Genomic DNA, 143,727 nt, shown 5'->3' on the forward strand with positions numbered 1-143,727 from the left:
ATGAAAGCAGGTGTAAAACATCATAAAATGAATGCAATAAATCAAATATTTTCTGAACAAAAGGATTAAACTCATGTTAAGTGCTACTATCACTTCAGTTTAGCGAGGGGTTTTCTGTTCACATTTGTGGACAAGAGTTTCACAACTTTATACAAAAAAAAAGAAAAGAAAACTGTCCACCACATAGGATATTCCATAAAAAATTTAAAAAACTGCATCTGAAAAAACTGTTGCATCATGATGTTTCCAATATAGGCACTTATTTCCTGGGTCTCAGGAGGTGATAGAAGATGTTTTATCCATGAACCTTGTTTTTACTGCTGTACAAACTTCACATATATCCAGATTATATCTTAATACAGAGACTGAGAAGTGTGGTATTAGAACTTTACTAAACCAGCAAACTTAATGTTGGATAGGGCTTTTGCACAGTACTGTATGTAGAAAAACAGGATTTTTTTTTTTTTTTTTTTTAAATCTTGAAGTCATTAGGCCAACCAGTACTTTTGTCATTATTTTTCCCATTCATCTTATTGAAATGTGTAGAGTTTGGCACATTTTACCTGTGAAGTAGATAAGTAGTGAAATAAAATTATATTAAAAAGTTCTAAAAGTATACATTAATGAAAAAAAAAAAAAAATTGGACATCCTTAAAATTTTTACACAATCTCAGATATTATCCTGAAATATTTATGTAAAAAATATTTTTTTGTGTTTCAAATGGTGTGGCTGCATCAGACAGACACAAACAAATGCAAATTATTATTTTTTGTTTATTGTTAACCAGAAAAAACTTTGGTTTTGACAGTTTTCGGGCATGTAAATGGAATTATTGGGCTTTTCTTCTGACTAAGATTATTATGATTCTTGATATTTGTATTATCATGTATGTTTCGCAAGTGCATATATGTTAAATTTCATTGCATGTTCGGAATAAATCACTAAAATCACAGTTTCAACATACCATGAACATACCCTGAATGTTCCATTATCTTGCTGAAACATCCAATTTTGATCTCGATGGAACTGAGCATGTGCAGAAGGGAGCACGTGTGTTTGGAGAATGGAACAATACCAGGCAGAGTTCAATGATGAATTTTAATGCAATGTATGGAGTGTTCAGAAACTTTTTTTCCACCACTGTAGATGTTTAGCTGTAAATGTAAAATAAAAGGTGTAAATTTGTAACTGTAAATATTAATTCACATCAGATGACATGCTATAGCCTAAAGAAAAATGTCTATTTTTGTGGTTTCAATGTAAAACAGTAGTGTAAATAGTAAATAGACATTGTTCCATCCAGCTGTAAATAGGGAAAACCAGGCCAAGTGTGTATCATCACAGTGTGTGAGATAAAGAGACAGTGTGTACCAGTGTGAACTATGTGTGTACAGGAGAGAGAGGCGGTGTGTGTGTGTGTGGCTCTATCATCTCGTCTCTCCACCACAGACAGGTGATTAATAAACATTAAACAATCCCTCCTCTCTCAAACACACCGGAATCTGACGGGAAGAGCAGCATATGTTTGCCTGGAGGCACAGGGAGAGATGGAGAGCGGCCCCGCTGAGTGTCAGATAGAGGGAGAGGACCGGGGAGAGGGGTGAGGAGGAGGAGGGGGGAGGGAGGGAGGGGGTTAGGTTACAGAGAGGGAGATGAAGGGGTGGAAATTGACACAGGAGGGTAATAAGATGGGAGGAGAGAAAGGGAGGATGACTGAGATACTGCAGGTGGGAATGAGGGGGTTTTTTAAGCAGGTGACACGTACTGGTTCTGTCCCTGGAAAGAGGTAATTGCTTTGAGTGGCTCATCCTCACGTAAAGTGAAGAACCGTGCAGGTAGAGGAGAGGTGAGGGGTGGTCGATGGGAGAAACGCAGCCCAGGAGCCGAACAGATGGGTAGAAGGGGTGGAGGTAGAGGTGGAGGTGGAGGTGGGGATGTGTGTGGGGGCTGGGGGTGGTCGTGGAACTCCAGGTACAGTGATCACAGCTGCAGTGGAGTTTCCACCGGAGAAAACACTGGACAGGAATGTCTGAGAAGCACGTAGAAATACTCAGTGTAAACCAGGGGTGTCAAACATATGGCCCATGGACCAAAACCGGCCCGCTAAAGGGTCCAATCTGGCCCACTGAATGAATTTGCCAAGTGTGAATATTACACAGAAGACACTAACAGTCAAGGGTGTCACTGAGTCCTGTCATTGTTTTGACTATGAAGTTAAATGCTATGTTTTTCAGTTCCAGATGCCTGTTAAATGTTTTGTAATGTGCATGTGTAAATGATAAACTGAGGCATCATGTTGTTAAAATGACACTTATTTGTCCAATATTGTCCAAAAATTAGGCCTTACTGGATTGAAATGATGAAAATAATTAACACAATAATGGGGTTTGAGATTAAACATGATGTCTGCACAGTTTATCTTGGAAATCTACCACCCACAGTCAATTCTAGAGACAAATACCTGATTAATATAATGATGGCAGCCTGTAAAAAAGCCATAACAAGAAAATGGCTGAGCGTAGAACCCCCAACAAAGAAGGAATGGATTGGAATTATTAAAGAAATATACAATATGGAAAAACTAACTTTCTCCTTGAACCATAATTTGGAAAAATTTACTAATTATTGGCTAAAATGGACATCTATCCCAGACGATGTGACGCCTCAATAGGACAGCACCTTGTTTTTCTCTTGAGAAATACACATACATGTCAACATCTGTGTGTTTTACTGTTAACGTGTAAATATGCATTCCAGAAAATGTGCACAAATGTTTATGAAAATGATGAATGTAATTATGTCAGCAGGTTTACGGGACATGATCTGACGCAACATGAGAATATATCTGAATGAACTGACATGGACTGAAACCGGACAATACCCAAACTAACTCAACCCTCTTATTATGATGGGATAACTTTGTGACTCATTGACCCACTTCTATATCATTGTATTTTAAGTTTTGATACTGCCCTGTCTGTGCTTGTTGACGTCCCTTGTTTCGTATGTCTTTACTTTTTTTTTTTTTTTTTTTTTTTTACTGTCTGTTTGTTAAAAAATGTAAAATCTGTTAAAAATAAAGTATTAAAAAAATTACACTTATTTTTCTGTAGAAATTTCAGGTTGTTCATGTTATTCATTGTGAAAGGATAGTTTGTAAATGGAATGCAATATTACTTTTTTGCACCAAAACAGAGACAAATTTGACTTTGTCCTTATTTACAGGTTATTATGTTGTTGTTTTATAGTCCTGTCAGTTTGAGATCAGACTGGTGTATACCAAGGTCAACAGATACCTCTTTTGGGAGTTTAATGTCTCGTATCACTTAAAAAAAAAAATCTTACTTAAATTAAATTCTTTTGCAGTGAAATTAGGGTGTTGAAGTGATGGCACAATCAGCAATGTTTTTAATTCAAAAGAAGTCTATTTACCCAGAATTCAAAGCAAAAACACATACAACTAAACAGCTTTATGCAACAGATACATATAGATCAATCTGAAGTGTATTAGGTCTAAGCCTAAAGGTTTATCTGTATGAAACTAACCCGTAGTCAGTGCAACTAATATGACAGCGTTTTATTCCTTCAATAGTTTAACAATGAAATAATGAGGTGATTATTGTTTCAAACTTCTTTATGGATATAATCAGAAATTTTGCATAAATATTTGGATAAAACTAAAACAGTTGGTGTAAATCATTCTTCCTAATCTAACCATCAATAGATCCTTTTCTAAAGCAGAGTCATTTATGTGTGATGAGATCCACTTTTCTGTGAAATCATGCATTCAGACATGATCTACAGATGATCTCTGGCTTCAACACCATGAATTTGGCATAATTATTAATTAATTAATTCCATAATGGGTTGTGATAGAGACACTGTAGTAATCAATAAAGACCGTAATATGATTTTTCTCATTTAGATAACTGAAATTTACATAAGATAAACTTTGTCTATTTTGTCAGAGGGAGAGGACTGTTTTTTCCTCTACATGTGATTAAAATAGAAGGAACAGTGATGTAAATAATTAAATGAAACAAAACTAGTTTCACCGTTTATTTGGTCTGTCGTGTGGAACTGTGAAAATATCTTTAAACAAAATAGACAATTTAAAAGCAAATTTTTGTGCTACGGGAAACTGAAATAGATTCTTCTGTATTTCCCACATGTTAGATATGAAGTAATTAACTGGTTTATCAAAAACAAAAAGCAATCAACAGATGAATCAATACTGAAAACAAGTGTTGGCTGAATCCCTGGCCATGACCTTCCTGTTGAAGCGACAACAGTAGACTCTGCCTATAGGGGTCAATAAAAATGTAATTAATGTGACAGAGAGAAAGAGGGTTCACAATAGCAGCACAATAAAAGCAAATAAAAAGCTGGAATGTATCCTCTTTGCATTTTGAAAGTAATTTTGAAGTGGACAAAAGGGCCTGAAGGTGCCATTACTTTTTATTATTTTAATATAAGATCAAATCATAAAACACACTCATGAAAGTGAACCGATCAGTTCTTAACTCTTTAATAATATATTACATTTATGAAGTAATACAATAATAATAATAATAACAACAGTAATAACATTAATAATAAACATACACTGAAAGTACAAAATGATTTGTGTAATTTCCTTAAGTTACCAACACGTACTTCAAAATAAGAGAAAACAAATCTCCTTTAGCTGCCTTTTACTCCTCTTTTCCCCAATCCAGACCCCACCCCCCACTGGCAACCGATAGAACTCATTTTCCCATGACCACCCACTAAGAAGAACTACAAATGGAAGCTGTGCTCGTCCAATCAGGTGGACTTATAAGTCTCCCAGAGTTCCAGAGGAGCAAAGAGCAGGTCGGTGTTTCAGATATGGCTTCTGAGGCTTCCCAGATGAGTTCAGATGTCCGTGTGTGTGTGTGTGCGTTTGTGAGTGTTAAAATGTGTGTGATGAAGTCAGGGGCTCTAAGATCACAGATAAAAGAGGCATGTTAAAAAAATAGAGGACAAGAAAATAAATAAAAACATATGTAGGAAACTCATCCTGAAGGTTTTGTAGACGCCATCATGACACAAACCAGCTACTTAGAAGAGAGGTCCATGCGTCGTTTTGAGCGAGGTGGTTGTGAACACACATTACAGTACAGATATCATCCTAAACCCCGCCTCCTCAAGGAGACGGGCCGCAGAGGTTTCTGGGAAGTAAAAGTCTTTGTCCTGAGGGAGAAGGTAAAAACACAGAGGGGCTTGAATCAGTCTTTCCCCTCCTCTCTCTGCCTTTCTGCCGCTCGTCCGTCCGTCCATGCACTCATCCGTCCACTCATCTCCCTCTATTTGCGGTGCTTCATCTCTTTGTCGTGGTGGCTCTTGCCTCCTCCTTCTCCTTTGTCCAGCATTTTGATGGCCTCCATCAGGTAGCTCTGGAAGGCCGACAGTGCTGCGCAGATGGCCGGTGTGCCAAAGCCATGGGTGAGCAAACTGAAGTGGGTGAGGCTTCCCTGGACCCCGGGCTCCAGGCAGGGGGTGGGTCGACTCCCACCCAGCGGAGAGCGGTCCTGGGACATCAGGTCCACAAACTCCTTACAGATCTCCCTGAGAGGAAATCAGATGGTCATCATTCAGGATCCAAAAGTAGTTGGGCAGCATAGCTAACCTATTGTGCATTTTGTGATAAAAGTACCAAAATTGGCATAGATGTTGACTGATAGATTGTGAGCAGATATAGATATTGAGCCACCTCAGATTTTGTCTTGAACTACCATTTTTCAAGATAGCCGCCAATCGCGTTGCGTGAAAATTGATTTAAGCATAGAATTAGACACAGTTGGTAAATATTCATGTTCTTGGTGTCTATTTCTATAGTTTGGGATGTGCTGAAGCCATTTTTTGTGGTTCCAGTCGGCTCAGAGGTCAAAATTTTGATTTGATTCAAGGTGGCACTCAAAATCTGCTTAAAATTGACATTTTGCAATAATGTAGTACTTTTCTGTTCAGACTGTGGAACAGGATATCAACATTAGCATGCTTACTGTCACATTTATGTATTTATTGAAAACTTTTGGCCATTACAAAATTTTACATGGCAGTTGTTTTCCAATATGGCAGCAGTAACTGTTCTCTGACATAATCAAGATATTGTCCCCGGCTCATGGTTCTTTTCAGTGATCAGAAGTCATTCCTGTGAGCAGTCTCCCTCACACACACAGACCTGTGCATTTAAGGTCAGGTTAGACTAATTATGCAAATTAGTCTAATTAGAATGTTATGTCTTGCACAATTTCAAGTACTGGTTCTTCCCTGGTCTTTCCTGACCATTTACAGATGAACCAAGTCAACCTACAGTACTCTGTAGATGAGCAGGTCAGTCAAATACCAGCAATTGCAGTCAGCCATTGAAGAAAATGGCCGTCATGGCTATCAGGGGTCAAATCTGAGATGACTCAATATCCAGATCTCTTCAGAATATTAATGTCTACATGTGTGCCAAATTTCATGCTTTTATCACAAAATGCACAATTGTTATGGATATTTTGGTTAAGCTGCCCCACTAAAGCAGAAAAAAACATTTATACTGACAGTCAATAGAAACTTTGAGGTAGAAATGTATGCATATTTCTACTTGTAGGGGGATTGTAATTATTGTGTATTTACTGATGACTTAGTGCTCAGGTAGTTGAGATAATGATGAGTTGTCATGTTGTCACGGTTCATTGCACATGGGTTGGTCTCTTTGCAAAAGTGGACCAAATACACATTGAACAATACTCAGTGGGTATCTGCACAATTTGAGGATTGGTTTTGAAGGCCTATATAAAGGCCCAAAAAAGGCCACCATTGTTAGTCCAGTGAACGGCATCATGTCACGTCTATCACATGAACAACATCTCCGGGCACTGGGTATGGTGGAGGCCGGTTTGAGCTACACTGATATAGCCAGAAGTATGGGCTGTTCCCAACCCACAATCAGAAACCTGGTTGAACGCCACAACACCACAGGCTCTGTTGATGATAGACCGAAGCATGCGCCAACGGATCGCCGCTTGCATCGAAGCAAACGGAAGCCATACCCGGTATTGACTGTTGTGACTTTGTGTTTGGCAGGTGCCATTTTCTTTTGTTAAGTTTTTTGTTTTGAAATTATTCTTGAAACTTCAGATTTTTGTTTCTGTATGCCAATATCCTAAACAAATGATTCATGAAAAAATTCCAGTTTAGGGTTTCAAAATAAAAATGTCAAAAAATATGGTCTCAAAGTTTTCATTGACTGTGAGTGTAGTATCACAAAGAGATAGAAGTATGCTTGAAAAAATGATGAATTGATTATCAACAAAGGTTTAAAATGCTAAAACTTCTCTACTAAAGTAAGTATAGCCGAATATCAGCATCTGAAACCATACCAACAATATCCACCGATCTTAATACTCAAACCTTTGTTAATACGTTTAGGATGCAAACTACCCAGAACCCAAGATGAGCTTAACTTGGAAAACATGTTTTCCAAGTTGAAAGGTGTTTTTTTTCCACCTGTAAAATACTGACAATACATTTTTCCATGCACTTCTATTTTTGTGCATCTTCATTATCATACCAAGGCCCGCCCACCTTAGTTATTGTTGCTACGTCTGTCAATCTCTAGCACTCTATGATGTTTTCAGTGTTATCAGAGTGATGATTCCAAAGAAATACATCACAAATGTCTGTATCAGCAGAGAGAGGTTCAGAGAAAGGACTAGAGTAGCTCTTTTTACAACAGTGTTAATTTGATTGACACAAACTCTACAGGTAAGACGCTAACTGACATTATTTAATACTAGTAAACAAAGGCCACTGAGCATTTGTATTAACTTGAAGCTAAATAAATACGGTGCACCATGAAAAAGAAAACACTTGTAAAACTGGTGTCCGACATGTTTTTCATTGTTTGCCAGTACCAGCTAACATTAGCTACCATCTAACCTTAGTTTGTATTGATATTCATTACAGACAGATTATGACATTATTATGAGCCAAAGATTATGCAATATGTAATACATCTCTCATTATTTCAGAACCGTTCCAACAGAAATTTGATATTATTTCCTTGAAAATATTTGATCACTTCAAAAAAATCCCTTAAAAACTTCAATTTACTCTGAACATCCATGGTCAGTCATGAACCTGTCAGTCCGATGTAATGAATGACATTTAACTGTGTTTATTTTTACCTTCAAAAAAGAAAAACTATGTGAAAATGACATGTGTGATGTTAATAAATGGCAGATGCTATCTATTAGCACACATTAAGTGACTAAATATATGACCATTTATACCTATGAGCTCCATTCACACATCACTGAAGTTTCCCATGCCTAGTTACGGTTGCTAACATAGGATTGGACAGTAGTTATTTTTAGGAGGGGCTTAGGGAATGGTCAGTTCATGCATAAGGGTAAATAATGACCGTATTACTCTAAAGATACAGGGGTGCTATGCTATTCCTGCTGCCACTATTGAAGTATAACAGCATAATATCCTAAACTTCACTCACTTTAACTCAGAGAAAACAGTAAAACAATGATTTTACATGGTGATACTAGCATTACTGAGATAAACAGCATGTCTGTCTCCATTCCACAGCACCTCCAGGGACTACTTTTCATCTGTTTTCTTATTTAGTTGGTCTTATTAATAGGGATAATTATAAGTAAATGCTGAATCATGTGGTTTTTAAGTATACTATCTCTTTTTTTCTGATCAAACAAACATGAAAAAGTAAGTTATTCCAAAAGCCACAGTATATTTTGCCCTCTTTCTTGTCCAGGGGCTGAGTGCATAGAAGTTTTTCTCAACCCTCAGCCTTTGACAATAAATTATTATGCTTAGAAAGTACAGTGTCATGAGGTTCAGAAGCATCCAAGAGATTCACCTTCAATAAATACAAGTTGATCTATGCTATCAACTGACTATATATGACCAGAATTTAGCTTTAAGAGACTGGTGAAAGGGGTGATTCACTCACTTGGTGGCGAGCAACATGCTACGTCGTGTGGGGAGCTGGTCGGGCTCACTCTGCCTGCACAGATACTCAGCTGTAGCTCTGGCTGGAAACTCTGTCTCACACACATAACCAAAATCTCGCGCCAGATGGACGGCCTCACCTGCAGGACAAGGACGAATACAGAAAAACTGCTGTTAGAGTACAAAAAAAACAAAAAAACAACTGGATTTTCCTGCAGCAGTTTAACAAAAAGCACCATCTATTGTGTGTTTATGAGGGTTAAAAGTCAAATAATTACCCATATAAATGCTCTTAAATGATTTGTTGTGATTCCTCGGGTCGGGTCAGGTCAAGAGAGTAACTCTAAAGCTTTAATCTCACTTTCACTTCTCGGCAGTTGGTTGCTCTTTAAGAAGCGGCTTTAGCTTTTCACATCATGCTCTGCTCATGTGTGTGTATGTGCATGCATGCAGTGATCCGTGCTGTGACTGTTTATTTATGTGTGCTCATGCGTGCAAATTTCTATGTGAATATGTGTCCCTATCTGTCAGGATGTATGCAGGTCACTGGATGTATATATGTGTGAGTGTGTGTGTGTGAGTGTGTGGTTTCCTACCCTCCACTAGAGATGTTAGCAGAGTGACGTTGGCTGCCTTGCGTCGCCCGGCGGGCAGGTTGAGGCCAATCTTCTCCAGACGCTCTCTCAGACAGCGGCCACCATTCTTTGACTTCGCCCTGAGGGGGGACAGGGAGACAGAGAGAGCAGTTTTTAGGAGATGGGTCTTTGTGTGTGCGTTTGTATGTGTGCTGCCCTGTGTCCGTTTGTCTTTATGAGTTTGGGTTTGGTGTGTATGTAGTTTTGTATGCGTTTTTTGTGTGAGTCTTGGTGTGTGTGTGTGTGTTTATATAAGCGGTTGTGAAGCTCAAATTTTCCCTATGCTTCCTGTCAGCACAGATAGTGTCTTGTAGTTGGTGCTGGTTGGCTTTCTTTCCCTTTTTCTTTCATTTGCCTGGTGTTATTTCTCATGTTTTCTCAAATGTTTTTCCTCGTATATTCTCATCATATCAGTTTATTTTAAATATTTTACAGATGCAGTCTTTCTGAGGAGGTATATATATATATATATATATATATATATATATATATATATATATATATATATATATATATATATATATATCTGTGCTAAAGAGGGACTTGGGTTTATGACATGTCCTGCCCTTTAGATCTTTTAATTAAAGTATTTTTGCCTCCATCCCAAGTCATAAAGTTGTTCTTCTGCCCTGAGGCTGTAGTTCATTAAACCACATAGCTTCTCTTGTGATTTAGTCCCATGACCCATTTTGGGTGTTCAGCCCTGAACCCATACTTAAATTAAAACACTCTTACATACTCTTATATATACTCTTATATATGCAATCTATCTTTTACTAATCTATGCATATCATTAACTTCAATATAATCATAATTTTCTTTTCTCAGTAGGTATGATAGTCCAATAGGATAATGGACTACCACAGGTTTTTTTTTTATTTTTTTATTTAGCCTACAAGTGCTTTGTTCTGGGTAAGGAGAAGACTGTGGTTTGGTTTACATATATATTCAATAAATTGTATCATTTTATAATCACATCTTTGCAAACTTTGTCATTATTTAACTAAATACCTAGTGTCTTTCCCTAAATCTAACCAAGGAAAGATCATTTCTGTTACAGATGGTGGAGAAAAAAAAGCATTAAAACCCTATATTTATAAAGATATATCTAGATTTGTAGATATGTTTGGTTTTGCAGTATATTCAGCATATATGGTGTGCAGAAAAGCACAATGGAATTATTTTATACTGGTTGAAACATCATTCTATTTTAACATTAAAATGGAAAAAGACAGACCAATTCCCTTTACCTTTCTCTGTTATCAGTGTCCTGTCAGACTTGGACTACATTTCCCATAAGCCCACATACTGTCTATTTACTTTATGTGCCGTGTCCAAAATCATACCCTCTATTACTTCTTATAGAAAAAGACACTTTCCTAACAGTGCATGGCCTTATGGGATTGTTAGGGTAAAGTAGTGCACATGCTGTGGACTCAATAGATTCAATATACTAATGAGGAAAAAATTATTAGACCACCCCCAATTTTTTTCAATTTCTTGTTCATCTTAATGCCTGGTACAACTAAAGGTAAATTTGTTTAGACAAATATAATGATAACAACAAAAATAGCTCATAAGAGTTTAATTTAAGAGCTGATATCTATCCATTTTCCATGTTTTCTTGATAATAACCAAAATCATTTAATTTCTTACATCAATATCCATGGCATTGTACTGACAAAAACAGTGCTTTTAGGCATTCCATGTTTTCTTTTCTGTCTGTTTTAGTCACATGATACACACAGGAGTTAATACTTGATTGCATAACCATTGTTTTTGATGACTTTTGATGGTCTGAATTTTTTTTCCGCAACTGTAAATTCAACAGCACTTACAAAAAAGTCATTGTGTAAATGTCAAGTTCTGCTTTAAAATCAGCTTTGCTTCCTCTTCACTTTAACTGCACATTTTTATGATCTTGCCTTAAAGCACATCTGCATGTGTTTATTTCATCTGACTGACTTACAAGTGTAGTTTATTACATGCAGGTAAAATTTGTTGTCAGAAAGCATTTTTATTATTATTATTGTGATGCCAGGGACATTCTACATATATATCATTCTCACTCTCCTTACTAGCAAATACTTATAACAATTTACAGCTTGCGTTGTAATACATCTCAATGTGAATATGTGAAAATAGTACATTTCGGTCAGTTTTTGTTCCTGCTTCATCTGATACTTGATGAATTTTGTCATCTTCTTTTTAAATCTTTGAAAGGGGATGCATTTTCATGAGCTGTCCTTTGACTTCTAACCTCTACTGCACAGTGTTTAGACTTGTTATATACACAACTTGGGAGGTAATTATTAGACTGCCTGTGACTCTCTGTGCAAGCAGCCTTTTAACATGACCATTTTATATATTTTCCTTTGAATATTAACCATTTTTTGCTTGTTTTCCAACTTTAGATGTTCTGAAAGCACTGTACACATTACTAGTTTTGGAGAAAATCGAGGTTTTGTTATCAATAATTTCAATACAGCTTAATTTCTTATTGAAATGATGAGGCAGGTCTTGCAGGTCTGCATGTATGAAAAACCTGATGGCTTTACAAGTTATGTTTATGGCAAATGTTGACTTTTCTGAGGTATATTTTGTAAAGCTGTGTTGTAACTCTGTTGTGCTCCACCGTTACTGAGATAAATGATCCAGACAAGAAACACGAGTTCTGTTTAAAAGACTAAACACAGAGGAAGCAGTAGGAATGTTTTCAGTCTGATGCACAGGGAGAAATTGTTCATAATCCTGTAGCAAGTCACCGATTTTCATTTCATTTCATTTATACACATTAAATCCATCTTATTTACAGATGCATGAACTATTTCCCCTCATCTTCCAATGTTAAACTATTTGTCCAAAAGAATAAGATAAAACAATATAAACTATAGATGCTGGATATTGATGTTCTATATTGATTTGGAACTTTTCGGACTTCAGCCAAAGACAGATTTTCAGGAAAAACTCTCCAATGCTTCACAAGTAAAAGCAAAAGTTTAAGAAAAGTCAAATCCACCAAGAATTTTAAGTCTTTTTTTGCTCCCTCTCACCTGCGGAGGACTCCACCCAGCAGCGAGGCGTTGAGGCACTCAGGTGGGGAGAGGCGTCGCTGCACCTCCCCGACCGTCACCTTGTATTTGGAGGTGGAGCTGAGCAGAGAGAGGCGACCCGGGACTGAGCAGAACACCTCCGCCGGGTTGGATACGCTTCCCACCCCCAGACCCTCCTTACTGATGGATAAAGCCGACAGAGACGAGCCGTTCAGCTTGGACGGGATGGGAACTGTGAAGGAAAACACTAAAGTTCAAGATGATTCGTATTCATCGTCTGAGGGTATTTGAATAATTTGAGAGACACAGCAGATAAAGATATGAAAATGAGAGCAACAAAATGTCTAAAAGCTACAAAAACAGGATGCTGAGGAGAAAAGAGGTGTCATCAGTCTTCTGTAATGGCAGCAGTGTGTGTTGTGTGAGCGGCTGTGGTCTCCTCCTCCTGATGCTTTTCTCTAATGATTAATCTATTCAGTGTAATGTTCTCCCCTTGCGTCGACAGCTCTAATTCTGGAGCGCTGCTTGTTGATTCTGTTGTTTAAACTGCAGGTGGTTACATCTTAACTATGCATTCACAAATAGCTTCAGTTCACACCTCGAAGCGCTCAATTCACACACACACACACACACACACACACACACTTCTCTCCACTGTGGTGAACTATCGAAACTTAAGACTTTCTCCTTTTTCTGTCATTTTTCCCCCCTTAAATCACCTCAGGTCTTGAGTCAAAGTGTCGCTGTGTATTTTTAATTTGCCAACGACGCATGTTTGTATTGACAGGCAAGCTCATCATTAAAAAAATAAAGATAAACGAGTTGCAAAGACTGGTGTGATGCTGGATTTCTTTTACAGCGTCATGATTTGTGACATTCTCCTTCAAGGTGTGACTGATTTAGCTTTTGATGTCAGATCTCAATCACACTAAACCTGCAGGTTTTTGGGTTGAACCCTGTGAAATCAAAATAGTTTATATAAGGAATGAAATACTGAAGGATGGCGGATTATTTGGGTAATACATGCAGGAAATTATATTGTTGGAATGGACTCCAATATCACAAAACTGAATCACATAATTGTATTTTAAAGAATTTGGATGTTTTTTCCTCAAAATTTATGCATAAAAAAGGTAATGTTCAACAGATTTTTATTTAATGTGACACTTCTGAATAATAATAATAATAATAATAATAATAATAATAATAATAATAATAATAATAATAATAATAATAATAATAATACATTTTATTTATAAGCGCCTTTCAAGACACCCAAGGACACTGTACAACAAGATAAAACAGACAATGCATAATAAGCTGAATGATAAGGTATTAACATGCTGCAAACACTCTAAACCACAGATGTCAAACATGCGGCCCGGGGGCCAAATCCGGCCCGCCAAAGGGTCCAATCTGGCCTGTAGGATGAATTTGTGAAATGCAAAAATTACACTGAAGATATTAACAATCAGTAGTGTAAAAATCTTTTTATTTCCGGTTCCATACAGACACATATAAATCCGTTAGATCTCAATTCAGTCAGACCAGAAAAACACTATCATAATAACCTATAAATAATGAAAATTGCAGATTTTATCTTTTTTTAGCGTAAAAAAGGGCAATTACATGAAAATGTTTACATTAACAAACTATCCTTTCACAAAAAATGTGAATAACCGGAACAAATATGAACAACTTGAAATGTCTAGAGAAAAGTAAATGCCATTTTATCAATATTATACCTGTTACTAAATGTTTTGTGTATTTGTAATTGTAATGTAAGTTGTAATGCACATGTGTAAATGATAAACTGAGGCAGAATATTGTTAAAACTGCACTTGGTTTTCTTAAGACATTTCAAGTTGTTCATATTATTCAGATTTTTAAGGAAACGTTGTAGATGTAAACATTATCATAATGTAATTTTACTTATTTCACTAGTATTATTTTACTGGTCTGGCCCATTTGAGATCATACTGGGGTGAATGTGGCCCCTGAACTAAAATGAGTTTGACACCCCTGCTCTAAACTCTACTAGTGTGGGCTATTACAACTTTTTTGTGTCAACTGTTTTTATTAGAGCACATTGTCATACAGTTACATATTTGCTGCATACACATCGTGTGCAGGATGTACATCCATACAGACATATGTGCAGTTAGGTTATAATGCACTCTTATTGTTTTTGTTTGTATTATAACTTTTTTTTCCCTGATCTTCTATAAACCAATTTATCATTTAACTGGAAAAATAATTCAGTTTGATTGATAATCTGTGATACAGCTATCTACACTTGTATACTTTATCCCCCTCTTATGGTCTCTCTTTCATGCCATCTCAGATCTTGATACTATTCTTTATCTTTTTTAAAATATTAAATATTATCTGTTTCACTGTGTGCTGCCTCTGGTGCTACTCTGTGGGTAGTGGGTGGCCTCAGTGCAGCGTCCTGCTGTGAAAGAATCCAAAATCCTCTCATTCTGAAGCAGCTGATCAGGCCACAGAGCAGCAGAGGTTCCTCTAAAGCTCCTTCTCCTTTTTCTTTGTCGTCTCTCCCTGCCCCTCCCTCTCATTCCCTTATCGTCTTTCACTCTTTCTTTTCGACTCCTGCTCTTTATCATCTTCCTCCCCGCTCCTACATTCTGCCTCCTTCTCTTCTCCCTGGTAGATTTTCTTATTCATGAGGGCTTTAACTTGGCTCTGCTATCAGCTGTGAGTGCTTGCAGGAGAGAGGCTTGTTGTAGTAATTGATCAATTCTACGCGTTTGGCAAACAAGCAGACTCGCTGTCAGTTCATTAAACGACTCCTGGTTTGTATCTGCAACGCTGGAGCTGCAACAGTAAAAGCCTCATCCTCAGGGAACGATTTGGAGAATTACATCCTTGTTTTATGAAAACTTTATGGCAGCGGGGGGAAGCAGGAGGCCAAGATAAGTTCAAAATGTATGTAAATTACATTTTGGATCAATCATTCAACAGATATCCATGATTCTGTGTCTACTGTTCACACTATTTCTGCACCAGCTCAAGATTTTATACTAATACGTGACGATGTGGAGCTCATTTTGCACTGTATGTTTGGATATCACCTCCAAATCGTGTTAAGTGCGACTCTAAAAATGTACACTTCATACCATAGAATTGCTCCTTGGGGATAAATAAAATGATCTTAATTGGCTTCTTCAGTTCTCTAATGCTAAATAACAACTTTTAATCATTTACAACTAATAATTATGTGCAGCACTTCTGGAATTAAAGCACAGTTATCCAAAATATAAAGAATACACCACATAGAAGTGCTATTTTTTTATAGTTAAATGCTTACAGACAAACTTTATTAACGCCCAACGGGAAATTCATTATCTATCAGCTCAAGAAAAGCTGAAGTAAAATACAAAATAAGTGTCTAGTCTGTCTACCATTGACTGAGGTGTTGTGCAGGTGTGTATAAAAGTGTGCATCATGGCTCGTCTCAATAAAAACCTGTACTTTTTCTGCACATGCAACAGCCACCTTTTCATTTTTTGCATTTTTCCTGAGCAAGGTTTTCAGAGCATCGCATCAACTTGGATTTCCTAAACGTGCCCTTGTGTTTTTATAAAGGAAAAAAGAAAAAGAAAACCCTGCCACTCAGAGTCGGTAATATTAGAGTGATCACTCTGCAAATTTCCCCACAACTCCTCTTTTATCATCTTCCCCTCCCTTTTTTCTCTTCTTTGCCCCACTTCTCGCTCCTCTCCTCTTCACTCTAATCCCCCACTCTCCCTCTCTCTCTCTCTCTCTCTCTCTCTCTCTCTCTCACACACACAAACACACACACTCTCATATGACCATGAACAGTTCATTAAGAATGTGTGCCTTTGGGGTGAAGTCTGCAGCTGAGTATTAGAGGACTTCTTGACTTCAAATGAAATAGCAAAACAGAATTATTTATAGTGTGTGTGTGTGTGTGAGAGAGGGAGAGAGACTGGTGTTGGAGCGCCCCTAAACACAAAACCCCCTTCAGCATGTATAGCACAATTATATAGGTGCACACTTAGACACAAATGCACAAATACACACTCAACCTTTCTCTTCCACACACACACACACTCACAGAGCTCTCCCACCTCTTACCTTTTTTAATGACAGAGTGGTCGAGGATGCCCAAGGCTGATCCTTCCTCCATTCCCTGTGTCAGACAGACAGACGGTCACTATCATTTATACACCGGCCTCAACAGCAACACACACCTCTACACACATGTAATACACATATATACTTTTTACACACAAATACATCTTATCTCTCTCAGGCCAAGGCAAAATGGAGGATCCAACATTTGGTTTCCAACAAGAAGACGACAAGTGAATAATAAAATCTGGATGTTTTGGTTGCTTGACAAAAAGAAACAGCTGTTTGATTATTTAAATAGGCTGGGATATATTCTAAATCTTATAAAATAAAGCTGAAAATATAGGTTTATTAATTATTTTTAGTAATAAAAATAATCTCTGCATTTTTTTAATTATAAATAACCATTTTTACAATATATATCGGCGATAAACATAAATCACTGTTGCCCATAAAGTTGGAATAATTTTGTTTTCAGACACATTCCTCTTTTTATTCTTATTTATACACATCAGTAATCACCTCTGACCAGGTTTAATGATTACACACTGAGTCCTATTACATTTTATCTATCAAGAATAAAACACATTTCATAAGAGGTAAAAAAAAAAACATTCTATTCCAACGTTATGGACAACAGTGTCATGCAGCTCTTTATTCATTTATACAACATATAGGTTATAATATTATCCAAGGATAATATTAAATAATAATAATAATATAAATTTATATCTGTGGAAATATGATTCAATAAAAATAAAAGAAAAAATTTAAAGCCAATGCATTTACTTGATCTTTTCATTCACTGTGGATAAAATTGTCTTGCATGGCGATTCTCGGATGTCTCTTTTGTTGTGGATTTATAAGAGGGTTCAAACGCGGAGGATATAATCCATTAATCAAATAAAAGTCCTTGTCAAGTGGGAGCGTTTAGCAGGAACATGCCCGGGTTGACTCCTTCGCCTGACGCTCCTCTGAACGTTTCTCTCTATTAATGAGCGTAAAGATCAATTGGTCTCGGTGTGTTTTTTCTGCGAGGAGGCAACAAACAGCGTCTGCAGCTGCACCTGCTGCAGAGAAGCTGACTACTCAATAAACCATAGAAACTATTCTTCTCCAAAAAAGACAGAAAAAAAAAAAAAAAAAATCTGCACAAGGCAAAAGGCTGCAGAAGCACAATCACTTTGTCTGGATGCACCGGACAATGTAGGATGAATGTAGTGATGGATAATACACTGAGTGATGTGACGAAAATGGCAATAATTACGCACAATTTGTTGTTCTTGTTACTTAGAAAATAAACCGTGATAAAGTTAAATCCACTGTACATCCGTAATATGATTTTTATTTTTATTCAGATGAACACTAAACACAATTTAAGCGCAAAAACTCAACAAGATAATATAAATTCTAAAATTATTCAACAGGAAGCCAGTCAGTTTCACCAAACAATTAAATTACACAAAGTATGTTCTTATTTTTTTATTCATATTATATGAAAACATTTTAGAAGGAATTTTAAAATGTCACAAAAATTATTATATATTTTTTTTTACTGCAAAATCATTGCGTACATCTGTCATGTAACTCATATAGCCTATTAATATTATGCTTCTTATTTAATCTTAATTAAACGTAGGCTATTTATCTAATGTGCTAAATATAAAATATTGTTGATGACTGTTCTGTTTTATTAATATTATTATTGATACTTACATTTTCAGGAAATTCTTAAATAGTGAAAAAGGCCTGCAGGATTTAATTTTTTCCCCAAAAATAAAAATAAGAAAAAATCTGACACTTAGAAGTAATGGATAATATTTGTTTTTTCAATGAAAAAAGAAAGACTCATTAATTTTTTTGTTTTCTCAAAGACTGAACTGACATTCAAGGAAAAACAGGGATGTAAGACAAGTTGCCTCAAGGCTTTGCTGCTCCAAAGACAAAGATAATTTCACAAATATTTTTAATAAACTATCCATATGACACTGGATTAATGAATAAAAAACACTAATGAATTTAAGGGATAAATCGATTAGGCCCAAGAGAGTTTTATTCTCACGCTGGATTTACATTTCAGTGCCTCGATCGTGTCATAAGTGACTTTTACGCACAGTCTTCCCAGAGCGCAGCGCCAGGATTTCGACAACTTAAATGATGGAAAAAAAGGAACAGAAATTCACCTGAAGATCCTCTAGGCCGTGATGTCCCAGGTGCATCCCAAGAGGACCGTCCCCGAGAGCGGCAGCCCCTTCCCCGAGTCCGTGGAGCAGCCTTGGGACAGCTGGATACTCCCGCCGGGGGTCGAGGCTCAGAGCCCGGTGAGATTGTGAAAGGAGCCCCCCCTCTTCCGAGCGCGACCTCTGTGAGTGCCATGCGGCTTGCTGATGCTGATGGATGGAGTTGATGGAGGGGTAGGGGTCTGACAGGTGGGAATAGGCTGAGTCCTGGCTCTGGGAGTATGGCAGGGATGACTGGGGGTACGGAGGAGGGAAATAAGGAGGCTGGAAGTCCGAGGCCGGAGTGTGGCACAGCGGGGGAGCCGAGGAGTACGCAGCCTGGTTCAGGGAGGACAGCTGGGAGAGGCGCCCACTCGGCGAAGAGCCGCTTAGTCCGTCTGCGCGGTCCTGCAGGAAATTCACATAAAGTTTGGTTCATACCGAGAGCTTCTGGAATGGAGTTAACATGAAAAGTCTAATAATACAGAAGTTAGAAGTAAATGCAATTCTCTCTTTTTTTTGTTTTGTTAACACAAGAGAGCTTCTAAAGAAAACAGATTATATAAAACTCCATATATAATTAGTTTTAATGTCCATTAAACAGCAGTAACCCATAAATAAACGCGTTTCCTTTTTTTATTATTAGGTGGAAATAGCAGCAGCGCTTGAAGTGATGCGCACTGGCAGAAGACGCCTTTGGCATCGCTGCTGAACAGTGTCAGAAAGGTCACGGCCACCAAGAAGCTGCACAAAGGACAGGTAACACACAACAACAACAACAACAACAACAACAACACGTCGCTCCGGGAGGGGGGTACATCTGTAAATAATCTGTCACTGTGTCAACAAGCCTATATCCTTTTCATACAAATTGGAATTTTAATAAGATGGTCTAATTTATTCAGTGGAGAGGCTGGAAACCAAGTGACATTTTATTTCTACTTGAAATTTTTGACCCTGTTTTCATAAAGAAATGTGATCTGACAGTCGTGCGTAAAAACATGTAGTCCACTAGCCTACATTTCTGCTCACTCCCATCCTGGTGAAATTGGATTTTCTGAAGCTGGGTCAACCAGATCAATGCTGTTCTGGTGGAACAATGTCCATTATCAGCCAGAAAGCGCCCCTGCCAGGTTAAAACACATACAGTAGCCTCTCTATTTCTGTGTATCCGTTGCACTTTGTAAGAACGCTCCAATTGTGTTACAACAAAGTTTTTATCCAAAATTCAATGACACTGAAAGACTAAAAAGCCTGTGTCTCGGCATGTCACGGTTTTCAGTGAGTGGACACTTTACTGTCAGCCAGTCTCACTTGCCGTGACACTGCACAGACAAAGACCATCTCCGTGGACAGATGCGTGGTGCCTCCACAGTACACTCACTGTCAGATAGACTCATTTTTACGCATGGACGCGTTGCACATCACTGTCACGGAGAGCAAAGAAATTTTTTTTTACCATATTAAAAAAAAAAAAAAAATCATAGTAATGTGAGCAGCGACACTGACAAACACCCACACAACAGATTTAGAAAATTATTAAAAAATTAATATCAATTTAGTTTGATTCAACTGTTTATTCCAAATTGGACAGTTGTTCTTGTTGGTTAACGCACTGACTCCAGATGCAGGAGCCAAACTCAGTCTTCAAATTAAATCACATTAAGCGTGACAGAACAGTACCGCTTCCAAAACCAGTTCCAAACTCACCATAGCCGAATAGGTGTGGATTAACATCTGGACCACTCTGGTAGCACCAAAATATCAAATTCAACAGGACGCGCCGGCTTCCAAAGACTGAAAGATGTCGCCAAATGCTTCAATATATAATCCAGGCTCTTTTAAGGGTCCATTAAAAAAATCTGTGTTGTGATTTATTTTGTTCCTTTCACTCTCTTTTGACGAAGCTGTGAACACAGATGAAAAGCTGCTGCCAGATACACACACACAGAGTCCTAAAGCCTCTCCATGAACGCACTACTTATAGGTTTTGCGCGCACCCGGCAGAATGAGGGGAGGGGTCGACAGGGTCCACTTTTCTTAAAGAGATATATTCATTCAATTACTGTTCCTTAATTCATACACACACCCTATATTTTAGCAGCATTTGTCCCTTTTAAAAACACTGGAACTTAATTTTACGCACCAAATGGAACCGCAAATTCAAGTTTTTCCATCTTTTTTTCCCCCAAAAAAAACCATCCTCCAAAAAATGCTGAGATAAACAGGATCATTTTCCTCCATAGATGTTCAGCTTTAAGGATTTCCATGCCCTGATAGTTTTAAAAAATGAAAAAAAAAAAGGATGTTAACTTCAAAAGGATGACAATTTCACAAACATTTCACCTACTGAAGCCAGAACTGCGCCGCGTAAAAGTTTAAATATTGACTTATTTATTATTTATTTCTATATTTTTAGTCAAATAATAAAAAAAACAGATTACCATGTGCAGTTTTGAATAGATTTTTTATAAACTAAACACTAAACACAAAGAATACTAAAGGAAACAGAGTATATTGGATAGTTGTTTTCTGTTTTTTTACCTGCAAAATGTCAGTCTTGGTTCGGGATTTCCACAGCATGGTAGTCAGAGTAATAGGCTGCAGCTGAGGGGTTAATGAGACGCCGTGGATGATGGAGAGGAGACGGGATGAAGGTGCGGAGAGGAGTGAGTTTGTTTGAGAGACGATGCAAGAGTTTGTATGGATGAGTCAGAGAGAACAGAGACGGGTGTTGGTGAGGGAGGGGGGAGCACAAAAAAAAGAAAAAAAGAGGGCGGGAGGTGACAAGAGTCGAGGAGGAGAAGGGGGGGGCTCAAAACTTTTTCACGGCTGGTGCGTGGACTGCAGGATCAAGGATGGAGAGAACACGCGTAAAAGGATTGTGCAAGCGATCATCATGTCACATAAAATTAAACCCGGAATCTTCATGTGCGTCTTGGAGTTGGATTTAATTTTTATAACATAGATTTCCATTTAAATTTGGTTAAATTTGAATTAATTGTTCTTGTTTAGGTTTTCTTTCTGTTAACAACAAAGATGTAAAATTGTGACCATATCTTCATCTACTATTAAAGTTTAAAGGCTTTAAAAAAAAAAAAAAAAAACGCTTCAAGTTATTTTTGTCTGGATGAAAAACACCAGAGTCCTCAGGCCGGTAAAACTCTGCAAACATACCCTACAGACAGAATATGGAAAGAAAAGGGCACTGCGCCACCGTGTGGTCATTTATGGTAATGACAAAGGAAATGGATGAGTTAGATCAGGGGTGTCAAACTCATTTTAGTTCAGGGGCCACATTCAGCTAAATTTGATCTGAAGTGGGCCGGACCAGTAAAATAATCAAATAATAATATATAAATAATGTCAACTCCAAACTTTTCTCTGTTTTAGAGTGAAAAAAGTAAATTTATATTATTAAAAGGTTTACATCTACAAACTCTCCTTTCAAAAGATGTGAATAACATGAACAAACTGAAAAAAAAAGTGTAATTTTAACAATATTCTTCCTCAGTTTATCATTTCCACATGTACATTAGAACTTACAGATCACAGTGGATCTACAAACACAAAACATTTAATAACAGGCAGAATATTGTTAAAATTGTACTTAAGACATTTCAGGTTATTCACATTTTTTGCAAAATCAAACTTCGTTTTAGTGTAAATACATGAAAATATTTATATTTACTAAGTGAAATATTTGGAGTTGTCATTATTTATATGTTATTATGATAGTATTTTACTGGTCCTGCCTACTTGAGATTGAATTGGTCTGAATGTGGATCCTGAACTAAAAGGATTGTTAATTTCTTAGTGTAATTTTTGCATTTCACAAATTCATCCCAAGGGCCGGACTGGACCCTTTGGTGGGCCAGATTTGTCCCCCGGGCTGCACGTTTGACACCTGTGCATTAGATTAACCTGGACACTTACGGATACAAGGACCTGGAATGCATTGTAAGTAGTGGGTCACTGGTTTTAATAGTTTTCCTTTGGTATCAAATAATTATACTCACAAAACACTGGAAAATAAAGACCTTTAAGATCTGAGCTGAAACCAGAGTGAAGTCACAAAATGATGTGGACTGGAATAATGTAATGACTGAAATAAAACAAACAAAAAAATTAAAATATGAAGATCTGACCCTGTAGCCACTTTCACACAGACTAACAGTTTTGGATCTAACTCTGGAAGTAATGGATTACTCATCATTATCTGGTGGAGGCAGTGGGTAATGAAACCCAAATTAACTACCACTGTGTACATTATTTTATATCACAGTACCTGTTTATATCATTAAGAAAACTGATCATTTACTGACTCATGCTAGACTTAAATCAGTTAAGGAAGAGTTGGGCCTTGCTACTTTTTTCTTCTAACTTCATGTGGATTCTTATTTTTTGCCACTGCATTGGATACTGGTCTGAAGCTAAGCTGATTTTTAGTCTTAAGCCGAAGCCAAGTCCAAGTCATTTATGTCTGTTAAAGGGAATATTTTCAGCAACAATAACAATAATTAAGGTTTTCTAACAAAATAGTTCTTTATTAAAGGCATTAATACATCATTGCACAATATCTAAAGAGATAATTACAATGAAAGCTGGATCTGTATCATAATTCTTCAGTACCACAGTATCTGGGTGTTTCTATTTCTTTCATATATGAAAACCTGGGACAAAAAGTAACACATAATTCATGTCACTGAGTAAAAAGTCATGTCCTGCCTGAGTTTTAGCCCTCTTACTTCATTTCAACCCTTTGTTTGAAATGTAAAGTGGACACTGTTGGTTTCATTTCGTCCCCACCAGTGTCTTCAGGTTCCTCATGCTGCTCAGAGCTCCTTTACCACCTCTCATTACGTCTCCGATCTCCTGTTTACACAGTGGGCACTGGGCGGCCATGGCACACAGAGCTTCCTCTAGCGCCTCTTGTGTTTGCTGATCAGGTAGAGCGCTACACTCGCCCAGCATGTTCAGTGTGTGTTTGAGCCACCCTTCCTCTCTGACCAGGCTGATGATCCAGGGCTGTGAGCGGACACAGCCTCCCAGAGCCTGCAGACCCAGTCTCCAGAGCTCTGCTGCTTCGTCCCAGCTCTCCTTCCAGTTCCCACTCAGGCTTACTGGTCCAGGACTGGAGCTGGGGTCCAGAGTACCACGGAGGAACCGGAGAGCCGTGGAGAAGAACCGCCTCTGGCCGGCTTCCACAGAGCCTGGATATTAAAAAAAAACAAGACAAAAATGTTGTCCATTTGTTTAATGTAAACCTGAAATGCTCCTCCCTTTTAAGTTAAGTTGTGTCAGGTAACTATGGAAACCACGTCTACTTGCCATGTAATGCTGAGGAAATATCCATATAATTGACACGCAGGAAGAAGTTTTACAGTTTGGCTGCAGTGAACATGTAACTGTAGAATGCATGTTTTTATTGGCAACGCCTGCAGCACATGTACAGCGTCAGGTTGTGTGAGTCAAGGCAAATCAAGATGATGAGCTTTTAGTTTTAGGATTGCATTGTGTCTTCAGTTTTGGATCCAGAGGAGCACTGGGACACTGAGTTGATGTAATATGGCTGATATTTAGCATACACAAAAAGATACTGAGGAGACTTTAAAATGATTAAAGTGTAACTCTCACATTTAAAAACAATATGTCAGATGTGTTTACAGTCACCAACTAGAAGATTTTGTAAAAACTGGGATTGTTACAGGATCACTATGTACAAGACTGTGACTAAATTCCTAATGAAATATGTTAGTTCTGAGTGAGTTTAAGCCTCATCTACACAGAATTTACAGAGAAAAATTCCTTCTTTGTGTCATATTCATTTAAAGTTTGGGATCTCAATTCCAAAGAAGAAAAAAGAAAAAAACAATAGAGACGCATCAAGGGATTAATGTGACCACAAGCCTGGCCTGTAGGGGGCGCTATAACTACAATTTAACAGCAGAGGAAGAACAAAACAAGGCAAGACACAGCAGAGAAAACTCATACATGCATGAGTGAAGGACCAAGTATTTCTCATGATCTGTAGCACCAACATCACTTCTCTAGAGACAGAACACACACCACACAATATTCTGTTGCCACGTCACTGTTCAAACACCCTGCAAACACGTTTAATTTTGTTTTGCCACTGGAGCGAACACACCTGTTTTTGACAATATTCAAATGATTGCAAGCCCAGGCCTAATACTTCAAATAATATCAAACTGGTTTTATTTTGTCAAAGCATCAAGACGAGAAAAAAAGACTGATTTAAGACGGATCAAGTTTTATGACCATGTCAAACCAAATGATCCAGATGATGTGTGTGAACCTCAACTCATGGTTCTATTCTGACAACAGAAATTTGTCTACAAGACTGAAATCGCTTAAGTTTACATCTACAATAGCCTGTGCAGAATGTTTAATGTAAAAAAGAAAAGACATACACGCAATTCAACCCATTTCTAAGCTGCATATACCCAACATAAAAAATATAAATAGAAGACTGGTCTATTTTTGCATTCCAACACAGATCTCTGTGACCCTATGTACCCCTCATCTCACACCTGGTGTAACTAGTTTCATGAATTATAGTGGAAATTCAGCACTGAAGCAGCTGCTATGTGGATGGCCACCTACATTACATATTCAGTCTGACCGAGGAGGTGGAGCAGGTGGAATCCTAGAATATAAGAAGAGTTGTAAACCCAAACAATTAGCTAAAAAATACTAAAAAAGGACTTGTAACAATGGAGAGTCAGTTCATTTTGGATGATTCAATGTTAATATGAATGAAATACTTTGATAGATCCGGTCAACACTGAATGATCTTTGAAGAGTTACACAAGTGTTTCAAACCTTATTCACATTTGCCTTGTTGAGGTCCACAGCTGTATTAAATGGTCATTTCTATTGAGCTATATCTGTTCTTCTGCTTTGGAATACTGGCTCCCTGAAAAAGTACCAGGTTTGTTATTAACAAAACTACCCTCACCTGAAGGAGCTGATTTCAGTCTTCCAATCATTAGACCCAAAGTGCAGAAATTTGCCGCTAGCACTAATAGCCGAGGTTTATGGACCAAAACAGGAAGTGCCTCACTCAGAAGAGTCTCCAGGGTTCTGAAGCATGGATCCTTCCTGGAAAAAAACCTTACACTATAATAGGCAACTGTGATAGAAATGTGTGATTAACTCAAAATAACACATTGTAGCACATTTCACTTGTAAAACAGCTACCTGACTCTTTCTGGCTCTGTGACGGCAAAGTTGAGAAGGGCGGAGCAGGCCGTCTCCATACTGGGATCCCTCGCTGCTACGCTGCTGCTTTTTCCCTTCAGTGACGTCCAGCACTGTGAGAGGAAATCCACCAGCAGAGAAGGGGTGTCCAGGGAGAGGAGCACCTTCCTGGGAGCCTCCTCTGCTGACAGGTGGCACAGAGCTGGAAGGAGATATCTGGAGAGAGGGAAGAGAGATACAGGGAAGGCATCTTAAGAATCTGGAGACAATACTGTAGAACATATCATTACTGTTTTGACAATGCTTTTGTATCTGAAACCATGGGATACTGATTTAGTACAGACTTTATTCTTTACTTTGATATTCAAAGTGTATGGTCAAAAAAAGAGTCTACTAAAATTATTCATGAAATAAAAGAGAAATTAAAAATCTATTCACAGTCAACAATATCTCAGAAAAAAGAGAAATAATAAATTAGATCTTGTATCTCTTAATCTCTTATAAGAACCTATTCTAGTATTTGTGTTTTTTGAGTATCTGAAAATGTAAAGGATACTTAGAGGTCTGAAGTGGCACCACTCTACAATTTTAATGTCAAGTATTTTATATAAATATATTCTGCTTTTCTGGCTTTTCAAGTTAAAAAAAAAAAAAAAAAAAAAAATCAGCCACGTTATTTGTTAACTAATCCAAAAGTCTGTAATGTTATATTTCTGGCCATATCTTTCATTCTGTTTTGTTTCAGGATATAAACAGAGCGTCACATCATGCCATCTGGATCTGACATGATAACCGTGTCCTGTGGCGCCAGAGCAAGTCAGGTTCAAGTCAGATAACAATCTACCTTGCACGTATTGTGCAGTGATCACCGCTAATTGAATCTTTGACCTGAACCAGAATCAGGCTCTTACCTCAGTGCCTCTTTGCCTGTCCACCTGGTTCTTTCCTCGTTGACAGACAACTCAGCCATCCAGTCAGAGAAGCTTTGCTCCAGACCGTCACTCTGCATGTGGCTCCGGGAGTAGCCGACCAAGAGAGGAAGCAGACCAGTCACTTCCTCCTTCAGACAAGAAGTCTCCTCTGCCAGCCATGAGCACAGAGCACGGAATGTGGCAAAAACAAAAGGGTCACCAAAGCGGCTTGGATCCACCTTGAAGGAAATGAAATGACAAAGAAGGTTGTTTACATTTGCTTCACTCAAACCTTCTCCCTTGGCAGAACATTTTGTACATTCCACTTATTTTTTTTGTCTACCAGTACAACAATGTTAAAAATCAAATGTTTTAAAAGAACTGGAAATACTAGAAATGTTGGGCATATGACAGATTCACTTTGAACAAAATACCTAAAAATGAACACAGATCTTTCTTTTTTTAAAAAGCATATAATTTTGGATTTCCGCCCTTTTTTATTCGTCTATGCAGTCCTATATGCAACTATTTGTCATTTACTAAAGCTGTGTTCACACTGCAGGTGAAAGTAGCCCAAATCTGATTTTTTACCCATATATGACCTATATTGATTATTTTCTGACAGTCAGAACAGCACAAATCTGCGTTTTCCAAGTCAGACCCAGGCCACTTTCATACATGGTCCTAAATTGGATACATATCTGATGTTTTGCCATGTGACTTCAGTTTGAACAGTCATGTTGCATTTCATCCAACTTTTACATCTATGAAATACGATAGATGTAACAGTTCTGTGCTGGAGGAGGCGGGACCCTGTAAGATCCTTATTTACTTCCATAAACACAGTGTGCTGAATGTGACGTCACACCCTCTGTGGATGTGGGTCACCTCTGGCCCATGGACTGTTCACACATGAGCCTAATGGAAGTCACATTTCAATTATAATGCGAATTGAGCATTCAGACCTGCAGTGAATGTAGCGTAAGACACAATCAATATCTTATGTACTAGATTTCCAAGAGTGTGTCTCCCTCTCACCTGCTGCAGATGGTATACTACAGCAGAGAAGGCCTCCTCCAGCACCCCGAGGACCTGTCTGCTCTGCTGCAGACTGAGTACAGAGACAGAGCTCTGAGGAGATGCATCCGTCTGTGTGACGCCCACACTGCAGGCCTGCTCAATGGCAGCCTCCATAATCCTGTAACAGCCTGGGGATTAAATGACAGAATGAGTTAATTGCGTTTTATCAAATATCACCCACATACAATAGCTACATATTTTATGACCCAGTACTAGTGTTCGGATTATATTATTGTAGGATGAGTCCATAAACACTTGTCTGTGTGGGTCCTCTATGAGAAACAAGACAACAACCCATTTCTATCTGTTTAATTTTTATTTATTTATTTTATTTTTTTTTTACTGTAACTGATTTGATGTTTGTACAAGTGCTAACACTCACATCTCAAGCAAACTATAATATCTGAACATCTCAAAGCTTTCAAGATATCTAGAAATAAACTTTTATTTTGGAATATGAAGTTGTTGGTTATGTATATTATTTTTTTCACCTTGGGTCTTTATTACCAATAGATTATAAATGAAAGGCTGCTTTTGACTTTTTTAAGGGTCATTTTTGTTCATGTGCTATTGGGAAAAACTTCCACATAACATTCCATTAACTAAAATAAATAATTAATTTCAGCACTGACAGTAGAGGAGGAAGAAACAGAAGCAAATATTAAAATCAATAATTGTAAAGTACCTGTGAGTGTGTGCTGTAGCTCCAGACTCAGCTCATTGCCAGGTGGTTCCTCCAAACCCATTCTCACCTCCACACATGCTCGATTCACCAGTAAACAACAGAACTTTGGTGGACCCACCAGGTCCCAACCATACAGATCCAGCAGACATGCACTGAGAATCAGGACCGGCCTGATCTGTTTTGGTGTTAACTTGGACTGCATCATGGGTCTAAGAACCCCCCACAAACGGCCCACAACTCCTTTCAGCGGCTCACTCTCTACTGCTGCTCCAGCTGGAGGGAGAAAGTGCACCAACTGGGTGCACATGTCAAGTCTGGTCTGCTCTGTGGCTTTGCAGAAGTCATTGGACAGTCCAACAAGCAAAGTGAGTAATTCTTCTGGATATCTGCTCCATGCTCTTTCCTTGGTTTTACCTGAGAGGATGCAGCCAATCAATGCAAGTCCCTTCTCATGGCTGAATGTCTCATTTTTTGCCACTGCTTGGCACAGAAAATGAACAGCACCCCTGTTCAGCAGTAGGTCAGAACCCCTCGGTAAAGCACACACCACTGACAGAATCTGGTAACAGTCAGCAGCCATGGCCTCATCAAGGGGAGAGGGGAATAAAGTTTCTTGAGGGGTTGAGAAACTGTCTCCTGTGCTAACACTATCACCTTGTTGTTGGCTGGCCTCAGTCTCTTCAGCAGATTTAGATGCTGGATGCGCAACGTCACCTGGCTGAGCTTTATTTTCTGGTCTTGTCATGGTCTCTCCAGCTTTGCTCTGTTTCTCAGCTGATGAATTTTGCTCATTAAACACAGGTTGGTTTGCAATGATACCCAACAGGAATGGGATGGTGTTGAGGAGTTGTGGATGGGAGGCCATGTCGGTGTCTGTGCTGAAGGCAGCCAGCAAAGCTGTGCCCAGTGACAGGAGGTCATTTGGGGCCAAGTCAGAACTCTCCCCCCCACGGACTGCTGTCATCAAAAGCCGTGCTGGAAAGTTAAGGCCCACTGCCTCAAAAATTCGCCTCAGGGTGGCTTTGTCTAATTGATTTGCAGGACATAGGCGACTGATCTGAAAACAGAGGGGAAAAAATGCAAGTTAAGGAGAGAACCCTTTACATCCTTAAAAATAAGGTTACAGAGTAAAGGATCGGATTAGTCTGGCTTACTGGAGGTACTCTGCTGGAGTAAGGGTGAAACTGTCATTGCACAGTGGCAGGATTGTTGTTCTCTTTCCTTACGCTATCTCTGCATTATTGCTTCAAGTCCAGCTCACTACATAAAGGTTTTGTGGGTTTATTATGCATTTCCTTTTGCATGGATTTAGTCATTTTAATGCCATAGCATGCTTCCTCATGTGCACATGTTCCACCAAAACAACTTCATTCCCAACATTATTTAGCAAATTCACCGCTGCAGCATCCTTAGTTCAAGGCCAACAAGGACAAACCAAACAGCCCAGATAACTTTTACTCATATTCCATAACGATAGTGGAGGGTGCCAGACCTATCTATAGCACTGGCACAGTGTTAACTAAGTGTAAAGATAGGCTGGGCTAAGTGAGACTAGGGTCAGAAAAAGTTTTTCCTTTTGCATTCTCAAAGCCTAGTTTGGGTTTAATATAGCTACAATGGCTCTCTGATGTTTCTGGCTGCCTCCCGAAGGAATTCAACTCATGCTGCTTGCAGTACCTAGTGATTACTTCAAATGAATTCAATTATATACACCAGAAATAGTATCCCTCTGAAGACAGAGTGTACCATTTTCATGGGCACTGTTTTTTGTTTAGAGCAAGTAGACAATAAATTTAACTTGAAAATTCATACATTATTCATAAACATAGAATTTTAATTTATAATTCTAGACAGTCACACTATGCATCTATAATGACAATACAGTGATATTATGAAATGGGCCATTCTGCATTTTTTGTTAGACTTAAGTATTGCTTTCGTTTCTTAGAGTAAAATATTGTCCACGAATGCAGACTGCAATGTTAGTGTCTAAGATGAGCTGGAACTCCATTGTGCACTCACATGACAGGAAAAAAATAAATCACAAATGACACACTTACCACCAGAAGAGCTGCCAATGTATGACTGTCATTCTTCGCATGCTTCAGTGTATAGAGGCATCTTTCCAAGACGTCTCTCTGAGCATCAGTTAAACTTCCTCCTCCACCTCCTCCCTGTTCCTCTTTCCCTCCAGGTGGCTGGCTGCTCTCTTCAGGTGGTACGCCGGCACTGTCAGCCATTGTTACCTATGCAACTATTTAATGCTAACCAAGAAAGAAAAAGCAAACTCTTCACATTTCCCTCAGTAGTCCACAACGAGAATGACGATGTTAGCAGCTTAAATCCTTTATTTTCAGTTGCTTTGCTGAGTCACTCTAGGTAACAGCTGAAATAATTAACGTCAACGTGTTTTAGCTAAAAATGGCTAAACAACGCTAATAAAATTACAACTTACTCTATTTCCACTCGTCTTCTGACATTCACGCGCGGCAACTATACATCACATGTTCCGGATGTAACTTGTCAAAATAAACCTCAACCGGCCAATCAAACAGGTCGAACATTATCAGCGAACCAATCAGAACAGAAATAGTTGGAAGGTGACGACGCCATTTTGGCGTGTGCGATTATAACGTCGAGAAACCGTAAATCCGTGTTATATAAAGACAAATACCAGATTTTGCTCCGTACTTGTTTCGTTTTGTTCTGCTGAAAATTGTGGAAATTAAAGGCAGAGGTGACGCTATTTCTACTAAGTGGAGTCTTTCACACAGCCAATAGGTGGCGCGTAACGGAAGTAGTCGGATTTAGCTAGCATTAATTGCCTTCATTTTTTTGATTGAACCGGTAAAACTCGAGTAAGAATTGAAGTACAGACAGGTAAATGTACACTATAGCTTTGAAAATGTTTTACCTTTCAGAAACGCCTTTTATTTCAGCTAAATACTTTTATGATATTTTTATATTATGAGTGTTCCAAAGGATCTATCAGTGAGTTTTATTGTGAAAATCAACTCCATACCGGAAGTTGTATTTATCACTCGTACTGGTTTGGCAGTGGTAACAGAAGCACATCAGCTGTACATGAGAGGGCAATACTGACCTAATTTATTGTACAGGGGACAGCAACAACTGCGACGACGACACAACACCAACGCATACGACGAAATCAAAGACCTCCACCGTAGTCTGTGGCTGTAAGTACACTTTTATTTCTTTAAATGTGTCGTGACAGTTGCTGTTATAACGCGTAGAATGGTCCGTGTTGCTGAAGGAGAGATGCCAGCAGCTGTTATCCTCAAGGTGCCTTAAACAGGGGGGTGATCCTGGATTATACACGTGAAATACCTCACGGAGTGCAACCATAACCTCCACGTCTCAGCACCTGAATCTGGCTTGTGAAATACTGGACGCGACGTGTCATTATTGATTTAACCGTCACTCCTTTTGTAATTTTGAGATATTGCCATGTTGATCACGCAAGCCTTTGCTATCGGCCTGGATTTATTACGTGACAATTAGAGACATGGTGTTTTGCTTAAGCCCCTACTGTTGCTTTCAGATTAGTAAAATGCATAATAGACGAAGCGAGCCGACCATTTTGGCTGAACTGTCTCAGAAAGATATTATCCATTGCAATAACCCATTCATTTGCGTTGCATTGCCTGCCCTTCAGTCATGCATTTATTTGCCCCTTTTTCAGTCTGCCAATTCATGCTCAATATTTCAGCCAACAGTTATTGTCATGACATATGTAGTATTTTAAGATTTTATTGCTATTTACATGTTTTTGTACTTTCCAAGTTCTCAGAGCATTGATAATCATAATGTTCCACTGACAAAATAACTCTTTTCCTTTGAGAGGCTGTCATAGTGACAGTCAGTGCATCCACTTAAAGTTTAGTTTGTGATCAGAACAATTTTCAGAATGTCACAACAGTCATTATATGAAAATAGTTGCACATTATTATGTAAAATATTTTTCAAGGACCTTGTCTTCGTTTTCTTCCTTGTCGCAGCCAGGAGAATCTGCATGTGGGACTCGGTTGCCATTACAGAGAAATCTGCTCCAACCTGTCTACTGAAAAGCCAATACAGTGGTGATGAGTGCACTATTGAATGCTGCAACTGTGAGAGAGGAAGAGGAGGAAGAAACACAGAAAGAGTGAAAACTTGTGCTCCCGGATGTAAGAGGTTTTTGGTCACTGAGATCATTGTTCTGCCGAAAGGTCCCAAGGGAAACATAGGCATTGTGAGGTGTATAAAGGCTGTCATCAGTCCAGGTGACCGGGTGCACCTGACTGGTACTGGTGCTGCTGCTGCTGCACACATTTAAAGTCACCACGAGCCTCTGGACATTTACTACGCAGCAAAAAAGGAACTCTTCTGTTGAGATTTCAGCAAGGAGGAGAAATAGACGTGACTAAATCCCTGACATTTTTGTCTGGATTATTTTTTACCTGGACTTCTTTTTCTATTTTGGTGGATGAGCTGGGAGGGGAAAAAAACAAACGCAAGAGGACAAATGACCATTTGTGGATTTGGGACTGACTGAGCCGTTCTTTGTAGAAAGGACAAGGCTGCTTGGGCTCAAGTGTCCAAATGCAAGAATGCAGAAGCACAGAGTGGCAGATGAACAGGTTTGTGTCAGCAGTTCATGTTTTCTATTAGAGATCTTGTTATTGTGACTGGTTGCTATAAATTATTCAGTATATGTCAAAGTAATATGGGCCTGACGGTTTACACTGATGGCTTTTTAATTCTTAAACTACTGAGGGTATTGCAATGGTTCTGTAATATGCAGTATTTTAAACTTGATCCTGCATGTGCTTTACTCAGAATGGCATTATTGTGTATCATAATAGCACCAATACGTTGTTAAGCAATCCTAACATAATTGGAACAAACCTGTTTTTATCTTAGTCTATGCATCTTGTTGAATAATCCCCTACCTTGAATCATTTGCCTGCAAGGTGTGCAAAATAGCATGAAAAAACATCTTCATGTTTAATTCTGACAAAGGATCATATTTTCCTGCAGATACAGAGTTAAGTTTACTTCTACAGGCTGGCTGCTGCACAGATGTTTGTGAAAGCTGCTTGATTTATTGCCATATTGCCCTGTGGCGGTCTCTTGATAAAATGTGCTTTAGCAAAGGGCATTTTGTCCTGTACTCTTCATTCTCTCCCCTTTTTTATTATCCCAGCACTTATAGTCTGTTTCATGCAATATATTTCCATGCATTCCAGATCAAATCAGAAATCAACCATTTGATTTAACTTTGTGCAACACTTGACATATTCAAATACTCAGATCAAGTGAAATATTTTTAACCATAGAACATATTGTTCCTCTTTCTTGATGTTAGATTTGAAGTTAATCTTTCTCTGACACTGAAGGTTGTATATTAATGTATGCACACTCTGAAAACTGAAACTGAATCATATTTCCTTAAAGAAACCACTAGAATCTTATCTCAGACCCCTGAATTTGTGTGACTGCTTAACATGAAAACACAGACTAGGTAGTAATTTGTTTTTCTCAAGAGGCTAGACATCAGAGGCAAGTAAGGATACCTTGCATAGTTAGCTATGCAACTTGCATAATGTGTTTGTTTTTGATTACAGAAAGGCATAAAAATATGTAAATGTAGTCATCTTTTCCATATTCTGTTTCAACACTGAGCATCTTCCTTGAAATTATAGTCTTGAGGATTATAACTGATCACATTGTTCCTTTGTAACAGCCTCTGCCGTCAGAATATGATACAGACTCAAATCTATTGTATTTGTTGCACAACTCTAAAAAAAAAAAAATCCTCTCTAGTTGTTGAACAATAGAAAACACTGTTGTTTTCACCTCCAAACTTTATAGTCATGACCTGTCAGTTGTTGCTTAACTCTTGTTTCAATACTGAATTATTACCCCAAATAGAAGATCTCTATGATAATAACAGCATTTACAGGCATTAAATCATTTCACTTCTGCTTTGTTCTCCCTAATGCAGTGTTTGAGCAAGTGAGCCTGTGAAGGCCTCAGAGGCGGCCATGTTGGATCTCCTCCTGACAGCGCTGGTGTTGACCCGTCTTCACCCGTCACCTCATAGCGCCTCACTGCCAACCTAACTCCTCGCTCCCTCTTGCTTGCTACGTCTATTTCTTCCACTGTCTGGCAGGGAGAAAGGTAAACATGGCACGTATGCAGGCTTTGTTTAATGGATTACTTTGAGTAAACCAGTTGTAGACTCAGTTGTTTGATAGACTAGCTGCTGTTTGGTTGGTTTTTCTCTAGCATTTCTGCAGGGCCTTAAAAAATCTGTTTAATACTTTAAAAAAAAAAAACTTAAGTGTTTTGTCTGGGTATATGGAGGTGCAGTGCTCCCTTTTTTGTTGTTTAAACTTATATTATTACAACATTTAGAAAATAACCACAGAAATACAAAACAATTTTTCTTTATAAGTTAACATACACTTACAGTTTTGTGTATAACATATGACCCCTAACATCTAAAATACTTATTTCCAGAAAAACCTCTGTTTCTGTCTACCCAGGCTAATATGGTATTTTGTGTCTGGAGTTGTCTTCTATTTTTAGAGAAAACCTTCCTTTAAAAGTCTTACTTTCTTGACATGTCTTCAGGTTTTACGATAGTTTTATAAAATTGCGTTTTCTTTATTTACTTATGTCTTAAAAGTGCTATTGATCTCACTGTGATTAAAAGCATAAGTGAGCTCTTCTAAACTATACATCTTGATTTTGACATCTCTTAAACTTTGAAGTGTGGAAGGGGGCATCTCAAATTATGTGATCTGGAGGTTTTACCTTAAAATATGAGTTCATTTAAAGCTGATGGAGAGTAAATTTAGTGAGGCTTTAGTTTCATTAATCCTCGGTGATTACGTTTTTATTTAATTGAGGTTTTTTTTTTTTTTACATTGCACACTATTAATGATGGAACTGGGGAGAGGCATTAAATTTGACTCTGTGTCATCCTCCTAGCTCCTCGATCCTTGTGCAAGATGTCCTATGCACACCACAAGCTGCTCACCTGGAGCTTACCTCACCTTGCCCTTATACCGCTGACCTACCTCTGGCTCCTGGCTCCTCCCACAGGTAAACTTATCCAAGTATCATCTTGAACTCGACTTGCCAAACTGCGTTTAACTGACAGAGAGCTATTAAGAAAACACATCACATCCGTTCCTGTTAGACAGCCAGTGCTCATCCTGCCCTGTAGATTCACACGCCTTTGATTACTCAAGGCGGATCCTCATCCTGCTTTGACTTTTATTTGGATACATTGATGGTTTGAGGCTGTTGGTTTTTACTGTCTCCCTAATCTGAGGCAGAGATAGAGGACTGCTGGCACCCCTACTGTGTGTGTTGCTGCCATTGTGTATTACAGTGTGAGATTGGACAATGAGGGCTCTGTGAGTAGACATTGTGTTGTGTGTGTACTGAGGGGTAGGCAACAGAAGAAGAGTGGACTAGGGGTGGGGTAGCGCAGGCCAAAAGGTCCTTTCTCAAACAAACTGTAGTGCTTTTGTGTGAGGTAAGACGTCGGTTTCAAAGACTTGCATCACAGTGACATCCCATAAAGTCACCCTTGGCTCTAGTGTCGCTATGGCATCAGCGTTTATAGATACAGCTCTGTCCGTGACTGTGTAGTGAACTGTGCTTTTAGTTGCTTTTCGTTTTTTCTTTGAAGCCAACATAGCCATTTAATGCCTCGCCATGAGCTGGATATTAGCATTAACAGAACAACAGGTTCAAAAGTGGGTCATATTTACTGCTTCACAAAAGATAAAATGTTTCATGGAGCTGTTGGAAAGGGTCACAGTCTAATGTTATGTGTGTAGGTGGTTTGTATTTGGGTAACTGTATATATAATGCCTGCATTGTAGAAACAACAATACAAACTTGCGGTTTATTGATTCTTCATCCACAGTTCAGTTTTTTTTTTAACAAATAAACTTTGATTAATTGAAGTTAAAAAAAAAGAAGAAAAAAACATTCTTAAGACCTCTCACTTTGTCACATAAATAAAAATGCTACACATGTGTATTGTCTTTCAACTGAATACATTCAGTTGAAAGACAATAATATATAGGTGTGATGTGTTGTTTTTTACCAAATATATTGGAATAACGCACAAGTAACAGAATAAGGGTGGTGTTTTTTAGGGGTTGGAGGAGCAGGTGTCAGAATCGCAGCTCAGAATTTGAAACTGTGACTTCAGTGTCAACATTCTCAAAGCCATTACACCCATAATTCCATTTAATTACCAAACTACAAGCATAGTGAAATTGGAGACATATGATTGTTTACATGTTGATTATGATTACACACCGTCATGCTCCTCTGCAGTGGAAAGGAGCATGAGTGTGCAACAAACTGCAACAATCCTTCTTTACAGAGTTCTTGGCCTTTTTAGTTATGAGGTCATTAACTCTAGTACAGACAGTCTTTAACTTAATTTTTCATTGATTTTTTTTTTTAACTCTACTCTCAGGGAAGTACAAAAGAACAATGGGTCAAATACCATTAGTAATACAAAATGCTGTTACAGTTTAATCCATCTCAGCCATTATTCCTTGTATTTAATATTGTCTTTGTGATGGGTTGTATATGTTACCCATTTCCTCCATTTTTTGACTGTTGAGGTCTCAGAATAAATGTAGACTATGACTTCGCATATTGTTAATCTGTATAACTGGTTGATATTTGTGCCATTTCCCAGTAACTGCATCTACTATGAATGTAAACCCATTCATGTATCTGTGTTCTGATAATCACACATTGTATCTGCAGATCATTTTTGATTGCCTTCCCCACCCTTCTATCACTTCCTTAGTTTTTATTGTATATTTTAGAGGAGATTGCAGGTGATTCTTGTGAATGCAGCGCTGTTAGGATTGAGATAAAAATAACAAAGGAAGTAGTCTGTTTTAACACCTAAGCTGAAAGTATTCTCCATTGTTGCTACATGGATTTTCATTGGAGTTGCAGTTTTTGGGTTTTGTTTTTTTTTTGCAGTTGTAGAGTGACTCAGCTGTACTCCTCAGACACAGGCTATTATTCACTGCTAGTTTGGGTTCTATCTTTGTGTGGAGAATCATTTACATACTGGTGTGAAATTAACTCCACATTTCCCTCTTAACATTGTTTTACAGTTTCACATTTGTCATCTGGTGTAAACGATGAATCGAATAGAACATACAAAAGGTTTACAAGGATCCTTTTAGCACACAGAGAGTGCACTTAAACAGGAACACACACGGTGAGGCAGCCAACTGTACCGGCAGACTGCTGATATGACTCTGATATGGTCTGGCTCAGAAGGTGGAGTTTTGTGCACACTGCATACTGTGCTTTGGGTTTTAATCAGTGTCTTGTTTTGTCAGGGAAAAGCCTCACTTCCGCTCTCTGCTGCTGACTTGGCTGACGGCACATACTGCGACTGCATGTCAGCCTTTCTGAGAAATGTTCAGTCAAGGCCTAATCTGTGAAAAGTCTCACTAGTTGGAACTGGAATTCAAAGTTGGTTTCAATTTGCCCCTTCGACAATGCCAAGAGGGCCCAACAATGGCCTGATTGATATAAACCAGGGGAATTGTGAAAAGCCTGGGAAGCGCTGCCCTGTGGCAGATCCACCATGCTGGCTTTGGCAGATTCTTTTGATCAAACTGCTGGCCACATTACACTCTGTCAAGAAATTCTCTATGGATGACAGACCTTAACCTTCAGCTGTTATCCAGCCTATCACCCCTGACTGGCAGTTTTCCTTTTCTTTGGAAGAAAAGTCATTATGCATAATGATGGTAATCTGCTTTGAATAACAATACTATTTGCATAATATGTTTTTTTTTTCCTTTTTCAAAAATGGCACATTAAAATGCCATCCTCTCCTCCACAATCATTTATAAATTTTGATTGTCTGTTTTCGCAAGTGCTCATTTTCAAGTTTAATCTGCTGTCCACCAGGATTGGGCGGCATGACAGTAAAAACATGTCAATAAAAATGTGTCAAGCTGAGATTGGGCCATACTGTCTCTGCTACAGGATCTGGTTTCACCTCATTCTTGTGATTTTATGACCTTGTGAATCCTGCTGCCTCACACGCTAATGTTATTTGGACAGCAGGACTGTGTGTAGCAGATTAAAACTGTAAAATTTGAAATTATTTTAGAAAAATGTTAGTTTGACTGTTTTGAGTTTTTAACTCAAGTTAATGCGGTTTTCTTTGTATGAGCATTCCAAATGAAGACAAAAAAGTATAACACTATATGATTGTTTTTGAACTATTACTTCATATAAATTTGCAGAACATGAAACGAGATATATTTGTTGCATTATATAAAATAATATTTCATCGTTTGAGCCATATTGTCCACCAAAGTGGACTCTAGTTGTCTCCTACTTTTCTAAAAGTCCAGGTTGAATCTGGCATCAGATTTGTATATTATTTTGTTAAATTTTATAACCTGCTGGTAGAGTCATTCCTTAAACTCAGATTTTCCAGAGAGAAACTTTTCTTCTTGAATACATGAATTTAAGAACCATGACAAACTGCATTTTTTGAGTGCAGGACTGTTTAAACACAACAGTGTTACAAATACACTTGTTTGTTTCAACTGTGTCTCTGCACCAGGTCAGTAAAAACTGAATGATCATTGTTTTTTCCGTCCTTTTGGTCCATCCAGGTGTGTCAGCAGATCTGTGTCGGGTCACAGGTGGGGTGTTGGGGATCCACTGGAGCAGCATCATCAGTCTGGGCTGGCTTCCTCTGGCTGACGGGAGGGGAGGGGCAACATGTTGGGAGTCCTGCTGCTTGAAGCCGAGCTGTGGTGCCGTTTGGAGCCTTGGCGGACGCTGCGTACTTCTCAGTTGCACCCATAAGAGAGGGTGTCCCATCTCCTCTCTGCCCCAACCTCACCAAGAGTCCCTTGGACTCCTTCAGCTGCTCGCCAAGGTACATACACTGCAATGAAACAGACCGCCATGATTTAATGCATCAACAAAGCTTGGTTTTCAAGTCGTCTGTCCCATTCTTATAAACTCAGGATCTCAGAAAAGTCGTGAAGGAATTTTTTCATATTTTGCACAAATGTTCACTTCTTAATTGTGAACTCATTAAAATGTGGTGGTTAAAGGTCAACTAGGTCAACTCTAACCTCAAAAACATACAGAAGTTGAAGATATAATGACTCTTAATAGTCAAAAAGTCTAAGGTCAGTGTCACTGTCACTTTTATGTTTCGCAGTAACAGTTTTTCAGCTGTGGTTCAACACCATAGATCAGGAAAAGACAATTATGCCAGTATTTCACATTTGGTCAGATGCTGAATTGATGACACTAATCTTGGAATCACCTTGAAAATATGATAGTAATTTACATTTTGCCAAAAAATGCTCAACAAATTAGATTGGTTGATGGAGGAGAACATCAGCAATCCAGATCAAATTTGATTTGATTGAGCTACACTACACCCAGTAAAAGTTTGTCAAACAAAACATCAAACAAAAGGAAGTGTCATATCACTTCCTATTGTTTCCACCATCTTGAAGGTGGTCATATATGCTGTGCGTCTATCTATGCTGTATTACAAAGTCAGCAGTTTCCTTAGGTTGATTGTTGTGTCTAACTTCACCTTTAGAATCCCCATACGCAAAGACGTAGAAGGGCTCGTCATGCACAACAAGACAGACGGCAAACAGGACAGCTTACCAACACGGTAACACAACTGGTTTATATATGTTTCTACTTTGCTCCCCTCTAGGAGATTCTCTTAATTTTTCAGAGCATTAACTTATTTCAGAATATATTCCTAAAGATTTGTTGGTAACCTTTGTTCATTCAAATGTTTTGTAACTGTCCCTGCAGGGAAACCCAAAGCTGGAAGCTGCTCCCCCAACTTCAGCTGCACACAGTACTCTTGCACTTCCTCAGACAGCCCAGAAGAACCTTAGCCCATTAAGCAATGTGAGTGCAGACCCGGTCGAAGCTCCCTCACAGCCAAACTCAACGGTTGACAAAGCCGTTGATACTGGTGCGTCTTCCAATAGCAGTGATGTCAGCACACCCACGACGCCTGCAACTACCCTCACCACTACTCCAACAGTGGCTGGTAAGGACAGAGTGTAGTGGTTGGTGTCACATAGCCAGGCCGCACCAGCTTTCAGCTCCTTCAGTAATTTGTCTCGTCTTCATTTATTAATTATGAGCTAATACATAATGTAACAGCACCAGAAAAAGATTATGCACGAATTCCTCATTTTTTTTTTTTCTAATTATGGTTCATATCCATCCTTTTAGCTTCCTTCACCCTTCTTCCCTGATGCTGCTTTCAGCTGACAGAAAATGAAGATATACTTTGCTCACAAATTTTATGGCAGACTGCTCAGGTGTTATGTTTCCCAGATGAAAGCCACGTGTGCTGTGGGTGTGAAGTCAAATGAGAGTGAGCAATAGGAATGTGCTGAGACTTGCTGTGCTTCTGCAAACAAGAAGAACTTGCATGATCAGTCGCTTCTCCCTGAAGCATAATAATGTAATTAATCTAGCATTAGCTGAAAAATAACTACAATGCCTGCAATTACAGATAAACCTTCTGTTGCTCTTTTGAACAACATTGTATTTACTCAAACAGACCAAACACTAACAAGCTGTATAATGATCAGCTGCAGTTTATAGAAAGAAATATCTCCTATATATTTCACACTTGAAGTCTTGTTTTGAAGGTTTTGTAACTAAGTTACTACTCAGTCTTAAAAAACATTTAACTTCATGCTGCAACCTTCTACAAGCTCTCCTTGTATTCTGAATTCTGAGAAACTGGAAGCACCTAACCCCTAAGGCTTAAAATTTGTTTTGAAAGTGCTGAATGATGAATTCCACATTAGTTGGGGCATGTGGCCTAAAATGTGTTGATAGAATAGGTAACACCCTGAAAATAAAGGCAAGTGTCATGGCATGTACAAGTATTCTGGCTCTCGACCAGAATTTAATAGTTGCTTTGTAAAAAAAGACTAAAAAAAACCTGGTACGTAATGTAAACGGAGCTGTGGGAAAATGACAAAACATTCAGGATTCTGTAAATGCAATGTCATCCAAGGTGAAACTGAAACTGAATATAAGAAAAGGGTTTGACACGAAAATGGAAGTAAAAAAAAAAGTCACTGTTCAAGCCAAGTGCCTTATGACTTGAGGAGGAGGAGGAGGTCTCACAAATAGGCCTAAGAATTAAAGAAATAATTGGAAAGGCCACACAAGTGTCCAGTAATTTGCTCCATTTGATGTTATTCTAAGTTAACCTTTGTTGTTATGAAACTGGAATGATGAGTCTAACAACTCTAAGTCGTTTTTAAGAATCAGCAATTCCTTTGTAATTGGTTGCTCTTTGTCTCTTTTATCCATGAGGCTTTTATTCTTCTGTAAGCAAGTTGTAATATTCCAACCCCGTATATTATAATTAAGAACAAGCAGGCTGCTTTTTTGTTTTATTTATCCTTTCATTTCATCCAAGGGCATTGCTGCATGTGTTAAGCGGTCCCAGTTTGTTTTGTATGCATTTAGCAATCTCTAGCCAGGTCCAGCCTTATGGTTGCCATGCCAACCTGTTTTCTTGGCATCATGTATGATCTTTTGTTTATGTGTGACAGTGAAGGAACTGGTGGTGTCCGCAGGAGAGAGTGTGGAGGTCACACTACCCCGCAATGACATCGAGCTCAACGCCTTTGTGGTTCCAACCCCCCCACCAGGTAAAACTGTGGAACCTTTAGATAAAATACCACAGTCTGTTGAAATCACCTGGAAGTCTCTGTTTTATATATTCAACCAGTATGTTCATATTCACTAGTGAAGGGATGAGACGGAATCTTCTTGACTCTACATCATGACCACTTGCCAAAGATTTTCAAATCCAGACCAAAAAAAAAAAAAGATTATTCTGTTGAGAAGAGGAATAATTTTGTTAATCCCATGATCCCTCTTCTACATGCTCCAGTGATCCCAAAACGCACAAGTGGATCTCTTAAATGCACTTTACTTTCTTCACAGGGACAAACTATGCATTTGACTGGCGTCTGATAACTCATCCCAAAGATTACAGCGGGGAGATGGAAGGGAAGCACAGTAAGACGCTTAAACTAAGCCAGGTGTGGATCAGAAATGTCATATTTACAGTCTATCTTACTAAAAATAATACATTCTGTTGGAGGTGTATTTCTCCAAAAACAGACTGTCTCAAAAGGAACACTACTTCTTCACATTACCTTGCTTTCTCAATGTCTCTTGTCTGTGTCTTTCAGCTGACTGTCGGTCTATATGAGTTTGAGGTGACAGTCGATGGGGAGGGGGCCCATGGAGAGGGTTACGTCAATGTCACAGTTAAACCAGGTAAGACTGAACATTTAGGGAATAACATCTATCGACATGGATAGTATGTGTTTAGATTTTCATAAGTGTCACTTGCAGGAGTGAGTTTCTATAAAAGAAGAACTTTTTTTAGCTTGCTTATTTAGTGTGTTTATTTCCTGTTCCCTTTTTGAGTTTTATTTTATTCTTTATTAAAATGTTTTTAAAATTATTTCCATGTTTATGCATGCTATGTGACTAAAGCCAGACTCATACATCTGTTCTCATAAAGCTGCCTTTACCAAACTCGGGTTCGGAGCCTAAAATGAGTCACAGAGCTGTTTTGCATTGGGTTGGAAACTGTCAGAGAAAAATACATCAACAATAGTATGATATATGAGTTAATTTTCTTAACAAAAATAACATTGTTCCCTAGAAGTGTTTTTAATTGTTAACTTCATATAATCTATGTGAGATGGAGAGAAGTAAGAAATATAACAAAACAAAAACAATATAAAAGACATAGTAAGATGAAAATTAAGTAAAAGGTACAACATGTAAAATGCCAAAACAATTCAGAACAGATGCCAGAAGATGAAGATGATTGAAGAGAAGTTACAAGAAGAAAATTATTTAAGACATAAAATGAGAACAATGTAAAAGGACCAAGAAGATGAAAATGATGTTTAAAAAGGTAACGAGAAAAAATATGCAAATGATTTAAAGACCATGGGGCATAAACATTATTAAAAAAAGAGACTCAGAAACAATTTTTTAATGATAAAAATGTAGTCTCTATGTCAATATTGTAATTTATGGTTACACAAATATTATCATTGTATTTAATATCCAAGCTCAGTGTCACTGAATCCAAACTATCACTGTACTGTATGTTTATATATTTAGCTTGTTGGCGTCCGTTTTACCTGGTCTACACACCTGATAGTCATGTGACCGCTCACATCACTTCTGAAATGGAGACTGGTCATGTCTTTATTGCAAGTGTAGTAAGAAGACGGCACATAATTTAATTTAATTGCATCTATCTGTGATTATATAATTGCTCAGGTTGACAGTATTATTGTGTTTCCATTAATTGTGCAGCTGTTGTCAAAATAATCAGATTATTGGAACACAATGCAGCAATATAACTCTGTAGTTTGTTGTGGTCAGTTAGCAAAGCAATTCCAACTGGTCAGCTTTGCAGTTTTTTTTTGTAATGTGTCATAAACCTGTGTCAAAAAGTCCAAAAAAATTATAAACGGTACATGATAACATGCAAAAATATTGACAAAGGTTAACAGTGAGTCCACTCAGGAACTGGCCAGGAGCATGATACTTTATTGATTTTATATAACAGCGGTCAAAATTTTAGCCTGAGGAATGGTCAAGTAAATGCATCCGACATGCGTTTGAACAGGATTTATAGTAGTAATGTCATACTATAATGTGTTTCTATTTTTTTTTTTCTGTTTAAAGATAAATGGCATTGTCCGCTGCACAAAAACACATCGTACTACTGGAGGACAAGCCTCCCACAAACATTGTCTCTGACTATTTCCAAGGAAGCTGCTCACTTTATCATTCTGTACTAGCCAAAGAACAGTTGTATACAATTCAGTAAACAAGTTAATATGTTGTTTTCCACCTGACAGAGCCACGGGTAAACAAGCCTCCTGTTGCCGTAGTTTCCCCAAAGTTCCAGGAGATCTCCTTGCCAACCAGTTCTACGGTGATAGACGGCAGCCGTGAGTCTCCCACACCAAGACACACATATTTACTAACAGTCATATTTATCACTCGATAGAAACTGCACTGGCCATGGCTTCTGTTGAATAAATTTTAATGGGGCATAAAGGCTGAGTCATCTGTTGTCTTACTTAAGATATTATTAGTCATAGGAGATGTAACAATACTGCAGCACTGCTAATGTCACACATTGACTTTCATGTATCACTTCAGTTATTGTATATAGGTTATTATAAAATTAGTGAAAGCAGGTACATTAGAGAATTGCATTAAGCTTTCTGAACCACAAAAACTGGAATGCATTCTTTGGCTTTTCAAGAGTCGTTAATTTTTGGTATTTCCTTCCGACCACAACATGAGCAACAACATAAAGTCAGAGACACGTTAATATAAAAGATAAACGTACATGTACACAGCTTATAAGTAAAGTGTTGCTTTAAGTTCACCTGTTATGGTCTTTTCTAGAGAGTACTGATGATGATAAGGTTGTGGCGTGGCACTGGGAAGAGGTCAAAGGTCCACTAAGAGAGGAAAAGGTGTCTGCTGATACTCCGGTCCTCACGCTCTCCAGCCTGGTGCCTGGAAACTACACATTCAGGTACAGGAGGACCTCACCACATAGATCATCTGGAAATGGATTTTATGGTGTTCACTCTGAGGTTTTGGACAAACATAGACAATTGTAAGGACAGAATGTTATTTAAGCCAATTTATACCAAAGTTTCATGGGAAAAGTTTAAACCTGAGCTAGTCAAGCCAGCTTTTCACTGTTTTTGTTTGTTTTTTGTAGGTATAATTCGTACCATCTTAAAATATGAATGAGAATATTTAGTGACTCACTGTAGTGACATTTTGCATATTGACGAAACTGCAGCAAAAATGAAAAAAATAAGGCTTTTGAGCTATGTTTCTGGTGCTTCACCAGAATACCTAGTGGGTTTATGCAAATTTATGGCACAAACTTGAGACAGGAGACTTCCCCTCTTTTGTCAGTTTCACCCATCTATACCCGGAGCCATTCTGTGGTTTAGAGGACTTGGTGTCACCTCTAATAAGCAGAAAAGTACTAACCATTGGACATTGCTACAGGCTGATTAGTTGTTGACATAGGAGACGTGCCTTAAGTTTTAAAAGCAGCCACTGGTGACTTCACAAAATGGAGTCACGCAGACCACAGTCAGCCGTCAGGCCACACATTACATTTTACTGAATGTTTTCTGCTCAGTCTGTGCATTTGACCTATTGAAATGTCTCATTATATCCTCTTTCTTGACTAGTTTGACAGTAACAGATTCGGATGGAGCCACAGATTCGACGCAGGCCACGCTGTCTGTCAACAAAGCCAAGGACTACCGGCCACTGGCCAATGCCGGCGCTAATCAGGTAGAAATATTTTCCCATCACACTGGCCCTTATTAGTATAATATAATTAAAATATAATCAACAGCATTATTGTTTTTGTCCCATGTTTCACTTTTCTTCCTTTTTTTTTTTTTTTTTTTCAAATTATTACATGATATTTGAATGATTAGGTCATCACCTTACCACGCAATTCCATCACTCTGTACGGGAACCAGAGCACAGATGACCACGACCCCTTGGCCTATGAGTGGTCACTAAGCCGGGAAAGCAAAGACAAGGTGGTGGAGATGCAGGTGAGGAACACAAGATATATTCATGTTGAGGCTCTTATTAATACTGAAAAAGATCATCATAAGAAATGTAAGAATGTATAGTGGCATCTGTTCTTTTTGTGTTTTTCAGGGTGTGAGGACACCGTTTCTACAGCTGTCGTCCATGAAGGAAGGGGACTACACCTTCCAGCTGATGGTGACAGATACAGCTGGACAGACGGACACTGCCCAGGTCACAGTCATCGTTCAGCCAGGTAATCATACTGTATACGACCTCCACACATTTCACTGGTCACATGTAAACAGTGTTATGTAAAGGTATTCTGAATTAGAGCTTACTTAAAATGCAACACTCTGATTAGAACCAGGGATATTCTTTTATTATTCAAGTTCTAGGAACATACACACAGCGCATTTCAAATATGTGCCTCAGTTGTGATTTTTGCCACAGTTTACAACTCACAATCTCTTGCCTGTTTATGGAAAAGTATTTTTTAAGAAAGTGGTTGAAGAAGTAGAAGTAGTATGAATAATGTCTGTATTTTAATTTAATTTAATTTATTTATTTATCTTATTTCAAATATCAAAAAACAAAAACAACCAGGAGTATACTTGATTTCTTCTCATTTGACCTTTCTCTGTCCTACAAGAGAGACACAAATAAACATGGGATAAGAAGAGCAGAGAAGCACAACAAAATAAAGATATTTTACCTAGTATTTATGAATTACATATTTATTTTTTGAGGCTCCAGTCTGTATATTTAGTATATTGTTAAAACCATCTTTAAAAAAATCTTAGAAGTTTGCAGAACTTTCGATTGTGTGAATGGCGGCACATAATAGTTCAGCCTGATAAGGAGCTAATACAGAGTGTTACTTCAACCACACACTGGTGAGTTCCTATTATGTTTGAACAGGATTTGTTACTTGAATAACATGTATTCTTATAACAAATCCTGTTCAAACCACCACCAAGGTCAGGCTGTGTCAACAAGGAAACAGTATCTGAAACGGCAGAGTAATTCAGACCAGCTGTCGACACACCTTGACCCTCATATGAGTATCTGTAAGACTCTGAATCCAGTGAGTCATTGGTGTTCTCAACTTTGAAATCCTTGTAACTGGAAAGCCTTTCTTATTTGTTTTTTATTGAATCTCCCATCTCTATGCTCAACTCTGTACAGCACAGGTAGCATTGGCATTAGTTTGCATAAGTGTTTTTATTGCACCACCAATATTTATTATGTGATTGTGGTCTAGTGTCTCACTTTGTGTTGTCATTGCTGTTTATTGCTGTCAAATTGTTGTTTTAATTGCTACTGCGCCAGAAACAATTGCCTCCGGGTGATAAATAAAAATCTTAAATCTCATAAATTTCACTTTTGTTTTGTTCAGATTTCACTTTTGTTTTGTTAAGATCAGTAAAAGCGTGCTTTTGTTTACACCTCTAAGACACTGATGGAATTTGATTACATGTTGAAGACTTATCAACTTGGCCTGAATCAGCTACCAATAAATTACACTTCTTAGTTCGGGAGTCTTAATTACCTCCGCCAAGGAGGTTATGTTTTTGCCAGGGTTTGTTTGTTTGTTTGTTTGTTTGTCTGTCTGTTTGTTTGTCTGTCCGTTAGTGTGCAACATAACTCAAAAAGTTATGGACAGATTTGGATGAAATTTTCAGGGTTTGTTGGAAATGGGATAAGGAAGAAATGATTAAATTTTGGTGGTGATCGGGGGTGGGGGGGCCCACAGGGGGGGCCCACAGGGGGGGCCACTGATCGTTAGTGTGCAACATAACTCAAAAAGTTATGGACAGATTTGGATGAAATTTTCAGGGTTTGTTGGAAATGGGATAAGGAAGAAATGATTAAATTTTGGTGGTGATTGGGGGTGGGGGGGCCCACGGGGGGGGGCGCACTGATCGTTAGTGTGCAACATAACTCAAAAAGTTATGGACAGATTTGGATGAAATTTTCAGGGTTTGTTGGAAATGGGATAAGGAAGAAATGATTAAATTTTGGTGGTATTCGGGGGCTGGGGGGCCCACTGATCAGCCTTGGCGGAGGTCTGCGCTCTCCGAGTGCTTCTAGTTGCAATATTGATCCTGTTTTTTATGGTGGTGAAAGTGCTCTGTTCATGCTCCTAGAACATCCATCCACTAATGTCAGCCTTTAACTCAATGACTGTACTGTACCGTTCTTGTGAACTGCACAACATGTACTCCATGTGATTTATTTCTCATCCACTTCTTTCTGTCCTCCAGAAAACAATAAACCACCAGTAGCTGATCCAGGACCTGAGAAAGAGCTGACCCTGCCAGTCGATCATACCACACTGGATGGTAGTAAGAGCAGCGATGACCAGAAGATCGCCACATACCTCTGGAAGCAAACAAAGTCAGTTAAAAGCAATTAATTATTTATGTAGAATTGTGTATTTAGGTTGACGCTTTTTTTTTTTAATTTGAAAAGCTAAAACACACTCATTTTACACATGAAATGCTCTTGGAAAAAAAAAGTGTTTTTAATGTCAACTTTGTCGCACTCTCTCTTTCTATCCATCTGTCTGTCCAACAGGGGTCCTAATGTGGTGAAAATTGAGAACGCAGACAGTGCTGTTGCCACGGTGACAGGTCTCACAGTTGGCACGTACGAGTTCACACTGACAGTAACTGATGAGAGGAAGCTGCAGAGTAGTGGCACTGTCACAGTCATCGTCAGAGAAGGTTTGAGAACACTCATCATTATAAAGAAAGCATTATACTCTATATAAAGTACATTTTTATCTGCATTTTAAGGGGAGAAAAAAGTGTCAAGATGAAACAATGTGTAGACAGAAATGTAGCATCATGCACTAGGTATGTTATAAGACAGAATGGGGTTCATGAGGAAGTACAAAATTAGGTTTCTGTAAATGTACTATGAACCAGCGGTGGATTAACTAAAGTATGGTTTTTAGCTACTTGTGCTTTACTTAATTTACATTTTATGCAGGTTTAAACTTAAATTCCACCATATCTCAAAAACATATTGTACTTTAAGATGAAGATTTTGCACAATACTTTATATATTTGTTGTTTTTAAAATACAGTACATTAAGATTAAGAAGAAGAAGTTTCAAAACATGTTTGGCATCTGATATCTTACAAAAAGCAGTGTATTATTAATGGTTCTCTAAATAGTGTCTTTTCCCTCTAGACTTTTCACTTGGACAATAGATATTAAATATAGAGTTGTGGAAAAATTATTAGACCACCCTTGTTTTCTTCAGTTTCTTGTTCATTTTAATGCCATGTACAACTAAAGGTACATTTGTTTGGACAAATAAAATGATGTTAACAAAAATAGCTCATAATAGTTTAATTTCAGAGCTGATATCTATCCATTTTCCATGTTTTCTTGATAATAATCAAAATCCCTTAAGTTCTTACATCAATAGCTATGGCATTGTACTGACAAAACCAGTACTTTTAGGCATTCCATGTTTTCTTTTCTGTCTGTTTTAGTCACATGAAACACACAGGAGTTAGCACTTGATTGCATAACCATTGCTTTTGATAGTCTGATAATTTTTTTCCGCGACTATATGACCAAAATGAAAGATTAAAGAGTTACAAATTAAAAGCAGATTGTATATCACAGCTTTGTCTGTTGTCTCTATATAAAAAACTGGATATAAAGTAGTTCAAACTAGCTCCTGTTGGTGTTTAATTGAACACTTAAACTGCATTTTGCTGCTTTTACTTCAATTATTCATTCAAAACTTTTATATGTAATGGAGTATTTCTTTGTTGTGTTGGTACACATATTGAAGTAAAGGATTTGAAAACTTCATCCACCACTGCTCTCAACTACAGACACCAGTGAGGGGGAGAAATGGCTGCTTGTCACAATCTCAGTCAGTTAGCATACTTCACTGGTTCCTGTATTCACTGTATTTATGTATTTTCTTTCCCTCCAGAAAAGGATCAGCCACCCGTAGCTCATGTTGTGTCAAGTCCACCGATATCACTGCCCGTCAGGACTGCCACTCTAGATGGATCTCACTCTGCTGATGATAAAGGTGGAGTTAGTTACCTGTGGACTAGAGATGACAGCAGCCCTGCAGCCGGGGTGAGAGTCAAGTCAAGACTGTTTTATTTATGTAGCCCAAAGCCACCGAGAGGCTTTACAGTCTGTGCACTATACAACACCCTCTATCCTTTGAACCTTGAATTGATCATAAAAAGACTGCCCAAAATAAAAACAGCTAAAAGACCTGTCAAATCAGAAGACCTAATGTCATAAAACGTTAACAGACCGTTCGTTCTTTGCTCTGGCAGGATGTACTGAACAACTCCGACCATCAGGCAGTACTGTTTTTGGGAAACCTGGTGGAGGGGAAGTACAGCTTCACCTTGACTGTGACCGACAGTAAAGGACAGACCAGCAGTGACAGGGGCACCGTCGAAGTCAAACCAGGTAAAGGGAACACATACACAAGCCCTCTCCTACTGCCACTGACTTGATTATTTTGTGTCCATGCTAACTCATTGTAATTAATTTCTAGACACAATCAGGATAGTCAAATATTCATCCTTTGTTTACACATATCGTCATGTGCTTGTTGTGATGATAAATGAGAGCATGACTGTTCACCTACTCATTGATGAAATCCTCTCAATACTGACTTTGTTGGTAGTTCATATTGTTTTTTTTTTAATTATGTAAAAGTCGTTCATCTCAGATATTTTATGTCTATTTTTTTTATTCCTCTTAGCTCTATTCTTATATTACTTTTGTAAAATTTTATATTCTATTCCAATATCTTATTTTTAGTGTTTGTAATTTTATATTCGCTCTGTTCTTATTTTCTGAAGAACTGGTGTTTATTACCGTACTTTCTGGACTATAAGCCACACTCACCCCATCTCCGACATCTCACCATCGCTTCATTGATGCCAAGCTTACGTGCAGCAGCTCTATTTCCTTCTTTGTCAGCCGGATCGACTGTTAGCCCAGAAAACATAAATTAGCCACATCATTTTAGAGCTGCGGGTTCACAGTGTGTGGAAAAAAGTTGCGGCTTATAGACCAGAAATTACGTGATATTGTCGCACTGACTTGAGTAACACTTCTAGGGTCATCGTACACACAATGACAATAAAGGCTATTCTATTCTTTTCTATTCTCTTCTGTTCCGTTCCATTCTAAATATGTTTTCTGGAATACTGCATGTTCTCTTGGTTGACTTGCATGCAATGTGTTTTTTTTACTTTGTTCTTGCTTTCACTCTGTCTTGAATATGAGTTCCAATACAGCAAAGGAATCGCTGAAAAGGCTTTTGGAGAATGAAAAAGATCACTGACAGAAGCTGAACTGTGTAAAAACTCCACCTACAAAATTTGATCACAATATTAATATTTAACAATGCAGGAATGCTACAGAAAATGTGTTTTCTCTCTGACTAGTCCAAGCAAACAAACCGTCTCTAAACAGCAAGAGACTTAACAAGCAACACCCGCAGGTTGAGTAGGTCGCAGTGCAGCATACGCTGCACAGACACACACTCAGCCAGAGACTAATCCGTCACTGGGTGCTCTGGCGTCTCTCCCAGATTTCAGAGTGTCAGATGGAGCCTTCACTCATGTCAGATTTATTTTCTCCTTCTGCTCCTCTCCCTTTTCCATATCTCCTGTCAGTTTGTCTCCATTTAATCCCCCTGCACTTGTTTTTTCAGACATATATGAGCGTGACCTGGTGGAGTTGGTCCTGGAGGTCTCTGTGTCCCAGGTGTCCCACCGTCATCGGGACATGTTGCTTCGTCAGGTCGGAGTCTTACTGGGCGTGCTCGACAGCGACATAATTGTGCGGGAGATTAGTGCGTTTAATGAGCGCAGGTGTGTGACAGCATCTCTTTGACTGACATGCTTACGTTTCTGCTTCATTTGTCTCAGTATTTATACTTTCATCCCCTGACTAATCCATACATATAATAAATCACTGAGTGTTTTCTATATTCACACCGTCTTACAGTTTTTTATTATGAACTTGTGCTGACTTTAAATCTGATGCTGATAAAGATCCATGACATTTTAGTTTGACGTCAATTTGGAGATTAAATAAATATTACTATCAGTAATATTTCCTGTATCCTTCCACCTCAGCACCCGTTTGGTCTTCCTGGTGTCAGGAGGTCCAGGGCGCCCTCCTCTGTCCGGCCACAGCGTTGCACTTGGCTTGCGTAATAAACTACGCAAGCAGAAGAATGACTTTCTCATTTATAAGGCACGAAGGGTGGACACAGTCAGTAAGTGACACACACAGAAAACCCGTGGTATCATTCTGCACATGAATTTAAAGTGGCAGAGTACTTTATATATTTGTTTATGAAGTGTAAAAATAGTTAGAGCTAAAAATCACATATTTTTTAGATTTATTTTTTTCATATGTTTGTACTTCTACAGTTTACTGAATTATTTGTAATCTGTGGCAACTCTGAGCAAGAGAACAGGAGCAGATAATAGAAATAGTTCTACTTTGACCTCTTGGCTTCTGTTTTTAAGATAATAGCTGTGGGTATAAGTTCTCTTCTCTTTCTTTGTACTACAGTTTATGTTCATTGAATATTATGCATATGGTTCAATCGAGATATACTGATACTGTCAAATTCTTGGCCAGAAACAATACTGATATATTTAAAAAAAATCTAAAACCTAAGAATTTTGCAGGTTTGTTATGATTTTATTGGAATTTATTCCTCATTTTGTGACTGGGTAACACATACATCTTGGGATGAAAAAGTAAATGTATTCTAACTGAATATTTAGGATCTCATTATATCTAATATTGAATTGGCACAAATGCAAACTTCTAGCAACTTTTAATAAAATACAACAAATAAACTTTGGCCACTCATTCAGTACTTGATGTCTGTAAAAAACAGAGTATAGTAATGATAAGAGACAACACAGAATAGAATAAATCTTTATTATCACTTTCACAGTAACAATGAAAATCAGTTTAGCAGCTCAGTTCAATTTAGCAGCAAAAGGGACTATATAAAAAACTAAATATCATACAGACTGTTAAGAAAATGTTGGAATGTGCAAAGGCTCCAGAATAAAATATTAATACACTTATGCTGCTAAAGTACTACTAGAACTACTGACATATACAAAAAAAACATACAAAAGCTAACTCTACTACAGATGAGAAGTACAGAAGTATAGTACAACAAAGGAAACGAAGAATAATATTATTAATATATTCCAGTCGTGGCATGTATTGCTTAATGTGTGGTTTCCAATAATGCATTAATCTGAAGAATTAAAGCTCTGTTCTCCGTCGCTCCACCTCTTTAGTCTGCCAGCTGAACTGCTCCAGTCACGGCGAATGCGACTCATTCACGCGCCGCTGCGTCTGCCACCCGTTCTGGATGGAGAACTTAATTAGAGCTCACCTTGGAGACGCAGAGAGCAACTGTGGTGAGATGAAATGATTCTCCGTTAACAATAATACTCTCATTGCATCACAAGTCAATATCAAACAGATCCAAACATTGAAACGGGCTGTAAATCACATGGCTTCCATTTAGCTGCTACATATTCCTTAAATGTTGCTGCTTTTACACTTTGATACTAAAATCACATTCCATCACTGCTTATATTTTTGTTTTAGAGTGGAGTGTCCTCTATGTGACGATAGCATCCTTTATGATTGTTGTTGCAATAGCCACAGTTGTGTGGGGGATTGTGTGCTGCTGTAACAGGTGAGTGTAATTTTTTTTTTTTAAATAATGATAAATATCTGTGGTCTGTTCACATTCTGGAGCCCAGCTTCATTTATGAACCGTTTTCTTTTTTTTTGTAAGGCGGAAGAGCAAAGTGCGCAGAAGCAAAAGCCGATATAAAATATTAGAAGCTGATGAACAAGACAGTCTGGAGCTACAAATACCAAGAGCAGGTAATACTACTACACCTACGAAGTACAGTTTTAATGTCAGCAAGCATCAAAATTATTTGTTCATAATTAATATTTTAAACTGTCTTAGCTGCCTCAAATGGCAAAGAAATGATACAGCAGAAGGTATTGACTATTGTCCTGAATGTAAGTTGTGATTTGTGATGCTAGATGTAAATAAATGAAACTGACTTGACTTAATGGTACATTGGTACATGTGTCCCTGTGAGCTCCCACCCAAGACAGTTACCACATCTAATTCCTTGACCCTTTTCTCAAACACTAATTATCTGTGGTTCTTAAACTATTATTTAGTTATCATACCATTATTTACTCTTTTTGTTTTACTCTTTACTGTTTTTCAAGGCCGTATGAAGCCGGTACCCGCTCCCACCTCCTCTGCCCTCATGCACTCAGACTCCGACCTGGACAGTGACGACGCTCAGGGAGGAGTCCCCTGGATGGAGCAGGAGCGGGGGCATCTCTTGCGACCCCAGAACGGCTCCCTGAGGAACGGCCAGGGGCCCACAAGGAGTAAGAAACAAAGAGAAGAGCTGCTATAGCAAGAGAGGAGAGGGGAGCTCACCGCTGCCCTCACACTCACCTCCTCCTCCTCCTCTTCCTCCAGCTCTCACACCTCTCTGCTCCTCACTGCTCCTCCTCTTCTGATGTTGATCTTCAACAGAAAAACCTCACACCTCTCATCCATGAAGACAGACTGCAGACGGAGGGAGAGAGGAAAAACATGCTGGAAACATGTTGTCCCACTGTCACAGAATTATTCACCACTTGTGAGATTTCCCTGCTCCCACACTGAGCCAAAACGGAGGAAAAAAAGAAACATTTTGAGGACGATTAGGGGTGAGAACACAAATTAACAGTGTAGACCCCCGTTATTTAAAGCAGAGACATAAAGAATGTACGGTTACCCCTCTTATTGATGGCACATAGTGGTTAGAGACTGTGGAAGACGACTAGCCTAAGTGACACTTGAACTTCCTTGGGGGGGGGGGGGGGGGGAATGGAAAAAAAAAAAAAAAGACACAAAAACCAGCGAGCCCACATGACACGCTCACACTTTGCCTCACGTAGACACGCATGTATGCACACAAACACACTGTTCACTGATTCCCACTGTTTCAGGTCCACCTGATGCTACCAAACACTGCCATTTAAAAACCAATGGTTAGCTCTGATTTTTTTTCTTGTTTTTTTTTTTTTTTTAATCATTGGAAAGAAATACACAACCAAAACAGAGATACCAACAGCTATGACTCCTTTTCCCCTCCAAAAAAATGTGCATGATGAGTGACAATTTTCACTTCTGGTACAGTTTAATACTGGAATGACAGTCTGCATGTCTTTGAGTGTATGTGTGCCTGACACGGTGGATTTTTCTGGCTCCTGTGCCAAAAACACGACAGTTTGTATATTTTTATCGTCTGTTAAAAACCCACTCAAGAGTCACTCATGTTAGATATTTATCAGTCATAGCGGAACGAGTCATAAAAAAATAACAAAATGCTGTTTTTATTCTCAAGGCTTTTGTAGACAGTCGCTGTAACACACTGGAGTTCATATGGTTAATGAAATCTCTCTGTGACACACAACAGAGAATGAGACGATGAGGAGAAAAACAACACATGGGATTAGCAGGAATGTCTGAGGACTCCTCATTCACCTCAATGTTCATTAATGCAACAGCTGCTTGAATCATTAAGCTTTTAGTTTTTTTTTTCCTTGCAACCTTTAGGCTGTGATTATATGTCAATGCACTTTGATTCGTCTCATTTGTGTCTCATTTTGAAAGGCAGGAGTTCATGCAAGCAAATCTGTGAAAAGCTGAATTCAAGAGGCAAAAAAATTCACTGCAGAAGTTCAATGCTAGAAATTCTTTTTTTTTTCTTAAACTTAAGATCTGGTGAGACGTTTCTCTGTGTGATGGTTAACATTTAAAGGTTCAGTCATAAATACAGGGTGAAGCTATATTCAGTTTGTGCTTAATTTCCTTATATATAGAGAGAGAGAGATCGAAAAAGAAACTTGAATGTAGATGAAGCCCAAATGCACCTCAGACACGTTTTTCTTTTAACCTCAATGGTACATGCTGAAAATACGTCAAAGCAAGTGATTTTTTTTTTTTTCTTCCAGTAATTATAATGGGTCCTATAGCAAAATTTTGCAGGCCAAAAATTAGAGATTAAAGAAGTGAGTCATGTATTCAGAATGACCTCAAACTGTGCTAAATCCTGAAAATAAATAAGAGCCGAAGGTTAATCTGAGGGATGTTTGGTCACTGAATTTAAATAAGATGTAAAATCTTCTATTCAGTCTGTATCTGTGGCGACGCAGGTGTTTTATAGCTGGACTTTGTTAAGGAAAACCTTTAACCAAATAACTTTTCCCTCTAGCATTTTGACTGCTTTGCATGCAGAATGTGAAACTGACCTGTAAGCCAATTCCCACATTTTCAGTCACTTTTTTTCTTCGGTTGTTGAATGTTAGAAAGGGTATATGGTTGGTTTATTTCAGCCTTTACTCTGTGTGAATCAATCATTTTAACAGTTTTACTTTTAGTCTCATGTTGTCAGTTCTGCTGCACTAGTTAAGTCTTAATTACCACATTTTTTCCGTGTTCATCCGGCCGTCTTTTGCCAACGTGTACGGGGCAAAACTAAAATCAAGTGCACCTAAGTGCCAAGTCTGTAAAAATGGTCATCTTTTAAAATAATGTAATATTCTTCCAATGTTTTTTGCACATCATATAAAAAAGTGTTTTTGGAGAAGTAAACCAGATTTGATGTTGATTCACTCTCATTTCTAGCAATCCAGAGGCTGCATATTGTTTATCAGTCAACCTTTTTCTGAAAAATTCCTAAAGAAAATGCTTTCAAGGTCATTTTTATACTCGTCTTAGTACAGAAATTCAACTATTCCTCTGTTACACGTACAAAAAATGTGAGTCGTGTTGAATTAACCTCGACTCTTGATGGGAATCCACTGTGAAGGCTGACAAAAAAAACAAAACAGAAAGCAATTGTTCAATGAAGGGATATAGTTTAACTTAATATGTTTTAAATATGCTTTTAGTGAAGGATTTGCTTGTTATTTCAATGTGACCAGACCTGATGAAACTGGAAAATCTGTAAATTAAAATAAAATATTTCATTTTGTTCTTGATGTTGTTCTCTACGTGTTGTCTGCTCTGTTGTATAAATGGGGTTTTCACTTCAAACACTTTGACTTTCCACAAACTGTCATAAGTAATGTTTATGTCATCTGAGCTGTTTTCCCGTTTCTCCCTTTGCAGCTGTAAAATGTAGACATGTAAGTTTAGTTTTCCTGTAGAGTCAATGTTGTGATTGAACCAAAACCTTTTCAGAAATCTGTCAAGTTAAATAATAGAACAGCGAATGTTGCTATTTGTGCCCTGCAGGATAACACTATAAAGACACCAGATGGTGGTTGGATGATGCATCATTATTATTTATCCAAATCCACCATTTTAGTATTTCATCCAAAATATAACTTGTTTGTAAAGATATGATAAATAACTAGAAGCACTCAGAGAGCGCAGACCTCCGCCAAGGCTGATCAGTGCCCCCCCCCGTGGGCCCCCCACCCCCGATCACCACCAAAATTTAATCATTTCTTCCTTATCCCATTTCCAACAAACCCTGAAAATTTCATCAAAATCTGTCCATAACTTTTTGAGTTATGTTGTACACTAACGGACAAACAAACAAACAAACAAACCCTGGCAAAAACATAACCTCCTTGGCAGAGGTAATCAGTCCCTCCAGGATTTTGTGGGATTTTTTTTTGTTTTGTTGTTGTGGCCTAAAATGCCTGATTTTGCGGCAGCTTTTCCAAAAAATTGTGGTGAAAGTTGTGATGATTTGAGGCTTCTTTTATTAAAGTCACAGGAACATGGCTATATGCAAATTACCTAGATCAGTCTTTTTTGAGTTTTTAGCCTTAAGAAGCACCAGGAAGCCATGATTTTAAACAAAACAGGCTTTTTTTCATTCATTTATTTGTTTTGAGCAACCAATAAGAGCGCAACATCACAGAACGCCAGCCAATGAGAGCGCAGCATCACAGAACATCAACCAATGAGAGCGCAGCATCACAGAACGCCAGCCAATCAGAGCGGAGCGTCACAGAACATCAGCCAATGAGAGCGCAGCGTCACAGAACATCAACCAATCGGAGCGCAGCGTCACAGAACACCAGCCAATGAGAGCGCAGCGTCACAGAACGTCAACCAATCGGAGCGCAGCGTCACAGAACGCCAGCCAATGAGAGTGCAGCGTCACAGAACACCAGCCAATCAGAGCGAAGCGTCACAGAACGCCAACCAATCAGAGCGCAGCATCACAGAACGCCAGCCAATGAGAGCGCAGCGTCACAGAACGTCAACCAATCAGAGCGCAGCGTCACAGAACGCCAGCCAATGAGAGCGCAGCGTCACAGAACGCCAGCCAATCAGAGCGGAGCGTCACAGAACGCCAGCCAATGAGAGCGCAGCGTCACAGAACGCCAGCCAATCAGAGCGCAGCGTCACAGAACGCCAACCAATCAGAGCGCAGCGTCACAGAACGCCAGCCAATGAGAGCGCAGCCTCACAGAACGTCAACCAATCAGAGCGCAGAGTCACAGAACGCCAGCCAGTGAGAGCGCAGCGTCACAGAACATCAACCAATCAGAGCGCAGCGTCACAGAATGCCAGCCAATGAGAGCGCAGCGTCACAGAACGCCAGCCAATCAGAGCGGAGCGTCACAGAACGCCAGCCAATGAGAGCGCAGCATTACAGAACGCCAGCCAATGAGAGCGCAGCGTCACAGAACGTCAGCCAATGGGAGCGCAGCGTCACAGAACGCCAACCAATCGGAGCGCAGCGTCACAGAACGCCAGCCAATGAGAGCACAGCGTCACAGAATGCCAACCAATCAGAGTGCAGCGTCACAGAACATCAGCCAATGAGAGCGCAGCGTCACAGAACGCCAGCCAATGACAGCGCAGCGTCACAGAACGTCAGCCAATCAGAGCGGAGCGTCACAGAACGCCAGCCAATGAGAGCGCAGCATCACAGAACGCCAGCCAATGAGAGCGTAGCGTCACAGAACGCCAGCCAATCAGAGCGAAGCGTCACAGAACGTCAACCAATCAGAGCGCAGCGTCACAGAACGCCAGCCAATGAGAACGCAGCGTCACAGAACGCCAGCCAATGAGAGCGCAGCGTCACAGAACGTCAACCAATCAGAGCGCAGCGTCACAGAACGCCAGCCAATGAGAGCGCAGCGTCACAGAACGTCAACCAATCAGAGCGCAGCGTCACAGAACGCCAGCCAATGAGAGTGCAGCATCACAGAACGTCAGCCAATGAGAGCGCAGCGCCACAGAACGCCAACCAATCAGAGCGCAGTGTCACAGAACGCCAGCCAATGAGAGCGCAGCGTCACAGAACGTCAGCCAATGAGAGCGCAGCGTCACAGAACGCCAGCCAATCAGAGCGCAGCGTCACAGAACGTCAGCCAATGAGAGCGCAGCGTCACAGAACGGCAGCCAATGAGAGCGCAGCGTCACAGAACGTCAGCCAATGGGAGTGCAGCGTCACACAGACTGAGAGCCTGATCCTTAGTTTTTCTCTTTCCTGTTGTGCTGTTACAGCGTTATAGAAAACATTTTTGTAATAAATAACTTATATAGAAGTGGTAATACAGGTATTCACACAAAGTTCAGCAAACATGTTCAAGTAAGACTCAACCAAAAAGAACATGCAACACTGATCATGATGCATTTTTGTTTTAAATAAAACCGAGCGGAGTGTTTTTGTTTTTGTTTTGAGGGAAACAAGTGCCCAAATGTCTTATCTCTGGTGCACAGCTAGAGGAAGGAAAACAGTTGTTTCATCCTTTTTCTTCTTCTGCTGCCCTCTGCCTCTCACACTCCTTATATGGGAAAGGAATTAGATTCGCGAACAAGGGCGGAAACGCGGCGCGGTGACAGCTGGGTAAATTCACCGACATACAGGAAGAAAGAGACGAAGCCCAGTCTGCTGGTCCGCAAGCCTGCACACTCCCACGGAGCACTGACGGAGAAATAAAGGACTCAATCACTGCTTGACCAGTTTAGCAGGTAAGAAGCATGGGTTTCCCTCATTATGCAGTTGTGCAGCGTTTAACCGCATCGACGGAGCGTGTAAAACAACGCGGAGAAAAAAAAACACTGCATCGAATCAGTCAGAAATTATTAATTGAAATCGGGGTGGACGTTGCTAACCCACCGGCTAGCCGAAGATGCTACCGTGTTAGCCGCAAAATCTGAGCATGGCTGACTTTTGTTTATCTCCAGCTTTCTTTCTATTTGTGCAGTCTGTTAGAGTAGACACACGCTCGCAGGAAATGTAGGAACTTCATGTTTTTTTCTGCAGACGAGTGCAACATTAGCTAACGCATAGGGAGGGGTGTGAAGGAGGAAAAAAAAAATCAGGAAATGCCGAAACAGACAGCAGACACTCAAAAGCAGGGAGGAGAAACAGACTAAAGTGTGTTACAAAACCATTAAGTCCGACTCTGAGTAATAGTTTTATGATTATCTTCTTCTGTTTGCTAGCTTGTTATGGCTAATTATGCACATATCACATAGGGTCCTCTCTTTTTTTCCCAAGCTAACAGTACAGAAACGTTTACTCTGACAGTTAGACGATTAAACCTAACTGAATTTCCTCTCCAAATCTTTCTGTTTCTCCCAAGTAAAAAAAAAAATAAACCGTGGCGACTCTTTTTTTGTGTTAGAAATTTGCATAAACTCCAACCGCTGCCGGCTGGTGTTGCTAGCTTTAGCTGTGCCGTGTTAGCATCCCCCCCGGCCGTTAGGAGCCCGGCCCCGGTGATCGCATTAACGTCGGCGGCTCTGAGCTTGATTTGTCTGTGTCCAGAGCCCACCGAAGTACAAGAGATGGGTTAGAGTTAAATGCCATTATCGTGGCTTACTTTTCAGTCAGTGGATGGATGGTGTGATTTGTTAAGCCTCATGCAAATAGATGTAAAGATGTACCAAATGTGTCTGACACGGGCCCTAACCTACTTCTGTGCTCTGCAATGTGATGGTGCAGGATGCGGAACATTTCTACCATATGTCCACAAAAGTATGACTACATCATGGAAAAACAAAGAGCAAAGTCTATGTCAAATGTGCATGCAGCCATAGCTCCATTGTCAAGAGATTTGCAGTAAATCAATTGAAATACAAAGGTTTTTTTCTTCAGCACAATATACACACAGTTGTTTTTCTTGTGTGTTTCTTCTTAGTTAAATCTACTCATGTCTTGTGGCATTGATTACCTCATATGCACCCATCACCTATTTGTTTAATTTTAAATAGTCACATGTAATGCCAGCTAAATCCAAATTCCACCCAAAAAACTCAATCCTAATAAGGATGTCTGTGGAGAACCAGTCTACACTGTGTTATCTACGGAAAACATTCTGGAAGGCTTATTTCCCTGGCTTAGTCATAGCTAAATTTGCCCCAAAGTCTCTGGAAAGTTGTTCCTTCTGTCTTGACAGTGGAGTTTCCCCGGTGGTCAGCATTTGGCTAAAACCGTATGTGGTTACTCTCTTACCACACAATAGCACCAGTGCACTTTGAGGAATACTAAACTGACATAAGACGGTTTTCAGAGTCCTGTCCTGTCTTTTTTTCTTTTTTTTTGGTGTACGTTACTCCTTTTGTACACCTTGAATGGCCACTCCCTTCTTCTGTTCCTCATGAGTCACACCTCAGCTGAGACCAGGAAACATAAGAGCTGAACTCTGGTCCCTGCAGGTAGAATATAAATGCTGCTGCAGCTCTGAACATGAAGGCATCTAGGTCAAGGGTAGTAAGGGTCCTGTTATGATCTAATTTAATCTGAAAGCCTCACAGAAAAATGAATTCACAACTTAAACTGAATGAGTAAGGCCCGGAAGAAAAAAAAAGAAGTGGAAGTTTTGTAATAGAGCTGCTATTCTTATAACAGATCATTGTGTGTTTGAGTAAGTTGGCTGGAGCTGTCATGGTAATGATTTGTTGGAGACATTTAATTGTTTTTGTTCATTTTAAGCAGCTAATATAGCTCGGGCTTCCTAATAGACTCTAGTTTCTTGAATGTAGAGATAAATGGTTTGTGGTGTAAATTCTCCACTCATGCTCTTCTAAGGGAGGCACCAGTAGTAAATTAAGAGAATGGTGGTCAAACATCTAACGGTGGAAAACAAGGGAGGCACCAGTAGTAAATTAAGAGAATGGTGGTCAAACATCTAACGGTGGAAAGCAATGTGGAAAGAGTGATGGTAATATGACATTTTTGCTTTTATACAGATGAATGGAAATTATTCAGCTCTAATACTCATGAATAGCAGCAGCTCCAGATAACTTTTTCAGTTTGTGGTGAAGTTTTGTCACTGATACAGTGGCCTGTTTGTGACAAAGCATATGTAACTTGCCTCACCCTGCCTTAAGGTATCTGTAAACTTCTGTCAGTAAGGTGATTAATGTGGGCCATAGGAGGTTTGAGTCAGTATTACCTAATACTGATGTTTAATTAGTTACTAACTTTTATTAGTCGTTAACCTGCTAAGTAGGCTACATCATCTGGTAAATATGTAAGTGTGAAAAATTCCCTTCACTCTTTCCTGAAACCAATAGTGAAGTCAGATTTGCTTGTTTAATCTCAAATGCAACAATGGTAAGATCACACATTGATATAAAGCAGGAAATGCACGCAGATTAGAGATAGAAAACAAAATATTCGACATCTTGCTTAATATAAAAACATCCCTAAAGTGTATATAATTCTCCTTAGTAAGATGATTAGAGTAACGCAGTACGTACAAAAAAACTCGCCTTAAAATCAAGCAATCAGATTAACCACAATTTTGGTGCTATATATACGTTTTTGCCACTTACATTATCTCTTTTCTCTCAGTTAGTATAACGAGTAAAGTATACTTTCGCTCCAGTTCTAACACCCAAACATTTAAAGAAGTTTCTCAGTCACTGGATATCTAAAGATTATGTGCAGCACCTCTGTAGTGAAAGTGAGATGGTAGCGGCAGATTGATCTTGAGGGCCATCTCCTGTGTGGACTCATTAGTGAGAGTGGTCTGAAAGTCTCATTCACCGTCAGACAGGTGTAAGCTCCTCTCAGCCGCACAGAAGGGCACAGCATCAGGTTACTGTTGTCTTATGTAACGTAGCCTGTCTCATTAAGGTGGTGACGTGTGGGTAGTATGTTAAGTGTAAGATTATGCCAGACTTGGATTAAAGTTAGTTAATCATGTACTTGAAGGGATAGATTTAGAGTATCAGCATGCATTGTGGGACAGATTTCCTGTTGTTGGTGTTTATCAGAATGAGAGTCACCTATGGTGTTGTCGCTCTTTAAAAATGCTTCTTTGGCTGGACTTCAGGCACTTCTCTTTAACAGGCAAACTTCTTCTATTGACACAGCAGGGCAAGTCTGCAGCCTGCATGTTTTCATCTGCATACCTTTACTCAGCAAGTCCTGACCTGCTCTTCAATGGTTTTTGTTACTCAACCACTTTTAAGGTGGAATTCGGTGGCTTTTCCCTTAAGGCTTTGTAAATTGAAGATGCTTTTGCAGCTGTAGTTCATGTGTTCACTCCAAATCCATTGTGACTATAGGCTATGCTTGAAGCATTTCCCCTTTTACAGCATGCATCATGGAATGAAAAGTGCACAGAGTAAGAAAGTCCTGTTTTTATTCTAGATTATTACACATTCATGAGGGTTTCATCTTCTGGCTAGGTGGTACAGTCTGTGTTCTCTACAGCATCCCAGAATGTAAAGCACAACTGTCTACAGGTGCAATTTAGTTAAAACTTTAGCATACATTGATAGATGGATTGAAAATGAGTTGGATCATGTTCCTCTTATAGTTCATTTGGGACTACACCAAGGCCACTCGATGTGGTTGTTTTGGGCTGAATTTGAGCTTCTAAGTCAGATAATATACAGGTCCCAGACTGCTTATGTCAAACCGTAGTTTCAGTTTGTCTTCCCCCTTGGTGGGATTAATTTAGGCACGGAGTCAGACATGCATAGGAGTCAAAACTGTTATTTTTCATCCGACTGAACAAGCTAATTGGCTTTGCAAGAATTGCCTTCACCTCTTGTCCCAAGTGTAATTAATTCCCCAATTAGGAACCACCTCTGGTGAATAAGAACAGCTGATTTGCACATCAGTATTCTCCAGACACTTGCCTCAAATGTGAGAAGTATATGAGAATAAAGTAAAACAAGTAGACGTGACATTTATCTTCAGTGTTTATGAATCTCTATTTCACAATTCTTTCATAACTAGTCAAGTAAAAAGTGTCATTTAAAATTTCAGAAAACAATATAAAATGCCATTTCCCTCAGACCAGTGTAATGTAAAATCTTGATTTATTATTTATTCATTAATAATTTCAAAAAGGTTCTATAAAATTACCAGATGTTGTTGTAGAATAAAATGTAAACCTGTGCAGATGTTTTCTAAATTGCACAGCCTTTTTCCCCACCAACTGACACACTAGTTGAACATTTATTTTCTCTTAATTAGTTTCTTTTAGCCGACTACCTGTGGCAGCCCTACTGGGAACGATACCATGGTTGGAAACATCTGTGCATTATAATTAACAACTCTTACAGTACAGCAATCAGTACAATTTATGAATCTTTTAGTGCAATAAGCGATTTAATTGGCCTCTGGCTGCTCTAGATATTCTAAACTGCACTAAGCAGATGTATGTACTTTGCCTTTTATTTACACATTTCATTTGCCTTTTTTGTCCTCACAGGTATGTCGGAGTTGGCGTCTCTCGTGCAGCGGCTGGAGGTGGCTGTGGGCCGCCTGGAGTCCATGTCGGGACCCGGTGCTGCTGGAGGTTCTGCTGGTGGAGGTAAAAGTCAGATATATTGTCAAAGTGTAAGCTTATAGCAGTAGTTGGACAGTATTCTTTAAAAGACTGGACATGCCAGAAAGTTTTATTCCTATTAAATGCTTTGGAACATGTAAGCAGCCATCTGATTCAATTGGTTTATTTTGGACCCATGTAACAATTTAGTCTTAATCTCTACTTTATCTACTGTGAACAATCTATTCAGTCAGAAGCATAACAGAAGAGTTTTTCCAGCTTTATTGAAAAAGTTCAACTGACCAAGGTGACCCACATTCTGTTTTTGGAACAGCCTATGCATTTCTTCTGTCTAGTTAAGCAGCAATCTTGGCAGCAGGGACGTCTCCTGTGACTTGTGTTTAGTTGCATCGACCACAGACCGCTTTTGTTTTGCTGCAGCTATTTTTCTGGCCCTCATGGGAACTTGTTACATCGCCTATGGACATACATGTGCAGAATGGCAATTTCTATTCAAACTACAAAGAAATTATTGAGATAATGTTTACCTGATGATTAAGATACAGTCATTGTCAAAGATTTACTCCTCCCCTGTCAAACTGATTGAACAGGTCAGACTGCTCCGTTTGAGCTGGTTGCATTTTTATTCTATTCTGTAAACACAGCTTATGAACGAAACAGTGTGGAGTATCTGTCTGATAATATGAGTATCAAAGCTGGAGTTTAGACATCAGAGCTGCCACAACTATCATTACAGCTTCCCTTGAACAATGAAAAGAAATCCCATAATCCCTTTTTATAACCTAACCTTCTATCTGGCAGTAAGTGTGACACATTTGCATCTTTTTTACATCAATAAAATTGAATGCATTCTTTTGCAAGCTGTTACAATAAGCTGCCACTATTGCGGCACAAGAATAATTTGCTTTTTGGGCCATTGTTAAGTGATCTGTAAACATTTGAGTAATCAATCACTTTTTCTTGCTCTTTTGACTTTCTTCCCACCTACCGTGTTTTAGAGATATTTGCTGTTGCTTAGCAATGGATGCGAATAGAATAATCCCTCAAACTGAAATGTGCTTTCTCTATTTTCTGGTAGCTCAATCAGAGTACGTCGATGCCTTTGATGAGATTGTAAATGGTTGTGTCAACGTGTACTTGGGTCTCAGCCAGAAGATAGGAGGGGATGTCCAAAAACATGTAGGTAACACTTTTATTTAAAGAAAATGGGAAAGACTGGTTAAATGTGTTACTTTTGTTTAGTCACGTTTGTAATGTTTCATCTTCTAGGCAGAGATGATGAAGCAAGCTTTCTCTGCTGTGAGACAACTCCTCGTAACAGCTTCCTCCTCCCAGAAGCCCGCTGATGTGAGTTTGACGCTCAGTAATTGCACAGTCACTTTATTATCTCAGTCACTAAACACTATATTGACTAAACAACATCATTCATTTGCAATTTGTCTTGATCGCCACCCTTTTACAACCCTCCATACCGTTTACTCCTCTGTACACTTTTACTGGTATATCAGCTGTTAATTCATGCCCCCTGTCATTTCTAATTACTTTATCAGTTGTGTGATTGGTACTTATTTGCATTTTGTCTTTATCTGGAACAATATTTTTTGACACTTTTAACTAAGCAAATAACTTAATCATTAAAATGTGAACAGAAAACACTCACAAAATAAATCTATTGTTAATATAAATATAGATATAAAATGTAAAAAAGTCAGCAAACCCTTTCTGTGTGGAAGAGTGCAAAATATTGTTAAAATTATGCAAAATATTGTATAGAGTAAATTTAACAGTAGAACACAGTAAGAAACATCCTGTTATCACTATACATCATCATATTACACAACTTGGTATAAGAAAACCACTAATTCATATTTGTTTTTATTTGTAGCTTTTTATTTTTATTTTTTTAGCTTTTTAGAGTAGTGGGTAGAACTGCATGAGCAGCCATAGTTGTGGCAGATGTCAGTAAAAAGATAGTCTTTGTCATTTCCCCTTTTAATGATCTCCACCACTGCCATTACAAATCTGCAGAAGAAGACACAACGACTTAAGCCTTCATTCAGCCTCTTTTTTAAAGTTTTGTTGCACACAAGCTACAATATATTCAAGTGTCCTTCCGCCTTATTTGTATAGGCTTTGCAACCATGTATTAACTCTCTGTGGGACGTACCAACTGATTATGCATAAAGTTGAGATCAGAAAGAAGTGATTAATGCCATAATTTTAGTTTTATTTTGGATTGTATCTTTGAATCTTTTATGCTTGTACTCTGAGAGACCTCTGCAGTGGAATTCCTATGAACCTAAACAAGAGTACAAATGGCAAACTTTATCTTTATTGAAAGATGTTGTAGTAGAATAGAAATTTATGAGAACTGTAGAGAACTGGGTCAAAGTAGGGAAAAGACCAAAGTCTCCAGATAAGAGTGTTTTTAAGTTGTGTTGTTTTTTTTCTTCACAGGCAGCTATACCGGCTCTCCTGCAACCAGTCTCCAAAGTGATTGAACAGGTGCAGTCCTTCCGTGAGGCAAATCGCACCTCTCCACTGTTCAACCACCTTTCTGCTGTGAGCGAGAGCGTGCCGGCCCTTGGATGGGTTGCCGTGGTGAGAATCGGGGGTGGGAGTGGTTAACGGGCAGGAAATGAAACCTTTTGGTTTACGTGTTACAGTGAAAGCCTCTGTGTGTGTGCTTTGTGTTTATGTATGTATGCGTGTGTGGGTGGGTAAATGAGTGAATGATATCTGGAAACAAGCCCCTCTTTGATTCTGTCATCACAGTCTCTAGGAGAAGACAGTTTGTTGGCTGCCAACACAGAGCTTCACTGTTACAGTCTGAATGATTAACCATTTGTTTTTTGAGTCTAATAAATAATGCATCTGGTTTTCAAAGAAGTATGAGATGCTTTTCCTCTACTCCTACAATTTTCAGAGATTTGATCATAACCTTAAACTGGATTGTTAAACCAAACATATTTATGTTGCCTTTATACAGAGGCTTCATCTTCTGTAACAGTTGGCAAGAAACAAAATGACTTAATTTCTCAGTTTGCGTTCAAATCTGTGCATGTTGTCTTTAATTTGTGTCCAGGCTCCAAAACCGGGCCCCTTTGTTAAAGAAATGCAGGATGCCGCCACGTTTTACACCAACCGTGTGCTCAAGGACTACAAGGAAAAGTAAGAATCTCATCATATTTTGTTTGTTTATCTTTGACTTTGTCTGCAGCAATAATGCCACTAATTTTAGATGAACTAGTCAAGTGGAACGGGTTCTGTCTCTGCTTTTAAGAGCTTTCACATGCAGCCAACTTCATAGGGCCCATCTGCGTTCCATCTTTTCCTTCCTCTAGGTTGAAGTACAGTTTTACTGAGTCAGCCCTGACACATGCTGGCGGTAGACTTCCTGAAATCAAAGCCTGTGTGTGTTAATGAGGAGACATGACTGGCTGACTTTACCCTGAATAGCATCTACTATCCAATTAAATTCTAACTGTTAAAGGACAGACAATAGCATCAGAATGGTGATTACACATACCACAATTTGGTTGAATAGTTTTTTTGTTTGTTTTTTTTTGTTTGTTTTTTTTTTGTTTAGAATTTTTGACCTCCACTTTATATAATGGACCAAACCTTCCTGTGCAAACAAAGATTTAAATATATTACAGATTGTTAAATGTGTATGTGCACAGATTAAAATCATTGTCCTCAAACATGCTGCATTTATGTTCTAGTGGAAAATGGGGAAATCTGGACTTTTGATAGATTCATGTTAACTTTTAAATAACAGACATTTTTCTATATAGACAGAATAACTCCATCAACTGTTAGTTGGCCCATTGTAGACTCCATACAGTAGTCTGAAAGTGTAAAATTAAGGTTTAAATGCACTTCAAGAGGCAGACTCGATCTGTTGCGGGGAAAACCATAAGTCATGACAAACTGAAGGTAAAGCAGGTTGTAGATTTTTTTTTTTTTTTTTTTTTTCCCCCCTAGGTAATGCATTATGTGATAAATTTGCATCCATTCTGAGACTATTCTCACTGTGTTGTTACTCAGCATAAAGTCAGCTGGTTCAAGTTGATGGCAAACTTATTTATTCAAGTTTATGTCATTTATCTAAAAAATAACCAGTACAACTGATCTTAGCTCAGTAAATGGATGAGTTCTGGTTTATGTTTTATCATAGGGAGGAGAAAAGTAACATGTAGAGAAGAAAATGACTCGAATGAAAAAGACAGTCTTGTACTTGCTTCTTCATCACAGGGACAAGACACATGTGGACTGGGTGAATGCATACCTCTGTATCTGGACTAAGCTGCAAGAATACATCAAGAAATACCACACCACTGGGCTGGCCTGGAGCAAGACTGTGAGTTTTCCCATGTAAACTGAACATAGCTGCATCCTGTAGTATGTGTACTTTCCCTGAACCATCACAATGCTGTTCAGTAAATACGGAGTAGTCAGTGTGAGGATTGGTGGTAACATTGTGCTTTTTGTTTAAATTTGTTTGCATTTTACTAATTACAAAAGAACCCTAGCTTTATGCCTTTAGGTGGATTTTTACCCATTTTTTTTCTTACTATTGTTACTTCATTCCTGTTTCCCTCAACCATGATGTCCAAATTGGTGTGTGGGCTGAATCCTGTTACATCTGTAGTTACCATCCTTCTAATCCTCCACCTTCTGAAATTGAAAAGATACAGCTTGACATTTTTGTTGTGACTCCAGATGACTTCAATTGCAGCTTGTTTAAATTTCTGTTCACCTCAGGGTCCCGTCGCTTCAGCCTCTGCAGCTCCTCCCAGAGCGCCTGCTGGTGGATGTCCACCTCCACCTCCCCCTGGACCTCCTCCTCCCCCAATGGAAGTAAGCGGAGGTGGAGGCAGCGGTGACGCTGGCGACCGCAATGCTTTGTTTGCCTCCATCAACAAAGGATCTGACATCACCAGGGGTAGATGATTGCCTTTATATTATCTATCTAATCCGGTTTTAGTATTGATTTTTGAAGTAGGACCCAAAGTCTCAAATTAGGTTTCTGTACAGGGTGGGGAAGCAAAATTTACAATGAACATTTAGTTGTTTTTTCTCAGCAGCCACTACGTCAATTGTTTTGAAACCAAACGTATATTGATGTCATAATCATACCTAACACTATTATCCATACCTTTTCAAAAACTTTTGCCCATATGAGTAATCAGGAAAGCAAACGTCAAAGAGTGTGTGATTTGCTGAATGCACTCGTCACACCAAAGGAGATTTCAAAAATAGTTGGAGTGTCCATAAAGACTGTTTATAATGGAAAGAAGAGAATGACTATGAGCAAAACTATTACGAGAAAGTCTGGAAGATACTATTAAAGAAGAATGGGAGAAGTTGTCACCTGAATATTTGAGGAACACTTGCACAAGTTTCAGGAAGCGTGTGAAGGCAGTTATTGAGAAAGAAGGAGGACACATAGAATAAAAACATTTTCTATTATGTAAATTTTCTTGGGGCAAATAAATTCTCATGACTTTCAGTAAACTAATTGGTCATACACTGTCTTTCAATCCCTGCCTCAAAATATTGTAAATTTTGCTTCCCCACCCTGTACAAGTTCTTATGAGTAATGCAATTTTGGGTTTTTTTTTCCCTCAGGCCTGAAGCATGTGAGTGACGATCAGAAAACTCACAAAAACCCTGCTTTGAGAGGTCAGAGTGCTCCAGTGCGCACTGGACCAAAGCCTTTCTCTTCCACCCCCACTCGCCCTGCTGCATCAGCCACCCCGACCCGTACGCTGCCACCTGTACTGGAGCTGGACGGCAAGAAGTGGAAAGTGGTAAGCTGTTGGTTTATGATCACTGTGATGATACCAGAGAAACTATAAAATCAAAATATGCAGCTCCTATAGCAGCTGATCCAGAGGGGAAAACTCTTATGAGTTTCTCAATCTTTTGAGATTAGAGGACATATGGGTCCATATAGCATTTGTCTTCCATCACAGTATGGTAAGCTCTGTCAGAAAAAGAGGAAAGCAGATGGGCACCTGTAGCTCCTGTGTTCACACAGCCTTATGATGCTACATTAATATGAATAAAACTGTACCAAAACACAAATTGTGTGAATCTGGCTGAAATCCCATACTATGCAATACACATACAATATCTGTACCAATGATCAACATACTTTGGCATAAACAGTAAAAGTGTCTTTTTGGACATACTGATTAGAATGCAAATACATGTAACTTCCTGAAAGCTTCCTCACCAGCAAATACTGACATATGGGCTCTGTTCAGCTGTCATTGTCCATTGTTAGTACACTTGCATTGCATAATGGGATATTGATGCTGGTGACATGTCCAGAGGTTGCATACTGTAATATTTATCTAGAAATGGTATACAGTTTACATACTATTGGTTTCACGCTATGACCGCAAACAAAACTTGCATAATGTTTTAGCAGACATGGCCTTGGTTTGTTGTTGGCAAGAGTAGTTACACCTCAACATAAAGTAATGTAAGCTGATGGAATTTATTGTTAACTTTGTATGATATTATACTGTGCTGCCATTGTAATGAGTGCAAATGTTCACTGTGAAAAGCATCTATCAATTTCTTGCAAAGGAGCTGGCAAATTAGGTGTTGAATCTTTTCATGTAGCAGACTGAGGTCTGCCAGAATGACTCCTCACACCAGAATGTTTTAAAAAAGTTTTTTTTTTTTTTTTTTTTCTTTTCTCTTACTAAATGACTAACGTTTATGTATCATAGCTGCTTCGCTGTGGTTTTCCACAATTTTCACAGTCTTGTTATTTACTAGTTTGCTGCTCTCTGTTTTCATCGTCCTCTGTAGGAGAATCAAGAGGGAGATCAGAATCTGCTGATCAGCGACACTGAGCTGAAACAGGTCGTCTATGCTTACAAGTGCAACAAGAGCACACTGCAGGTCAAAGGCAAACTGAACTCTATCACTTTAGGTGAGAGTAAATGAAGTACTGGACCTTAAATTCTTTAGACAGATTCATCTAGGGCAAATCATTTTAAAAGCTAATGTAAAAATCTATATTTGTTTTCCCTCAGACAACTGTAAGAAAATGGGTCTGGTGTTCCAAGACGTCGTTGGCATCGTAGAGATCATCAACTGCAGGGATGTCAAGGTCCAGGTATGTACAGTTAACAGTAGCTGTGTTTCCAGAGAATATCAATTGAATTGGAATTGAGCTTTTTATAAGTTGCAAGAGAAAATACAAATTAAATCCATTTCCATAAACTGGAGTAAAATAGACTGCATCATGTTGTGGCATGGTGGTAATTGGTCACATTATACATGAGTAATAAATTCAGTGGACATGAAGACAAAGCGTTGTTTATCCAGGAGAGACCAGAAATCAGTCAGCTGATTCATCACATGAGTTAAATGGTCACTACAGTAGAATTTAAAAAAAAAAAAGAAAAAAAAAGCAAATTGTAGACAGTTCAACATGTGCTTGAATGTTGAGGTTGATTTAAACTTCTTTATCACGTCTTTATCACGCTGGCTCACTTTTAGGCTGCAGTGCAGTGTTGATTAATCTCAGGCTCTCAGTCCGCTCTTCTGTCACTCTTTAGTTGTTTTTGTTTTATGCTTCTGATTATTGACGTATTTTTCATAAAATCTCTGTTTTATGTTCATGTAGTTACACTCTGCAAACTGCTCCAAGTCTGTCAACGGAGCAGTTAAACACTGAATCTCACAGCGTTGTGTCTGAACTCTTTACATCCAGGTCATGGGTAAGGTTCCCACCATTTCCATTAACAAGACGGATGGTTGCCACGTTTACCTGAGCCAGGACTCTCTAAAATGCGAGATCATCAGCGCAAAGAGCTCAGAGATGAACATCCTGGTTCCACAGAGCGATGGAGAGTTTGTGAGTATCCCGTTTGGAGGAAAAACTGTTTGATGGAGTTGTATCCTGGCTCTTTGTTTCTGGTCTGTGTCCCTGTCTAGACTTGGAAAAGAAATGTCATGGCTGATTGGATCACAAGTTAATGGTACAAAATGCATGTAGTGTAGAATGTAAGATAATGTATTCCCATTGAGAACATCAGGAAAATATATCATGAGGGCAGGAAGAGGAGGTTGTTTTTTGATGACTGAATGGTAACGACAGCCTCCACAGGTCACACTTTAACTGGATTTTCCAAGTGGCTTTGTTTCCTGATCTATGATATGACTCCTTGCCTTCATACCAAGTTCTTTGAGCACTTTCTTGCATTGGCTGCAGGGGTTTGAAGTTATTTTTTAATATGCTTCAACCAACTAAGCAACTGATCCAGACATTATGGAAATATGAGTGTTTTAGATTCTTTTACACTTTTTAAGTGTCTGTGGAAATGTGCACCGCTGCTTAAACAACAGATGTATCCACGATTATTAGCGACATAATTGTTAGCTGGTATTTGAACTAGCTAAGTGTCTTTTGCTATTGTTTTTTTTTTTTTATGTTTTTCTCACTCCAACTGGTTGAGACTAATAGTGACCTTTAGGCTGAGTTTTTTTTCTTCTTCCTGTGGTTCCTGTTCCCCATGCCTCCTTTTTGAATGTTGTGAGGTCTTGAACTTAATATGTTGGGTATTGTTACATAATTTTGTTAATGTGGCGCTTTATAGAGGAACTTGACTTGAATCTAGGCAGTAATAAGACCTGGGCACTTTGGAGATACAGTCACGAAAAAAATTATTAGACCATCAAATGTCATCAAAAACAATGGTTACGCAATGAAGTACTAACTCCTGTGTGTATCATGTGACTAAAACAGATAGAAAAGAAAACACGGAATGCCCTAAAAGCACTGTTTTTGACAGTACAATGCCGTTATTATCAAGAAAACATGGAAAATGGATAGACATCAGCTCTGAAATTAAACTCTTATGAGCTATTTTTGTTGTTATCATTACATTTGTCCAAACAAATGTACCGTTAGTTGTACCAGGCATTAAAATGAGCAAGAAATTAAGGAGAGTAAGGATGGTCTAATTTTTTCCGCGACTGTATGTGAACAGCATTGTGTGTCTACTTGTTGTTCATTCTCTAAAATGCATTTTAACACCAACTTTAAACGGTGTCTGTAGCTGCCAACACTGGACATTTGCTCATAATAAAAAAGCATCATTTTATTGGACAAATGCCTTTGTGAAAAAGAATTGACAAGGTGTGAATATGTCCCTTTCCCTCTTTTAGACGGAGCTCCCTGTGCCTGAGCAGTTCAAGACTGTCTGGGACGGCCAGAAGCTTGTTACCACAGCAACAGAGATTGCGGGATAGAGGGGGCAGCGAGTGAAATGGCAGCATCTCCTCAACACCATCCTCCTCCTCGTCCCCTTTTTTTGCAAATGCCTACCTGACTGATCGACCGCCCCACCAGCTAACTCTCACACTGCAGACTGAGATTCGGACCTCATGCGTTTATCTCCTTCCCCTCCTTCCTCATCAGCCAATCACAGCTTAAGCTGTTCCTTCCATAAGCCAATGAGAGGACTGCTCTCTTTATCTGGAGCGATCCTCCAGCCAATCAGGGAGCAGCTTGTCATTTGAATTGGTTTTCCCTGTGACCAGTTAAAAAAAAACATTGAATTTGCCAACAGCTGGGATGCTCTGTATGATATTTTGTATCTATCTGGATAATGCGATGCTAAATTTGACATGTAGAATAGCCAACATGGAGACGGGTTTATCGTCACTTACATGGTTAATGATTCCTCTGTAATGAAAGCACTGCAGCCAGTCAGGCTTCACTATCAGGATGCTTCAGGTGTTGTTCTTTCTCCTGCTCTCACTTAGGAGATTGTTCTTAAGTTGTGGCCTGATAGATTTCTGTTTGATTATGCACTTCACTGTAAATTTTACCGAAGATAATAGTGTCCATATCATCACCACTGACTGTAACGATATTAACTTCCATAGTGGATAATGATGTAATGTCAACACTTGAATAGAAGTAAAACAAGTCGTGTGCAAGACCACTATATTTCACATCATGACACTCATGATCCAGATGATGTTTGGAAAATGATTATGATTCCATGTGTTTTCCCTCAAAAACTTACACATAGGACATTCCTGAGTATTGAAAACATTCCGCAAATGGAGGCGTGTAAGAAAAGTTGCGATAGAAGAGCAAAATGATTTGAATCAACAGTGAGTGGCTCAAGACAGTGAAGCAGAAAAGACTCAAGGATGTCATCGGCAACTGTGAAGCATCTGCTGTAATCATCTGTATAGATTATCAAGTAGTCTTAAATATAAGCCCGACTATCAGAAGCTCTTAGCCACGTCTGCACTCTATGAACGTCAGCTTTTGTAGCTGTGGAGCTCTTCACTCGATTTTCTTTTATACTGTCTCTTTACTTTACCTCTTTTTTTTTTTTTTTTTTTTTTTTTTTTGGGTCCAAAATCAGAAATCTGCTCATTAGTACTGGAGACATTAAAAAGTCATTAAAAATGTTGCAATAAAAATGTATTTTGGTTTGCTTTTTGGTTTTGGTTTGAAGTATATGTCCTAAAGATCAAGCACAATACTATTAATACTGCTGTTACTGAGTATTAAAATAACTGATAATTGAAAGAGTTCGAGTAGATTTTAAGGAGAAACAGGAAAAATTCTTTAATTCCAGCTTGTTAAATCTGAATATTTTCCGGTTTCTTTTCTCCATTGAACAGCGTATTTTTGACTGTAACAAAATACTTGACATCTGAGGCTTTTTATTGACAAAATGAATTGATTAACAGTTAAATAATTGTTAGTTTCAGGCATAGATGAAATATCAGGCTGTGTTGATTTCATTAACCACATCAGTGAAAATGTGAACTGAAATATTCATCAATTTGTTGTTGATTGATCATTTATCCTGGCAAAAATTCTCAAGGATTTATGTTTCCAGCTTCTTAATTTCTAATATTTTCTGGATTCTTGTCTTCTGTATGACGGTAAACAATGCATTTTGAGTTATCGATCATTCACATCAATTAAGAAATTTTAGAAAACAGATTTTTCATTTTTTGGTAAGTCATTGTTTGGTGGTTGACTGTTTTGTTTTTTTAGGACTGATAGAATAACAGTTAATCTGTAGCAGGAAAATACCAATAGGTGATCAATATCACCTATGGAAAAAACTTTGACTTTATAAGAAATTTGATATTTTCTATCTGAACATCTAAACCAAGTGAATGAATCTGGAACTGAGTATTAAACTGTAAATCTTGGCAATTCCAGGTGCTGTTTTTATTTTATGAGTTATTTTCTGAGTATAGCTAATTCTGTGTATGTGCATTACAGGCCCAAAAGCTAACTGATTAATCAAGAAAATAAACATAATAGAAATAATTGTTAGTTGCAGCTGGAGTGAAATGCCAATGCTGTTATGAGATAGTCTAAACACACACAAAAAGAAAATTACACACTTCATACATTAAAAAAAGGGTATATATTAGTTTGTTCTTCAAAATTCCACCTGTTACAACTAAAATTTTCAAGGGACAAATCATTAATTGTCAATTCTGGTATAAAAGTGGTCATGAAATCCACCTGATGTGTTCTATGTGCTATTAAATCACCAAATAATAGACAGGAAATAACATTAATAAAATCTTTTATTGCTGCAAAACAATTTGACCTTTTTAAGAACAGCTCACATTGATTAAACCCTAACAGTACAGGTATATGCAGTATTAGAAGATGGAATAAACAGCAGTGTTCACTATTCAGACATTAAAATTAAAACAAGAAATAAAAACATGATCAGTGCAAAATGAAGGAAACTGCTTGTGCATCTCTTGTGAAGTGTTGGTTAAGTGGTAAAACCATTGCTCATGCTTTTCTTGACAGAATTACTTCCGTTTGAGTAATTGAACTGGTATCTTGTTGATTCCAGCTCGTCGGAGCTCTAGCGCAGATAAGGCAGAAGGTTAGCGGTGAACCACTCTCTGGTGAACTGGAGGTGGTCTCCGTCCGAAGCCAGAAAAACCAGCTTTCCAGCTTTGTCCATGGCAGCGAGGCCTAAACGATCCTGCACGAGAAGAAAACGATTTACTTTTATAAACATCAGGGTTTGTACAAGGTCACATTTTTTCCACGGTCAAATTCAAGCACTTTTAAGGGTCATTTTCAAATTTTTCCCAACACAGCGTTTTTTTTTTTTTTTAATTTAGTGCGAGACAAACAGGGGTAACAAAAAATAAATAAATAAATAAAATACAAGACAAAACATCTGGCATGCCAAATCATAGACCTCAAGGGATACAAGTTCATAGACACCAGAAAAGACAGAATAGTTCATAGACATTAAGTAAAACAAGGACGGGTGCAAACAGAAGGCTGTTTACAGGTGAGTTTGTGTGCATGTGTGTGTATATATATGATTACACTGGGTTACAAAAAAATGTTTTTTGCAAGTTGTCTAGGTTTTTTCAACTGAATTAGGACCATTTTGCACCGCTAAATCCATAAATGACATCTGTTTTTCTCAATCAGGTCAGGTTTTTTTGCTAATCTGATTTTGAAAAATTTGATCTTCTCACAAAATTGATTACATTTTTGTGACTTTATCAGTTGATTTTTTATATAGTTCTCCCCCAAAATAGGTTTTAAGAGAAAAAAAATCATTTCACCATTGTACCTAACAGGTACAATGGTGTATTCACCGCAGATGTAGCAGAATACGTCAGGCTTATTTTTGCAAGATCTTCTAGTCGAAGCCATTTCATTCACCTGTAATATTAAAAAAACCATTAATCATAAATTGGCAAAAGTAAAATCTTCAGAACTCGTTTATTGCAAGAAATATGAAAGAATTTTGTATCATATGATGTGAAAATGCCCATAAATGTAAGCAAAAATGTTAAAAAGCCAATATGTAGCACAGTTCAGAAAGTTGACCTGATTGAGCAAAATTAATGTGATTTTTGGATTCAGCACACCAAAATTATCCTAAATCAGCTCCAAAAATTTAAACAATAAATTTGTTGTTGACCAGTGTTATTTATGATTATTTAGTGCATGTTGGGCACATTCAGGCAGAGACAGAAGAGGGAATGAAAACAAAATTGACAGTCTAATAAGTAAAAGGGTCACAACAAAAACAACAAATCAGTAAAGGGTTTTAAATAATAGTATAGAAAGAAGATTAAGGGGACAGGAAAAAAAACAGCAAAATACCAAATACAACTAGAAAAGCCCTCGGAGAGTGCAGACCACCGCCAAGGCAGACCCCTCCCTATCACCACCAAAATTTAATCATTTGTTCCTTGTGCCAGTATCGACACTTCCTGAAATTTTCATAAAAATCCATCCATAACTTTTTGAGTTATCTTGCTAACAGACAGACAGATAAACAAACCCCGATGAAAACATTACCTCCACCGTTTCACTTGGTGGAGGTAATAATAGTGACACCCTTTTTTCCCCCTTCCCCTTTTTCCCTTTTGCTCTCTCCCCTTCTTTCCAGCACAGCATCTTATCATTGGAATAAATATATACGTATTATTATTTTTTTTCTCTTTTTATCACCATGTACATTGTATCATGCTATAAAAAGCTAAAATTATGTTTGATAATAGCAAAAAGTTCAGAAATTAAAGGAGAACACAAAGTTTCACCGAAAAGAAGGAAAGCCACTTGGCATTCTTCAGGCACCAAAACAACAAAAATGTACCTGGAGATGACCTGAGAACACCTGCTAATTTTCTTTTTTTGCATAAAGTTTTATTTTTCAAAATGTATCACCTCTCTGTAAGTAGCTTTGGTTTGCCATCTACCCTGGTGGAGTTAATATTAAAAATAAAAAAATCACATCACAAAGTTATAATTGCAAGCACTTTCAAGCACTTAAATTAATATTCAAGCACTTTTCAGACCTTGAAAACAATGTTGAAATTCAAGCATTTTCATGGATTTCAAGCACCTGTAGGAACTTTGCCCCTATAGGTTTGTCCTGGAGGCACTAGGCATGATGGGTAATCAGTTCATCTGCCTGTCAATGATTCTGGACCAGGGTCAGTCTGGACTCAGATCACATGACCTTATCTATTGAAATACAGTCCAATCTTTATGCTCGATAAAAAATGAGAATTAAAGAACTCGTTGCATCTGAAATATATTAGTCTCTGTTTTGATCCATTTGCTTTTTTGACCTGGTTGTGTGTATCCTCAGCATCCTATATAAAACACACACATTTCAACATTCTTGCTGTGATGTTAAAGGGTTTCATCGGACACCTGCTGACCATCTGCTTCATCACTTACTGTAAATTTACTTAAGGTCATCATCAGTTCTTAATCCTAATTCGTTGTTGTTATCTCATTAACAAGTGCCTGCGGATTTACGTTATATTTTTATCCAAGTCTCCTCCACCTGCAGATGAACTAAAAGGTGTGATGTTTTGTTGTGATCATTACCTCTTTGTAGAGAACACTCTCCTGTAGAGTCTCGGTCTCTTTGGCCTGGCCCGTCTTCAAGAAGCCGAACCACTACATGAACCATCAGCAGTTTGTTAAACCACATGATAAACACGTATACAGTTCAGGTCCATGTATATCTTTTGCACCACCTCGTTACGTTACCTCACTATCAACAGGATCCACCACGGTGTCCTTCAGGAACTTCACCATGACGAATTTCTCCAACAACTGAAGATTCTTCTTATAAGTCTCATTTACGACCTTTAAACAAGGATATAATACAAAACAAAATGAGAAACATGGGGATATTTTATGTGTCCACTTTCAAAAAAATAGTGCCTTGGTTAATATTTCTCTGTCTGTAGGACTTTTTAAAGGCAGTTACAAGTGATATTTTAGGCAAATTACATGTCCATACTGGCAGAAAGAGTATGAAGGATAGTAAGAAAAGTCCCAGAATAACTAGACAAAATTAAAATCATTAATATTTAATTTCATACTTTTAGAAGTAGTTTTGTTAAATAATATCAACTCCACATTAGCCTACATCACAACATACTAACTGGGTGTTACACAATAAATTTTGTTAAAGTGTGATAAATAGAAATCTTTCCAAAAAGCACATTTGTATAAGACTATTAATGATAAAAAAAACTTTATAAAACTAAACTAAAAGATGCATCAATTAACATTGTTTTAAAGTGTTCATTAATTTCTATTTATCTTGTACTTATGTTATGATTTCAGTTTAGTTTTTTAAGTATATAAGGAACACATTTGGCAGAATCGACAAGTTCTAGGTGAGTATTTATTTAGTTGTGCATTAGTTTTTTTTTGTAATATGACGTATTAGGAGGGAAGCTCTAATTTAAAGAAGCTGAAAAATCTAGGATGAAAGACAGACTACAAAACTACTGATTATTAAAAGGACCATGCTATGCTAATTGTTTACGTTATCTATCTATCTATCTATCTATCTATCTATCTATCTATCTATCTATCTATCTATCTATCTATCTATCTATCTATAACCCTGCTGTCAAAGTCAAGCTACATTTAGGCCTTGAATTTAGATTATTTTTATTTCAAATATTGCACTTCTTAAAGAATTCAGGCTGCAGGTCTGGTTGCACGTACTGACCCTCTCCTGATTGATGTCGGCCAGAAACAGGCTGTATTTCTTGTACAAGTCGTCGTTCAGGGGGTCATGCCAGTACTGGGCCTGGACCAGGCTGAAAACACACACACAGCATCATAAATACATCAGCGTCAGACTGTGGAACACGTACATCCAGAGTCAAAGAGCTGAGTCGACTTACTGTTTCTGGACCAGAGCAGAGTAGGCTCCGCTGTTCAGAGCTTTACGGATCATGTCGCAGAGTTCAGAGCTTTCTCCAGGACAACGGGGGAGTCCGTAAACTCCTGCAGATCAACAAAAACACAGTGAAGGAATATGTTAAATCTGACTCAATGTAGTCATTATTTAGAAAAAATATATCATCATTTTCAGATACAAAGATATTATTTTATAGAAAGTATCTCATTTCAGTTTGAAATACTAAGAAACTATTTTGGATAAAATTATCCCATTTTTAATGTTTATTTTTTAGGAAGTATCTCCTTATTTTGACATTCTAGAACATACAGGAATGTATTGTTACACAACTGGGCTTCAATCTTCCTTCTTGCTTTCTACAATTATTCTCCATTAAATCAAAGTGGTTTGGGGGCGGGCTAAATGTCATTACCTTGGTGTTGGCCACCCACTGAAATCAGGGTTTTCATTGGTGGAGTTGGACAGCGCTGAGCCACAGCCCTCCTGTGAAGAACAACCAGGAAGAAGTATAGTGAGCTTCCTCATACTTGTCTCGACGTAGAAAACAAGCTCTAACAGAGGCTGCAGTCGAAAAAGGAAACTCATCCTATCATCATCCACCTATTTGTATTTTTCAAAGAGTGTGGTTGGAAAAATAACTAGTCTTCACATGACTGCAGGTTTTTAGAAGTTAAATTAAAGACTTTTTTTAAGACCATTAAGGGCAAGCCTGATATATCTAAGACTAGGATGTAACAGGGCACATGTTTAATGAATATATTTCTCCAGCTATTGCATACAGGGGTTGGACAAAATAATGGAAACACCTTAAAACATCAACAAAATATAATTTAATATGGTGTAGGTCCGCCTTTTGCGGCAATTACAGCCTCAATTCTCCAAAGTATTGATTCATACAACTTGTGAATTGTTTCCAAAGGAATTTTAAGCCATTCTTCAGTTAGAATACCCTCCAACTCTTTTAGAGACGATGGTGGTGGAAATCGACGTCTTACTTGAATCTCTAAAACTGACCATAAATGCTCAATAATGTTGAGGTCTGGGGACTGTGCCGGCCATACGAGATGCTCAACTTCATTAGAATATTCCTCATGCCATTCTTTAACACTTCTAGCTGTATGGATTGGGGCATTATCATCTTGAGGTGAAGGTGTTTCCATTATTTTGTCCAACCCCTGTATATTACAATGAAGAAATAGGTTGCATTTTGATTTACTGTTGCACATAAGAGGTAAATCATGGTTTTACGATTTAAGTCTTGATTTAAAGGCAAAACCTGATTAATTCAATACATTTTGCCACTTTGTTAGATTATATTAGATTAGATTATATTACATTACATTACATTACATTAGACTTTACTGGTCCCTTGGACAGAACCCTCTGGGACATTAAGGTTCCAGTGGCAGCACAGCACCCAATGTACAGATATAAATACAATTAGAAGATAAAGAGAAAAAAAACAACAAAATGACTGTCAAAACAGTAGTAAGAATAAGCAATTGTACATTAGAAATACTAGTAGTGATAAATAATAAAAGCAGTAAATAATAATAAATGAATAAATTAATCAAAAATAGAGAAACAGTAATAATAAAAGTAAAGTATTCATAGTAAGAGTGGCTGTAACAATGATATATAAATAAGTAAAATGAAGTAAATTATTCAGACTTTTTTAAAAGGACAGAATCCTATTTTTGGTATTTGAAACTATTTCTTTCACTGAGCAGAAGAATCAAACAAGAAACCAACACAAACATAGGACTTGTTCAGTTTCAATCACATTTACAGGACAAAACCATTCAGCAGTTACATACAGGAATTGCGCCCCCTGTGAGAAGCCCATAGCATTGTATCCTCCCTTCAACTTAGGGTCCTGAGCCAGCTGAGCGCACACCATGGACACCTGGTCATTCACATCCATGAAAAACCCATTTTCTGTGTCCTGCAGAAGGACAGACATGAAAGCATGACAGGCATTAAAAGAAGAAAACGACCACCGTCCACGAGGAGAAGGGATGTGAGATAAAAGTCATGGTGGGCTGATGGATCAAAGCGGGAAGAGAGGGGGTCATGCTGGCTGGCTATGAATATTAACACAGAAACATTATATAGTGAACTTGTAAAGCACCTATTTTTCTGATGTAACTTGTGCAACTAGCACTGCAAATGTGACAGAATAGGAATCCTTACATGTCATGTGGATGTATCAATTAAACCTGCTGTGTGGCTGCTTGACTACAACATGTGAAATTTTGACTAAATATGTGGCCTTTTCAGATGCATTGTGTGTTGATGCATGATGTAAAAAATACAGAATTTACTTCTATATTACATATCATAAACATATGAAAGAAAACAGTCAAATGCAGTATGACATGGTCCTCTTTTCTTCAGCGTCTTGGCAGATATATGTAGTATTTGTACTTTAAAATATTCAAAAAGTGATTTAAAATTATCATTGCAGTGTTAAGAATAAAGAGAATAAAGAGTGTTTGTGCGGATATGGACTGAAGTTATTCACATCTAGAGGCCAGTATGTCACTTTGAAAGTATGTGACCACTAGAGGGAGTAGTGAGTCACTCTACTGCTCTCTCGTGGTATTGAAAACTAATTTCAAGGCTGAGAGGAGAATGAAAATCGGTAAGAAACAACTTTAAGAGTTGAAGAAATTGAAAAAAAATGCTGGAAAAAAGGGCAAGCAGCAGCACTGTTTTCACCACAAGAATGAAGTTTGATGATGAAATTATTGTATTATTTCTACACAGATGAGTTTGATTATGAGGCCTATGAAGGTATAAAGTTATTATGTGATGTCATTATTATTATTATGTTATTATCTTTGCTAAGTTGTTTGTTGGTTGACAGTTCAGACTAAACCATGACAGTTGTGATCTTGTTTAGACAGTTCCAAAGAGATCTTTACCGCAGCTATGGATAATATAAAACATATGGTAAAGTATGTTTATTGTGACTGTTTTCTGTCTGAAAACAGAACTGATAGAACTATGATGTAAACCACAGTACATGAAGATTACATGACACACAGCTGTCTAAATAATGGTTTGAAGGTGAAAACTTAGTAATGCCACAATACAGATGAATGTAAACAACAACAGTTTCATCCTTCTAGTGCAGGGGTGTCCAATCTTGATCCTCAAGGGCCAGTTTCCTCATGTTTTAGATGTGTCCCTCTTCCAACACACCTGACGGTTGTTATCAGGCTTCTGCAGAGCTTGTTGACAGGCTTATCATATGAATCTGGTGTGTTGGAAGAGGGATACATCTAAAACATGCAGGATTCCGGCCCTTGAGGACCAGGATTGGACACCCCTGTTCTAGTGAGTGATAGATTATCAACATGTAGTGTTAACTCTGTCGGTACGTGACTTCCCCTTTTGTTGGATTATTTTTTAACATCAGTGGCAAAGATACACATAAAACCTCTTTAAATATGTTAAATTTAAAAACTCTTAACAAAGTGAACTCATACCTGTATGACGTTCTTCCCAATCATCAGTGAGAGCACATAAATACCAGAAATCTCCTCCTCTATCATCTTCTTTATTGCCCCCATGCTCAGAGGATTACAGCAGTTGTCACCTGAAGGACACATTAAGATTCACATTTATGTTTACACAGTTTAGCTAAATTCAACTCAGTTCATTGACAACTGTTTAATATGTTGGTATGCATGTATTGTGTGAGATACTGTAGTTTGTTTTTGTAAGACAATAGTGGAATTTAAACTTTGTGGTAAAGTATGGAGAAGATCCTTTCCTCAAACCTCAACCCCAATTAGAAGATTTGAAATGAAACATTTGTATGACTAAAGAGTAAGAACATGAGCATTGTTATTCTAAGAAATAATTCTCATACTTTTCCTGACAGTGGAGTGAGAGATGATCAGAGGTATTTGGAAACTACACAAGACAATAAACATTAACAAACAGACTTCACTTAGCTAAAACAAATAGCTTAAAACATAACAATCCTTCATCACCTATGCCATCTCCCTTCTAAACTTTAGGAGAAAACATGTCAGAATTACAGGCATTTTTAGATTTATTACCATAGTTTATGTTTTTGTCCTAATATTGCACTTACATGCCCTGTGTTTTATTTGGACTGAATGTACTCATCCTACTAAGGATAAATAAAGTCATTGATAGAATGATTAAAGCAAAATGGGGAACCTACAATAAGGGAAAATGTTTCACCCAGTGATTGTTACTAGACATGAGTTAATCTCTGCAGCCAAATTCAAAATCCTGCCTTAAACTTTTTCATAAGAGGCTGTTACAACAATACATAAAATGCAGACTGCTCTCACAAGCTTTAAATGGAGCTTTTCATTCCACTAAAAAGGTACCTGAGCATTACTGAAGAGGAAGAGAGGGTTTGGGTTTTTATTTCACTTCCCTTGACAAGATTTTTCCACCAATCACTACCATCTGCTAATGGCAAACTAGCCACATGTCAGGAAATTTCCCACGCTCATCTGTGTTCTACTTCTTTATCTGCTTATTCATCCATCTATGTTTAAAAAGTGTACACTGTGAAATAAAAGTGTAGTAATACAGTGTGCACAACTCTACATCTATCAAAGAAGTAGAAGAAATTACTGTTTTCAGCACAACAGTATGAGATCTACATATAGTAAAGTCTGTACTCAGCTTGAAAATAGTGTTTAAAGAGGCTGCACCCTTAAATTAAGGATTAGATCTCATCAAATGAACAACAAAGATAAAGTTATATTAAATGTATTGGAAGCAGGTCCATCTGGTTGTAGATTGTTTTACTTAATTTACATAATAATTTTGATATTGATGATTTGTAAAGTATATTTTATAAAATGTAATAATAAATAAAAACTGTGATTTGCTTTATTCAACTGACAAATGTGCAAAGTAAATAGCTTCAGTGTTTCAATAACAAACTTAACATAGATATAAAATATAGTATATCTAAATATCTGAATACAAACACATACCCATCCCATGCCAAATCACCAGTGGAGTGGTCCCATTGTTAGAGTCATGAACTGGGCTGCCAGCACCCAGCAGCACTGGAGCAGCCACCAGAAACCACAGGAAGACCGGTGTCATACTGGACCCTGAAGAATCACAAACAACAATAAGGTCATGAAAGAGAAACTACAGAGCAAAGCTCTCCTCTTGCCTGCAGTACTTTCAGTTCAGTATAACCTGCATAGAAAATAAAACACGGCACCGTTTGGAAAAACAGATAAACTGGGTGATATTAGCCTGCTTGTACATGTTAGAATGATGGAGAAGCTGAGAAATTAGCTAAAACAAGCTAAGTAATACACTAGGATAGGGATTATATAAACTAATGCATTACTAAACACATTTTTACATTTCGTACACACAACTAAAGCTATGGCGGTTTAAAATCAACTCAAGACTTTCATCAAGAACGTATTTTCCATTAATTAATTCTAAAAGGCACTTAAAAGGGATTAGAAATACCCAAAAACATTACTCACCGTGCAGGTTTACGTCTTCCTGCTTCTGTTGTTGAACAGCCCGTCACATGATTATGTTTGGTTAAAACAGCCAATCAGATTCAAGGGGCGGGGTCAGTAAGCAGGGGGGCGGAAATGTCCAACTAACTTGTGATTAGCCTTTTTTTGTGATTCTGTTTCTGTCTTGGAGCCTGAAATAACAACATTTGTGCCGTTGTTATGTGCTGTTAACATCTAGGTAGATTTTATTTGAGACTTCATGCGGATACATCGCGATTTGATGAGACAGTTCAAAGAAATACAGTGAGTCAGCCGCTCCGAGTTAGCTTGCCATGCTAGCTCGACAACATTCCTGCTCGGATTGTTTATTTTACATGTAACTAAAGCTTCTAAGTTAATTAATACATCAGTGGTTTAACAGGAAACAGGCAAGGCAAAGGACAGGATGTCTATCCAGTTTGAGGAGCCTACATTGACGGGGAGTTACGGTGTTGTGGGGTCCTTTCCCAAAAGTTTTGGTTATGGGGTGGGGGAGCCAGATATGGAGGAGAGCTCCACATCAGCTGACAAACCCAGAATACTGCTGATGGGACTGAGAAGGAGCGGCAAGTCCTCCATCCAGAAGGTAAATCTAGGCTTTTGACAAGTATTTTACACCTTGTTTATACTAGAAGTGCCGATACATCAATGTAAAATTACTACATTACCAAAAAAAAAAAAGTGCATGAAGAACAATTACTTGAAGTAAATGGGGTTGATCCCTCCTCTGTCCTCCAATAAATCTAATCAGATGATTCATGTGAGAGAAAAGAAGTAGTTATTATACTCAAATCTGTTTTCTTTCTCTTTAATTTTTAGTTAAAACTCATATAGCATTTTTTTGTTACCAGTATTGCAATTTCAGTCTGTTTACTTGCCAAACAAAGAAAAGATACAGGCTGCTTGTCTATTTTTCCACACCAAACATACAAACTTAACCTAATGTAGAACATAAAAATACAAAGACTGTGTCATCAAATCCAAAGTTTCACCAGACACCAACGAGACCTTTTAAAGTCTGGTTTTTTGCAATTATATAATTACACAGAGTGACACTGTGATTATGATTCAGTTTAGAAGTAAAATACCAGTTTGGTCCCTCAAATAGTGAAGCATCAGTTTCAAGAGACACAGAAGCTGTTGTGCATTGAAGTGCACAATTTCTTTCTGAAATCCAGTGGAGGATAATCATAAACTTGGATAGAATGGAAATACTCAAGTAAAGTACCTCAAAACTTAAGTACTATGCTTGACCAGCCTTATCCAAACTGACTGTCTAATGTCAGACATTTCAGTAAACAGGACTAAATTAAAATCAATCTTATCTGGTAGATTATAGCATTTGGTTCTTGTTTTGTACTGATACATTAGACGGACAGAGTAAGCACTTAAATCAGTTACCATTTATGATGATTGATTCAAGCATTCATATCTTCAAGACTGATAGTTTTGGCTGAACTCCTTTTAATATTTCTTTGGATAGTGTTTGATTGTATTTGTAACTGTATATGAAACACCACAAAGTACATTTACTGAATAATGGCAAACACAAACTCCTGTTCCATTTATGTAGCACAACATTTGAAAATTCCAGGTCACATTTTGTTGTAACACGGTTTTATCACATTTGACCGTTGTATTTTTGAGATAAATTGTACGAACTTATCACTTGTGAACCTCTGCATAGGTTGTGTTTCATAAGATGTCGCCCAACGAGACTCTGTTCCTTGAAAGCACCAACAAAATCTACAAGGACGACATCTCCAGCAGCTCCTTTGTCAACTTCCAGATCTGGGACTTTCCTGGCCAAGTGGACTTCTTTGACCCAACCTTTGACAGTGAGATGATTTTCAAGGGAACTGGTGCCTTGATCTTTGTTATTGACGCTCAGGTAGGGTGATTACATCAGTGAGAGTTAAAGTTTGCAATGGAGATTTCATGTGTACGATTGAACTAGTCAATCATGTATGTGCTTCTTGTTTGTCAGGATGATTACGTCGAAGCCCTAGGGCGATTACACCTCACTGTGTCTCGAGCCTACAGAGTGAACCCAGACATCAACTTTGAGGTTTTCATCCACAAAGTCGATGGTCTGTCAGATGATCACAAGATAGAAACACAAAGAGACATTCACCAGAGAGCTAATGATGACTTGGCAGATGCCAGTTTGGAGAAAGTTCATCTAAGGTGAGAGTCTAAATCATCAGACTCTAAACATTTTAGATTTCACTTTCTACAAGTTACTCAGGGTTTCCAAACAGGACTTAGCAGCAGATTACTACAAGAGACTGGATTTATTTTACACTTGGGCTTGATTGCACCAACAAAACTGAATTTAATAGTTAATTAAAACAGACATGTGAACAACTATATTGTAATAAACAATAGAGGTTGACAGATAATGGCTTTTTAAAGGTTGATAAAGTTAAAAAAATAAATGAATTTAAAACACTGAACAAATCAAATCCTGATTAATCAATCTGTTAATTAGTAAACGTTGAACTGAATGTGAAACTCACCATGGTAGGTGGGGTTTTATGTTTTTACCCTCAACATCAATAATTTAAATTTAGAGGTCTAATATTAGCACTTGGTCCATCAGAGCCAAGGTCCACTTACAGATAGTTTGTTAAAAAAAAAAAAAAAAAAAAACCTGTTGGTGAAGATTTATTGTTCTCTAACAGTGACAACCCAAAGCCTAAGTAAAAAAGCAAAGCAAATATGTATATATATCTTAAATGTTTTAAAACGTCCCAAACTACAATTCATTAAGACATGATTTGATTTGAGATTAAACACAGCCATTTTGAACAATTACAGATAACTTCCGTTTAAATGAAATTAACCTGCAGAATTCAGCATCTGTTTCTCTGTTGCAGAGAACCCAATGCTTTAGTTCTTCAGCTTTATTATTGCCCTAGAGACTCTGGTGACTTTTCAGTACACAGTGGAGTCGTGTCCCCATTCACCCTCCGGAAACATCCAGGGATGTAGAATCTCTGCAACACTGGTGCATTTCTTTCACTGCCATGTTTGATAAATGGTCCAGTCTTTTTCTTCAGCTCCAGAACAGTTTCCTTGCTGAACTACATTCTTCAGCATGACAGTAGAACTCATTTGGGTTGAGTCTGTCCCTTAGCGGTCTTCGTGGAACTTGTTCTATGCATCCTAAAAAACACACTTTAAAAGTTAGACCTCTGCAAGTACAAGTTAGAGGTGAAAACTGGTTCACATGTTAAAATAGTGTAAAATTCAGTTTAATCTAGATTTAGAATAAAAGCTAAAATTACCTCTAAATTGAATCTTTATAATTTCATTTTTCCAGTAAGTGAAAAATAATTTAAAATTAAACCATGATTTAATTGGATTTAAAAATGATTCCTTGCAGGCACAACCCAGCTGACAAAATTTGAAACTCTTCATTTTATACACATTGAATTAATTAAAAGGAAATGGCTGTGGCTTGGCTATAGAGAAGATGATTCCATGTGATAACTGAGACTTTCTGAACAGAAAATGCTTTGTCAAAAGCTAGAGCCATAAACAGTATCTTTTTCCTTCAATATTAAAGCATCAGAAGCCCGCAGTAAACATGACACACAGTGAGGACTTGATTTACATCATGACTCATATGCGGTTTTACTGGCTGTGAATGAAATCTGTTTATCTGAAACCAAAACTCTCCTCTTGTTCTTCTCTTCAGCTTCTATCTGACCAGTATTTATGACCACTCCATATTCGAGGCCTTCAGTAAAGTCGTCCAGAAGCTCATTCCTCAACTGCCAACTTTGGAGAACCTTTTAAACATATTTATATCTGTATGTAGAGTTATTTATTCCTTATGATGTTTTAACATAAAGCTTAGTTTGTCCTGTTTCTCTCTTCTTAATGCCATCCTTTATGTTTCACAGCATTCTGGGATTGAGAAAGCCTTCCTGTTTGATGTTGTTAGTAAGATTTACATCGCCACAGACAGCTCTCCTGTGGACATGCAGTCCTATGAACTGTGCTGTGATATGATAGATGTTGTCATTGATGTTTCCTGCATTTATGGGTGAGAAGAATTATCTTTTATTTGTCTTAAGTTTTGGCAGCGATTTCATCTGTTTTCCACCGAGGTTAAAGGCTGTTCTTTGTCTTCTCCCTTTGGCAGACTAATGGAGGATGGCAGCGGTTGTGCCTATGACAAAGAGTCTTTGGCTATCATCAAACTCAACAACACTACAGTGCTGTATTTGAAAGAAGTCACAAAGTTCCTCGCTCTCGTCTGCATTCTCAGAGAAGAAAGCTTTGAGAGAAAAGGTGTGTGTCTTTATTTTATCAAGAGTTTGAGATGCCCTAAATGTCATTCTAAAGCTTTCAATCCTTTCAATAGCGGTCGAACTCACAGTTACTTGCATCTGCACTCAGTTTTGTAATGATTTACAGAACTGTGCAAAAGTATTTGTTATTTTAGCTGTGTCATAATGGCCATATATGCACATTTCTCAGTCTCTACCCAAGTACAGCTGAATACAGAAAATATGTAAACAGCAATAAAAATAATTTTTTTGAAATATAAAAAATAAATAAATTATGCACTTAATAGGTTTTGTACTGTTGTATTCAGACAGTATGAAATTTACTGCACTAATCTGATGTTTTATACCAGGTATTATTCAATACGTCGAATGTTTTATGGTTTGGTTATGGTATGATTTTAGTTATGGCAACAGGGGTCACATAATTGCTGACTCTAGCCTGTAGAATCCACTTATGATATATTCCTGTGTTTTTATCAATGTATTAACATATTTCTTGTATTTTTCAGTCTCCTTTTCTGTTTGAGGAAAAGAGGCTGAAAAATATCAATATTTGCTCATTTCAACCCTGTAAAAACGATAATGCTAAAGGTGCCGTAAGACTTTTTTTATAGTACTGTAATTATCTGAAATAGTGTCTGGTTGAGGTTTAAATGCTGGAGTGTCTGTTACCAGCAATTAAACAATAGTAGGTGAAGCACAGATATTTTTAAAATCTGAACCATTGAATTTTAACCAATAAAGACAATCTAGTAGGTGGTAGTAGGTGCTTTGTCTGTTCCATTCCTTTCCAGGTAATGTCTTTGACAAAGTATGATATTATTTGTAAAAGTAAAATTACTTCTGTAAAAATGAAAGCAAACAAATTAGTTAGATAATCTTAGTTAGATAACTTATTAGTTTCATTCTGAATTTCATTTCATAGTTTTGTCGATTCTTATTTATTTCTACGTGCACTGCTTACGATATATTTAGGGTTTTTTTTGTTTGTTTGTTTGTTTTTGACTTATTTCCTTCTTTTAATTAATTTTGTTTACTTATGATTGTATATCATTATTAGACACAGCAAATACTTTTTTTATTTCAAGTCTTTGGGGAGGCCCACGATAAACCACTTTGGTTTTTGGCTTCCCCGGCATGTCTTTTACTGTTATTATTATTGTGTTTTTATTGTCTTGTATACATGCGAATGAACAATAAACAAAAAAAATAAACAAAACAAATCAAAAAGTAACTTATGGAAAATTTACTTTCGATAAAAGTTACATGGTTAATTTTTTGGGTATTTTTCTTCTATATTAAAATATTTATAAGTCATAGATGGCACATACTCTCAGCTTTGAGATCAAGTTACCATTTAACGTTAACTGAGACACAGTGGGGAAAAAATAAAAGTGACATTGTGATTATTACAAAGTCTAAATGTTTCTGATTTCTGATCATTTTGAAATGTGTATTTTTTTTTCTTGAACAAGTATAAAACAAAAAACACAAACAGTGACTTGCATTTAGTATGTTTCATAATACACATGCTGATCTTGTGACTGTTATAATTATTTGATTAATTAAGCTTTAATGTGAAACTAATACAATGATATTCATTTCCTTCCAGGGTTGATAGAGTACAATTTTCATTGTTTCCGCAAAGCCATCCATGAAGTGTTCGAAGTGGGAACCTCAACACAATTTTCCGTCCAGAGGGGAGCAGGCTCGTCCAGCAACAGCCTGACCGGTCGTAAATACGCCACACTGAACGGAAGTACTGTTTGAAGTGTGACGTCGCCATGGTTGACTTTGATTCTTTGGTCAAGTGCAATGAGGATACAAGATGAGGAGACATAATATCAAAACGTGGCTTCCTCCTGATGTTGCCACACTTTGAATGAATGTGAATCACTTTGAGAAGCTGAGATTCAGCTGAATGAACTGAACTGATCTCATCTGACTGAGCCACGGTTTAAAGGAGATGAAAAGTAAAACTGTTGTATGTTAAACCTCTGGACATACTTCATTTACAAAGATTCCCAGTTTTATTTTAAAGATGAGAAAAAGTATGTCTTTTACAAGGAGTTACAAGTGTTACAGGTGATGTATGCCAAAAAAATACTGCACTCATATTCCTTCTTTCTGCACACTTATCAGTATGAGAATGTGTCAAAACTCTAGTCAGCTGTGTTTACGTACTTGGCCAGTTATTTCTTTATGTATTATCCAGTATAAGAACACTTGTAAAAGATACATGTGGTACAGTTTATAAGTACTCTCCGTCAAAATAATCAGTGTAAATGCTTCATTGACTTATTCAGAGGCTGGACTCTAAGCACATTTCCTTGAGGTACACATCCTTCGAAAGTATAAACTTCTTTCATGTTACGGCTCACTTTATCTTGAAATATTGAGTGCTTTAAGTGGTTTTAATCTCCAGAATGAAAAAATAATCCTGCCAAGAACAGTGCTTCTTCAGCTGTGCTCAGTGTGTTTTTTCTTAATAATGACTCATGTAACCAGCAACCAGTGCTCTGCTCAGGATCTCCGCAAACCACAACTGTGCCAGTTACACCATTAGGGCCTTGGCTGATGAACGGACGGCGACAGCATGTTGGTCTTAACGGAGTACAATGAATGATGATGCCTTTCGTTGGGTCAACACGCCCCACCTGCTGACAGCTTTTTCTTTTTTTTTTTTTCTTTCCATAGCTTGATGAACATTTTGGCCAAATGTAATATGCTAAAGTCATGTCTGTTGCAGTTGTTTGGGTTTTTAGTGCAAAATGAGTGGACCTGAATAATATATCACTGGCCATTGCAAAATATTTTTATTACACACAAGTCCTTAATAAAACATATTTATCATATCTTGCCGAGTCAAGCTGAATCAGTTCAAAAATCAATAAAATAACTTTTTTCATATGTTGAAAGTAACTGATGAATTGTAACTCTCACCCCAATACACAATACAGGTTTCAGATAGTTTCACTTTAGTATTATCATTATTTCTTCTTCTATACTTGTCCTCCATTACAATTAAGAGGGAAGCATTGTATTTGTTGCTGTACTGTATTTATTTGACAGTTATTTTTTGATATAAAAACATGAAAGCATATATGATATTTTCCACTAATGTACTAAGTAGAATACACACTAAAGTTTGTAAAAGCATCTAAACATTGTGTAATTACATTGAAATGTTGATATGTTTGATAAAAACATGACTAATTTTGTGTTTAATGATAAGACTTTGAAATTAGACATTTTGTAAAGTGTATTTTTGATACCTGACATTTACTTCTGTGCTTGAAATTTTAATATTATCCTGGTGTTTCTGCATTTAGCTTTTTAGGCTAACGCTAGGGTTTTTTTTTTTTTTTTTTTTTTTTTTTTTTTTACACATAGTAAAAAACAAAAAACAAAAAACGTAATATTTTTTCCTCTCATCACTAGCAACAATTTGAAACGGGGAAACAGCTGATGTGGAGCTAATAAAATGCATCTAACTTTACATAAAAAATTTTTTTTACATGCTTATGAAACATTTAAGTAGTTTTTCCTCTTCTGTTTTTAGCCATTAGCATTAGCTTTCTGGTATCTTGGTAACAGTTTCCTTAGCAACTGCAAAGCGTCCGGTTGTCCGACCAAGGGCCTGAAGAAACGCAAAAATAAATACATAAATGAATAAATAAATAATAATAATTAATAAATTCATGAAAAAAATTAATAAAAAATAAATACATAAATAAATAGAGGCCTTTCGTTTGTAATGCGTGGGATTCAACGGCAGATGGCAGCATTTCCGCGTATTCTAAATATACACGGACTTGACCCTCATCAATCCTCAAATGAACAACGTGAGTTTTATTTTTCCATCTGATCCTCCCGCAAAATGTGAAAACCAGCAGGCTATCAACAGGTCGTGTACATAAGCTTAAAAACGGCATGGACCAAGTAGAAGCCTTCATCACATCATCATGTTACTGTAGGTCCTGACTTAATGGGTAGTGGCAGAATGGAGCCGCAGCTGAAGCCTCTAATCGGCCCCAGACCTTCTGCTCACCACTGTGGAAAATGGAGGTCAATGAGAGAGAAAATGATATCTTGCTCTGCGAGATTTTTTTTTTTCCTTCTTTTTTTTCAGGACCCTGCAGTTTAGTTGTGACCACAGAAAACTTACTGCCATGAAGAAACACAAGCCTAAAGAAAGAAAGAAAGACAATACAGGGAGCATGTAAGGTTGTTCCTCAGCAGAAGAATATCCAAGTTATTGCTTTTATATTCACATAGAAAACTTTATATACTCTTTTATAGGTTTATTGAAACAGCTGTCTAGAGAGGACAAGTTATATACAAGTATCTTACATATATACAGTATCAGCAACTTGTAATTATTGTTATTATTATTATTATTATTATTATTATTATTATTATTATTATTATTATTATCATTATTGATTCTGTATGATTGATTATTATTGATTCTGTAAAACCCTGTGAGGCAACCTTGTTGTGACATAGGGGTTTTCAAATAAAACTGAATTGAACTGAATATTATTGTTACATTTACATTTAAGCATTTGGCAGATGCTTTTTTCCAAAGTGCCTTACAGGGGAAAAACCAAAAAATGAAAGAAAATTACAAGTATACATTAAAAACATAAAATAGCTGTACAATTAAAACACTGTTGTACAGAAGAATAAAAAGTAAAATAATAGACTAAAATACAAGAATAAATTAAAAAGAGACAAAACAAAAAAAACAAAAAAAACCAGCTGTACACTTAAAAACAGTGAGATAAAAATACCAAGTAAAAACAACCGAATAGACATGAGAATACATTTAAAATGGAATGTTTGAAAGTGCTAGGAGGTGCTCTCTGAAGAGCTGGGTCTTCAAGAGCTTCTTGAATACAGGTAGGGACGTCCCTGTTCTGGTAGTGCTTGGTAGATTGTTTCACCAATGTGGAACGACCCATGAAAACTAGTAGTAGTAGTAGTAGTAGTAGTAGTAGTAGTAGTAGTAGTAGTAGTAAGGCAAGGGAAGGCAGGTTTATTTATATAGCACATTTCATGTACAAGACAATTCAAAGTGCTTTACATAAAAAATTAAAAGCATTACAGCAGGGAAGCAATAAAAAGTATAGGTATGACAAACAAAAAGAAAAGGAAAAAAAAACAGATGAAAACTTTAAGCTTAAAAGAAACGGTGCAGATCTGAACTGATGAATAAAAACTGAATTCAAATGCAGCTGAGAACAGGTGGGTCTTTAACCTGGATTTAAATAAACTGAGTGTTTCAGCTGATCTGAGGTTTTCTTGGGAGTTAGTTCCAGACATGTGGAGTACTAGTACTAGTAGTAGGAGTGTGTCTTTCACTGATAAATGCATTTTAACCCTTTCATGCATAGTGGTCACTACAGTGGACAGCTATTCTACAGCTGTTCTCTTGTATTTTCATGGGTTTTGTTGTTTTATTTTTATATCAGTCAGCACAGTGGATGCCTATGCACCATCCCATACAATGCAATTCATACCATTACTGTAACTTGTTTTAGTGTAAATCAATTGCTAGTTGTTATTAGACTTTAATTAACAGTTTTCTTAGACAAATAGTTTATTTTTCATATTATCTTCATGAAGTGAGCAATAACTAGCATTAGAGTGTGTTAAAATGTGGGAAAACATCAGATTAGCTGCATCAAAAATGTTTTTATTTCATAGTTTTCACACAGTATATCACTTTCTGATATTGTTTTAAATACAAGTTTCTTTGCTTCAAAAATTTAGCGTAGTGTCCAGCTGAGTGGACATTAAACTCTATTAAAAAATACACACACACACACACACACACACATATATATATATATATATATATATATATATATATATATATATATATATATACATATATATATATATATAGGTTCATTAAAGAAAAATTCAATCACATTGTCTTTTTTTCATGCCTAAAGAGGAACTAAAAACACTCAAGAAAAAAAATCTTGACTAAGGTTCTTATCATTCATGCATCAAAGGGTTAATTTACAATCTGCCAATATGGAGCTATTTTTACATATTTTATACTAGGGAGATTAGTAGTAAAGGACTGTATCATATCATATAAGCACATTCTGTGTTTTTTAATGTAAAAAGTTACTTATAATGTGAAATAAACATAAGATGTACGAAGTTCCCAAGTATAAGTGGAGTAGCATAAGGTGTGTAAAACTATTTAAGTTGTTTTTTTAACACAGTCACTAAGAAAATGTTAATTTCTTACATTTTAGACAAGCTGTTTATGAATGTATATTTTATCACAATAGCTGGATAATTACACCGCTCTACAATTTTTTTTAGAAATGATTTGCTTCAGACATTAAATGTGCTAAATGTTACGTATTTTAATAAGATTAATTGGAAAATAAATGACAAAAGTGCCGGTTTGCTGATGTTTTCAAGGTATATGATTAAGTGTTATTACACATATATATTGGTTTATGTACATTTATATAATAGTTTTATAAATCTTCCACTAAATAGAACCTGTAAAGTGAATGTATTCTAATGTGCAGACAATGTTTTGAAGTAGATCTTGTAGCTCTGAGACAAATATTCCTTTTGAGTCAAACCCATTCTCTCGTTAATTCTTGAGTTTCACATTTTGACCCAAGGCTGTATCTTGGAAAGTTCAGCCAACCAGCATTTTTGACTTGATTTTTCTTTATCAGTGACTCTCATATGGTAAAATTTCATTACTTGTATTCTGGAAGCATTTTCCTTGTAGACCAGTGTTAACCATTTAAAAAGTGACTTCTTGGCATGTGACTGAATGCATGCACTGATTAACCCTTTCATGCATCAATTATGAGAACCTTAATTAAGATTTTTTTAATGTGTTTTTTTATGTCTTTATTCCTCTTTAGGCATGAAAAAAAAACCAATGTGATTGAATTTTTTTTTTTTTTTTTTTTTTTTTTTTTTTTAATGAACCTATTTTTCATGGAGTTACAAAAATTGTCCACTCAGCTGGACACCATGTGTTTAATTTTTGAAGCAAAGAAACATGCATTTACTGTCATAATGTGTGAAAACTATGGAAAAAAATTGTTTTAATGCTGCTAATTTGATGTTTTCTCACATTTTAACACACTATAATAGTAATTATTACTCACTCAAATAATATGCAAAAAACAACAAAACACAATAGCTTAAAAAAAACCTGTTAATTACAGTCTAATAACAATTAGCAATTGATTTTCATTAAAATATGTAGCTACAGGTCAGGTTTCTCAAGAACTGCAAAGTTACAGTAATGGTATGAATTGCAGTGTATTATGGGATGGTGCATAAGTGTCCACTGTGTTGGCTGATATGCAACTAAAACAACAAAATCCATGAATATACAAGAGAACAGCTGGAGAATAACTGTCCACTGGAGTGACCACTGTGCATGAAAGGGTTAAATCAATGAGAAGCAGCTGAAGTTAGATGTGCATACAGTAGGCCATGATAAATACTGTCAGATGATTCTTTATGAAAAGGGGCTGTAGTGTACATTAAAATTATTACAGTGATTTTCCATTCAGGGTGATAATAAACGCGGTTGACATCAGCGACTGGAGGATCCTTCGAAGGCTTACTATGTGTTTAAAATATTCAGTTACATCCAAGAAACACAGTCGGCTTCGCTTCTTTCAGTTCCAACTCCCCACAAGGTAGGACTGAAACAGAGGGAGGGAGAGAGGAGAGAGAAGAGAGGAGAAGGGGGGGAAGGGGGCGGTGTTTGCTTTGGTTTTACGCACCACACACAGATGCTTCAGTCAGTGGAAACCCGTCCGTTTTCCGCAAGACTACGCGGAGAGTTTAATTGTCTGTCATCTTAAACAAGCAGAAAAGTCGGATAAACTGATCCAGAGACAGTTTCTCCTGCGGGTATCTCAACAGGCAGCTAATGCGCAAGGAAAGGTAGGTTATCCATGGATCTGTATGTGGATTTATCGTGCGTAAAAGTTGATATGAACGCTCCCATATGGGTTTGGATGTTTTACAATAGGGTGCATGTCACCTTGGTATTTCCTCTGATATATGTTATTTTCACCTGAAGGAATATTTGGGATATATTCTTATTCAACAGGGAGTTATAAAAGTTATCCTAAATTGAAAGTTTAATCACGTGGAGCAGTGGTGGTTGTATTCAGTATATGGAGTATTTACATCATATGTGGCATATGATCAAAATACACTTAAACGACCCTTGTTTTATTGTTATTTATCGATGGCCAAAAAACAAAACCTCCTATATGGAAATTTTTAGATTTTGAGTTTTCACATTAAACCTAGTATACCTAGTATGTATTGTTAACACATAATATAGAAAGAGAGTCTGAGAACAGTAGAATATGCTTGGATATCTTAAACAAAGATATAATAAAAACTAAACGTTTTTGTTTGTTTGTTTCCTGAAAAAAGTGATTTTTTCATATAGGGGGTTTGTATTCTGGCCATCAATATGATGTTTTTGATGTATTTTACTGCTATAGGTATGTAGGGCTGATCTCATTTGAAGTCTAAATATCTGCTGGACTCTTTAATCTACATCATGTTTGTAGTATTGCTGTCCTGTGAGATCCATATGTCTAAAAAGTCAACTTTTTATGCATTCAAACTAAACACAACCTGTGTGATCATGTATTTTCCAACTGTTGAGGACATTATTTAGCCAAAGAAGGAGGAGAGTTTTCTATTGATACGTGGTTTTCACTGGACAGGAAGGAGATGAAAAGCAGTCATCTGGAAAGTAAAGATGACAGACAAATGTATTAAAGTGAAAAGTACATCAGCTTGTGAGATGCAGTGCGGTAGAAGTGATGTTGGATAAAGCGGAAACAGGGTGAATTGTCCTAATGTGGGACACTTAAACTTTCCATTATATATTATTATTACACTGTAAAAAATGACTGTAGAATTAAGACCAAAAAGTTGTAAAATTGCAACTTAAAAAAACTGTAAGTGACAATACAATGCAAAGTTGTTTATTTGAAAAGATTTTTGTGTTAACGATTAAATCAAATATAGCTGTAGTTTTTACAGGAAGAGTATGTGAACAAAACCAGATTTGTATGTAGAAATTATGTATTTCTATTGTTTTGAGAAAATAAAACTGTAAATTGAAAAACAAAGTGGTGCCGTTTAAATTGCAAGACCATAATGTTGAAATAACAGCGTATTAGCTTTTTTTTTTTTTTAATTAAAAAGTTATTAAAAAAAGGTAAACATTTAACAATGCAACATTTTAAACTTGTAAATTAACGGGTTGGTAGAGTTGGTAAAGCGGCTCATCCAATAACCAAAGGGTTGGTGGTTCAAATCCTGGTTCCGACTGTCCATATGTCCAAGTGTCCATGGAAGACACTGAACCTTAAACTGGTCCCAGTTGGACCTGGTGGCTTTGGAAAGTGCTTTTGGACAGCATGAAGGTGGAGAAAATGTGCTAAATAAGTGCAGTCCATTTACCATTTAAATCCAGTGTTAAAAATACATGTTCAAAATGTTAAATCTACATGTTACTCCATAAATATGTTTACAGTTGGATGTGTTTTTGACAGTTTTGTTCTGGTAACCACAGCTGCCGTTTTTTTTTCTGTAAAAACAAGATTTTTTTTTTTTTACAGTGTACATTACCATGTTGGCTTAACGCAGTAATATACTACAGAAGTCCAAAGTACAAAAAATGTCCCACATTAGGCCAATCTATTCAACTCAAGTGAAACAGCTGTTGGTGCCTCAAATGGGTACTTTAGTTGTAGTTGAGTAAAAGTCCTTAGTTACAGTTCACCATTGATTTTTACAAGTTTGAAACTGCACATTTCTAAGTCAAATCCATGGCCCCCCACATCCAGGATGCACCAGAAAGGATGTTCTTTCTTTAGAATGAGGAAATAGTGGTTGTTATTGGGGGCTGGGGTCCTGAACAGGGTCCAATTTGTGTAACTGATACTATAGTAAGCACGCTGCAACCCTGTTTTTGAAGTAGGATTTATGAGAAAAAGAACAAGGAGACCTTTGATGGAGCAATTTCCTGCTTTAATGTTTCACCAAGTGTAGAATTGGCTCCAATGCATGAGATGGTGATGTGGTTTGACACAGAAAACAAGGATTTATATGTCGATAATTAAAGTTCACACACTGATTTTTTTTCTTGGCGCGTTCACAAGCCATTCACTCTTGTCATGTTACAGTGATGTCATGTCTACTTCAGATTACAAATTTTGTTCTGGAGAGTCAGCAACCCCCCGGCACCACTCATAGTTTCCATCACTCTCATACCGACATCATGTTCCAATTCATTGGGGTGAAATTAATACATCGTAAAATGACTGAAACAAGTGAGCTCTGATTGCAGTCTGTCCCTAAAGACATGTCAGACGGGGTGCATTATTTTTTGTTTCACACACAAAGGAATTCCTGACTTTTGTCTTTTTATAGAAAACAGAGGGCGGAAGAAAAATGTGTGTATTTTTTCTTCCTGGTGTTGGAACCACACGATTTTGCCACGTTTTGACCAAAGTCACATTCCTCTGAAATTCTTGTGTTGGGCGAAGGTTTGGGCTTGTGTACAATCACTACACACGAGCCAGAAACTAAAATCAACTGAAAGAGATGGATTGTGGATCGCTAAGTTAGGAATGTATGAGCATCGTGAGTCAGTCTCACTCACATCCTCACATCACTGTCTTTTCCATTTCCTATTCCTCCTGGGAAGAGTTTTGATGTGTCACGCCAAAAATCCCACATTTGTCTGGATTGGAGTAAATTCCTAATGTGTTTATGTTTAATCATCCAGAATCAGATGCAAAAGCCTTTCTTTGTTCAGTCTTTTCTCTGATAAAAGTATAAGTACTGTACAAAACTCTAGCCAAAATACACTGTTTCTCATAAACTTGAAATAAAATATGTTTTACTTATTATGGAATGACTGTAACAATGTGATTTATCCTCGATGAATAAAAAGTGTAACTGGGACTCAGTATGCAATCAGTGAACCAGGTCAAAGGTAATTACTGATGTGTATAAACCAAGGTTATTATCATTAATGAAAACTAACGAAATGAAGAAAACTAGAATTGTTAAAATATTTTTGTTAGCTGAAATAAACAAAAACTATAATTAAAAGAAAAAAACAATTACTAACTGAAACTGCATTGTGTGCTTACAAAACTAACTAAAATGGATAAAAATGATGGATAAAATTCCCTTAGTTTTTGTTTTTGTCAATGTCAGATCGATATGAAATTGATTTATTTCACTCAAGCAATTTTAGCTAGCGGCACCATATGGTACTTCACGTCCGTCACTTCTTGTCACTTGTGGTTTCCAGTTGTCTTCTGGTTCCCACTCTACCTGGAAACATGGAGACTAAAGTTGGGAGAAAGCAGCAGAGTCCTGTCTGGGATTTATTTGAATATGAGGGAGAAGAAGATAAAAGATATAAAGAAACTAAAACTAAACTAAAACTAAGCATTTAGAAAATAACAAAAACTAATAAAAACTAGCAAACTTGCTCTAAAACGAATTAATACTAACTGAATTAGAGAAAAAAAGTCAAAACTAAATAAAACTAAACTGTAATGAAAAATCCAAAACTATTATAACCTTGGTATAAACGGGGATAAAAGGAGGAATGTGTCTGAAAACAAAATTATTCCTGCTTTTTTGGCAACAATGTATAAATGTAAAGCGTGGCCTTTTGAAGCAGTCCTTGGTCATATGCGCAGGATGTTGTGATGCTACTGTCAGTATATTGATCATCATGATAAACATCACATCATTCATTCTTTGAGTTTAAAGCCACGTTTACACAGAAATCCCCCCAAAAAAGGTGTGATGTTGATCCCACCTTTTTTCCACCATTGACCGATTTCCACAGCCAAGTCAAAGGAGTAACAAAGGTGAGACAGGCAAGACTTTTACACAGCGGACCTGTGTTCTGGAATCAAAGGGGCGGTGACGCAGCGTATAGTGTGACATATAACTTGCGTGTCAGAAATACCCTTCATCTTCTTAGCTAACCTCTCCAGAGTCTGCTCATCTTTCACTGTTCCACAAATGTTAGCATGGATAGAGTCCTCCGCCCGAAGTGACAACAGCTCACGGATCTCATCATCTCCCCAATTTGACATCTTTCTGGTCACGTTGATATGTTTGTTTATTGTACACGGCCCACGCTTATATACATTTTTTATTATTTTATTATTTTTTATTATATACACTTATGTACACGGCCCACGCTAATATTAATTAATGAGAGGTGTTCCTTTTACATAGCGTTCCGGAATCATGATTCCACCTCTATCACGGCTCTGTTACTATCTTACAAAGCTACGATAAAGGTGGGGCCAAATGATCATCTTCATTTACACAGACGTTGTTTCGGATTAAAAGTGAAATATTCCTGTAACAGAAGTGCTGTGGAAAAGGAGCTAATGATGAGTAAAAGTTCAACAAACCAAGATGAGAGTTTGAGAAATATGGCATTAAAAGTAAAGAAAGCAAAACAGTGGAACATTCACATTCAAGTCTTTTACCTAAAAATGTAAACAAAATCAAACTTTAAACAAGAAAAATGGTATTTGCACTCATATAAGACTATTTTGTGATAATTGTCATTATTCTATATCAGCTAGTCTTACTTTGAAGGATGTAGCGAGATGAAGTTCAGCTCCATGGGACCTTAATTCAGAAGAAAACACATTATAATCAATGGCAAGAGACTGAGTCATGCCATCATTTACACATATGATGTTTGTCTGTAAAAAAATTTTTTAAGTCAAAACAATCACAGTTTGTATAACACTGTTAAAGTATCAGACTGAAAACACTGGTCTACAAGGAAAATGCTTCTAGAATAAAAGTAATGAAATTTTACCACATGAGAGTCACTGATAAAGAAAAATCAAGTCAAAAATGCTGGTTGGCTGAACTTTCCAAGATACAGCCCTGGGTCAAAATATGAGACTCAAGAATTAACGAGAGAACGGGTTTGACTCAAAAGGAATATTTGTCTCAGAGCTACAAGATCTACTTCAAAACACTGTCTGCACATTAGAATACATTCACTTTACAGGTTCTATTTAGTGGAAGATTTATAAAACTATTATATAAATGTACATAAACCAATATATATGTGTAATAACACTTAATCATATACCTTGAAAACATCAGCAAACCGGCACTTTTGTAATTTATTTTCCAGTTAATCTTATTAAAATTCGTAACATTTAGCACATTTAACGTCTGAAGCAAATCATTTCTAAAAAATTGTAGACCAGTGAAATATGTAAATATGAAGACCACACCTCTGAAAGTTGTGGAGGTGACATCATTATAACTGTCTCCCTCCACCATCTGTTCAGACTTTGAAGATGTCTCTGCAGCTTCAACATGACCAGACTGGAGTCATTTTCACCTCTTTTAAAACTTTTTCACCTCGCTCTCAAAGATTAAGGCAAAATTTCCCGAGGCAGTAGTCATTTTGGTTGGTGATATGTATCATGTGTGAAGGGAGATCCAGTCCACTGAACTGTTTAACACAAAACTAGATGTTTCTTTATCTTTGCCTCAAACCGTGACTTGCTTGGTTTGTAAAATTATCTTTGAAATTGATAAAAATCATAAATGTAAATGGTGGCACAGTTGCATCATGTTGCTAGTTCATTCAGGGTGTAATGCAAACAGGATGGAAAACTGTTGATTGTTGATATTTTTTATGAAGTTAGGTCAAGTGAGGTAGGGTGAATAAACTGTCTGTACTGGCTGTTTCTGTGCAGAAGTAAAGCACATTAAAATAAAGCAAAACCTTGTATGAAGACATGAAAAAAGTGAAAACATCAGCTTGGATATAATATGTAAATCAGTTTTGGAATGACAGCTACAGCCTTTGAAACTTTTATCTTTTTATTATTTTGACTTGTTATATTTTTTCCATCTAGTTCAGGGGTGTCAAACATGCAGCTCATGGGCCAAAACCTGCCTGTCAAAGCGTCCGAATGTGGCCCACAGGCGTGTAGACATTAACAGTTACGGGTGTCAAACTCGTATTAGTTCAGGAGCCACATAACGCACATACATACATGATCTTAACCCATAAAGACCTAAACATCCACTGACGACCAAAACCATCTACTGATCTAAAACCTTTAATAAATTCTGAATCAGTAATCGTATCAATACATGTAAATAATTGGTGTAAAATGCAGTTTTTCATCTTCTCATGGTCATCAGATATGACCCATTTGGACGTTCAAAGGCTCCGTAGTTACCGTGGAAACACTGTCATCTTCTACAACATTCATTCACCAGTAAAACCCATGGAGTTGGATCAATGACAGTGGATGGAGATGCTTGGTTTATGTTCAGTTAATGATGTACAGTATTTTGCTGAAAAAGTCACTTTTTCTTCAGTTTTCTCCGTTTCTCATATAATAATCGTCAACTTTAATCTGAACAGCTACATGATCAGTGAATTAAATATAGAAAACTACCTGATGTTTACTGAAAAAACACAAAATACAGAGGATGATGTCATAATAAATGGTGGTAAATCACATAAAATAATAGTTAAATATAGAGAAAAAAATATTTTGGAAGTGCCACAAAAGTAGCACTGCGTCTTTATGGGTTAACTGTATTGGACCAGTAAAATAATAGAATAATAACCCATAAATGATGACAACTCCCAATTTTTCTTTTTCTTTTGTTTTTTAGCACTAAAATAAAGAGAAAAATTGGGAGTTGTTATTTATAAGTTATTATTATGCTAATATTTTACTGGTTGAGCTCATATTAGACTGTAAGTGACCATGAACTAAAATGAGTTTGACAGCCCTGATCTAGTTACCAAGGTTATTATTGTTAACGAAAACTAACGAAATGACGAAAACTAGAATTGAAAAAACATTTTCGTTAACTAAAATAAATAACAACTATAATTAAAAGAAAAAAACACTAACTAACTGAAACTGTATTGTGTGCTTACAAAACTAACTGAAACAAATAAAAATTATGGTCTGTCACTTGTGGTTTAGAGTCGTCTTCTGGTCCCCACTCTACCTGGAAACATGGAGACTAAAGTTGATAGAAAGCAGCAGAGTCCTGTATGGGATTTATGTGAATACGACGGCGAGGGAGAGAAAAGTTATGAAAAAACTAACTTAATACTAGAACTAAACTAAAACTAAGTATTTACAAAAAAACGAAAACTAATAAAAACTAGCAAACCTGCTCTAAAAACTAATTAAAACAAACTGAATTAGAGGGAAAAAAAGTCAAAACTAACTAAAACTAAACTATAATGAAAAATCCAAAACTATTATAACCTTGCTAGTTACATTTGTCATGTATATTATGCACCGATAAATGCACCTAATGTCTCTTCTATTTGTCATTATCTCATCCATACAGGTTGAATATGGTCTTGATGCTGAAAATGATGCAAAATTATCATAATTAGTAACAAGACTATTTTGAAAATGTATGTGCAAAATACAGGTATTTGGGTTAAAAAGTGAAAAGGTGCCAGAAAACTTAATATTTATGTAAAAACCCCTAAAAAGGGCAGTAATAACAGTAGGTTTTGTACTTTACTTCCCACCTCTGATCTTTTCTTGTTACAAACCGACCACCATGTTGATCAAATGGCTCATCCTCTGTGATCCTTAACTTTCTCTCGAACTCAAAAGACGAACACAAATAAATCCACTGGCAAACATGAAACGGAGACAGCAGGTCCTCTCTGTCAGAAAACAAACATTCGTTACCATTAACACCTGAAACTTGAACTGGACACACCGCTGCCAGCTGGTGGCTGATGGGAAAATATGTTTACTTGTGTATTTGTTTTGGATAATAGCTGCTGGTATTTAAGATCAGCCTGTGTTTATTTGGATTGGTCTTCGTTTCTCCTCGGGGTCCAATCCAAGAGCAGCGAGTACACTGCCAAAAGTAACTTCACACAAGACACTTCAGACTTAATTGTAATCTTTCCTGTTGCTTTCATTGCATTCCATCTCAATCTAAGAAACAATAAAATTTTTCACTGTATTTTTGGACACCATTTAGGTCAGTTTTCCTGAAATAATCTCTAACTGGCTCCATATCAGAGGAGCTGGGAGCAGTTCAACAAAAGACTGATTACGCTCTTAAAAATCTCTTAAAAGTGTTTGGTTTATGAATAATTTCCTAATAGTTTCAAAGACATTTCCTGGAAACAAGTGTGTGTAACTGACAAATTGTATTGGTGAAATTATGAAATTAAACAGCAGGTTGGTTGGACTTGCAAAACTGTGCAAATTTTCTGCAGGAGAACATTCAATTTAAAATACTTGATAAGGGATTCAAAGGATTCAAAGGAGTTTATTTGTCATTCCATCACAAAGAAAGAACGAAACTGGTTACTGAGGACCCGTATTAGCCATTTCAATAGAATAAATAACTAATAAATAAATGAAAACATTAAAATCGACTAAAACTAAGGCTAATTTTAAGAAATAAGTAAAATATACGTCTAAAATTTAACTTTAAAATACCTCCATAAAATAATGGCACATATTTACAACCTAACCTAACCTATACACAGTAGACGCTGAAGTACAGTGCAAAACAACAGTGAAGTGCAAAGTGGCTTGTGCAAGAGTCATAAATTAAGTAAAAGAATACAGTTATTTTCCAGAGCTTTCTGTTGCATCTCCAACAAAAAATAACACTTTTAACAATCATAACTAATCTATTTACATGTTTTGTGTGTTTTTTCCTCTACTTTGCATCAAATATTCTCGGGTAAAGTCAAAAACTGCAAACTTTATGCGTTTATTCTAAGATTTAGCAGAATTTTGTGCATCAGTATCTGTTTTTACAACTTCACTGCCCAGTAATCATCTCACGACCCCTTTGGATTCAAAGGAGTTTATTTGTCATTCCATCACAAAGAAAGAACGAAACTGGTTACTGAGGACCTGTATTAGCCATATCAATAGAATAAATAACTAATAAATAAATGAATACATTAAAATCAACTAAAACTAAGGCTAATTTTAAGAAATAAGTAAAATATACGTTTAAAATTTAACTTTAAAATACCTCCATAAAATAATGGCACATATTTACAACCTAACCTAACCTATACACAGTAGACGCTGAGGTACAGTGCAAAACAGCAGAGTGAAGTGCAAAGTGGCTTGTGCAAGAGTCATAAATTAAGTAAAAGAATATAGTTATTTTCCAGAGCTTTGTGTTGCATCTCCAACAAAAAATTACACTTTTAACAATCATGACTAATCTATTTAAATATGTTTCGTGTATTTTTTCCTTTACTTTGCATCAAATATTCTCGGGTAAAGTCAAAAACTGCAAACTTTATGCATTTATTCTAAGATTTAGCAGAATTTTGTGCATCAGTATCTGTTTTTACAACTTCACTGCCCAGTAATCATCTCACGACCCCTTTGGATTCAAAGGAGTTTATTTGTCATTCCATCACAAAGAAAGAACGAAACTGGTTACTGAGGACCTGTATTAGCCATATCAACAGAATAAAAAACGAATAAATAAATGAATACATTAAAATCAACTAAAACTAAGGCTAATTTTAAGAAATAAGTAAAATATACGTCTAAAATTTAACTTTAAAATACCTGCATAAAATAACGGCACATATTTACAACCTAACCTAACCTATACACAGTAGACGCTGAAGTACAGTGCAAAACAGCAGAGTGAAGTGCAAAGTGGCTTGTGCAAGAGTCATAAATTAAGTAAAAGAATACAGTTATTTTCCAGAGCTTTGTGTTGCATCTCCAACAAAAAATAACACTTTTAACAATCATAACTAATCTATTTACTTATATTTTGTGTGTTTTTTCCTCTACTTTGCATCGAATATTCTCGGGTAAAGTCAAAAACTGCAAACTTTATGCATTTATTCTAAGATTTAGCAGAATTTTGTGCATCAGTATCTGTTTTTCCAACTTTACTGCCCAGTAATCGTCTCACGACCCCTTTGGATTCAAAGGATTCAAGGGAGTTTATTTGTCATTCCATCACAAAGAAAGAACGAAATTGGTTACTGAGGACCTGTATTAGCCATATCAACAGAATGAAAAAACGAATAAATAAACAAATACATTAAAATCGACTAAAACTAAGGCTAATTTTAAGAAATAAGTAAAATATACATCTAAAATTTAACTTTAAAATACCTGCATAAAATAATGGCACATATTTACAACCTAACCTAACCTATACACAGTAGACGCTGAAGTACAGTGCAAAACAGTAGAGTGAAGTGCAAAGTGGCTTGTGCAAGAGTCATAAATTAAGTAAAAGAATACAGTTATTTTCCAGAGCTTTCTGTTGCATCTCCAACAAAAAAATAACACTTAACAATCATGACTAATCTATTTACTTATGTATCGTGTGTTTTTTTCCTCTACTTTGCATCAAATATTCTCGGGTACAGTCAAAAACTGCAAACTTTATGCATTTATTCTAAGATTTAGCAGAATTTTGTACATCAGTATCTGTTTTTCCAACTTTATTGCCCAGTAATCGTCTCACAACCCCTTTGAGGGTGTCCTGAACCCCGTGTTGAGAACCGGCGCTTAAGGTCAGTGTGTATGTAGTCTTGGCATGAGGGTGACTTGTTTACTTGATGTCTAGTTGAGAGCTGTTACAGCGGAGGTGAAGCTGCAGCTGCTCACCACATTGTTTCACTGAATAAACAAACCGCCAACAGGAGACTCATAAAACAAAGCCAGACGCAATCTTTAAAACCATTTACCTCCCTAAAGTTACAGGTTATGTGTCATAAATATTCAACAACGCTCGTTATGTGATGGTTTTAAGTGGAACTCGTCACATTTATGCAACTATTTTTACTTTACAATGTTTGCTCAGTGTATCTGGTGTGATCTGCAGGACAGGTCATAAAAACAAAGCTTAAGCACTTTCACTAATGTTATGGACTTAATGTGGAAATTAAATCCAGTTATTACAGAGACACTAATGTATGTCGGTGTGATTTTACTGTTTATTGCAGGGATGTCAAACATACGGCCTGCGGACCAAAACTGGCCTTCCGAAGAGTCCATTACAGCCTGTAGGATGAATTAATCAAATGCAGAAATTACACTGAAGATATTAACATAATTTTAGTTCAGGGACCACATACAGACAAATTCAATCTCAAAACCTATTAATTTATAAATGTTGTTTTAGTATAAAATAGTACAAAAAGTTTACATTTACAAACTACCCTTTCACAAAAACTGTGAATAACATGAACAAATATAAACAACCAGAAATGTCTTCAGAGAAGTATGTGCAATTTTCACAATATTATACCTGTTACTAAATGTTTTGTGCTTTTGTAGATCCACTGTGATCTGTAAGTTGTAATGCACACATGTAAATGATAAGCTGAGGCATAATATTGTTAAAATTATGCTTATTTTTCTTTCAGAGTGAAAAAAAAATGTAAGAAAAGAAAAGTTTGGAGTTTACTTCAATTCATAGGTTATTATTCTGGTATTTTATTGGTCTGACCCACTTGAGATCATGTTGGGTTGTATGTGGCCCCTGAACTAAAATGAGTTTAACACCCACAGTTTACAGTGAACGTCAAGAGTATTTTGGAAATATAACATGAAAAAGGGTCATATTTGGCTAAACCCACTTTTATTAGTCTTTGGTTCATTTATTTGTGTATTTGGACCCTAATAGTTCATAAAGTTTGAATTTGAACCCTCCAGATGCTGAAAAGCTATCTTTATATTCACTTTGGCAAAAATCAAGTGGATTTCTACAATCTATTTTAATTTGTTCTTAATTTGTTGTGTCTATAACTAGTTACGTCACAATATTTGCACATATAAGGTCAAGACTTCTGACGAACATTTCTCAGAGTACGACATAATTGTTTGTCAGCAGTTGTAGTAAAAACTGAAAATATGTCCAAATTTGGAGCCAATTACCTAAAATGCTCAGCTATTGGTTGAATCAATGAACACAAGTGGCTGAACAGGACAGAGCAGCACAGCCAACAACCTGGAGGGGGTGGGGTGTGAAGTGGCTCATTTGCATTTAAAGGGCCAGCGCTCAAAACGACCTTTCTGGTGTCATTACTCAGAAATAGGGTTGAAGATGGACCTGTGGAGTTGAATTAATGAAGAATTCAGACCCAAGCAGAGCATTTACAGTTTATGTAGACCACAGGGAAATGTTTGAAAATGCATAATTCCATTTAAAAAAACAAAATGTGACCCCTTTAAGCCATTTTCAGACATGTGATGAATGTGATGATGTGATGAATAAATGATGCTTTAAGATCCAGTCTAGATATACTGGAACTATGTACATCATTAAAAACAGTTTCAGGGAAAAAACAGCTTCTATAAACCAAAGAGGTTGTATTCAGTGTGACCTCCCTTTGTACTTAACATGTCTTTAACCCTTTTGTTGAGACAATATGAGATTTATTACATTAATTTTCTGATATTTTATACCAGGTTTTATTCAACACATTCCAGATGTTTCTAACTGTTTGTGCTGCCTCATTTTGGGGTCAGATGTCATATTAAATAGTGACTTTAACCTTTACAACACATTTAGTTCAGTTTTTGTGTCTTTTAAAGCTGAGCACATACCTAAAATGTTACCTAAAATGTTCAGTTGTTGGTTGAACGGGACAGAGCAGCACAGCCAACAACCTGGAGGGGGTGGGGCCTGAAGTGGCTCATTTGCATTTAAAGGGCCAGCACTCAAAATTACCTTTCTCGTGTCATTACTCAGAAATAGTGTTGAAGATGGACCTGTGGAGTTGAATTAATGAAGAATTCAGACCCAAGCAGAGCATTTACAGTTTATGTAGACCACAGGGAAATGTTTTAAAATGCAGAATTCCTTTTATAAAAGCTAAATATAACTCCTTTAAATCAAATCCAGCTCTGTCGAATCTTTAACAGGATATCACTCTGCTTTTTTTTTTTTTACCGTTAAATAACTCATATGATGTTAAAACACTCTGTCAAGTCACTGTTAAACTGTTTCTTCCAAAAAAGGCCTAATTAGCTGTTGGCATGGCATGAATTTTCTTTTGAGAGTCTTCTTTATATTGCAGTCACGCACACTCTGATTAAAAATGCCCTAATGTGCTATCACATTAAAACATACAAATATGGAACAGCTGGAGGCACTTGTGTTATTATGTTTTGTAGGTTTCCCCCTGTGGTGAATTTGTTAGATCATGTGAACACAGACTCGCTCTTTTATTCCTTCAAACGTCCTGTTTGAGAAGGCATTGCAGTGTTTGTACGTATCTAAAAACTTGTTGATTTCCAATTCTTTTTAGATTTACAAGTAGGAGTCTTCCTTCTTACCACAAATATGGGCTTTTTCTTTTGTCCATGCATCTCTACGCCAACCACGATAACTGTTATTTTGTTTACAACACACTGAGCTGACCTTAAACAGTTTGCAGTTGAGACATATATACAGAGACTAATCCAAGAATGATGTAATAATATTAGCATTTTCAACATCGACAGGGACCACACTGAATTATTCAAGTACATCTTAAATTCACCTAAAGAAACTCATGATGTTAATTAATGTGTCTGTCATCATGGTTTTTTTTAAGGTTTGCTCTTGTGGAGCTGTAATTTAGCACTGTCAGTTTTATTATTAGACAGTATGGAAGGGTCTAATATGAAAAAAGGACTGAATTTAAACACCAAATCTGAAGTTACGAGTTCATAAGTGAGATCAGGGATGCCCATCAGATGTAGAGGATTTAGAAATTAACCCATAAAGATCCAAACCACCACTGGCAACCAAAAGCATCCAGTGATCTAAAATGTTTAATACCTTTTCATCCAATAATTCTATCAATACATGTAAATAATTGGTATAAAATACAGTTTATCATCTTTTCATGGTCATCAGATATGACCTATTTGGACGTTCAGAGGCTCCGTAGTGAACGTGGAAACACTGTCATCTTCTACAACATTGATTCATTAGTAAAATCCATGGCATTTGATAATTGATAGTGGATGGAGACATTTGTTTTATGTTTAGTTATTGATATCTTTGCTGAATAAGTCAGTTTTTCTTCAGTTTTCTCTGTTTTGATATGATAAGCTTGGAATTTACTGTCAAAATTAGAATATTGGAAATGAAATACAGCAAGATACATGATTTACAGTGAAAAATGCAAAATACAGAGGATAATATGATAATAAATGGTGATAAATCGCTTAAAAAAAAAAGGTTAAATAGAGACAAAAATTAACTTAGGAACTGCCAGAAAAGTAACACTGGGTCTTTATGGGTTATATTATACCCTCCTAGTTCTCGACTGATGATTCTTGATCAGCAAAGAAATTGATTATGCTGATAGATTTTGTCATAGAGCACATATAATAATAATAATAATAATAATAATAATAATAATAATAATAATAATAATAATAATAATAATAATGGATTAGATTTTTGTAGTGCTTTTCAAGGCACTAAATTATTACTAAACCATTATTCATATGGTTCTAACAGTATGAATAAATGTCCCAGTGTTGAAGAATTATATATAACTACAACAGAAATCTAGGTCTGCATCATGTTTGACAAAGATATTGAAGAAAACGATAAAGATTTTGACAGAGATACATTATTTTATCTGTGTAAAACTTTCAAGTGAAGATTTTCAGTTACAAATGCATAAATACTGACCAAACCACAGACGTCCTGACTGTCTGAGGTGTCTACATCTATGATAACAGCCTATACACTGATTTGTGTGTACGGCAATTTTGAGCTAACTTTGGTGTTTATGTGCTTTGATGTCTCTCCTCTACATCTGTTCAATGTATATATATATATATATATATATATATATGTAAAATGGAGTCTGCTTATGTCAACAAATGACTCCCAGTACAACACAGACTCCAACACAAACCTCACATGAGCCCACAAGCATGCATGTTATATATTGTACCTTTAATATCCAAAGACAATATACTGTTTATACTGAATATAGGGTGCATATAAACATAGTGACTGAAAACAGACACAAGCAATTCATCTTTTTGAGATGAAGATTTAATCAGTGACAACACTTGATTTGTGTGTGTGAAGCTGAAATACTGTAGGTCTTGTGATGCGGAGGAAGTCGTAGCACATTGAGCGTCTTTGTACTGGGGATGAAAAGGAGCACAGTCATCTGATGGCCATAAGGGACAAGCCTTTTTCTGATACAGTTTACAGCAGCAACCAAAGCGGTGTCGCTTTTCCTCCAATGCTGTAGGGCTCCTGTGTTACCAGGCCTCTCTACAGAGCATTGTGCCACTGTCAATATTCTCATTCACCTACCTGAAATTGGGTTATATAATGCAGGAGACATACAATACTCGAGCTGTTCTGAGCCAGTGAGGTTGTTAAGGTGCTGTAATCCTTTTCAGGGGGAAATAAACATTAAAATTGGGTGGTAATGAAAGAAAAAACAATTTGTCACCCACTTTCCTGTTTTAACTGAAAGCCGTCACTGTGTCTGTGTTCATTTAGTAGGTGTTACAGTAAAACAGTGTAAAAAAGCCTGGAAGGTGTGATACACAGAGTTAAGAAGGGGAAATTTAATAACGTCACCCCAAAAAAGGCAACGTGGCTGCTGTTGAATTAGTATTCTGTGCCTGTGACAGATTTAATACTTACCTACATATTTGCTCCACTGGATTTTATTACGTGTGACAGTGGTTTTCATCATGGAATAATATGGTTTGTAAACCTCAAATTCCTTTACGGGAAAATAAACACTAACACGCAGTGCGGTCTCATGGATTTCAGAGCTTCTGGATATGGTCCTAAGACACTGTCAGTTGTTGAGGAGTAAAACAACAGCAGCGAACCATGAAGGGACAAGAGACAGGAGGCCCGGTGGCTAATCCTGAGAGACAGTCACCATTTGGCTCCTACTACAAAGAGCTCAGAGCCAAGTGAGTCCGGTAAATCTGTCAGTGAGATACAGACAGTGTATCGTGAAGAATTCAACGTGTCCGCTCATCAAGGTGAAATGTGGCTTAAATAGTTTCAGCAGCCGTGCTACCAGAGTGTGAGTACTTAGACAGGATGGATGACTGTTTGGTTTAATGTCTCATGGTGAAGAGGAGGAGGAGACGGAGGAGGAGGAGGATGGGGGAGATGAGCATTCCTGGGTGCGGCCCAACAAAACACCTGTAAAGTCAAGTGCACACCTTGAGGTGCTAGGTGCTATGTGTGAGTCAGATTTTTAGACAGCCAATCAGTGTCTGGATGGTTTAACAGCTGAATTAATTATCCAGAGTCTGATTTGCATTATGAGCAAACAGGTGTGACACTAAACTGGCAGATCATCAATTTTCTGGAACTGGATTAAGGTGTAAACATTTATTTGTAATGTGATGGCAGTTACATCAAGTGTTCATCAGACCTTATTTCTATATCAGTGTTATATCCAATGGTAGGTGGTTTCGAATCCAAACAGAAGTAGAAGAGTACAGTGGTGAGTAGCAACATGATATTGGGAAAAATATGATAAAAATATAGTGACTCATTGAGGAACTGAAAAGGAACATGTGCACATCCATACATACAAGTCTCAAGGTGAAAAGATAGCAACCAGATAGTACCTGTAACATTACTGCATAGTGTTTATGAGAATGTTTAGAAGACTTTACAGCTTCATTGTTATGCTTAGTTTAATACATGTTTTTACATTTTAAACATGTGAATCGAAGTTTGTTTCCACCCAGCTGTTTTTTTTTTTTCCATTTCTGATTTGCACATTTAAAAAAATCCTAGGGCAAACACTGAAACTTTGGTAAAACTCGGAAGGAGTCCTAAATGAACCAATTATATTAAAGGTGTAATACCACTGATGGCCATTAGGGGGTGGCTGCAAAAAAAACCCTGTGTTCCTTAAACTTGCACTGAACTTCTCTCTAAAAATATTAAGTCAATATTAGTTTTTCCAGGACTCATTCCCATTGCATCCGTTTTATGTGGACCCTCTAATAAGTGACCTGATGGCCCATCTATACATTTCTCCTCCATTTATGAGATATTTAGATCTCATGGTGGATAAAAGCCTCGATGTCTGCCATATCAGACTTTGAGTGACAGATCTGTGTTAAAGCTTGACTTCCAGAGTTTTGGGTTCATTTAATAAAACACATTCTTTGTGTCATTAACTTGTACTTGTACTGTTTTTCAATGCTTGATGTAGCTTGCTTTATTACTGAGTCACTATGCTAGTGCTTAGCATTAGCTCACCTTTGACCCATATGCTCTTTTCATGTCCTCTGTTCATTTGTCCAGTAATTATTTACAGTCTAAAGGAAATATCACAAAAATGTTTATGGTGAAGTGGAAAGGTAAAAAATGGAAATGAGAATAGGTTTAATAGAAAGAGATTGGTAAAATAATTATGTGTGTGTTCATGTGCAGACCAAGAATGTATACAATACATTTATATGCAAAACATCAAGGGAACCAACCATGAATAAAGAGCTGCAGAAACAAATGCCAGACAAATACTTTGGTAAACCATGGAAGAGCTTGAAAGAAAGCTAGATAATTTTGTTCAGGCGTTAAAAAATGTCAGTCAGTTTCAGGCTTTTGTCAAAGTACCTCCTTATATCTCTGCAACTATGCTATTGTGAAAAAACTACATCTAACTGGCAAAGTTTTAAACCATGATGGTTGGTTTTGAAGAACCAACTTTTAATATTTGCAGTCACAGTAGTGGATAAAAATGCTTACAGCTTACACTAACTAACTCTACTATTGCTAAACTTGTTTTCTTTTGCCAATTTTCTGAAAAAATGGTCAAAATTTGTGATACATTAGAATGTAAACCTCTCTACCAGTACATGGCTTTGCTAATAGCCTTTGGTCTAACAATAAACAACTTTTTTTTTTATATATTTATTTTTTTTACTTAGCTTTTAATACCTGTAAACTTATAGTTACTTACAGATAAAAGTTTTCAGTGAACTAATTGATATAATGGAGCATTTAGCTGCACTGATGTTTGCATCGAAGATGGTGGAGACCAAAAATTAGCCTAAAAAGACAGTTAAATGTAAATTAGGTGATCATAATGTGATTCATAACCTCAGTTCTGGCATACAGTTGCTTCTTTGTAAAACTGTAAGTCATTCAAATGTCAACATATGATCCAGTTTCTTGAGAAGTAGAAAACTTTCAGTCAATATTTAGTTAGTGTAAATGACTAAATAATGTCCATGCATTGGCTTTTATGTCCAAAATCATTAGCTTGTGTCATTCTGTTAATCTTATCAAAACCCTCTAAGAATAGCCCTTAAACAAATCCCATCTGGTGGCGTACAATAACATTGCTTACTATACTTACTTTATGCTCATTGCTACTTTAGTGTTATTGTTCATCTGTTTTTTTTTCAGACATAGTCATTACTGCTGTAAATTTAACATTTTTTTTTATTAGATGCTGTTGTTTTGGCACAGGTCCCTTAAGAGTAAAGGAGAATCTGATGAAAGACAACAGCTGGTGACCACAGAATGTGTTCACAGATGTTGTGGCTCAGGAAAACAGACATAAAACACAAAATCGAGAGGACTATGTCCGGAAGGAAAGCTATTGTTCTATCGCCGCATTCATCGTAAGACTTGGATGGACGAGAATAGAAACTCCCCATGTAGACAGTCATCTGACACAAAACAGATGTAGGATGTGATGTCTTGTCTCAGTTTGGTTTTCCTCCATGTTTTGTTGACCTTGTTCGATGCCCTTCAAGAGGAAGTTGCGCTGTTATCTGCAGGGAGGGATGTACAATGTGAGGGACGTCCTCGGAGCTATGCTAACATGGCATTGGGAGAAAACCTTCGTCGCTGAGGAAAGGGAGTTTCTGGCTTTGGCATCTGCTTGAGGACATGAGAGCAGACTGTGTTTATCTTCTTTGTGTTTATCTGAAATTACTGCATCACTGGTCGTTAGAAACAAAATGTTTGATAGCAGTCAGGCATGAGGAATGTAAACTGCAATTTCAAGATGACTTCTCAGCAGACCAGATGCAAATGCTTGAAGGTAACAGAGCGTAAAACACCTGTAAAGTCAGTTGGATAGAATCATCAGTCATGAGCAGTGAGTTCATCGCCGACCGCAAAAATGGTTTTCAAGAGTGAGAGTAGGTTGACTTTACAAGTTTGTGGTGAGCTCTGGGTCCTCACATCATCTTGGTGACGTCTTCCTTTGCTAAATTGAGGTGGGGGTTCATTTTTCAATCCCTCAGGGAGATTTCAAAGCTACGCGGTTTCTCAGATGCACTTTGCTGAACCTACCTCCTCTTTTCTGACATTATAGAAACATGTCAAAGCCACTCTGTGCCCAAAATAGGGTGAAAAATTACAAACGCTAACTGTTTCCAAGTGAAATATTTAAGTGTCGGCCTGTGTAAATGCAATTTTCCAGACGTCATGATCCTGACCATGTACATATACCCAAACTCTGGAGACCCTTATCCATAATCTTCATACACACTGTATATATCTTGCAGAGCACTGCCTCCCTGCCCTGTTTTAACTGTTCCAAAGGATGATATTTTAACTTCACTTCCCATGCTTCATTTCCTTGCTCATTTCCTTTGGTTGCTGCTGAACACTGGGTCACATACCCCCGTTAATGCCCCACAGTGTTCAGGATAATAGTGGGATAATGTTTTGTCTGTCTTCCAGATACATTTCCACCTGTACTTCCTCTGCTCCGTTAACTGTCGACTCAACAACCACTGATCAAGCGTTTAAAGGCCATCCTTGCACTTAAAAATGGGCTTAAATGTGTTTTAATGACGTTATGCAGTATGTCGACATTACACATGTAATTGTTCTGTCAAAAAATATTTGCAGCAGGTCATACACATAAAAATATACTGACATAAATTCAGTTTTAACCCAGCCCAAGTTCCATTACTCAGCTTGGAAAACACTAAAACCATGCAAAGGGAGTGTGTTCCTTTTTGCCTTTTTTCATCACCTAATGAAATTGTACAAAAAATGTCATTATTTTCACTTTTTCTTATGTTAGATGTGCCTGTTAATTTAGGAAACATGGAACCAAAAGTCTGAAAACTTCTGCAGTTCTCTTTTCTACATTTTCCACTGTGATAATACCATGACAGAATACCATCATTTGTTGGTGAATATACAGTCACGGAAAAAATTATTAGACCACCAAAAGTCATAGAAAATAATGGTTATGCAATCAAGTACTAACTCCTGTGTGTATCGTGACTAAAAAAGACAGAAAAGAAAACATGGAATGCCCAAAAGCACTGTTTTTGTCAGTACAATGCTTTAGCTATTGATGTAAGAACTGAAGTGATTTTGGTTATTATCAAGAAAATCATGGAAAATGGATAGATATCAGCTCTGAAATTAAACTCTTATGAGCTATTTTTGTTGTTATCATTATGTTTGTCCAAACAAATGTACCTTTAGTTGTACCAGACATTAAAATGAACAAGGAATTGAAGAAAACAAAGGTGGTCTAATAATTTTTTCAGTGACTGTATGTACAACAGCCATCTTTATGTAAAAAGTTTAAATTTGTGCACACACATAAGAAAGGTCCATTATGAAGATAAAAGTCTGGTACACATTTCCAGAGGAATTCCATGGTCAGGTCAAGCTATAGATAATTGTTTAATGCATTGCGACTAAAATGCTTCAAAAACCATGAAAATGTGTTTCTGCAAAAAATACTTGAGCCTGTGTAGATCAGACAGACTATATTGTGCTGATCTGAATTCACTTGCAAGTGATTTCCGATCTTTATCTTTTCTTACAGCAAACCAGAGTTACATCATCTCATTTAAACTAGATTAATGATCATTACTGCGATTAAAAAACAAGCCAAAAACAGATGAAAAAGCAGAGAAAGTCTTTGAAATCGAGAATGCTGTTTGAGTTCAGCTCCCAACAATTAATATTGTTTAGTTGTTCAGTCTCAATGCCAAACCACCCCAGGGGGGGTTTCACTCAACAATGAGTCGGAGGGAGGGACGGACATTATATGTTTTCACTTGTGAGTAATGATGAAACAGAAGAAGCAGTTATTTCATTACAAGACTGTGTCATAATAAATCAGCCACATCTCTCAAAAAGAAAGTATTCCTTTGGCCCTGTTGGAATATTTTTGTTGTCTTTATTTCCCAGCTGTATATCCAAAAACTGTCAGTCTCCCTTCTTCCTGCTTTCTCTCTCTGTCTTTGTAATCTCTCTCCTCCTCCTTCCTGCACTGTTTTTTCGCTGATAGTGAAAGCTAAACCATGCCTGTAAATTCTCTGTTTTCAGGAGGCCAGCCAAAATAAGACATAATGAGTGACCGGTTTGACTGTAAGAACTGCAACGAGTCCCTGTACGGGCGCAAGTACATCCAGGTGGAGGACAATCCCCACTGCATTCCTTGTTATGACCGCCTGTATGCCAACACCTGCCAGGAATGCAAAGAAATCATAGGTCACAATGCCAAGGTAAGCTCAAACTGTACACGGGGACTTACAATAAACTTACTTCAGACTGGCTTACATTCCTGGAAAGCATACATTTTCTAGCCAGCTACTAAATAGTCTATAATCCCTTTAAGTTGCTCAAGGCCTTAGTGTCAAATAAAAACACGGTCCTGAAGGAAACCACGCAGACGCCACGGGGCCATCAAGATCCTGTGAGTTATAGACTCGCTGTGAGGGACCGGCAGTAAATTACGGTGCTGCTTGTTTTGGCCGTCCCTCCCCTGCACAAGACGTAACAGCATTCATCCCTCACTGTTCTCGACCTTAGTTGTTTCTTTTACCGTGAAACCCCACGCCTCAAAAATAAGTTTTTCACTCACTTCTCAATGGGGCCATTTATCACAGAGCTCACATGAACTGCAAATGAACTGGAACACAAGCAGCTGTTACAGAAGGACATCAATGTAGGTTCTGGCTTTATGAAAAATGATTATAAATGAAAGTGCCAAAGACTTCTGCGTGAGGTTCTCCTTCTTTAATGTTCAGTGAGGTGCCTTGTAAAGATCACAGCGGCCTAATGCAGGAAGTTGAATCCTGCGGTTGGCTATGACCTCTGACCTCCAACCGACTGAAGTGTGTGATTATATATTAGGGAGGACTTTATGTAACCACTACTGACCCCTTTGAGCATTTCTATTTGGTCATATTAAATAAGTACTAATACATGAGAAAAAACCTCTCCGTTCCAAACCTCAACGACCTGAACAGCTGCCAGTGACCGAAAACATCTATTAATATATCATGTTTAATAACTATTGAATGACTAATCCTATCAATACATATAAATTATTAAGATAAAATGCTGTTTCTAAGCTTTTCAGCAACATCAGATATGACCTGTTTGGATTTTCAGAGGCTCCATAGTGAACATGGAAGCACAAATTTTTTCTGCAACATCAGTTCACCAATAAAACCCATGTAGTTTGACAAATGGTAGTGGTTGTAGACACTTGTTTTTATGTTTATTTAATGATATATTTTGCTGAGGAGGTCACTTTTTTTTTCAGTTCTCTGTTTTGATATAATAATCTTTTGAATTTACTCTGAGCTTTTATGAACATGTACATGGTCAGTGAATTAAATATAAGAAAAACAAGTGTAACATGATAATAAATGGTGAAAAATTACTTACAGGAGATTGAATAAAGACATAAATGAATTTTTAAGTCACCGCAAAAATAGTTCCAGGTCTTTAGGGGTTGAATAAATGTATGTAAGTATTATCAGTAAAATGGGCTAAAAGTTTGAAAAGTAAATGTAATCATCATCATCATTATTAGTGTTTTACTATTATGTAAGATGTTTTTGACAAATATAATCATGTACTGATGGTGGTTTAATCTAAAGCAATGCATCATATTTTATAAGATCATCAAATGTTTGTGGTGCTGTTGTCCCATGAGAATGAGATATCACTGAAAAGTCAATAAAAATAAATAAATAAATAAATAAACAAACAAACAAACAAACAAACAAACAAACAAACATAGATAGATAGATAGATAGATAGATAGATAGATAGATAGATAGGCCTTTTTCATTTACATAAGAATGAGTTTTCCAGTTAGTCTATTTAGCTCAAAAACTCTTAACAATTTTATCATAATTGGTCAAAATCAGCGCATTTGAGATTTGTGGTATTCACTGAATGGGAAGGACATGAAAAATGATAACTTTAAGTGTAAATTAAGATGCTGATGACCTGAAAAATATTTATTTACATTCAATCGTTGGTAATGAGTATTGATTGGACTTGATATAACTTGTCTGTCTTTTGTGCCTGACCTTGTTCTGATTAACACATGTCCATCTCTCGCTTCTTCAGGAGCTCTTCTACGAGGACAGACACTACCACGAGCACTGCTTCCGATGTTTCCGCTGTGATCGTTCTCTGGCAGACGAGTCCTTCACCAGCCAGGACAACGGTCTGGTGTGCAGCGACTGCTACTGCAATGAATTTTCCTCCAAGTGCGTGGCCTGTGACAAGACAGTCATGCCAGGTATAAACAATAAAGACTGGATTTACACATTTTTGCCTACGCTATGTTCACAGACCTCCTTGGGAATATTTCCTTTGAGCAATCAGTGAAACATTGAGTGCCGCTCAAGGGCAGAAACTGTAAACTTCACACCCTGTCTTAGCGGGGATAAAGAGGCTAACGAGTTTTTGTTATCCGGGGTGTGACAGCTTAGATGTGACAGAATGATTGTTTCCTTGCTCTACTGAAAATATCTCCCAGCAGAGTGTTTTTCTCGTGACGACACAAGTTCAGTGGTGGTGTCGGATGACTGAAAATTACCCAAGCTTGTGGGTAGTGTGGGACATTATAACTCACCAAATCTGTTCTGAACTGAGCAGTCATTTTCTTCAGTTTCTGTTCCCCCTGGAATGCCTTTAAAAGCTCCTGATTTTTCTTAAAACTGAAGCCAAACTCAAGTTCAAAACACCGTCATGTCTTTGGGCTGCATTTCAAGTCCCAAAAGTCGTAAAACAAGGCCAGTGATTAAGGGATCTGACGTCCAATTTCAGAGACATGACAAGCTTTTGACTTTTGGTAACCTCTGTCATGAAACATGTGTTCACCACAATCCTAGCAAACTATATGGAAGTGGATCAACACCCATTATCTGTCAATTACCCTTTAAGTACAGTACAAGTAATGCATCCAGTCCAATGCACATCTGAGCACTCACCATTAAAGTTGAGTTAAAAAGAGCACAAGCTCAGTGAGAGCAAACATTCAAATAACAAATCTGAGTGAAAATCTGCATTTCAATACTGTGCAGCTATGTATGTCGGTGCATTGCTTTGCCGCAGCTTGTCAGATCAGTTGGATTGAAGATAAGCTTAAGTAATTGTGTGGTGTCAGACGGCGAGAACAGGTTTCTCCATCCTACTGAATCATCACTTTTCTCAGTGATCCTATGAATGGTATCAGATTTTACTCCAGCTCATACTTACACCACTGTAACACAGAGATCAAAAGAAAACAGTTTAGAAGTTGTAAAAGTCAGGGGGAAAAAAAGCAACAATCAAAAACATCTCAGTTTCTGTTTTCTTACATCATGTTTCCTTCTTTGTCAGGGTCAAGGATGCTGGAATATGGCGGCTCCACGTGGCATGAGGACTGTTTTATGTGCCATGGTTGTGAAAAGCCCATCGGTGCAGAATCATTCATCCCAGATAAAAACAAGTACTATTGTGTGCCGTGCTACGAGGGCCGGTTTGCTCCTCAGTGCAGTCAGTGCAAAAAGGTGAGCCAGGTTTAACTAAAGCACAATCTTAAACTACATAAAATATAGGATGTGTTATAACATATTCATCCTGTGTCTTTGAACTGCAGGCTCTGACTAAAGGAGGAGTGACCTACAAAGAAAAAGTGTGGCACAAAGAGTGTTTTTTCTGCGCGGGATGTAAGGGGCCGCTGGCTGGACAACCGTTCACTTCACAGGGAGAAAGTCCATATTGTGTCAAGTGCTTTAGCAGCCTGTATGCCAAAAAGTGTGCCGGCTGCAAAACACCCATCACAGGTCAGTGTCATGAATCTCCTGAACAGGCTTTAAAAAGTTTTTCCACAAAAAAAGATTTATTACAAAGAAGCTATAACCACAAAAACCTACAGGTATTCAAAAACATGCTGCATATTGGCATATAAGGTCATGAATTTTTGATATAGATGGAGTTATAGAAATGCGTTTTTTACTGCTTTTTGTATGTTTTAGTTTTTATTAATTTCTGTGTTTTTAATAACATCAGCCTGCCCAGGGACTACAGGTGGAAATTAGCACTAGAGCTACAACCTGGCACACTACATCTCTCCTTTTTAAGGTTAATGTATATTGTGCATTGTCCCTGTCTAAATAAATAAAAAAATGAAAATTAAATTTAATTAAATTAAATTTACATTTTCAGGAAAATATCATGTAACTGTACTCTTTAGATTTATCCACTTGGATTTAATTTAGCAAACAGGTATGTGCCTTTCATTGGATAATTACTGCAGTAATTAATATATTCCAGCTGGCATGGCATATTCCAAGATGACAATGTGAGGATTCATTAGGCTCAAACTGTGAAAATGTGGTTCAGGAAGCATGAAACATCATTTTCACACATGGATTGGCCTCCATAGACTCCAGACCTGAACCCCACTGAGAATCTTTTGGATGTTCGTTATGCAGTGGTTCAACTCTCTAATCAATAATGCAAGATCTAGGCTAAAAATGAAAGCAACTTTGGATGGAAACAAACGTTGATACAATTATTGTGACAACACACAAGCATCACATGGCATATATGAAATTAAAGTTGAGTTGTGTGTGGCCTTTTTTGAGACAGGCAGTGAAAACTCTGTTATTTTCAAGGAAAAAATGAACAAAAAAAAAAAAAAAATCTGTGCTATTTGACAAATGCACAAAAAAGAGGGTTGAAAGACAGGTGGCATTGTATGTTGCAGTGATTTGTGATTTGAGATAATGAAGTAAAACTGACTTTGGAGTTCCCTGGCAAACAAAGGGGATCAGTGATTGGTCAAAAAGTACGCTCATTCACATCTATTTGGCTGCTGAGTGGTTCACTTAATGCTACCGAATCAGAAAGCGAGACGCACTGACAATGAACCATTTTCTACTCTCTCTGAGGGAGTTAAACTCTACCTAAAAATCTCTTGGTTTGTTGATACTCATTTGCTTGAAAAAGTCCCAGAATGCACTTCAAAAGCAGTCACATCTAGCAAGAAAATTGCTAAGTTGGCAACACTAAAATAGACTGCTGATATCTAACTCCAGCCAACAAACACACCCCTCCCTGCAGGACTCTGTCTGATACTCCACCCCTAGATTCATGGATGTGCATTGCAGTTGTACATCATTACACAAGCATGTATACTCTGTCAAACGCCCCCTGTTGCTGATTGGCTGGAATCATGTTTACGTCTGTGTCTGTGTGTTTTTTACCCGTTTGGCCGGAGCTGTGTACTAACAGATCTGCTAACTCTTCCTTTAAGTGCCCACAAAAATGAACAATCAGATGTAGTTATTATGCAGGTTATTTAAGTTGCATGCTCCCCACCATTTGAGCTCTTACTAGAAAAGGCAGAGACTTAACTCACCAGACTAACAAGGATTTTAATGAGATGCTTTTGACCACAGCTATGACACAGACTGCCAGCAGGTACACAGAACTGGCACAGCCTCATTGCTGTTGTTGCCAACTGCTGATGTTATCTTGAATTCATTTTTGTTTTCATTTCCGCACTGTGGTAAGGGTATTATTACAATTTTTTTGTGATTGTTTGGACCCTGTCTTTAAAAGCAGTTTTGCAAAACTCTTCACATTAACCACAAACCCTGCAATTCACCAGTGGAACATTATATATATCTTGCAAAGGCAAACAATTCTTAAATAACTCTAGTAAAAAAAAAAAAAAAAAAAACTGGCGTCAGTACAATACACAGAAACCATCATTTGAATAAACATACAAACTATAAAACTTCAAATGACAATTTTTTTCTTCTGTGTGCAGAGAATTTGCCGTTACACATGGGTAGTATGATTTTGCAGTGTGAACATATCAGTATTAATGCCAATAATGGGAACATCTGTGGCAGCTGAGTGTAAAGCAGTTTTACAAATTGTGTTAACTGTGTAACTGTAAAGCAGAAAAAGTGTATCAGTCTGTCACATTTCGTTGACACGATGGTCTCAGAGATTTAATCACTATTAGTAAATAGTGACAGTGTTTAAGTCCAGGCTGAAAATGGCTCTGTTCAACTGTGAATATAACAGCTGAAAGGGTTCTGTCTGCGCTCTTCTCTTTTACTTTCTTTTAATCGATCATTATTTATGTTTCATTGATTATGTTTTAATTCTAATTGTGTGTTTTTAACCTGCTTCTTTTCCATTTTTGTAAAGCACTGTGAATTGCCCTGTGTATGAACTGTGCTATACAAATAAATTTGCCTTGCCTAGTGTTTATAGTAGGGGTGTCAAACTTACAGCCCACTGACCAAAATCAACCCACCAAAGGGGTCAATCCGAAATGTGGGATGAATTTGTGACACTGTCACACATGATAAACACTACTTTAACAATTAACAATAGTGACACATTTGTGACACTATTAACAATCAAGGGAGTCAAAATCATTTTAGTTCAGGGTCCACATACAGTCCAATATGATCTCAAGTGGATCAGACCAGTAAAATACTATCATTATAACCTGTAAATAATGGCAACTCCAAGCTTTTCTCTTTGTTTTAGTGTAAAGATTACATGTATTTTTTCACATTTGCAAACCTTTCACAAAAAATATTAATAACCTCAACAAATATGAACAATGTGAAATGTGCAATTTTAACATTATTTACCATTTGTTTTGTGTATTTGTAGATCCACTGTGATCTTTAAATTGCAATGCAGATGTCTCCATAATAAGCTGAGACATAATATTGTTCCATTTGCATTTATTTTTCTTAAGAAATTTCAGGCTGCTTGTGGCTCATGTTATTCACATTGTTTTGGATGTAAATATTTTCATAAAGTAATTTTACTTTTTTCACTCACACATAAAAAATAGAGAAAAGTTTGGAGTTGTAATTATTTATATGTTATTATGTTGTTATTTGACTGGTCCAGCCCATTTGAGATCATATTGGGTTATATGTAGCCCCTGAACTAAAATAATTTTGTTAGCTTAGTTGGTTTATACATTCAGAAAAAAAAAACATTACTACATCATTTGGTCATGTGTATCTTGTAGGGTTTGGAGATGGGAAGTATGTTTCTTTCGAGGACCGGGAGTGGCACCAGCCGTGCTTCAAGTGCTCACGCTGCTCCGTGTCACTGGTGGGTTCAGGCTTCTTCCCAGACCGAGACCAGATTCTGTGTACAGACTGCAACAACGACGACTGACTGGCCCTGCCCCTGAAACACCTGCACCAGCAAATATCTACCACTGCTGACAGCGGCAGAAAACCGTCTTCTAAACCTCAGCCTTGCACATGAACACTGCAGTATACTCATCCACTCTCAGTGTAAACTCCAAACAAAGCTCAGTATTTACAAGTCTAATTTACATCAGCCCTAAGCACATTGAAACATTTGTACAAAGTCTGCAGAAATGTCCAATGATAATGTATGTTTTCTTCTTTCAAGTTTTGCACATTAAGTAAGTTCATTGTTCTTTTTTTTCCATAAAGGTGATTATTATTTATTCACCTTCTGTTATTACTTTGTCATGACAGCTAGATAAAACCAAAATCTGAATGTTATCTTTGATTCTCTGCAAATACCACCCCAGTTTTCTTCATCAGTAATACAAAATAATATTTTTTCCCCCTCCCTACATCTGCTGTATTATAATTTCTATGTAAAATTAACAGTTTTTACCTTATCTTATATGAATTTCGACTGGCATACATACAATAAAACTGTCATTAAACAATGCTGGATGATTAATGGTTTGTTTTTCTATGTAATATACCCCATAACTCTTGTTTGCACACAAAAACAACAAAATTGACAGTGACAGTAATGATCCCAACAGGCCATGGGAAACTTTAGAGGAGTCACATGATGGTTAATAGGATAAGAAAGTAAAAAAACATTTCTAGTGCATATATTTAGATTTTATAGGACTACAAAAAGTATGTCTTTGGTTGACGTGGTCACAATTTAACATATGGTTTTGCAACTTGTGCTTTATTTTAAAGAAACAAACCAAAACTGACAGGATTTTCTGCTTCTGCTGAATAGATCAAAATGGGTTTTTTTAGCTCAGAGTTAATGAAAACTATTATCACATTAAACTACTTGTTCTTTCTTTTAAAAAATAATAAAAAATCAAGAGATGACTTCCTTTGAAGAACCCTTTTCCCAAAAATGGCTTTCTGTGGGTCGTCCCATGCAGACTTTCCCTTACTACTACTAACATAATCTACATAAATATTTACAGTTCAGAACCTCTGCACTGATCTGGTCTGATTATGTTTATATGGAGGCTGTGCCAGGCTGGTGTCCATATCAGGAGGATGGAACAGCAGACCAGTACACAATATGATGCAGTTGGAGACAAACTGGTAAAAACACACTGAGTTTTCCATAAACCTGAGTTATCCTCATAAAGTACCTTGAATCAGGTTTCTAATATTAGTTTTTATGAATGCTTAAACACTAACAGTGATTCTTGCAGCAGTCACTGTGTAATTTTATGTCACACCTCAAGCTAAAACTGTAAACACTGGTCTCTATCCATGTGATGTGGATGAAGTCTTATGACCAGACCAACTTTGGGTGTTTTTTTTTTTCTGCTTGTTTTCGTCTCCTGTGGTTTTGTTGTATGAGTAGAGTGTTGTTTAAGTAGAAGAAGTCAACTTTCTCCCCTTATTTGTATTGGTAATGTGTTAAAATCAGGATACATACACTATATTTTTTGCAGGAATTAAGTCAGTTTTGCATGTTTTCGCAAGAAAAGTGCAAAGTTTTGAAGCTGACAAACTATAGTTTAAAAGATATTGTCTAAATAATTATGATTATTAAAAGAATATAGTGATTTCCTTGCATGCATAGAATTTTATAAAGATGAATGGGGACAGTACAAGTCTATTCACAATAAAACACAGTGAGTTTTTGACACTTAACAGAAATGGCTGATGAAATAGTGTCTAATAATAGTATGAGTGTGACAAAGATCCACTGATCTGAGTTCAAGTTGCTGACTTTCCCTCAAACTTAGACATCTGGCCACGGTGCTGTGATACATAACACATTCTCATATCTTACTTTTCGTTTGATTATCATTTACGACCCACTTTGAGGTTCTACAACAAGCCTGACCTTCAAATGTATCACAAGATCAACCCCAGATGAAAAATAAAGGGCCATTTGGTGCTCTTATTTATTTGAGCTTTTCCCATGACTCTTCCTGAAATATGTTTGACCTTGTTTGCGGGGATGTAGACGAACTGTTTTGTTTGGTCCCAAGAGGAGGAGGAGGAGTAGTTGGAAAGACAGGGTTGAAGCCTCACACTGAAAATTCAACATATTCACGTCATCCTGCTCGGCCTCAGTGGGTCCAGGACTCAGCTGGATCCCGCTGGTGGAGGCTGTTAAAGTAATTAGAGATTATTCTGACTGACAGACCACAGGATAGAAGGGGGGCTACGCCTCGCACGCCATCCGACGGCGTTTACACAGACCTTCACAGCACTCTCCTTTTATTTGCCTCCATTCCATTAGGTGCATAACAACCTATGCATACTTGACCATTTGCCAGCTGAATAAATTTTGTTTCTTTGAAATGAACAATTTTTATTTTCACATACACCCCTGCAGAGTTTGGCTTCTTTTCTCACTGTTCTGCACATAAGTTTAGAAGAAACTAAACAGCTACATATTCTACAAACAACATCTTCACACTTTGTTTAATGCACTGATATCAATGCCAAAAGTTTATAATGATACTGCTCCTTCAGTTAAAGGTATTCGCAATGAAAGCTATTAACAGGGATATCTGTGGATTATCCTCAACATTCCTATTATATTTTTTTTCTGTGCAGTTACTTGTACTGATAGAGGTAGAAATCTCAGAGGTAAGGTTATACTGATCCTTTGACCCTTAAAACTCAATTCATATGTATTACTCCACGTGAGTCCACATTATTTTTTAGTGCGACCCATATCAGATTCCAATGTGGTCTGGTCACAGTCCTGAAGTGTCTCACATAATCTGCAGCACACTGCTGTGCAAAAATGGAATGACATGAAACTGAAGCCTGCAGATGTGTGAGAGCATTACAATCTGCCAAAAACTCTGACCTCATTGTCCTTTGACTGAGTTCCTCCATTATAGTTATCTTCAAAAACATCTTAAAAACAAACCAACCTGTATGACAAGATATCACAGAGGTGCAAGTGGAACACATGAATAAAATCGTCAGTATACAGAATTTATAAGATGTGATGTTTAATAAACTACAGTATATGTCAACAGGGAGTGACATTCATAGTAGACCAAAATCTTTGACACATTTACACAAAAATATGCAATATGTCAACAAATTAATGATGCAATACTGTAGTTTTTCACATCTGTGTGTGATGAACCTTTAATTTGTCTTAGTTTTAAAGACAAAGTAATTCCACAGCTGTATAAAACAACAATTCTTAAGATGTAAAAGATGTACTAATACAAAAAAAACACCTATTGACTATGACCTAAAACTAGTGAGTACATATGAAAAGCTGAGTCTACAGAAAACCAGAAAACAGTGAGGCACAGATGCCTTTCTGCTGTAACAGTCACTAAATTGTACTTTTTCATTGTTGGCCTGATTATTAATCTACCTGAACATAAGTTTGCTAAACATAAAATTATACATTCCCTATTGGTGAGTAAAAATTGTGACATGTGGTCTACTTTTTATGTCTCAAATGAAGAACCCTCTACAGTATTTTCAGATTTTCGGCCAATTCAACTCCCTGTAATATTTGTTTCTCGACAGCAGCGAGCGGCCAACTCCCTTTGGAAGCATTAAAGCATCTCCCAGCAAATGTCTGAGTCACTTCGGTTAAATTTCAGGAATCCTATTCAGCCCCCCAACAGTTCATTAATCTTTCGCCTTGGCTAATGGTTTCCATATAATTTCCTGCAGTGACCGGAAATGAAAGATTTGTGGTTGTAGTGTTGAGACACATTCATGCCTCATTACACCCACACCCCAAGGTTAAAGAATGTATTCTGACGTGTGCTTTAAAAAACAAAAAAGTTTCCAGCCAGATCACATTACATAAGTGATGCCTAACATATTGTGAATGTGACATTTGTATGAGTCATAGGTTGAAGTGTAACCTGGTTCCATCCTGTAACCATCCACAGTTGGCTTACGCGCTAAATGGCTGAAACAGACATGGGAGGAGACGAGAAAATAACACTGCTGAGAGAAAAATGTGTAGTATGTCTCCAAACCTGTGTTAAAGTACATGAATCATCAGGCCAGGTAGAACAGTAAAAAAAAAAATAAAAATCACTCATAAAAAATAATTCATAACTGGGCTCAAGATGATGGGTGCATGTCAGAATAATAAAAGGGTTAAATATACAGCAGTGAAAATGGGCATTATGTCATTCATACCAGATGAAATGTGGAGCAGCATGAAACCGAGGAATGCAGCTCAGGGATGGACTCTTCCCAGTCAGTCTCTCCATCATAGGAGTTTGTCAGCAACTCCGTTTCCTCAGGATGTGTTTCTCCATCATCCATGTGGCCACATTTCAAGGCTGGTCAGTGGGGAGTGAATACTTAAGTAAAGAAATGCACATTAGATACTTTTAGATAGGAGGATAAGAGGAATTCAAGGGTGTTTTAAATCAGAGTATCATGAGGAAGAATAAACTGCACAAGAATGGCTTATAGATATACAGGGTGTCCCATAAGTCTCCATACATAGGAGACATAATACATTCCATACATATATGGTTCTAACATGTATTTCTTTATATTTCTTCTTTATAGTTCTTCAGCAGTGGAGGACACGCATTGAAATGTGTTCCCGACAAAATGGCAGTCATATAGAGCATATTATATAAATAAAAATGGTTTATGTCAAGAAACGTTTATTTTTCCTATGTATGGAGACTTATGGGACACCCTGTAGTATGAAAATTTTCTGTACATACTCATCTTATGTTTACTGAGCAAATTTGTCCATAAAATTAGCTGTTGAGGGGATCTAGCTCAACAATAGCTTAGCATTCTTAGCTTAGTTTCTATACGCACAACAAAAATGAAACAACTTAGAAGCAAATTAACCCAACCTCATACTGAAATATTACTTAAAAAATTTGGGAATACAGGTTAAGATATGGTATTTTTTATACATTGATATATGAATACTGAATTTGTATTGGTGTACTTACCAGCTCCATAATGTGTGTAAATAGTGTAAATGTATCAGAGATTCTTAAGTTTAGTGACAAATTGTTACAAGAAATTTGGATAATCATCAAACATGGCCATTGAGGGGAGCTACCTTGACACTGATTTAGCATTAGCATAACCTCATTAAGCTGAAGAAAAATGAAATTACTTGACTCAAACCAACCCAAACTCACAGTGAAATATTAAGTAAAGAATTTGGAAATGTATTTCCAGTAAAGGCATGGACATAAGAATTCTTGATTTGTGCTACAAAAGGTTAACAGACATTTTTCTGCTGTGCTGGAAGTAAAGGCTCCATAGTATAGTCAACAGTGTAAACATGGCTAACTTTCCTTTAAACACTTAAAAATTACCTTAAATGTGCTGACTACAGTTAGTATTGGTGGTATAGCTTGAAACCATCTAAAGCAATTAGGATATAAAGTTTTCTTATTTTATTGCTAGCAGAAAAGGCTAACAGTTTCCTCTGCTAACAGTCTTCATGCTAAGCTAACCTACAAGCTAGCTAGGAGCAACCTTATTTATATCTAGCACAGGCATGACCACTATGACTACTTTACTAGACACACAAAAAGTTCTCAACAAATTATATCCCTTTACCTTTTATGTCCTGTTTTATTTTGTAGCTGTCAATTATACCACTATATGCCAGTTCTATGTAGTCATGTTTTGTCGCCACCTGCTGACAGCTTTAATAACTGCACACTAACTGTATGATTAAAGATGTTCAAGTATTTAAGTGAACATTTTTAATAAATAAACACGAAAGGAAACACATTTCTAAGCATTTAAAGCATGTTTTTGTTTAAACAGCTTGAGAAATATCTGACATAAGCCAGACAAAACCATATATAGCACAGGGCTGTCATCGGCTCCTGCATAACTCGCTGTCAACTCGCCGGTTTAATAAAACAAACAGAGCTGTCGCAGGAGAAAGCACTGGTTATTCTCTTTATAACTTAGATCAACACTGCTTTGATCATATTTGGAATGAGTACGAACACAGAAACATGTAATGCATAATGTTTTTCACAGCCTGTTTGTATGAGAATGTAAACAATTTGTCAGTTTCATGGGCTCATCAGAACTCAGTGGCTTCTGTCATAACTGCAACATCAACAAAACAAGAAAGATTCAAGTGAATAATCACAACCTTGGGTTCATATGACCATTTGCAACCTCAAACAGTCTCTCAACTGTTGCGATGATGAGTGATATAAAGCATGCTACTGAAGCATATTGTCGATAATGGTATTTTATTCTTTTCTTGCAAAACGAACCATGTAATAAAAGAATCCAGGGGATATACAACGATGTGATGTTTAAAAAAAAAAACAAAAAAAACAAAAACAAAACGCAAACCTTTCTTATACTGGGAAACGTGGAAATTAGCTACATAATAAATACAGTCTTTTTTTCTTTTTTTTTAACACTATACAAGATGGTATGTTACTGGAGATGGCCCCTCAAGTAACATGCAATGACATCTACTTTTATCTGGAGGACAAAACCGTAAGCATGACCGAAGGTAGGAGGCAGGGGGAATGTTTCAAGCAATACACGTAGTACAGGCTGAAATATGACAACCAAACAAAAAGGCATACAAAGTTCACAAAGTCCAGAGATCGTGTTTTTTTTTTAACATGTTCTCTCCTCGTGTGTGTCAAGGTCTTCCAGTCATCTTTAAGTTGAATAATCCTTAAAAAGGAAGAAGAAAAAAAAAGAAAAATTATGCAAGTGAAGTCACTAAAATTGCTTTATTTTTTTGTTTAATTAATTTCAGACTATACAACAGTTAACAATAAATCCCCCATATCACAACAATATCATCATCATGAGCAAGTATACTGCAAACATGGTAATAATACGTATGTATGAACAGAACAAGTAACATTAATAACAGATTATATTATATTTCCTGTTTCATTTTTAAATGTTTCTGCCTGTCTTTCTGCACTTTGGTTTTTGCATTTTGCTGCTGTAAACACTGTGATTTCTCTATGGTGGGATTGGTAAAGTGTTATCCTAAAAATCAGAATGAGAGCAAGTGCTGAACAATATAAAAATTCAACTTACAGCTCTTGGTTTCTTGTTAACTTTCATGTCAAACCTGCAAGGAAATAAAGTCATAAAGACAACATTAGACATCACTAGATAATTATCACAGTTTGGATGTGATGACAAGCAGTGCAACTACTATATGAAGAAGCCTAAAAAAACAAAACAAAAAACAGCCCATAACAAGAACATTAATGTGACAGTGTTTGTTCTTGTTTGTGCATAAAACCTGTAGCCAACCCATCATCTGACAAGACCAGCAATGTTTTTATTAACTGATGAGATTAGCAATGGACGCTTAAAAAAAATGAATCCAGGGTCAGGCAGATGATAACACCCCGGCGACAAGCAAGAGCATGTAATGAAGTTTAAAGAGCTGGATGCTGATACGCGTTCGAGAATGAAGAATGAAGTGTTGGACATGCAGTATGACTGAGTAACTAAGCAGGCTTCAACTCAAACTCTAAGGTCAACCAAAGCAGGCAGAGAGCAGGAGAAACAGTGGAAGAGTTAAAAAAAAAAGTTAGGTTTGCAGCAGGCAGGATGCCAACATCACAGGAGCAGGAAGTAAAATTCAGACTTACTCAAAGTCATAATCAAACATGGCAGAAGGGCTGTAGGGAGGGGGGGGCAGCATTAGGGGGAGGAAGAGAGCAGCAGCTGTTAGTTCACCAACCTGAGTCTAAGCCCTACGTCTACATTATACTGCAGTCCAGTCTGTAAAGAGTGACAGACCCGCTTCATCACAGTGTGTTAGGTGGAGCTCCTGCTGTGTTAATATGTGGTTAGAAGAGTGAAACCAGGATCAAGAAAAACTCAATAGATGGACAGAAAGGGATTTAAACCACCACAAAGCAGCTTAAACTAATGAGATACTCATTACATTAGACTAGTATACACAAATTTGACCTTTATTCAACTAAAATAGTTGCTTTTTTTTTTTAACTTATTCAGTTTTTCCTTTTATCGTGGAAATCCTTTTTTTTGTTTCTAACATAAAACTGAAGCCTATCAAAGCACTCACTTTTAGACCAAGAGTGTTTCAGTTTTTCAGACCTTTTGAGACAAGTATTAATAGAATTTAAGCATATGACACTCATCTATTTCATGCCCAAACTTGCAAAAGCTGACAATTTCTGACAGCTATATTCTGATTTTTCATACAATTCTAATGCTTTTATAAATACATTTCCTATTGCTTCAACCAAGCTCTCACTGTTTGTTCCAAATCCTTTTGAGACCCAGCAATTGATTTTGTTCTCTGTAGAGGACAAGTTTCACAGCTTTCCTTTCAAAAAAAAAACCCCAAAAAACAAAACTGTCTACTGAAAAGGACATTCCATTAAAAAAAAGAGGAAAAAAAAACAAACAAAAAATGTATCTGAAAAACTGTTGCAACATGTTTCCAGTCAAGTCAATTATTTAATGTAAAAAAAAAAACAAAAAAAACTTTTATAACTGGGTGTCACAAGGATATTACATGAAATTAGCACCCACAGAAACATTTCACATCACATGAGCTATGTGTGTTCTACTATTAATATCATAATCCTAGGGATTGCTGAGATCAGTCATCTGTTGTAGTTTAAACATTTAAGACCTAAAATTCATTAATTCTTTGATTTTCAACTTTTTATGGATCCATGGAAACTCCTATATTTCAGTTTTAAACATTCTATTGAAATTACACTGGGTACTTTAATCATGTGAGGCTTTATTTGTATAAAACCAGTGGAATCGCTTCAGAGTTCTCTTACATTAAACTGGACATATGATAAGTTCTTTACACATGCAAATAAAAACTGACTAATTCTGGTTAATTTAAGCAGCCAGTAGTATTGCTAATTTTGAAGCACAAAAGCAGTGTCTTGTATCACTACTACAATGAAACAATCATATTTTTTTAAATAATATTGGTCTTGAGTAAGAAATCTCAAAGATTCTGTATACTTTTCCATACCTGGTAAACAAGTCTGATTTCACTCTGTAACCTTTATTTCTGTAGGTAATTTATCTTTTTCTACTAAGCAATAGATTAAGCTCCTCAAGAAAATCATCTGAAAACTGGATGTTAATTAGAGTCAATATCAGGAAAAAAAAAAAAAAAAGAGGAGATTAAACCGCAACGACCGTCTCTTGTGTTCCTACCTGTGTCTGTTTTTGTTCTTCCTCTTCTTGTGGCTCCCGTGGTGGCTGCTCGAGGATGAAGAGGAGGCCGCCTTCTGAGGCTTCAGGTCCTGTAGCGTGGAGTCCACGTCCTCCGTGTCCTCCTGGCTTGGCTCGTTCTCTTGGTTCTGGAGATCTGGAGAGGTGTCACTTTCTGTGCCGCTCCCGGCCTCACCTGTCAGAACCAAAACAACAGCACAAACTCAGCACAGGAAACCACTTGGAAATTACTTTCCCCCCTCAATTCTGCTGAAAAACAACTTACGCTTTTCATTCATATGATCAGGAATTCCGCCGAGTGCACATACGGCCTGACAATGAAATAGATATAAAATTTGAAAGGTGTTTCTTTTTATGCATTAAAAATGATAAAACTGCAGTGCAATAATATAATGAGTGAAGGACTTACAGCAACTGATGTGACTGATGATTTGCTGAATAACCGCTCTGCTTCCTTGAATTTCCTATTTCTTCTATCAGTTTTGCTGTTAGAGTTTCTGTTGGAATAATAAAACATCTTTTTTGTCTCATAACAAGGTGAAAGCTCAAGTTCCCACTGTACACAAACCAACATTTCCATATTCCCCCAAGCAAAAAATGAAAATGGCTTAACATAACACATAATGCATCAGTACAGTTCTTTATGAAATGAGTGAGACATGTATGAAACCTCAGATATTCCTTGGTTGTGAATCTTTTTTTGTCTATTTTTCCAAAACTCTAGCAAAAATATACAAATTCTCCAGGAGTTGCACAATAATGCTTACTTTTGGTTGGTGAGGTATCGATCCCATCCTCTGATGATGTTGCCATACATCTGAGTGTCTTCTAGGTAGCTGCCCTCGAATGCATATATTTGTCTTTCCAAGTTCACTAGCGTCTCCTAAAATATAGAAAAGATCACGTCAAACTTAATACAAAATTGATCTACCTGTCATTTCTCATCGGGAACACACGACATCTAACAACACGGAAAGTGTCACTTAACTGCTTTGTGCATTTAAAGTAGATGCAGAGTCAGACCAGACTAACTTACAGGTGCTTCATAGTGCATTTCGATTTTCCAGAAAAGTCTGACAACTTTAATATCGAGAGTATGAAGACACTGTGGGTATTTTAAACATAAAGTGAACACAAGTGCATTTAAACAAAGAGGGTGGCATGTGCATCTGAGAGATAGGTGGGTGATTATTATGAACAAATCAAAACTCATACATATTTCTCCTTTTATATTAGTTTCTGCTGTTTAATTAAAAAATTACAAGCAATGTGCACATTCATGACGCATTTTAGAGACAAGGGAAAATAAATCTAGCACCATATCAAATTTCTTAACCAAATTAACATATATAAAGTTTTTCAAATTAAAGTATTATGAGTAAACAGGGCCTGACAGTTTATTGAGAATTAAGCTCTTTTGATGTCATAGGTGCAAATCACAGAGAAAGTAGTTCAGTTTCAAGCTGTGTTATTATTATAACCTTTATTTAACCAGGAAATTGGGGTAAAGCATTAACAAGGTTTCAGAAGGTTAAGCTGCTGTCTTGGACCCAGTGTCTTCTCTGGCAATGTGGGGTTTTGGGGTCCTCCTCCCACAAGAAAATGACATTTTCCTCATTCAAAAACAATTTCCTTTACTTAACATACATTGACCGTTATTATTACCATATGTACAAAAAAAAAATCTAAAATCAAAACTTCAAAATTATATTAATTTTGCGGGGATGATAGTCAAAATAGATTGTTTCAACTAAACTTTGAATTGCAAGGGAGAATCATGATTATTTGTGAATTTTGGAGGAAAGCCTGCATTATAAGGCAAAATCTTTTGGCAGTACCCATGCACGTAATTTACGTAACAGCCACCAAACTAACGCGAGAACATCCTCAAACCGGGCGGCTAGGTGAAGTTGATTAGCATTTTCAGCTACAAAGTGTGAATATGATTGCATTTAAAGCTCATATTATGAATTGCGTTTAAGAAAGACTTACAACATCTGATATTCGCCAGTAAATCTAACCAGTGGTGTCAAAGTAAAGGAGTTAACGGACAAATAAAGGAGCCGGTAGCCGTTACTGTGCGCTCTACAGCATTGTCCAGGCATCTTTGCTAGCAGTAACATTAGCTTTTAGCACTATTGAAATGAATGGAATGGGCGCTAACCTAAGTTAGCAAAAAATTAGCCACTGCTATCTTTAGCATAGGCCCGCCCATTTTACAGCAAATATTACCATTAATATTTGCATTAGCTACATATTTATATTTCAGGTAAGTAAAACCCGATTAGTTTTTAACAATATGAGTTCATGTAAACTTACAGCTAATTCTTGTTTCCTTTTTACCAGGTCCGCTAGCTCCCGGCGGGTATCCGGGATCTGTGGTGGAGTCGCCTTCGCATGCATCGCCATGATGGATAGACGTATGTAGAAAACAAAACAGCGGCGGTTGGTTTAAAGCGGCTGACGGACCCCTGGTGCACCGACAGATGGCGCTATAGAACCGCGTCAGGGCGTCCCGTTAAAAATCACACCATGTTTTCACTTCACCATAGTTACAGGATCTGTGTGGACAACATGTGAAGGACTTTTTATATTTCTTCAGATTTACAACTGTACCTTTCTAAATGTTATCCAACTGAACCATGGGCAACATATACCGAGGATCACAAACAAGTGAGTCTAAATGCAGTTCAGTGTATATTTCATATTTAGAGCAAAAAATACATGTGACACATGGCTTTTCTGATATTATTTGAATAGCAAAGAAGATCCCTGCCTCCAGTGTTGCACCTTCAATACCATCAAAATATGACAGGGTGGTGGTTAGTAACCAGGAAAAAAAGGGCTTTTCATCTCAGACCAAGAGGTTCCCAGCACACATCTGCCCGGTATGAAATGTAACTTTACCAGCTCTTATATATGAAACAAATATATATATCGACTAAAATTTGCTTAGAGGTCTTATTTATGTCTTTGTGCATAAGAAATCAGTATAAGTGAATCCCCAAAGGAACTTTGTGTTGGTAAATGCAAGTTATGCAAATTTACAAGATTTCAGTTCTGTTGCAACATGTTGATGGTCATATGAACTATGCTTTCAGGTCAAAAATGTCCAATTTCACCACAATTAATACTATATTTTTATGTCACAAATGGCCCAGTTATATTTTAACTGAATTTACCTGAAAAACAAATATTCTATTCCTTTAGATTCCCCAGTTTTTCTTACAAGATTATATACTACATATTACATGTTTTATTTTTACAGGTTCAATATGGAGTATGGTGCTGATTCATCCTGCTTATGTTACGCCAATACATACATTAAGAATGTCACACGTCACTTTTTAAATCAACAGTTTTCTAATAATAAGCATTTTTATAAAGAAATAACAATTCTATATTGTTATTTACTCTTTAGTATGATGATAAACTATACAATAAATAATTCTGATCCTAGTTTTTGCACAAGGATCATTTCTGGAAATGGTGACATGGCTGCTGAGCATCATGATGGGATCCAAAACATCCATGTCACATCCGTCCGCTGCCACATTTTGTGTTTTTGTGTCAGCTGTTATTGTTTTAGATCCACAATACTAACATTTATGAATAACAGGATAATTAGCAATAGTAAGTATATAAGTTTATTCCTAATAAAGTACTGGTACTGACCAGATCATCATGGGTAATGTCATGTCCGTCCACCAGCAAAAGTTTTCACATACACGTGCTATTCAAAATCCAATACTTCTGAAAATAGAGCTTCCACTGTTAAATAATATCAGTAGTCTGTGCACAAATGTATTAGCATTATTTCAACACAGTTCTATGCATTTCTTACAACTTTTTTTTTTTTTGACAAAAATGGCCACTCATTTTGACCCCCTAAGTAAATTTTAGTCGATATGTGTCATTAATACAAGTTGTTTGTTTCAGAATGAAAATCCAGGACCAGGCAGCTACAACTGTGTGTCCACTGTTGAAACCAGTGGCCCTTCCTACTCACAAAAGGGCACCACAGGTTTCATTGGATCCAAGGTCCGGACATCCACACATCATTTAGGACATAATAAGCAAAAACACTGAGGTCCAAGTCCTCTAACGCACCACCCTCTCATATATTGTAGACTTTTATATTTATACGACTGTCACTAATAAAAGAGAGTCACTGTTGAAGCGCCAGACAGGCAAATGAACAACAGAAAAAACAAAGACATTATTTTTATTTTATAAAACAAAGATGGCAGATTATATGTAGAGTTGTCAAAGTGCTAATACTGTAAGGATATAGTATATTCTTCTAAGTGCTAATGTTTAAACATGATATTAATTTGGTTTTAAAGCAATAACCATGCTTTCAAATGACTCATTCTGTATTTTTTTGTCAGCCATAACAGGTAATCTTAAAGAATGCTCAAATATTTTGTGTAAAAAGTAAACCCCACTATTTTGCTAAAACCATAAAATCCCCGCATTATCGTCTTGCATGTGCATAGGGCATAATATATTATGCACAATATATATATTGATTAAATTATACTTTAATAATATGAATACAGTATTTCCTATCATCAAAGTTACTACTGTAATACCTCACTATAAAAATACTTCACTGTAACTGAAATTTTGTGGTTTAAACTTGAACAAAACCCATGGAAGTATTACCAAAACAATGTACTTTAAGCATTAAAAGTAATTATTGCAATAAAATCAACCCTGTTAGTCATTCACTGTGATATATTAACTTTTTAGATGCATTTTACTGCTGCATTAATATGTATATTTATTGCTGTATATTGTCTGAGGCTGAGCTCATTTTAATTATGTTATTGTTTGGAATAGTTTGCTGTTTTCAGCTTTGAGACATTTGTGATGTGTGTATATTTTCCAGCTAATCCAAGATTGTTTTTAATCAGTTCATTTATCTAAAGAAAAAGGACAATGTGGTGGATATGTGGATTTTACTTGACAGGAAGGTGATGAAAAAAAAATAACAGACAAAAAATCAGACAACTGTAATAAACTAAAAATACGATGTTGTGCAGTTGAAGTACTGAGTTGTATAAAATATGTAATAAATGAGTACAGTCCTTGAGTAAAAGTACTTGGTTATCTTTCCAACAGGCACCCAGGCTTCAAAGAGTCTACCCAGGCCCAAATGCATACAACCTGCAGGGCTCATTTATAAACAGGAATGACTTCAACACTGGAGTTTCCAGGGTGTTCAGGCTGCCAGTGGCCGTCCCACTGGATGGTCCGAAGCACAAAACCCCAGCCCCAAATCAATATGATGTATGTGTGTTAACTGATTTGACCTCATATCTAGAATTTATATATTGCATTCTAACAGTGCATGCTGTTTGCTGCACTGTGCATACTGTGTTTTTACATTTCTTTTCTATATATAATGTACATAGTCTTGATATACAGATTCTTTAGTGTTTTTATATTGATGTACATATTCTTGAGTGTTTTTTAAAAAAAAAATTATCTAGCCGAGAACTATCTGTAAACAAAATTTCATTGTGTGCACATAATAACAATAAATATTCCTGAATCTTGAATCTTGAATATGGATACCATGTGTCTGTACATTGTGTTAAACTGTTTTTCTTGCCTGTAGGTCCGTTATGGTAGAAGTCAAAGACCGTTTTCCCTGGCTGGTAGAGCACCTTTCCTCTCCACAGCTGGACGAGTGTCTTTTAACCCACACAAAGATGTGCCATCACCTTGTAATCACTTTATTTACTTAACAAACAAATCATTTTACTTCATATGATGTGTTTGCCTAATATAAACCTAATGCGTTAAAGGTCACTACGATGTGAATGACACCTTCGTCCAGCTCGGCTCCAAAGCAGTTTTGTCCCCGTTCAAGTCAAAAACACAGAGAATCCAGGCTCCAGTGGACAATCAAGTGCCAGGACCAGGAGCCTATAGTCCACATCAGGCGCCTGCACCAGTGAAAAGAACCATCCTGCCGTGAGTAAACTCATATTTCTTACTGACTGTGACTATACAAAGTACCCAGTTATTTCGTTTTCGTCATCTTCTTTTCTGTACTTAAAGGAGAGGATGTTATTTGGCGATATCTTCACCTCCTGTGATGATTCCTAAGCCCCCTCCATCACCAGGTCCTGGTCACTATGATGTAGTCATCTATGAAGGCCCATCCAAGCATCCCATACCCAGTGCAGCATTTGCATCCAGAACTGCACGGATACTCCACCAGCCAAAGTCTGATATGGGACCAGGTCCAGGTAACAACGCAGATGATAAACACCTTTAAAATAGCCACTCTACACACAATTTATAGGACTTTTATGCTTTCGCTATTCCTAATTGGTTCAAGATTAAACCTGACTTTATTTGTCCCTGGGGAAATTTGTCCTGGACGTAAACACTGCCCCATAAAATACAATTATAGGGCAACAACAGACATAAAGTGCAAACATTAAGTACATTCAAGATCACTCCAAGCAACCCCTACTTATACTCTTTTTTTTCTACCTATATCTTCTGTATTTATTTGGATGTAGTTTCTATTTTATGGAAGTAGTTTGTATTCTGACTGTAGCACATGAGAGGGGTCAGTCATGATTTTCTTAATTTCAGCTGAGACTCTCTAATGTAATATGTGATACAGGATAACTTCCTTCACTACCTTCATGCAGGTAGTGATGTTATTTTGTCATGCTTTTCTATATTACAGCAAGTAACTAGACATTTACTATATAATGACAACATTTTATTGATGCTTATTCACAATACAGTGGCAATAAAAGCCTTTTATTTTATTCTATTTGATATATTTTGCAAATGCATTTT

The 143,727-nt window shown here is 37.2% G+C and overlaps 9 protein-coding genes across 14 annotated transcripts in view; 5 read left to right on the forward strand and 4 right to left on the reverse strand.

Annotated features, from left to right (window-relative positions):
• Window positions 1-4,173: 4,173 nt before the first annotated feature.
• Window positions 4,174-21,792, reverse strand: tfap2e (transcription factor AP-2 epsilon). Of its 4 annotated transcripts, none has more exons than XM_030147735.1 (7): window positions 21,563-21,792; window positions 18,983-19,426; window positions 16,803-16,857; window positions 12,684-12,930; window positions 9,592-9,710; window positions 8,997-9,135; window positions 4,174-5,590 (listed from the first exon to the last, which is right to left on the reverse strand). In XM_030147735.1, the coding sequence occupies exons 1-7, from the start codon at window positions 21,599-21,601 to the stop codon at window positions 5,329-5,331; spliced, it is 1,305 nt and encodes a 434-aa protein (XP_030003595.1). In that variant the 5' UTR covers window positions 21,602-21,792; the 3' UTR covers window positions 4,174-5,328. The 4 variants fall into 4 exon arrangements, with proteins under 4 accessions (XP_030003595.1, XP_030003597.1, XP_030003599.1 ...); XM_030147737.1 differs by having other exon boundaries at window positions 12,684-12,915; window positions 21,563-21,784; XM_030147739.1 differs by lacking the exon at window positions 21,563-21,792 and adding an exon at window positions 20,729-20,974 and having other exon boundaries at window positions 12,684-12,915.
• A 1,746-nt stretch (window positions 21,793-23,538) lies between these two features.
• Window positions 23,539-31,474, reverse strand: ncdn (neurochondrin). The gene is made up of 8 exons (XM_030146468.1): window positions 31,374-31,474; window positions 30,979-31,182; window positions 28,919-29,975; window positions 28,192-28,361; window positions 27,154-27,392; window positions 26,243-26,458; window positions 26,001-26,143; window positions 23,539-24,231 (listed from the first exon to the last, which is right to left on the reverse strand). Exons 2-8 carry the CDS (start codon window positions 31,156-31,158, stop codon window positions 23,813-23,815), a joined length of 2,424 nt encoding a protein of 807 aa, XP_030002328.1. The 5' UTR covers window positions 31,159-31,182; window positions 31,374-31,474; the 3' UTR covers window positions 23,539-23,812.
• A 110-nt stretch (window positions 31,475-31,584) lies between these two features.
• On the forward strand, window positions 31,585-57,778 carry kiaa0319l (KIAA0319-like ortholog). The gene is made up of 25 exons (XM_030146467.1): window positions 31,585-32,115; window positions 32,938-33,558; window positions 34,926-35,101; window positions 35,918-36,031; window positions 39,622-39,890; window positions 40,575-40,652; window positions 40,802-41,045; window positions 42,580-42,678; window positions 42,977-43,074; window positions 43,228-43,315; window positions 44,929-45,021; window positions 45,488-45,620; window positions 46,300-46,405; window positions 46,555-46,677; window positions 46,787-46,910; window positions 48,922-49,054; window positions 49,235-49,383; window positions 50,619-50,770; window positions 50,980-51,118; window positions 52,377-52,536; window positions 52,804-52,946; window positions 54,001-54,123; window positions 54,317-54,407; window positions 54,510-54,601; window positions 54,965-57,778. The coding sequence occupies exons 4-25, from the start codon at window positions 35,938-35,940 to the stop codon at window positions 55,159-55,161; spliced, it is 2,928 nt and encodes a 975-aa protein (XP_030002327.1). The 5' UTR covers window positions 31,585-32,115; window positions 32,938-33,558; window positions 34,926-35,101; window positions 35,918-35,937; the 3' UTR covers window positions 55,162-57,778.
• Window positions 57,779-60,603: 2,825 nt separating this feature from the next.
• cap1 (CAP, adenylate cyclase-associated protein 1 (yeast)) lies at window positions 60,604-75,613 on the forward strand. The gene is made up of 13 exons (XM_030146984.1): window positions 60,604-60,740; window positions 65,450-65,551; window positions 66,606-66,706; window positions 66,797-66,874; window positions 67,985-68,128; window positions 68,613-68,698; window positions 69,785-69,890; window positions 70,295-70,475; window positions 71,162-71,343; window positions 72,359-72,482; window positions 72,586-72,668; window positions 73,269-73,412; window positions 74,726-75,613. Exons 2-13 carry the CDS (start codon window positions 65,452-65,454, stop codon window positions 74,807-74,809), a joined length of 1,413 nt encoding a protein of 470 aa, XP_030002844.1. The 5' UTR covers window positions 60,604-60,740; window positions 65,450-65,451; the 3' UTR covers window positions 74,810-75,613.
• A 1,503-nt stretch (window positions 75,614-77,116) lies between these two features.
• On the reverse strand, window positions 77,117-86,854 carry ppt1 (palmitoyl-protein thioesterase 1 (ceroid-lipofuscinosis, neuronal 1, infantile)). The gene is made up of 10 exons (XM_030146988.1): window positions 86,787-86,854; window positions 86,271-86,393; window positions 84,771-84,880; window positions 83,094-83,221; window positions 81,689-81,759; window positions 81,260-81,362; window positions 81,082-81,172; window positions 80,103-80,201; window positions 79,938-80,009; window positions 77,117-77,550 (listed from the first exon to the last, which is right to left on the reverse strand). The coding sequence occupies exons 2-10, from the start codon at window positions 86,383-86,385 to the stop codon at window positions 77,428-77,430; spliced, it is 912 nt and encodes a 303-aa protein (XP_030002848.1). The 5' UTR covers window positions 86,386-86,393; window positions 86,787-86,854; the 3' UTR covers window positions 77,117-77,427.
• An 11-nt stretch (window positions 86,855-86,865) lies between these two features.
• Window positions 86,866-93,960, forward strand: rragcb (Ras-related GTP binding Cb). 2 transcript variants are annotated; one of them, XM_030146987.1, is made up of 8 exons: window positions 86,866-87,068; window positions 87,187-87,390; window positions 88,492-88,695; window positions 88,792-88,991; window positions 90,508-90,622; window positions 90,716-90,858; window positions 90,958-91,106; window positions 92,718-93,960. In XM_030146987.1, the coding sequence occupies exons 2-8, from the start codon at window positions 87,211-87,213 to the stop codon at window positions 92,873-92,875; spliced, it is 1,149 nt and encodes a 382-aa protein (XP_030002847.1). In that variant the 5' UTR covers window positions 86,866-87,068; window positions 87,187-87,210; the 3' UTR covers window positions 92,876-93,960. The 2 variants fall into 2 exon arrangements, with proteins under 2 accessions (XP_030002847.1, XP_030002845.1); XM_030146985.1 differs by having other exon boundaries at window positions 86,866-87,390.
• A 4,931-nt stretch (window positions 93,961-98,891) lies between these two features.
• LOC115428956 (four and a half LIM domains protein 3-like) lies at window positions 98,892-128,177 on the forward strand. The gene is made up of 6 exons (XM_030148228.1): window positions 98,892-99,061; window positions 120,515-120,693; window positions 122,558-122,732; window positions 123,818-123,987; window positions 124,077-124,263; window positions 127,494-128,177. The coding sequence occupies exons 2-6, from the start codon at window positions 120,538-120,540 to the stop codon at window positions 127,643-127,645; spliced, it is 840 nt and encodes a 279-aa protein (XP_030004088.1). The 5' UTR covers window positions 98,892-99,061; window positions 120,515-120,537; the 3' UTR covers window positions 127,646-128,177.
• A 5,734-nt stretch (window positions 128,178-133,911) lies between these two features.
• On the reverse strand, window positions 133,912-139,335 carry meaf6 (MYST/Esa1-associated factor 6). 2 transcript variants are annotated; one of them, XM_030147767.1, is made up of 8 exons: window positions 139,216-139,335; window positions 137,664-137,779; window positions 137,306-137,393; window positions 137,162-137,207; window positions 136,879-137,071; window positions 135,315-135,344; window positions 134,749-134,782; window positions 133,912-134,370 (listed from the first exon to the last, which is right to left on the reverse strand). In XM_030147767.1, exons 1-8 carry the CDS (start codon window positions 139,303-139,305, stop codon window positions 134,356-134,358), a joined length of 612 nt encoding a protein of 203 aa, XP_030003627.1. In that variant the 5' UTR covers window positions 139,306-139,335; the 3' UTR covers window positions 133,912-134,355. The 2 variants fall into 2 exon arrangements, with proteins under 2 accessions (XP_030003627.1, XP_030003628.1); XM_030147768.1 differs by lacking the exon at window positions 135,315-135,344.
• A 53-nt stretch (window positions 139,336-139,388) lies between these two features.
• stpg1 (sperm-tail PG-rich repeat containing 1) overlaps window positions 139,389-143,727 on the forward strand; it is a 5,505-nt gene continuing 1,166 nt past the window's right edge. Inside the window, exons 1-7 of the mRNA XM_030147766.1 lie at window positions 139,389-139,569; window positions 139,657-139,784; window positions 140,836-140,937; window positions 142,024-142,191; window positions 142,523-142,631; window positions 142,713-142,881; window positions 142,969-143,159. Coding sequence (XP_030003626.1) covers window positions 139,539-139,569; window positions 139,657-139,784; window positions 140,836-140,937; window positions 142,024-142,191; window positions 142,523-142,631; window positions 142,713-142,881; window positions 142,969-143,159 — 898 coding nt within the window. The 5' untranslated portion in view covers window positions 139,389-139,538. The remainder of the gene's footprint in view (window positions 139,570-139,656; window positions 139,785-140,835; window positions 140,938-142,023; window positions 142,192-142,522; window positions 142,632-142,712; window positions 142,882-142,968; window positions 143,160-143,727) is intronic.

Source organism: Sphaeramia orbicularis, chromosome 11 (assembly GCF_902148855.1).
Source record: "Sphaeramia orbicularis chromosome 11, fSphaOr1.1, whole genome shotgun sequence".
Lineage (NCBI taxonomy): Eukaryota > Metazoa > Chordata > Actinopteri > Kurtiformes > Apogonidae > Sphaeramia > Sphaeramia orbicularis.

Coding starts and splice junctions, on each gene's coding strand:
- tfap2e (XM_030147735.1), bottom strand. CDS start 21,601: ATGCTGTGGAAATCCCGAACCAAGACTGACATTTTGCAG. Junction 19,427..21,562: donor CCAAGACTGACATTTTGCAG/GTAAAAAAACAG, acceptor AATTTCCTGCAG/GACCGCGCAGACGGACTAAG. Junction 12,931..16,802: donor CCACTCTGTCATTAAAAAAG/GTAAGAGGTGGG, acceptor CTTGAACTTTAG/TGTTTTCCTTCACAGTTCCC.
- ncdn (XM_030146468.1), bottom strand. CDS start 31,158: ATGGCTGACAGTGCCGGCGTACCACCTGAAGAGAGCAGCCAGCCACCT. Junction 29,976..30,978: donor CATTGGCAGCTCTTCTGGTG/GTAAGTGTGTCA, acceptor CTCTGTTTTCAG/ATCAGTCGCCTATGTCCTGC. Junction 26,459..27,153: donor ACAGGCAAAGAGGCACTGAG/GTAAGAGCCTGA, acceptor CCCTCTCTCCAG/ATATCTCCTTCCAGCTCTGT.
- kiaa0319l (XM_030146467.1), top strand. CDS start 35,938: ATGTCCTATGCACACCACAAGCTGCTCACCTGGAGCTTACCTCACCTT. Junction 43,075..43,227: donor AGACGCTTAAACTAAGCCAG/GTGTGGATCAGA, acceptor TGTGTCTTTCAG/CTGACTGTCGGTCTATATGA. Junction 45,621..46,299: donor CCTGGAAACTACACATTCAG/GTACAGGAGGAC, acceptor TTTCTTGACTAG/TTTGACAGTAACAGATTCGG.
- cap1 (XM_030146984.1), top strand. CDS start 65,452: ATGTCGGAGTTGGCGTCTCTCGTGCAGCGGCTGGAGGTGGCTGTGGGC. Junction 68,699..69,784: donor CTCAAGGACTACAAGGAAAA/GTAAGAATCTCA, acceptor TCTTCATCACAG/GGACAAGACACATGTGGACT. Junction 69,891..70,294: donor GGCTGGCCTGGAGCAAGACT/GTGAGTTTTCCC, acceptor TGTTCACCTCAG/GGTCCCGTCGCTTCAGCCTC.
- ppt1 (XM_030146988.1), bottom strand. CDS start 86,385: ATGACACCGGTCTTCCTGTGGTTTCTGGTGGCTGCTCCAGTGCTGCTG. Junction 83,222..84,770: donor TTGGGAAGAACGTCATACAG/GTATGAGTTCAC, acceptor GTCCTTCTGCAG/GACACAGAAAATGGGTTTTT. Junction 81,363..81,688: donor AGTGGGTGGCCAACACCAAG/GTAATGACATTT, acceptor GTTGATCTGCAG/GAGTTTACGGACTCCCCCGT.
- rragcb (XM_030146985.1), top strand. CDS start 87,211: ATGTCTATCCAGTTTGAGGAGCCTACATTGACGGGGAGTTACGGTGTT. Junction 87,391..88,491: donor GCAAGTCCTCCATCCAGAAG/GTAAATCTAGGC, acceptor ACCTCTGCATAG/GTTGTGTTTCATAAGATGTC. Junction 88,696..88,791: donor TCTTTGTTATTGACGCTCAG/GTAGGGTGATTA, acceptor CTTGTTTGTCAG/GATGATTACGTCGAAGCCCT.
- LOC115428956 (XM_030148228.1), top strand. CDS start 120,538: ATGAGTGACCGGTTTGACTGTAAGAACTGCAACGAGTCCCTGTACGGG. Junction 122,733..123,817: donor TGACAAGACAGTCATGCCAG/GTATAAACAATA, acceptor CTTCTTTGTCAG/GGTCAAGGATGCTGGAATAT. Junction 123,988..124,076: donor AGTGCAGTCAGTGCAAAAAG/GTGAGCCAGGTT, acceptor TTTGAACTGCAG/GCTCTGACTAAAGGAGGAGT.
- meaf6 (XM_030147767.1), bottom strand. CDS start 139,305: ATGGCGATGCATGCGAAGGCGACTCCACCACAGATCCCGGATACCCGC. Junction 137,208..137,305: donor CATCAGTCACATCAGTTGCT/GTAAGTCCTTCA, acceptor TTTCATTGTCAG/GCCGTATGTGCACTCGGCGG. Junction 137,072..137,161: donor TGATCATATGAATGAAAAGC/GTAAGTTGTTTT, acceptor TGGTTCTGACAG/GTGAGGCCGGGAGCGGCACA.